We start from the raw sequence: 144,179 nt of genomic DNA, 5'->3' as shown, positions 1-144,179 counted from the left end.
ACAGATCCACCAAACAAAAGTTGAATAAAGAAACTATAGAACTCTGGGGCTGAGGATGTGGCTCAAGCGGTAGGGCGCTCGCCTGGCATGCGTGCTGCCCGGGTTCGATCCTCGGCACTACATACAAAGAAAGATGTTGTGTCCACCAAAAACTAAAAAATAAATATTAAAAATTCTCTCTTTAAAAAAAAAGAAAGAAAAGAAACTATAGAACTCAATATCACAATCAATAACCTAGATTTAACTGACATATATAGAATATATCAACCATCATCAAATGGATATACTTTTTTCTCAGCAGCACATGGATACTTCTCAAAAATAGACCATATATTATGCCATAGGGCAACCCTCAGTAAATATAAAGGGGTGGAGATAATACCTTGCATTTTATCTGATCATAATAGAATGAAACTGGAAATCAATGATAAAAGAAGGAAGGAAAAATCCTACATCACATGGAAAATGAACAATATGTTACTGAATGATCAATGGGTTACAGAAGACATAAAGGAGGAAATCAAAAAATTCTTAGAGATAAATGAAAATACAGACACAACATATCGGAATCTATGGGACACAATGAAAGCAGTTTTAAGAGGAAAATTCATCGCCTGGTGGTCATTCCTCAAAAAAAGAAAAAACCAACAAATAAATGAGCTCACACTTCATCTCAAAGCCCTAGAAAAGGAAGAGCAAAACAACAGCAAATGTAGCAGAAGGCAAGAAATAATTAAAATCAGAGCGGAAATCAATGAAATTGAAACAAAAGAAACTATTGAAAAAATTAACAAAACTAAAAGTTGGTTCTTTGAAAAAATAAATAAGATCGACAGACCTTTAGCCATGCTAATGAAGAGAAGAAGAGAGAGAACTCAAATTACTAACATACGGGATGAAAAAGGCAATATCACAACAGATGCTACAGAAATACAGAAGACAATTAGAAATTATTTTGAAAACCTATATTCCAATAAAATAGAAGATAGTGAAGACATCAATAAATTTCTTAAGTCATATGATTTGCCCAGACTGAGTCAGGAGGATACACACAATTTGAACAGACCAATATCAATGGATGAAATTGAAGAAGCCATCAAAAGACTACCAACCAAGAAAAGCCCAGGACCGGATGGGTATACAGCAGAGTTTTACAAAACCTTTAAAGAAGAATTAATACCAATACTTTTCAAGTTATTTCAGGAAATAGAAAAAGAGGGAGCTCTTCCAAATTCATTCTATGAGGCCAACATCACCCTGATTCCGAAACCAGACAAAGACACCTCAAAGAAAGAAAACTACAGACCAATATCTCTAATGAACCTAGATGCAAAAATCCTCAATAAAATTCTGGCGAATCGAATACAAAAACACATCAAAAAAATAGTGCACCATGATCAAGTAGGATTCATCCCTGGGATGCAAGGATGGTTCAACATATGGAAATCAATAAATGTTATTCACCACATCAATAGACTTAAAGATAAGAACCATATGATCATCTCGATAGATGCAGGGAAAGCATTCGACAAAGTACAGCATCCCTTTATGTTCAAAACATTAGAAAAACTAGGGATAACAGGAACTTACCTTGACATTGTAAAAGCTATCTATGCTAAGCCTCAGGCTAGCATCATTCTGAATGGACAAAAGTTGAAGGCATTCCCTCTAAAATCCAGAACAAGACAGGGATGCCCTCTATCTCCACTTCTATTCAATATAGTTCTCGAAACACTGGCCAGAGCAATTAGACAGACGAAAGAAATTAAAGGCATAAAAATAGGAAAAGAAGAACTTAAATTATCACTATTTGCAGATGACATGATTCTATACCTAGAAGACCCAAAAGGGTCTACAAAGAAACTACTAGAACTAATAAATGAATTCAGCAAAGTGGCAGGATATAAAATCAACACGCATAAATCAAAGGCATTTCTGTATATCAGCAACAAAACTTCTGAAACGGAAATGAGGAAAAACACTCCATTCACAATATCCTCAAAAAAAATAAAATACTTGGGAATCAACCTAACAAAAGAGGTGAAAGATTTATACAATGAAAACTACAGAACCCTAAAGAGAGAAGTAGAAGAAGATCTTAGAAGATGGAAAAATATACCCTGTTCATGGATAGGCAGAACTAACATCATCAAAATGGTGATATTACCAAAAGTTCTCTATAGGTTTAATGCAATGCCAATCAAAATCCCAATGGCATTTCTTGTAGAAATAGATAAAGCAATCATGAAATTCATATGGAAAAATAAAAGACCCAGAATAGCAAAAGCAATTCTAAACAGGAAGTGTGAATCAGGCGGTATAGTGATACCAGATTTCAAACTATATTACAGAGCAATAGTGACAAAAACAGCATGGTACTGGTACCAAAACAGGCGGGTGGACCAATGGTATAGAATAGAAGACACAGAGACTAATCCACAAAGTTACAACTATCTTATATTTGATAAAGGGGCTAAAAGCATGCAATGGAGGAAGGATAGCATCTTCAACAAATGGTGTTGGGAAAACTGGAAATCCATATGCAACAAAATGAAACTGAATCCCTTTCTCTCGCCATGCACAAAAGTTAACTCAAAATGGATCAAGGATCTTGATATCAAATCAGAAACTCTGCATCTGATAGAAGAAAAAGTTGGCTACGATCTACAGATTGTGGGGTCAGGCTCCAAATTCCTTAATAGGACACCCATAGCACAAGAGTTAACAACTAGAATCAACAAATGGGACTTAATTAAACTTAGAAGTTTTTTCTCAGCAAAAGAAACAATAAGAGAGGTAAATAGGGAGCCTACATCCTGGGAACAAATTTTTACTCCTCACACTTCAGATAGAGCCCTAATATCCAGAGTATACAAAGAACTCAAAAAATTAGACAATAAGATAACAAATAACCCAATCAACAAATGGGCAAAGGACCTGAACAGACACTTCTCAGAGGAGGATATACAATCAACCAACAAGTACATGAAAAAATGCTCACCATCTCTAGCAGTCAGAGAAATGCAAATCAAAACCACCCTAAGATACCATCTCACTCCAGTAAGATTGGCAGCCATTAGGAAGTCAAACAACAACAAGTGCTGGCGAGGATGTGGAGAAAAGGGTACACTTGTACATTGCTGGTGGGACTGCAAATTGGTGCGGCCAATTTGGAAAGCAGTTTGGAGATTCCTGGGAAAGCTGGGAATGGAACCACCATTTGACCCTGCTATTGCCCTTCTCGGACTATTCCCTGAAGACCTTAAAAGAGCATGCTACAGGGATACTGCCACATCGATGTTCATAGCAGCACAATTCACAATAGCTAGACTGTGGAACCAACCCAGATGCCCTTCAATAGATGAATGGATAAAAAAAATGTGGCATCTATACACAATGGAGTACTATGCAGCAATAAAAAATGACAAAATCATAGAATTTGCAGGGAAATGGATGGCACTAGAGCAGATTATGCTTAGTGAAGCTAGCCGATCCCTAAAAAACAAATACCAAATGTCTTCTTTGATATAATGAGAGCAACTATGAACAGAGCAGGGAGGAAGAGTAGGAAGAAGAGATTAACATTAAACAGAGACATGAGATGGGAGGGAAAGGGAGAGAAAAGGGAAATTGCATGGAAATGAAGGGAGACCCTCATTGCTAAACAAAATTACATATAAGAGGTTGTGAGGGGAATGGGCAAATAAACAAAGAGAGAAATAAATTACAGTAGATGGGGTAGAGAGAGAAGTTGGGAGGGGAGGAGAGGGGGGATAGTAGGGGATAGGAAAGGTAGCAGAATACAACAATTACTAATAGGGCATTATGTAAAATTGTGGATGTGTAACCGACGTGATTCTGCAATCTGCATTTGGGGTAAAATTGGGGGTTCATAACCCACTTCAATCTAATGTATGAAATATGATATGTCAAGAGCTTTGTAATGTTGTGAACAACCAATAAAAAAATTTAAAAAAAATAAAAATTAAAAAAGAAAAAAAAAGTTAACTCAAAATGGATCAAGGAGCTTGATATCAAATCAGAGACTCTGTGTCTGATAGAAGTAAAAGTTGGCTACGATCTACATATTGTGGGGTCGGGCTCCAAATTCCTTAATAGGACACCCATAGCACAAGAGTTAATAACAAGAATCAACAAATGGGACTTACTTAAACTAAAAAGTTTTTTCTCAGCAAGAGAAACAATAAGAGAGGTAAATAAGGAGCCTACATCCTGGGAACAAATTTTTCCGCCTCACACTTCAGATAGAGCCCTAATATCCAGAGTATACAAAGAACTCAAAAAATTAGATAATAAGATAACAAATAACCCAATCAACAAATGGGCCAAGGACCTGAACAGACACTTCTCAGAGGAGGATATACAATCAATCAACAAGTACATGAAAAAATGCTCACCATCTCTAGCAGTCAGAGAAATGCAAATCAAAACCACCCTAAGATACCATCTCACTCCAGTAAGATTGGCAGCCATTAGGAAGTCAAACAACAACAAGTGCTGGCGAGGATGTGGAGAAAAGGGTACACTTGTACATTGCTGGTGGGACTGCAAATTGGTGCGGCCAATTTGGAAAGCAGTTTGGAGATTCCTGGGAAAGCTGGGAATGGAACCACCATTTGACCCTGCTATTGCCCTTCTCGGACTATTCCCTGAAGACCTTAAAAGAGCATGCTACAGGGATACTGCCACATCGATGTTCATAGCAGCACAATTCACAATAGCTAGACTGTGGAACCAACCCAGATGCCCTTCAATAGATGAATGGATAAAAAAAATGTGGCATCTATACACAATGGAGTACTATGCAGCAATAAAAAATGACAAAATCATAGAATTTGCAGGGAAATGGATGGCACTAGAGCAGATTATGCTTAGTGAAGCTAGCCAATCCCTAAAAAACAAATACCAAATGTCTTCTTTGTTATAATGAGAGCAACTATGAACAGAGCAGGGAGGAAGAGCAGGAAGAAAAGATTAACATTAAACAGAGACATGAGATGGGAGGGAAAGGGAGAGAAAAGGGAAGTTGCATGGAAATGAAGGGAGACCTTCATTGCTATACAAAATTACATATAAGAGGTTGTGAGGGGAATGGGAAAATAAACAAGGAGAGAAATGAATTACAGTAGATGGGGTAGAGAGAGAAGATGGGAGGGGAGGGGAGGGGGGATAGTAGGGGATAGGAAAGGTAGCAGAATACAACAATTACTAATAGGGCATTATGTAAAATTGTGGATGTGTAACCGACGTGATTCTGCAATCTGCATTTGGGGTAAAATTGGGGGTTCATAATCCACTTCAATCTAATGTATGAAATATGATATGTTAAGAGCTTTGTAATGTTGTGAACAACCAATTAAAAAAAATAAAATAAAATAAAATTTAAAAAATAAATAAATAAATAAACAAATAAAATAAAGGCATGCTGTTCATCTACAACTACAAAATAAATTTTTAAAAGTGGTGGGGGGGCTGGGGATGTGATTCAGTGGCTCAGTTGTTAAGCATCACTGGGTTCAATCACTGATCCCTCCCCCAAAAAACAGAGAGAAAGAAAGAAAGAGAAGAACTAAGCCTTACTTTCAAATGAATAAGCTCCCTCCCAACAACAAGGGGATACCAGAATAATGCAAATGGTGGATCAAATAATTTAAGAAATTTCTAGAAAACAAAAAGCAAAAGCCATATAACCTAGGACCAGAGCTGAAGTTTCATGTTAGAGAATTCGGTTTTACCACCACACTCTCTTGATGCCTCTTGCAGAGGGGTTCCATCACCCAAATGTGGTTACCCTTACAAAAATCCTTCCAACATTTTAATGAGGAAAACAGTAACTAACCAGATGAAATTTTCTATTCATCTTATAAATCATCCTGTATGTGCAAAGATTTTTAAAAATAGAAGCAAATAGGGGCTGAGGTTGTGGCTCAGTGGTAGAGTGCCTGCCTCACACGTGTGAGGCATTGGGTTCGATCCTCAGCACTACATAAAAATTAAATAAACAAAATAAAATAAAGGCATTGTGTCCATCTACATCTAAAAATATTTGCATGGGCAAGAATGAGACCTCTAACTGGTGTTTATTGGACCTTACTCAGACACAAACTCAGAAATTTCTGAAATACTAAAACTTTATTAGAGCAAACCTATGTCTAACACACACACAGACACACACACTCTACTGTATAAGATGATACACAAACCAAGGCACACTGGCCTGTGCTTGCCATGTTTTGCTCATGACTGTGTCCCAACGAGGGAAATAAACAATTGGGGGTTTGCCACTGCACAGACACCCCACAACAGAAAGTCAGGAAGGATACTGGTTTCAGGCAAAGCTCAAATTACCTCCTTCTCCTCCCCCTGCACAAATACCTTTCAAACAGTTCTTAGGTTTTTGTAAGCTCTCCTCCAAAGACCTCCCCCAGCAAAGACTGCATTTACTGAAATGTAATTATTCTCCTGATGACTTTGCTGAGTTCTGCCTAGTCCTGCTGGTGCTCCAGCCTCAGAGTGTGTCCTTTGAGTTGGTTCCAGAAGTTGTGATGGATTTTCACTTATCACTTTCTCAGCCCCTCTCAGGCAGCCTGCAGAAACACAGTCTGCCCCATAGCGCAGAGCGGAACACTCTGGCCTTTGCTGCACAGTGGGAAACGTGCTCTGGATATTCTTGAGAAATGGGAAAACTATGTGGAGGCCAGAGCCTCTGTCTCATTCCCCAGCAGTCTAGAAGCATCCCCTCGGGGCAGTGGCTAAAGAGTAAACCCAGTTGATTGCCATCGGAGGAAATAACCAGTACTAAACAAATCCATGGACATTTTCACCCTTTGTTATTAAAATTAAATCAGTTTTGAGGTCTCATTTACATTCATGAAATTAACCAAGTTCTAGCAAGGGTACAATGAAAGCGGCCCGAGTATATACACCGAGCTACTGAGCACAGCCCTTTCCCCAGGAGGTGTAAGAATCCTTAAGTCCCCAAATTCCCTCGGCTACCTCAAGTCCTCTCCATTACTTGCCACCAAAGAATCCTGTAAAATATGAATATTTTATTTTTTAAAAATATTTTATTTTTTATACTGTATGTTTGTTCACACCCACTTTGCAAAATTAGAGAAAACGGCAGATCACCACACAAGATTTCTTTAAAAATGAAAGACAGAAACATTAGCACAATAGAACAAGATGTAGCCTTAAAATGATATAAAAACTAAGTAGCAATATGGGGGGAAAGGCCACAAATAATACCCAGTTAAGGGATGGGGGGACCTTACAATGAGGCCTACATCGTCCTCTCAGCTATAGTCATCCCTCAGTGGCTGCAGGACCCCATCCATGGGTACCAAAACCCACAGATGCTCAAATCCCTTATATAAAATGGTGTTATGTTTGCATAGAACTTATGCATATTCTCCCTTTTACTTACAGACTTATGAATTCCTGATAATACATAATATAATGTAAGTCCTATGTAAATAGTTGTTATATTGTTTAGGAAATGTCAAGGAAGAAAGTCTATGCATGTTCATTACAGACATAATATTTTTCTGAATATTTTTCATCTGGGATTGCTTGAATCTGTGATGCAGAACTTACAGGTTTGGAGGGCCCACTATATAAAAAGAAAAGAACTTACAGGTTTTTTGCTAGCTCACTATATAAAAAGTAGCAGCATGCATGGGCAAGAATGAGACCTCTAACTGGTGTTTATTGGACCCTACTCTACACCAGGCCAATTGCTAAATGTCATCACATTTAGTATTCACTCTAACCCTGAGGCAGGCCCATTTTCCATATGAGGATCCTGAAGCATCAAGAAGTTAAATAGCTTGACCACAGTCACAGCAGCAGGGCCCAGACCCCCAATGAGAGCTCTCAAAGGCAATAGGAAAATCAGTCATTGAAATGTGGTAAGGACTGTTTGGAAGCTCTTGTTTCCAAATTTCCTTCTGAATTTTTCCATCATTGTGCCAAATAAAATAATAAGAAATCTGCAAAAGGATTAGCTCCACCTCCTCTCTAGGAAACCTGTCTCAATCCCTCCTGCCACCCAAGAGCTCACCACCCCATTCCTCATCTGCTCAGGATGGAGTCTGCCACAAGGCCTTGCCAATGGCTGTGATGGGGTCCATCTCTGGGTCTGCATCTCTGGTACCTGGCACAGGGCTGGACCACAGCAGACTCTCAGGCCATATTGGTTGGATTCATTAATAGGTAATTAGCAGTAATAGCTGCATAGAGGCAGTTCCCATTTTAGGACCTCCCTTATTCCTAAGGATCCTCCAGAGGGCCAGCCTTGACTTGCCCCCTGCATCCCACCTTCACTGATTAAGCCTTATAGGTCACTCTCCAATCCACTTCCTCTTTCCCCAAGCCTGTCACCCATTGTTCCCATTGTAGCCTTGTATTTTAGTCAGCTTTATGTTACTACAACGAAATATCTAAAAGAATTAATTTATATAGAGAAAAGGGTGGTTTAGCCTAGGGTTCTAGAGATTCTAGTCCAAGACCAAGTGGTCCCATTGCTTTGAGTCTCTGGTGAGGGCACTGGATAGCAAGGGCAAGGAGTGTGTATTGAAGCCATTTGTTACATCATAAGGCAAGAGGCAGAGGGGGACCAGGGGCTGGTGTCCCACAATTCCCCTTGAGGGCAAGACCCATTGACCTAAGGACCTCCCACTAGCCCATACCTCCTAAAAGTGCACAGCACCTCCCAACACCTGCACCCTGAGGGCCAAGCCTTTACATATGGACCTCTGGAGGATGCTCAACATCCAAACACAGCAAGCCTTGAGTTCAGCCCTGGCTTCAGCTACAGGCTCTAGTTCCGGAGTGGTCTTTCTGATGGGCAGATCTTTGCCAGCCACTGTACAGCTAGCTCACTGTAGCCTTCAAAGGAAACCCAGGCACCTCAGCTCCTGTGACCCCATCCAAGCCCACTGCTGCCATCCTTTGCCACTTCTGCCCCTCCATGCTGACTCTTGTCACACGGAGAGTTCCAGGTTCCCAAACACACTGCACTTCTTCACACCCCTGACCACACTGTTCCCCTGCCCAGCATGCCCTCCGACACTGCCTAGTGACTCCCTATTTTATTTGTTATTCTGTCTTGTTGCCTACTTATTTATGGAGTACAATATGATAATGTGACACATATATACATACACTTTGTAATGAACAAATCACTTAATACTTCTTTTTATTTTTTGAAATAGGGTCTCACTATGTTGCCCAGACTGGCCATGACACCCTGGGCTCAAGCAATCCTCCTGCCTCAACCTCCTGAGCAGGTGGAACTGCAGGTGTGTGCCATCGTACCTGGCAAACCTTTATAATGTCTTTATGGGAAGAACATTAAAAAACCTCTCCTGTTAGGAATGAAATCAGAATAACTGTTAAAAAATTATATAAAATAAATATAATTTTTCAAAATAAAACCTCTTCTAGCTATTTTGGAATATTTTATTAACGAGTCACACTACCATGTAATAGAATGATGCATCTTACTCTTCCCATCAATTTGACATTTTGTACCCATAGAACAACCTCTTGTCATTCTCTCTTCTCCCTTCCCCTTCCCAGTCTCTGGTAACTACTTTTCTATCCTCTACTTCTCTATAGTCAACGTTTTTAGATTCTCCATATGAGTGAGATCATATGGTTATTGTCTTCTATGCCTGGCTTATTTTACTTCACATAATGTTATTATAAGTGACAAGATTTCATTCTTTTTATGGCTGAATAGTATTCCAGTGTGAATACATACTACATCCTCTTTTTTTCCTACATTTTCTTTATGCACTTATCAATCACTACATACATTTAGATTGATTCCATATCATGGTTATAGGGAATAATGATACAATAAACATGTACATGTAGATATCTCTTTGATATGCTGATTTCATTTCCTTTGGATAATAGGCCAACTCACATGGACATATTGCTGGGTCCACAGTAATTCTAATTTTAGCTTTCTGAGTAACTTCTATACTGTTTTCCATAATATTTATACTAACCTACCTTCCCATCAACAGTGTTTCAGAGTTCTCCTTTCTCTAAAGCTTTGTCAGCGCTTGTTGTTTCTTGTCCATGTTTAATCTTTAAGGAACTCCTAGACTGCTTTCCAAATGCCTGTACCATTTTACATTTCCAGCAGCAGTGCATGAGGGTTTCAATTTCTCCAGTCTTGCTAACACTTCTATCCAACTTTCTGATTTTAGCCATGCTCCTAGGCATGAAGTAGTTTCTCATTGTGGTTTTGATTTCTATTTTCATGGTGACTAATGAGGTCGAGCATCTTTTTATGTGCTTCTTGGGCCACTTACAGATCTTTGAAGAAATTTCTATTCTGATCGTTTGCCCATTTTTTAACTGGGTTATATCTTTTCTCATTGAGTTGTAGGGGTTATTTATATATTCTAGATACAAGCATCTTATCAGACATGAAATTATTTTTACTTTTTTGAGAGTGTTCTTTGCAAAACAGAATTTTTTTATTTTTACAAAGTCCTCATTGTTTGTTGTCTTTTTTTCTGTCATCTTTAACGCTGTATGTATGTATGCATGCATGCACTTGCAGGCTCATGTGCACAGAATGGTATTTTTTTCCCAGCTTTTTGGAAGTAGGTTGCTATGCTTTTGGTATTTACATTCTGTGCATCTATCCATATTTTTCTATTTCTTCTTCAGTCAGTTTTAATAGTTTGTCTCCTTCTAGGAATTTTGCATTTAATCTAAGTTATCTAATTTGTGGGGCATAGAGTTGCCCAAAGTATTCCTTCATAATCTTTTTTTTTATTTCTGTAGGGTCAATAGTAATGTCCCCTTCTTTTGCCTAGAAAATATTTACTCATCTTCTACAATCCAGCTAATACTTACCCAATTCACTGCCTTCCCACACACCTTCCTGCTGGGCTCTGCCTCCACTGCCTACCTCGTCATGCTGTACCAGAGGGTCATGCTGTACACTCTGAGCCACAGGCTGTTTGCTTTCACGTCAGGACGTACTGAGCTTGTCAAAGGCTCACCACTCAGCTCAGGAAAACCGGTTAGAGGGCACCTTTCCAAATGCAAGTAGCCCACCTATTCTTTATGGGGCAAAAAAAAAAAAAAAAGAAAAATTCTTCCTAGATCTTATAAATTAACTACAAAGGAGGTAAGGTACATGAAAGGCTGCGGGAGAAACAATGCACAATTAGCTACTCAGAAAGCGTTTTATGTAGCCCTCTTTCTCTCCCCAGAAATACTTGGCATGAGTGACTTAACAGATAAGGTTTGAAAGTTAAAACCAGTTCCCACTCATGCAGTCCCCAAGGCCCTCGGGACGCTATCGCCAGCCATCTAAATCGTGTAACAAACACCCAAGGCCGAACAAAGCATGTCAGGGCTGTTCCATCAGAACCAAGGAGGTTTTTATGGGATCCCTTTGCTAATTAAAATTCACTCTTCTAGACAGCTGTGATCTTTGGTGTCTTATGCACCTGAAAAATATATCTTGACATTTAAGCCACGCTCGCTGGGATGGTACCAGTAGCAGTAATAAGCCACAAATTCCAATCAGAACGAAAATGCTAAATTCTATGTTTGGGGCTTGATTAGAAGGGCAAGGACACTCAAATTCCTAAAGTTTGTCATTAATCCACCAACCCTCAGAGGGATGGATGATCCCTCTCTCTATCCTTGGAATGTCACCACCATCCACTCAAGGCTACCGCCCACTCCTAAAATGTAAGGTTGCAATAACAAACAAACCACATTTTTGCTCTGGACCATGTGGAACGCTGTTGATGACTAGTTAGCATCTACACAGCACATAGTTCAGGAATGTACTGAGTCACAGTGGGTCAGGATGTGGGTGAGCAGAGCCTCCATCCCTGTTCCAGCTCAGCTCCAAGCCTACAGTGGCATTTAGGCACCACCTCCGCCCAGGGGTCCAAGGTCCCCAAATAGGATCCGAGGGCTTAGTGAAAATAGGAAAACTCCTGGCTTATTGCTGGACCCCTGTCTATAGGCCTCCTCATTGCAGGATCTTAGCCTTCAAGTTACGCACACAGAAGGAAGTTTTCAAGGCTCCCCGTTCCCCGCCAGGTTCCCAAAAGACCACCCATGGAAGAATAGGAATTCTCTGTAAGCCCAGCAGCACTCTTCAGTTTGTAGAGAACAAAACCATGCATTTCTGACCAGGGTGGCTTTGAAAAGTGTCTAAAGTGTGGGCCCCAAACTTTCTCCCCCTCCATGGCTTTGCAAGAGCAGTGCTATTATGCCAGATTGCCACTTCCCAACTGCTACTGTTTAAACATGGTTTGTCCCCAACAAAACTCACATTGAGGCTTAATTCTTCAACATGGTAGGGCTGGGAGGTGGGCCTCATGGGAACTGTTTGGGTCATGGAAGTGGAACAACACCTTTCTCCCAGGAATGAGCTAGGTACTGCAGGAGTTTGACCCTCTTCTCTCTCTTCCACATATACTCATTTGCCCAGAAGCCAAACAAATGCTGGTGTCTTCCCAGTCTCTAGAACCATGACCTAAATTAAACATTTTTTTCTGTATAAATTACCCTGCTTGGATATTTTGTTACAGCAACAGAAAAATGGACTAAGATACCCATCCTCTGCCCTTGGTGCAAGACCAAACTTATGGTATCTCCTGCTACCCACATCTCATCAGCTAAGTAAAATCAACCACATCCTCTCTGGGGCCTCCCCCACTTATGCCCCTGATGCACACAGCCCTGCCAGACCACACTGTGCTGCCATGAATTGCCATTGCCTGTAGAGCAGGGATTCATAGAGCAGGGACAGGAACATAAGAAGAGAACTGGTGGTTAAAAAGATCCACCACACACCAGGCCCAGAGAAAAGGGTGGGCTAGAGAATGGGAACACAGGAGTGAGATGGTCTTCTCAGGGTAGAGAGGCTATCCAAGGAAATGCTATCTTTGTTCTTTTTGCTTCCTCCAGGAAGATCACCAGAGAACAGAGAATTTCAGGAGAAAGGGTCAGAGGGTGAAGAGCAGAGTAAGGGTAGACTCACCAATGGGGCTCTGCCCTCATCCCCTAGTCACCTCCCAAAAGGCTCCCACATTCCTATCACTGGTCATGTGGTGATTAGGGTTCAACATGTGAATTTGGGGGATCACAACATTCAGACCAGAGTATTACAGATTCACAAAAGAAAATTGGTTGTAAAAGTGTGCAGAGTGTGAGGTGGGAGCATCTCAAGCCAGCTGCTAATGCCCATTGTCACTCTCCCGCCCAGCAGGTACAGCTGATGTTCTCGCCTATTGGGTGAGCGGAACCAGGTGTGGTTGGCAACACTGCAGACGCCCTGGGCTGGGGCAGTTCTGCCAGCTGCTCCTCAGAAAAAGTGAAAGGCAGGCTGTCAGGTCACTGCTGCGGAGACTCCTACACCATCGTCTATTGTAGCTACCCCTTATCCTTGGTTTTGCTTGCTGCAGTTGGATTTATCTGTAGTCAGCTAGGGTCAGAAAATATTGATATTTGTCTTTACTCTTTCAATGGAGACCACACTCATATAACTTTTATTACAGAATGTTGTTATAATTGTTCTATTTTATTACTGTTCTTGTTGATCTTTTACTGTGCCTAATTTATAAATTATACCTAGCATAGGTCTTCATGTGTAGGCAAAAACAAGTACTATTCATGACTTCCAAGACCGGAGGGTCTTGGAACATATCCCTCAGATAAAGGGCAACTATTTAGTTTGAAACATTCTGACCATCCTGAAGGCTGATAGAGGGGAACACATGATAGAAACCATGAGGTAGGTCTGAGATGCCCACGTCAGGTTCTGTCTTTTCTCTCCTCCCATTACCATGTTTGAGTTGGATCCAAGGTCGTTGAAACTATGACCTTCAGAAGTCTGTTGCAGAATATTCTCTAGCTTGTTAGGCACCCCACATTTTTTTGTTTTGGTGAATTGATTTTTTTCATTGTTTTTTGGAGCAAAGAAACAATTGGTTTTTGTTTATTGATCATGTATCAAGCAACTTTCTGAGCCACCTTATTAATTCTAGTTATCTCTATAAATTTGGGGGGATGCTCTATTTATACAATCACATCATTAAGCAACAATTACAGTTTGGTATCCTTTTTTCTAGCCTTTGTACACAGAATTTCTTTTCCTCCTTTGCCAGGACTATCTGGAACCGCCAGGAAAATATTGGATGGAAAAATCACACTGAGCATCTGATTTTATTACTAATTGGCTAAGGACAACATCTAGCATCTAACTGTCAAGTATAATATCTGCAATAGATCATTAGTATACATCTTCTTTTTGTCTTCATTTGCTGGAGGTTTGGTTGCTTTTTTTAAATCATGAGATTCTTTTGAATTTTATCAAATTATTTTTCTACATCTTGTGAGAATATCAACTGCCATTTTCTCTTTCTGCCTATTAATGTGGTGCCTTAGTCCATTTTCTCTTGCTATAATAGAATACTTGAGACTAGGTGATTTATAAAGAAAAAGAGTTGGCTCACAGTTCTATAAATCCAAGGACACAGCTCCAGCTTCAGCTCTGCTTCTGGTGAGGGCCTCATGGCAGAAAATCAGAAGGGCAAGCAATCATTTGAGGAAGAGGCCAAATGGAGAGAGAGAAGCAAGAGAAAGTCAAGATCAGAAATCACTTTAAAAACCCATTCTCATGATAATTAATCCAGCCCCATAAAAGTGAAAACTCATTCACTCCCTGGAAGATGGCATCACTGTATTCACGAGTTGGAGCTCTGCTCTATGACCTAAGCCCTCTGAAAGGACCCACCACTTCTAAATAATGTTCCATTGGGAATCAAAGTTCAACAGGGGTTTTGGTGAAAACAAACCATATTAAAACCACGGCATGCACTGAATTCACTAGTAGACTTTTCTAATGTCAAATCTACCTTGAGTTTTTGGTATTTAACAACCTTGACATGAACTGTATTTACATGTATTGCCTGGATTTGGTTTGTCAATATTTTACTTTGATGATGTTTGCAGCCATGTTCATTTTTATTTTTATCCTGATTTTCTTGTCTAGTTTTAGGGTCTAGGTTGTTTTTGGTATTATAAAATGAGTCGGAGAAGGTTTTTTCTTTTTCTCCAGAAGAATTTTTATATAAGACTGAAACAATTTTCAAGACGTTTCTTTTTTGTTTTATTTTTGTTTTTTGTGGTATTGGGGATGGAAGCCAGGGCCTAGGGCATGCCAAGCACATGCTTAGTGGTAGTACTGAGCTATATTTCCAGCCCTAAAGTTTTCTTAAATTTACCTCAGCCTATTGTTTTCTTTGTGAAAGGTTTTTTTCAAAACTCCTGATTTAATTTCTTTAATATCTAGACCATTCGTTCAGGTTTTCTATTTCTCCTTGAGCCGATTTCTTTGGATTGAGTTTTCTAGATGTTTTTAGAATGTGTTTAATTTATGGGCGTCAAGTCATTCATGTTTTTTATTTTATTATCATTTTAGACTGTTGCCTAGGAAGTATATCTCCTTTTATCATTCCTAAAAGTTTTGGGGCACTTTTGCCCTAGATCTTCTTTATAGTAGCTTTATTGAGATAGATTTCACATATCATAAAATACACCCATTTGAAGTATACAGTTCAGAGGTTTCTAGTATATTCAGAGTTTTCATCCATCACCACCATCTGATTTTAGAACATTTTCGGTATTCTTTTTCTTTCTTTGAGTTGTCAATGGACTTTTATTTTATTTATTTATTTACATGTGGTGCTGAGGACCAAACCCAGAGCTTCACACATGCCAGGCAAGCTTTCTACCACTGTGCTACAACCCCAGCCCCAGCATTCTTAACATTAACTGGCATTCCCCATTTTCAATTCCCCCTTATCATCTGAAAAACTGGTTTTTAATATTTGTATGTTTACATGGTTCAAAGGTCAAATGACATTCAGAGGTATAAAATAGGTATAAAAATATACCCAGAGAATTCTAACTTTCACCTTCTCTCCCCATCTTTACTCCTGCTGCCACCATAGGTAACCATTTTTATTAGTTTTCTATTTTTCTGAATTTCCTTATGCAAATACAAGGGAATGCAAGTACACTTATTTCTGTTTTCTTTCCTTACAGAAAGATAACATAATATATACAGTATTCTGCACCTTCCTTTTTGACTTAATAGATCCTGCAGAGCATCCTCATTCTTTCTTACAGTTGTGGTTCATGTTTATTTAATCAGCTCCGTATTGACAGACCCTTGGCTTGTTTCCAAGATTGTGCCATTACAAACAATGCTGTAGTGTGTAACCTCATTCACAGGTCATTTAATACTTGTGAAGATCTAGCCATTGAATAGATTCCCAGAGGTAGGATTGCTGAGTCAAAGGATAAATACATTTGGGCTTTATATATACATGTATGTATACATAGTACATATATACATGTGTGTATGTGCATGTATGTGTATGTATGTGTGTGTGTGTATATATATATATATATATATATATATATATATATATATATATATCCCACATGTGTGTGTGGTATGTGTGTGTATCTCCAACTGGTCTCTCTCAGAATTGTACGATTTTGTATTCTCTACAACCAAATCTATTTTTTCACCTCCCCACCCACTATTCACTTTCAAACTTTGGATTTTTGCCAATCCAATTTATTATAAATGGTGTCTAAGGGCAGTTTCATTTGAATTTCTTTTATTAAGACTGATGTTGAGTATTTCTTGACGTTTAAGAACCATTTGCCTTTCTTTCTCTGTGACCTATCTATTTCTTTTCTTGGCCTGTTTTTCTGTTGAGTTCTTCTGGCACTCTTTCTCACTGTGACAAAATATCCTGAGGTAAACAACTTAAAAGGAGGAAATGTTTATTTTGGCTCACAATTTCAGAAGCTTCAGTCTGTGATCACTGAGCCTCATTTGCATTTGAGCCTGTGGTGAGGCAGTTCATCATGGCAGGAGCACATAGAAGAGGAAAACTGCTTGCCTCATTGCTGCCAGAAAGCAAAAGGAAAAAAAAAAGAGGGAACGGGGTTGGAATACCAATATGCCCTCAAGGGCATGCCCCCTGTGACTTAGTTCTTCTAACTAGGCTTCATCCTGAAGTTGCTACTACTTCTCATTAACTCCATTATCTACAGACTAAGGCTTCAACCCATGAGATTTGGGGGTTATTTAGGATCCCAATAATAATACTTATAAATGTAAATGTGTAGGTTTAATTACCTGTTGCTTTATGACAAGCTACTTCAAAACTTAGTGGCTTAAAGCATCAATAATGTATAATTCCTTAGGATTCTGTGGGTTGAATGGGCTCATCAAGAAGCTTCTTTCATTCCACTTGCCCCCAGCTGGGGTGACCCTCTTGGCTACATTCATTTGGCAGCTGGGCAGAGCTGGAAAATCCAAGAAGAAGACTTTGTTCACACGCCAATACCTTAATGCTTCTCAGTGGGACCTCTTAACGTGGCAAAGTTGGGCTTCTTCACAGCATTGTGGTCTCAGGGAAGATGGACTTCTTACCTGGTAGCTGACTTTGAAAAAGGAGGAAAAAGAAGCTGCCAGTTCTCTTAATGTGTGGATTATTAAGTCACAGAATATCACTTCTGAATTTTCTTGGTCACAGTAAGTCACAAGGCTGGCTAAATTCAAGGAATCGGAAATAGACTCCACCTGGATGGGAGAAGTGGTATGTGACAGGGAAGGAAAGAATAGGTGGCAGGCATCTTCAAAACCATCTACCACCTCCTCTACATTTTTAGGTATATTATTCCTCTATGTAACTAGTCAGAAATATTTCTTGCCAATTTGTCATTTGCATTTTGACTTTGCCTATGTTTCTGGCTCTGTGTGTCTATGTGCATGCATATGCTTATCATGTAGGATTTTTAAAACAATTTAATTTGAAGCAGATATAGACTCACAGAGGTTTCAAGGATATTATAGAAAAGTTTCCATGTGCCCTTCAGTTTCTCCCAATGATAGCATCTTATATAACTACCATACATCATCTAAACCTGCAAAATCAACATTGGAACAATGTGTATCCTTTCATCACATATGTGAATCCACGCAACCACCACGATAATCACAATTTAGAACTGTTCCATCAGTATGGAGATCTCCCTCTGGAACTATCCCATTATAGTCACACCCTCCTACCACTCCTAATCCCTGGAAACCACAAATCTGTTTTCCGTCTCTTTAGAGGGTTGAATAGTGGCTTCCAAGAAGATATGTCAAATGTCTAACCTCCAGAATCTGCAAATATGATCTTATTTATCACCTTAGTAGTTTTTCTATGGCTATTGAGACAGATACAGAGACAGAGACAGAGACAGAGAGAGAGAGAGAGAGGAGAGAGAGAAAAAAACAGAGACTAGGCAACTTTTAAAGAACAGAAGTTTATGTTGACTCATGGTTCTGGAGACTAAGTCCAAGATTGGGCCTGGATTCTATTCCATACCATCTGCCGAGGGCCTTGTGTTACTTCAACTCATACTGGAAAGCAGAAAGGTAAGTGACTGTGTGCAGTGGAGACCAAACAAATGGGTTGTCTCATTTTATAACAAACTATTCTCACAGTAACTAATCCAGTCCCTTGAGAGCAAGAACTTGCTCCCACAAGAAAGGCATCAATCCCCCTCAAGACCTAATGACTTGTTACAGGTCCCACCCCTCAACACCACCAGAATGGCAATTCAATTTCAACGTGAGTTTTGGAGGGGACAAACTGTATTTGAGCCATAGCATTTGGAAAAAAAAAGTCTTTGCAACTCTAAGATAAGGATCTTGAGATGAAACCAACCTGGGCTTATTAAGGTAAGCCCTGAATCCAATGACATGTATACTTATAAGAGAAAGACAGAGAGACATTTAAGACTTAAAGAGACAGAAAGAATAAATATAAAGATGGAGGCTGAAACTGGAGTGACGCATCTAGAAGCCAGATGCAAAGAACTGATGGCAGCCCCCAGAATCTTGGAGAGAAGCGTGGAACAGATAACTGTCTCAGAGCCTTCGGAAGGAGACAACTCTGATGACACCTTGATTTCAGACTCTGGCCTCCAGAACTGTGAGAGAATAATTTCTGTTGTTTTAAGCCATCAAGTTTGTGATAATTTATTATGGCAGCCCTAGGAAACTAATACAATCTATAATTTTGACATTTTGAGAATGTTATATAATTGGAATCATTCAGCACATGACCTTTTGAGATAGGCTTTTTTTACTTGGCATAATCCCCTGTTGATCCATCCAAGTTGTTATGTGTAAAATAGTCCATTTCACTATAGAATACTGCAGTTTACCTAACCATTCAGCTACTGAAGAACATTCAGTTGTTTCCAATATTTGACTATTACAAATAAAGCTGATAAGAACAATGATGTAGAGGTTTGGGGGAGGACATAAGTCTTTATCTCTCTAAGATAGATGCCTAAGAATGTACTTGTTAGGTCACCGTAAGTGTGTGTTTAGTTTTTTAAATTTTTTTATTAGAGCATTATAGTTGTACATAACACTGGGGTTCATTTTGGCATAATCATACATGCATGGAAAACATTTGCTCCATTTCAGTCCCCAGTACTTCATCTTTCCTTCCCCCTCCCCATTTCCCTTCCTTATTCTACTGGTTTTCCTTCCATTTATTTGTTGTTTTTAATTGGGGCTTTATAGATATACATATAGGTGGAATTCATTCTGTTATATTCACATATGTACATATTAAAAATAAAATAAATTGACCAACTATTTTCCATAATAGCTATCCCATTTCACCTTCCCACCAACAAAATGTAAGTGGTCAACTTTCTCTGCATCCTCAATAACATTTGATACTGCAATTATTTTCTTTTTTATTTTAGCTGTTCTAATAGGTGTGTGGTGATATCTTCAGTGGCATTTCCCTATTGTCTAGTTGGTCAGTTTTCTGTTTCTGTGACAAAATACCTGAGATAATCAACTCAAATGAAAAGAAGTTTTATTTTGACCCATGTTTTCAGAGGTTTCAGTCCAAGGTTGATTGGCCCTGTTGCTTTGGGCCTGTAGCAGCACAGCACATCACAGTGGGAGCATGAGGCAGTAAAGGCCTTTTTACCTCATGGTGTCCAGGAAGCAAACAGAGAAAGGAAGGGGCTGAGATCCCAAGATCCCCTCCAAAGACACACCTCACACTGAGCTTTCTTCCACTCGGCCCCACCTCTTAGAGATCCTACCACTTTCCAATAATACCCAGGGGCTGAGCACCAAGTCTTCAACCCATGGGCCTTGAGGGAATATTGCATATCCAAACTAAAGTGATGCTAATCATATTTTCATGTATTTACTTGCCACCATCTCTTCTTTGGTAAAATGTCTCTGTCTTTTGCCCATTTTCTTGTTGAATTTTTCACTGCTGAGTTTTGACAATCCTTTATGTATTCTAGATATAAATACCTTGTCAAGTATGGTTTACAAATATGTTCTCCCAACCTGCACCTGTCCTTTCATCTTCTTAACAAGGTCTTTCAAAGAGGAAAGTCCCATTTATCAATTATCAATTGTCAATTATTTTTATGGATTATGCTTTCAGTGTTATATCTAAGAATGCTTCACAAAATACTAGGTCCTTCGGAGTTTCTCATGTCATCTCCTACCAGTTATAGTTTTACATTTTACACTTGTATTAGTCAGTTTTGTGTCACCATGACCAAAATACCTGACAAGAACAGCTTAGAGGAGGGAAAGTTTATTTGGCTCATGGTCTGAGAGGTTTAGTCCATGGCCAGCCAAGTCCATGGCTCCGGGCCAAAGGTGAGGCAGAACATCATGGAAGAAAGGCAGCAGTAGATGAAAATTGCTCTATTCCTGGCAGCCAGGAAGCAGAGAAAGGGTAAGGTGCTACAGGGAAGATGAACCCCTCCAGAGCACACCCTCAGTGATCCACCTCCTCCAACCATGCCCCACCTGCCCATAATTACCACCCCATTAGTCCATTCAATCTTGGGTGGACCAATTAGATTACAGCTCTCATAATCCAATCATTTCACCTCAGAACATTCCTGCATTCATACAGGAGGTTTGGGGAACATGTCATATACAAACTGTAACAATGTTTAGATTTATAATCCACTTTCAGTTGATTTTTGCATAAGGTACAAAGTTTAAGTCAAACTTAGTACGTGACTATCCAAATATTCCAGTACCATTTTTTTTTAAGATTATCCTACCTGAGCAGAATACAACAATTACTAATAGGGCATTATGTAAAATTGTGGATGTGTAACCGACGTGATTCTGCAATCTGCATTTGGGGTAAAATTGGGAGTTCATAACCCACTTCAATCTAATGTATGAAATATGATATGTCAAGAGCTTTGTAATGTTGTGAACAACCAATAAAAAAAAGGAAAAAAAAGATTATCCCACCTGGGCTGGGTTGTAGCTCAGTGGTAGAGTGCTTGCCTAGCATGTGTGAGGCACTAGATTTGATTCTCAGGACCATGTATAAATAAATAAAATAAAGGTCCATTGATAACTAAAAAAAAAATTTAAGATTATTCATTCTTCCTCTGTCAAATTGCTTTTGCACCTTTGTCAAAATCAGTTGGTCATACCTATTTCAGGATATTCCTGGATTCTCTCTTCTGTTCTATTGATCCCACCAATACCATACTTTTTGTTTATTGCAACTATACAGTAAATCATGGAGGTAGAAGGATTTCTCCTACTTCATTTTGTCCAAAATTGTCTTGGCTATCCTTTCTCTTTCCATTTAAATCTAAGAATAATCTTATCTATATCTTCAAAAAAAAGTCTTCCTGAGTTTTTTCTACCAGTGTATTAAATTTACATATCAATTTGACATCTTTATTATGTTGAATCTTCTAATCAATGAATATGGTATATCTCTCCATCAATTTAAATCCTCCTTGATGTCTTTCATCAACATTTTTTACTTTTCAGGTTGCAAATCCTGTATGTGTCTTTTGTTATGTTTACATCTAAACATTTCTTTTTTTAAAATAACTGTAATGATATCATTTTTAATTTTAGTTCATGTGTTCATTGCTAGTATATAGAACTACAATTGATTTTGTATCTTGCAACTTCACTGAACTCACTTATTATAACATGTTTTTGTAGAGTACTGGAGATTTTCTATGTAAACCCTGCATGTCATTTGAAAATAGGAACCATTTTATTTCTTCTTTTCCAGTAGTATGCCTTTCTTTCCCTTTTCTTGATTTATCTCGCTGGCTAGAACTTCCAGTACTATGTGGAATAGCAGTGGTAAAAATGGACATCTCCATCCTGTTCCTGATCTTAGAGGGAAAGCATCCAATCTTTCACCACTAAGTATAACGTCAGTTACATATGTTTTCTGTAGATGTTCTTTATCAAGTTAAAGAAGTCCCCCTCTGTTGCTAGTTATTAGAGTTTTTATCATAAATAGACATTAAACACTCAAATGTTTTTTCTACATCAAATGATGTGATCATGTGATTTTTCTTCTTTTCATTGTTAATACTGATTGATTTTTGAATGTGGAAACATCCCCACATCCCTGGGGGAAAAAACCCATATGGTTATAACATATAATTGTTTTTTACATATTGCTGAATTCTACTGGCTAATATTTTGTTAAGAATTTTTACATCTCATATCTGCATACATAAGGAATATATATATTTATATAAACAAGGAATATATAAATTGGCCTTTAGGGTTTTTGTTGTTTGTTGTTCATTGTCTAGTTTGGCCAGAAGTGTAATATTGACTTCATTAAATGAGTTGTGAAGTGTTCCTCTCCTATTTTCTGGTAGTAACTTTGGAAAAGTGTTGTTAATTCTTCATATTTGGTGAATCTTCAGGATCTGGAGATTCCATTTGGGGGGATTTTTTTAAGTTATGAATTCAATTATCTTAATAATGATATGGCTACTTAAATTATATTTGTGAATTGTAGTATTTGTGATTTTATGAATTGGCCCACTTCAACTAAATTACCAAATGTACACATTAGAATTTATCATAGTATTTCTTTCTTATTCTTTTGATGTCTTTGGGGTCTGTACTGATGTCCCATTTTATGCATAATGCTAATTTGAATATTTACTTTTTTTGTCAGCCTTGCCAATTGTCCTCTTCCTCTAGAAATCTTCTAATATAAATGTTAGACCTTTTGATACTTTCCTACATGTCCCCAAAGCTCTGTTGTTGCTTCTTTTTTAATCTATTTTCTTTCTGTTGTTTAAATTGTGTGGTATATATCATTCTATTTTTAACTTTACTGATTGTTCTATCCTCTCCATTCTTATTTTAGGTCCATCCAATCAGTTTATTTTATTTTGTTACTGTATATTTTACCCTAAAAATTCCTTTTAGTTCTTCTCTATATCTTTTTTTCTTTGCTGAAACTTTCTCCTTTTTTTCCATTTTTTTAAAGCACATTCATAATTTGCACATTGCAGTATTTTTGTGATAGTGGCCTTAAAATACTTATCAGATAATAACATATGGTATTGTTCTCTTTGCTTATTTTTAAAAATTATTTTATTTCAATTTTGATTTTGAAACAAATTTATATACAACAGATCCTGATGATTTCACCAAATATGAAAAATTAACAACACTTTTCCAAAGTTACTACCAGAAAATAGGAGAGGAACAACAACTCAATTAATGAAGTCAATATTACACTGATAGCCAAACAAGACAATGAACAACAAACAACAAAAACCCTATAGGCCAATTTATATATTCCTTGTATATATAAATCGTTTCAAAATTTGTATATATAAATTATTTCAAATTTTGAACACATTGATTGGGTTCAGTGTAATATCTCCACACATGCATCTAGCATGTACTGATCAAGTACAGTGTCCCTTTATCTCTCTCTTCTCAACCTCTAATAACCTCCATTCTACCTTCAGATTGACTTTTTTTTTATATTGCACATATGAAAGAGAACATGTGGTACTTGTCTTTCTGTGTCTGATATATTTCACTTAACATAATGACAGAATTTCACTCTTCATCATGGCTAATAATACTCCATTGTATATATATGCATTTCTTCATTCATGCACTTATATTGCTTCTTATTTTATTATTGTGCTGAATTCAGAATGGTTTATATTTTTACTTAATTCATTACCAAAATGACATGTTAGATTACATGTTAAATTTTATGTGACAACTCTTGCTCTTTCTTCTTTAAAAATAGTATGTATTATTTCCCTACTATGAACATCAAAATTTAAAAATGCTTAAAGTCTAGTCTCTTCTTTCCCATTCTCCTCCTTCTCCCCTATACCCAATTTTAAATATTAATGTTGTCTTTCCTTACCTATGCTTACCTTTATTTCTTAGCTTCATTTATCTTTGTCATCTTGAATATGCTCAAAATTCTGTTGCTTGTTTTGTTGATAGTGGGGTAGGGAGGGGGAGCATGGGAGGAATAGATGAACTCTAGATAGGGCAGAGGGGATTAGCAAGGATGGTGGAATGTGATGGACATCATTACCCGAAGTACATGTTTGAAGACATGAATGGGTGTGAACATACTTTATATAAAAAGGTATGAAAATTTGTGCTGTATATGTGTAATAAGAATTGTAATGCATTCACTGTCATGTATTTAAAAAATAAAATCAATTAAGAAAAAAATAAATTAACAACTGAAGAAGCTGAAAAAAAATTATCCATTCACTCTATTGCAGATGAGGCAATCAGCAAACTTGCTCTGCTTTCTTTTCTTCTTTTCCTCCCTTTGTTTTGTAAGTTGATTAGATCTACATTGTCAGGACATACAATGTTTACATTCTACTCTGTGGTCCCTTGTGTCTACCTGACAGTTTTAGGTCTACAATTACTTATTTTTAATGCTCACCATCGTCTTCCACTGAAGTTTCCTGACTATTGCTTTTTTAGTTGAGTCTCATCCCCTAGAAGATTCCTCAGCAAGTGCTCATGGGAACAGTGTTGTTGATGTTCTTGAATATTTAAAACTTGTCTGCAGCCTTCCTACTTGCAGTACAGCTTAGCTGGATAAACCTTGGCTCACATTTTATTTTATTGAATTTCTTGTGGATGTTATTCCACTGTCTTCTGACTTTGAATGTTAATGTGAAGAAGTGTGATGCCAACCTGATTTTATTTCCCTCAAGGAATATTTTTGCCTGACTGAGTAAAAGATTCTTCCTTTATATTGCAAGTCCAATCATCTTCTAGGATATACATCAGTGTTGACATTCTGTGGCAATTTTATCTGGAATACTGTGTGCTCTCCCATATGTAGATTAAAATCTTTGTTTCAGGAAAGCTTTCTTAAAGCATGTTCTTATGTAGTTATTCTTTTTTAAAAAATTTTTTTTTAGTATTTATTTTTTTAGTTTTCAGCAGACACAACATCTTTGTTTGTATGTGGTGCTGAGGATCGAACCCGGGCCGCACGCATGCCAGGCGAGCGCGCTACCGCTTGAGCCACATCCCCAGCCCTTATGTAGTTATTCTTATTTGCTCTTTCAGTTTTCTTTGTAGATTCCAATTATGCATATATTGGGTCTCCCTTACCTGTTTTCTGCACCTATCACTTTCTCTCTGTAAAAGGATAATTGCTTTTTAATTTTAGCGTCTTATTATAGTAGAATGCACATAATATTTACCATTTTTAATCATTTTAAATGTGCAATCCAGTGGTATTAAGTACATTTACAGTGTTATGCAACCATCATCACTAAGCATCTCCAGAATTTTTCCACCATCCCAAACTTTTGGTGAAATTTTGCACCCATTAAACAAAAACTTCCCACTTTCCTGCCTCTTCTAAGCACCATTTGCTTTCTTTTTTTAATTTTATATTTATTTTTTAGTTTTTTGGTGGACACAACATCTTTATTTTACTTTTATGCGGTGCTGAGGATCGAACCCAGAGCCCCGCGCATAGCAGGTGAGCATGCTACTGCTTGAGCCACATCCCCAGCCCATAAGCACCTACTTTCTATCTCTATAAATTTGACTACTTTAGGTATCTCATATAATATTTGTCTTTTATGACTGGCTTATTTCACCTAACAAAATATATTCAAGGTTTGTTCATGTTGTACCATATATCTGCATTCCCTTCTTTTTTAAGGCTGTTATCTGAATATACTACATTTTGTTTATTCATTTATTCATTGATGGACACTTGCATTGCTTCTACCTTTTGAATACAGTGAATAATACAACTATGAACATTGGTGTTTAAATAACTGATTTCAATTATTTCGAGTGTATATATGTTTAAATACCTGATATGTTTAAATAACCTGATTTCAATTATTTCAAGTGTATAACCAGAAGCAGAATTGCTGGATCAAATGCTTAATTTTTTGAGAAACCTCCATACTATTTTCCACAGTGGCTGCACCATTTTACATTCCCAACAAAAATTCACAAGGGTTGCGATTTCTCTGCATCCATGCTACTTTTGTTTCCTGATGTTTTTGGCAATAACCGTCCTAACGGGTGTTAAATGGGGCCTTGCTGTGGTTCTGTTTAGCGCTTCCCTAGTTATTTGTGACTTTAAACATCTTCTTGTGTGTTTCTTGGCATTTATAAATCCTCTTTGGAGAAATGTGAGTGTGTGTGTGTGTGTGTACTGAGTTTTAGAAGTTCTGTATCTATACCAGATATTAATTCCTCATCAGATATGTGATTTGCAAGTATTTTCTCCCATTCTCTATGTTGTGTTTTTGCTTTTTGAGGTGATATAGTCTCCTTTGATATACAAAAGCTTTTAATTTTGGTGAAATCTAACTTACCCATTGTTTTTCTTTTGATGTCTTTGCCTTTGTTGTCATATTTCAAGAAATATTACCAAATTCGACATCATCAAGTTTTCCCCTATATTTTTATCATTTTAGCTCTTACATTTGGGGTTTTTAATCCATTTTGCCTTAATTTTACATATGATATTAAGTCCAACTTCATTTTTTTACATTCATATAGATATCCAGTTTTCTCCCAGTTTGTTGAAAAGACTATCTTCTCCCCCATTGAATGATCTTAGCTTCCTTGTTGAAAATAATTACTCTTTAAAAGAATAAAATCACGATTTCATAAAAAGATAAACACATTTAAACTATTGTATTTCACTCATTAATATACGTTAAAATCGATATCATATTACAACCAGTTTAAATTCAAAGAACAGAGACATATACATACCATAAAATGAATTCACAAATATATATATAATTGGCTCATAGTTTCCTATTGCTGCTGTGAAATACTACTACCAATTTAGTGGCTTAAAACAGCAAATTTATTATCTTGCTATTCTGGAGGTCAGATGTCTAAAATGAGTTGGCAGTACTGCATTCCTTCTGGAGGCTGCAGGGAAGAATCTGTTTTCTTGTCTTTTCCAATTTCTAGAGGCTGTCTTTACCCCCTAGCTCATGACCATGCATCACACCAACCTCTGCTTCCATTTATATATCTTCTCCAATACTCCCCTTGTACCTCCCTCCTATGAGGATCTTTGTGATTACACTGGGCCCTCCTAGGTTAATCAGTGTGAGCTCCCCTTTGTCATGGTTTTTAGCCCCCATTTCCTCCTGACCTGCGGGAGAGATGGGGAAAGCACATCCCGACCAGGACGAGCCAAGAAAGGCAAAGGTCGACTGGCCGCCTACACTCTAGTCGCTGGAGGACAATCAGACGTGCCAGGGAAACCAGTCAAAGCAGGATCTCATTTATTGAGGAAGTACACATAGCTTATATACTGCGCAGGAGCCAATCAGGATAAAAGTCAGAGGGGTGGAGTTCAGTGTACACCCATCCTATGATCTGTAAGGGAAGGCACGAGCTGTCCTGGAGGTGGTCTGTTTTTTCCGTCACCACCCACAGCACCGCCTCCTGGCTGATCGCCACGCGCCATCCCAGCCACATATGTGGCCCCAAGACGGGGAAGCAGGCAGCAAGTCAGCAAGCTAGGTTTCCTCCTTTCTGACGCAACATGCCCCACATGCTACATCATGCCCTACATCCCCTCTCAAGATTCTTAATTTCATCACATCACAAATCTCTTACTATGTAAAATAACATGTTTGAAGGTTACAGGGATTAGACATCTTAGGACATCTTTGGGGGGCCATTATTCTGCCTATCACAATAGGGAATCAACTTTCCTTTCCACCAGAAAAAAATTAATCCTCACATTTCCAGAAAAAAAAAATCATTTGGAAAACTGGAGCAGAAGTTCACTCCCTTCACTCTCTCCCAGAGTTCATCCATCGCCCTCAGTCAGTGAGCCTTCTGGGTCTTGTAGTGTGGTAGAGCCTGCTGAAACCGGAGCCTGGATCTGTGAGTTTCTGGAAACCTTCAGGGACACTTCAAATCGACAGAATAGAAACTATCCTGCCTCAGAACCACACGGCTAGATGGGAAGACGCACAAACAAAATGAAAAAACAAGGGAATAAAGTGCTCCAAACAAACCAAGCTACTCCCATAAGAGAATCCATCGAAGAAATGGCACAAACACAGAGAGGGCAATCCAGAAAAGAATGTTTTGTTTCCCATTGAACTCCAAAGTACAGTTTTCCATTGAAGACACATAATAATCCCTCAATCCAAGTCTTTCACAATTTTTCCTAATTTCTCTTACCTGTTTGTGTTAGTCAGTTTTATGTCACTGTGACCAAAATACCTGACAAGAACAACTTAGAGTAGGAAAAGTTTGGTTTAGGTTCATGGTTTCAGAGTTTCAGTCCATGGTCAGCCAATTCCATCACTCTGGGCCCAGATGAGACATAACATCATGGTGGAAAAGTGTGGCACAGGAAGACTGCTCATCTCATGGCATCCAGAAGCAAGAGAGAGAGAGAGAGAGAGAGAGAAACCAGGGACAAAATATAATCTTCAAGAACATGCCCCCAGTGACCTACTTCCTCCAGCTATACCCCACCTGCCTACAGTTGCCACCAGTAATTCATTCAAATTACTAATGCATAAAACATATTGATCCACTGATGAGGTTACAGCTCTCATAATCTAATCATTTCATTGCTGAACATTGCTACATATTATGTTTCCAACACATGAGCTTTTCCAAGAAACTCAAAACCATAATACTGGGTTTTTTCCCTTAGTTTATGCCACATTCTTTGCTCATTTCTAATCTTTAGATGCTTTACTGTTCTTTCAACTCCACCTAGTCTCCCTTGAAGTCCTTTTAATTTAGTGTTCATCTCTGAAATGCATTTGTCTTTTCTCCTATTTCTTTTCTAACTTTCCTAGTCCATGATGTCCACCTGCTATCTGGTTATCCCCTCCTTTTATCTGGCTATTTTCATTCTGAGTTCCTAAATTTCTGCTTTGTAGTCTTTATAGTTGCAACTACTTGTTGAGGTTTTCCCACCACTCTTAACATATGTTGAAAGGTTGGAATACAAATATCCTCCACTTTGAGAAACATTTTCCTGATGTATTTCCTTCATCTGTAGAGAAATTCTGTTTCTCTCCCTCAGGATTTTTTCTTAGAATATTCTGTATGAATCTGAAGTTATACTATTATGTCACTGATAACAGTTCCTGAGCCCAACACAGTGCACAGACCTCAACATATTTGCCCCCAGAAAATATTTTTTGTCATGTTTTGTTGACTATTCCTCCAGGTTTTGGAGTAATAGAGAGGGTGGGAGTCTTAGTCTATGTTTTGCTACACCTAACACAATACCATAGAGTGGGTAACTTATAAATAGGTTTATTTTGATTCACAGTTCTGGTCCAAAGTCAAATGGCCACATCTGGTGATGGCCTTCTCACTGACACAGTCCTGAGTTGATGTAGGGCATCACTGGCAAGAGACATGGAGCACTCATGTATATCTTCTGATATCTCTCTATCTCTCTCTCTATCTATCTCTATCTTTATCTCTATCTCCCCCTCCCTCCCTTCCTCTCCTAAAAAATCCACCAGGAGCCAGGCACAGTGACACAAGCCTATAATCCCAGCCACTAAGGAGGCTGAGGCAGGGGGATCACAAGTTCAAGGCCAGCCTCAGCAACTTACGAGGCCCTACACAACTTACTGAGACTCTGTCCCAAAGCAAAAAATAAAAAGGGCTGGGGATGTAGCTCAGTGGTAAAGTGAACATAGGCTCAATTCCCAGAACCACCATCATCATCATCATCATCATCATCATCATCATCATCGGGGCTCTGCCCTGATTGCTTAATCTAACCCTAATCGCCTACCAAAAGCATCACCTCTAAACACCATAGTCAGATTGTTTATACTCTCTTAATATCTCACAATGGTAATTAAACCCCAACATGAGTTCAGAGAGGATAAATCTATATTCAAACCATAGCAGTTGGGTTGGATCCACCATTGTACACAATAAGCTACAGTATAAATTTGAATAATAAGGAATGTCTGTCAAAGTCCCTAGACACAAGGCCCCCTCAGAGATCTCCAACCATCCTTCCTCTTCAGGCCTTCTCTTGCTACAGGTTGTATGTCCTCTCTTCTCCCACAGTGCTAGCTATTCATACTCAAATCTTGTACACAATCCCAAATGAGGCTCCAGGTCAAACTTTGCTTGACCAGAAATTTACTATGGTGGACTCTAAGCTCAGTTCCCACCACCCTTTCCCTCTGTTCTTGGCAATACAATATAGATGCTTTGACTACTTCTTCTTCAACATACCCTGGGCCTATTTTTAGCAAGCCTTTAACCTCCCATATGGAATGGTATGAGGTGTGTGAAATTTGCCAAAATAAAAATGGAGTAGCTTATATCAACTCCAGGAAGAAAAAAATAACTAAAGGAGTTAGAAAGGCTTCTGAACATGTAATTGCCTGATAATAACTATCACAAAAGACTCTGCCTAGGTCATAACCTTACAGAGAGACCACGACAACCTTATGCAAAATGTACTTCAGCAAGGACATCTGCCCAGCATCTGTCTACACAACCTCAGATTGACATCACCCTTATAATTAATCACTGTGACCAAAGATTATTGTCTTTTTGCCTTTAAAAGCTTCCCTTTGCTTCAGCCTCTTTGAATACACCCACAGTTTACTATGGCATATGTATTCCCATTGCAGTGCTTTGCCATTCTTGTTGCAATTCTATTCTCAAATAAAAACTAGCTTTACTTTGATTTTGACCTTTCTGTGTTTCTGTTGGTAGACAGGTGTTTCTTCCTGCCATAACAAAATGTGAAGAATACCATCTTCCTGGCATCTGGACTGTCTCTCCCTCTGCTGCACATCCAGCCTGGCCTCTTAGGTACTTGCTCTGGACTCACTCTGCATTAACTCATTGGAAACTATGAACTGAAGCTTCCATGGTGCCCTGTCTCCTGGTTCCTGTTCTCTTCACGATGTCCCCAGAGTTTGGCCCTTCTCTCCCCTCTCTCTCATAATTGTCATTCTCTTCTTGGGTAGTCTCACTCAGTCCCAAGGCCTTGAATCTTACCCAAATTCTAAAGACCTCCAGGCCCTATTTCCTATCCAAATCCCTTTCTCGTCCATGATTGAGCCGCTGAAATTTTACTGTATTTCTCCCAGGGGGAAGTACTAGGAGTTTGAAACAAAATTAAAACTTTTTTTTTCATCACCCTCTAATATTTCCATTTATGCATGGTTTACCCAGATATGGTGTTTTAGTCAGCTTTCTGTCATCTGAGACATCTGAGACAATCATCTTATAAAGAGAAAAAAGTTGTTTGGGCTCACGGTTTTGGAACCTTCTGTCCAAAATCCACTGGTCCCATTGCTTTGGGGCCTGTAGTGAGGCAATGCATCATGGTACATGATGGAGGAAGGCCAAGTAGCTTTCCTTGTGACCGGGAAGCAAAAGAGAGAGAAAGAGAAGGGACTGGAGTCCCACTGTCCCTTTCTTTCTTTTTTTTTTCCCACAACTCATGAAAAGATTTACTCTTTAACTTCTCAGAAATTACATTGACTAAGAAGAAAGTCAGTGCTCTTGAGTAAGAGTTAAAATATTCAAAGACACTTTGGAGCAATATTAATAACAACTAATACCCACTAAAAGTTTCCTATCTACAAGGCATTATTCAAAGCGTTTAATGTGCTTTAATGCACCTCACAACAATCATGCGAGGTATATATTACCATTAATCCTCATTTTGCAGAGGAGGAAACAAAGGCACAGACAACATAAGTGATGTGCTTAAGGAATCACAGTTGGTAAAAAGCATCCATATATATAATTCAGGCAAATTGTTTTTTGAGTTCATCCTTTTTTTCTGATTTGTCTTTTTTTATTGTTGGTTGTTCAAAACATTATATAGTTCTTGACATATCATATTTCACACTTTGATTCAAGTGGGTTATGAACTCCCATTTTTACCCCATATACAGATTGCAGAGTCACATCAGTTACACTTCCATTGATTTACATATTGCCATACTAGTGTCTGTTGTATTCTGCTGCCTTTCCTATCCTCTACTATCCCCCCTCCCCTCCCCTCCCCTCCCCTCTCCTCTTCTCTCTCTACCCCCTGTACTGTAATTAATTTCTCCCCCTTGTATCATTTTTCCCTTTCCCCTCATTTCCTCTTGTATGTAATTTTGTATAACCCTGAGGGTCTCCTTCCATTTCCATGCAATTTCCCTTCTCTCTCACCTTCCCTCCCACCTCTCATCCCTGTTTAAATTTAATCTTCTTCTCATGCCCTTCGTCCCTACTCTGTTCTTAGTTACTCTCCTTATATCAAAGAAGACATTTGGCATTTGTTTTTCAGGGATTGGCTGGCTTCACTTAGCATAATCTGCTCTAATGCCATCCATTTCCCTGCAAATTCTATGATTTTGTCATTTTTTAATGCAGAGTAATAATCCATTGTGTAAATATGCCACATTTTTTTATCCATTCATCTATTGAAGGGCATCTAGGTTGGTTCCACAGTCTTGCTATTGTGAATTGTGCTGCTATGAACATCGATGTAGCAGTGTCCCTGTAGCATGCTCTTTTTAGGTCTTTAGGGAATAGACCAAGAAGGGCAATAGCTGGGTCAAATGGTGGTTCCATTCCCAGCTTTCCAAGAAATCTCCATACTGCTTTCCAAATTGGCTTCACCAATTTGCAGTCCCACCAACAATGAACAAGTGTACCCTTTTCCCCACATCCTCGCCAGCACTTGTTGTTGTTTGACTTCCTAATGGCTGCCAATCTTACTGGAGTGAGATGGTATCTTAGGGTGGTTTTGATTTGCATTTCTCTGACTGCTAGAGATGGTGAGCATTTTTTCATGTACTTGTTGATTGATTGTATGTCCTCCTCTGTGAAGTGTCTGTTCAGGTCCTTGGCCCATTTGTTGATTGGGTTATTTGTTATCTTATTGTCTAATTTTTTGAGTTCTTTGTATACTCTGGATATTAGGGCTCTATCTGAAGTGTGAGGCGTAAAAATTTGTTCCCAGGATGTAGGCTCCCTATTTACCTCTCTTATTGTTTCTTTTGCTGAGAAAAAACTTCTAAGTTTGAGTAAGTCCCATTTGTTGATTCTTGTTATTAACTCTTGTGCTATGGGTGTCCTATTGAGGAATTTGGAGCCCGACCCCACAGTATGTAGATCGTAGCCAACTTTTTCTTCTATCAGACGCAGTGTCTCTGATTTGATATCAAGCTCCTTGATCCATTTTGAGTTAACTTTTGTGCATGGCGAGAGAAAGGGATTCAGTTTCATTTTGTTGCATATGGATTTCCAGTTTTCCAAGCACCATTTGTTGAAGATGCTATCCTTCCTCCATTGCATGCTTTTAGCCCCTTTATCAAATATAAGATAGTTGTAGTTTTGTGGATTGGTTTCTGTGTCCTCTATTCTGTACCATTGGTCCACCCGCCTGTTTTGGTACCAGTACCATGCTGTTTTTGTTACTATTGCTCTGTAGTATAGTTTGAAGTCTGGTATCACTATACCGCCTGATTCACACTTCCTGCTTAGCATTGTTTTTGCTATTCTAGGTATTTTATTTTTCCATATGAATTTCATGATTGCTTTATCTATGTCTACAAGAAATGCCGTTGTGATTTTGATTGGCATTGCATTAAACCTATAGAGAACTTTGGGTAATATCGCCATTTTGATGATGTTAGTTCTGCCTATCCATGAACAGGGTATATTTTTCCATCTTCTAAGATCTTCTTCTATTTCTCTCTTTAGGGTTCTGTAGTTTTCATTGTATAAGTCTTTCACCTCTTTTGTTAGGTTGATTCCCAAGTATTTTATTTTTTTTGAGGATATTGTGAATGGAGTGTTTTTCCTCATTTCCATTTCAGAGGATTTGTTGCTGATATACAGGAATGCCTTTGATTTATGCGTGTTGATTTTATATCCTGCCACTTTGCTAAATTCATTTATTAGCTCTAATAGTTTCTTTGTAGACCCTTTTGGGTCTGCTAGGTATAGAATCATGTCATCTGCAAATAGTGATAATTTAAGTTCTTCTTTTCCTATTTTTATGCCTTTAATTTCTTTCGTCTGTCTAATTGCTCTGGCCAGTGTTTTGAGAACTATGTTGAACAGAAGTGGTGAGAGAGGGCATCCCTGTCTTGTTCCAGATTTTAGAGGGAATGCCTTCAATTTTCCTCCATTCAGAATGATGCTAGCCTGAGGCTTAGCATAGATTGCTTTTACAATGTTGAGGTATGTTCCTGTTATCCCTAGTTTTTCTAATGTTTTAAACATAAAGGGATGCTGTACTTTGTCAAATGCTTTTTCTGCATCTATCGAGATGATCATATGGTTCTTATTTTTAAGTCTATTGATGTGGTGAATAACATTTATTGATTTCCGTATATTGAACCATCCTTGCATCCCAGGGATGAATCCTACTTGATCATGATGCACAATTTTTTTGATGTGTTTTTGTATTCGATTCGCCAGAATTTTATTGAGGATTTTTGCATCTAGGTTCATTAGAGATATTGGTCTGTAGTTTTCTTTCTTTGAGGTGTCTTTGTCTGGTTTCGGAATCAGGGTGATGTTGGCCTCATAGAATGAATTTGGAAGAGCTCCCTCTTTTTCTATTTCCTGAAATAACTTGAAAAGTATTGGTATTAATTCTTCTTTAAAGGTTTTGTAAAACTCCACTGTATACCCATCCGGTCCTGGGCTTTTCTTGGTTGGTAGTCTTTTGATGGTTTCTTCAATTTCATCCATTGATATTGGTCTGTTCAAATTGTGTGTATCCTCCTGACTCAGTCTGGGCAAATCATATGACTTAAGAAATTTATCGATGTCTTCACTATCTTCTATTTTATTGGAATATAGGTTTTCAAAATAATTTCTAATTGTCTTCTGTATTTCTGTAGCATCTGTTGTGATATTGCCTTTTTCATCCCGTATGTTAGTAATTTGAGTTCTCTCTCTTCTTCTCTTCATTAGCATGGCTAAAGGTCTATCGATCTTATTTATTTTTTCGAAGAACCAACTTTTAGTTTTGTTAATTTTTTCAATAGTTTCTTTTGTTTCAATTTCATTGATTTCCGCTCTGATTTTAATTATTTCTTGCCTTCTGCTACATTTGCTGTTGTTTTGCTCTTCCTTTTCTAGGGCTTTGAGATGAAGTGTGAGCTCATTTATTTGTTGGTTTTTTCTTTTTTTGAGGAATGACCACCAGGCGATGAATTTTCCTCTTAAAACTGCTTTCATTGTGTCCCATAGATTCCGATATGTTGTGTCTGTATTTTCATTTATCTCTAAGAATTTTTTGATTTCCTCCTTTATGTCTTCTGTAACCCATTGATCATTCAGTAACATATTGTTCATTTTCCATGTGATGTAGGATTTTTCCTTCCTTCTTTTATCATTGATTTCCAGTTTCATTCTATTATGATCAGATAAAATGCAAGGTATTATCTCCACCCCTTTATATTTACTGAGGGTTGCCCTATGGCATAATATATGGTCTATTTTTGAGAAGGATCCATGTGCTGTTGAGAAAAAAGTGTAACTACTTGATGTTGGGTGGTATATTCTATATATGTCAATTAAGTCTAGGTTATTAATTGTGTTATTGAGTTCTATAGTTTCCTTATTCAACTTTTGTTTGGAAGATCTGTCCAGTGGTGAGAGAGGTGTGTTGAAGTCTCCCATGATTATTGTATGGTGGTCTATTAGACTCTTGAACTTGAGAAGAGTTTGCTTGATGAACATAGCTGCACCGTTGTTTGGGGCATATATATTTATGATTGTTATGTCTTGTTGGTGTATGGTTCCCTTGAGCAGTATGTAGTGTCCCTCTTTATCCCTTTTGATTAACTTTGGCTTGAAATCTATTTTATTTGATATGAGTATGGACACTCCTGCTTGTTTCCGAAGTCCATATGATATGATTTTTCCCAACCTTTCACCTTCAGTCTATGTATATCTTTTCCTATCAAATGCATCTCCTGTAGGCAGCATATTGTTGGGTCTTGTTTTGTGATCCATTCTACTAGCCTGTGTCTCTTAATTGGTGAGTTTAAGCCATTAACATTTAGGGTTATTATTGAGATATGGTTTGTTCTTCCAGCCATATTTGTTTATTTATGTTACTAAACATGGTTTGTTTTCCTCTTTGATTATTTTCCCCCCTTTACTGTCCTACCTCCCACTGTTGGTTTTCATTGTTATTTCATTGTTATTTCCTCTTCCTGAAATGTTTTGCCAAGGATGTTTTGAAGAGATGGTTTTCTAGCTGCCAATTCTTTTAACTTTTGTTTATCGTTGAAGGTTTTAATTTCATCTTCCATCCTGAAGCTTAATTTCGCTGGATACACGATTCTTGGTTGGAACCCATTTTCTTTCAGTGTTTGAAATATGTTATTCCAGGATCTTCTAGCTTTCAGAGTCTGTGTTGAAAGATCAGCTGTTATCCTGATTGGTTTACCCCTAAATGTAATCTGCTTCCTTTCTCTTGTAGCTTTTAAAATTCTCTCCTCATTCTGTATGTTGGGCATCTTCATTATAATGTGTCTAGGTGTGGATCTCTTATGATTTTGCACATTTGGCATCCTGTAGGCTTCTAGGATTTGGGATTCTGTCTCATTCTTCAAGTCTGGGAAGTTTTCTCGTATTATTTCATTGGATAGATTGCTCATTCCTTTGGTTTGGACCTCTATACCTTCCTGTATCCCAATGACTCTTAAGTTTGGTCTCTTTATGTTATCCCATATTTCTTGGATGTTCTGCTCATGGTTCCTTAACAGTCTTGCTGAGCTGTCTATGTTCTTTTCAAGTTGAAATACTTTGTCTTCATTGTCTGATGTTCTATCTTCTAAGTGTTCTACTCTGCTGGTAGTATTCTCAATTGAGTTTTTAAGTTGGTTTATTGCTTCCTGCATTTCTAGGATTTCTGTTTGTTTTTTATTACCTCTATCTCCCTGTATAGTTGATCTTTTGCTTCTTGGATTTGTTTATGTAATTCATTGTCGAAGTGATCTTTCATTGTCTGATTTTGCTGTCTAATGTCTTCCTAGAGACTCCAGATCATCTGAAGCATGTATATCCTGAATTCTTTATCTGACATTCCATCTGCTACAGCTATTACCTCTTCTAAAGTTGAGTTGACCTGCATTGCTTGTGGTCCTTTCTTTCCTTGTCATTTCATACTGCTCGCGTTTCTTTCTGCTTGGTGAAACTGTTGTGTTTTTGAAATTTTCCCCCTATATATTTATATTGCTCTTGTATAGTTGAAAAGTCTCCCTTGCAGGGCGGGCAGCGGCTGTGCTCCTCCTCCAATTGGGGTGATCTGTCTACCACGCTGGCGGGCCGCTGGGTCTGTTCTGCCGGTCGGTCACAGGTCTGCCTACCTTGCGGGCACAGGTGGCCGCTCTGCTCTGCCCCTACTCCAATTGGGGTGATGTGACTACCACGCCCGCCTGCGGGCCGCTGGGCCTATTACGGGAGCGGGCGGCGGCTCTGCCCCTACTCCAATTGGGGTGACATGACTACCACACCAGCGGGCCTCTGGGCCTGTCCCGGGCACGGGCTGCAGCTCTGCTCTGCCCCTACTCCAATTGGGGTGACGTGTCTACCATGCTGGCAGGCTGCTGGGCCTGTTCCTCCAGTCGGTCGCAGGTCTGCCTACCTTGTGGGCGTGGGTGGCAGCTCTGCTCTGCCCCTACTCTAATTGGGGTGACGTGACTACCACGCCGTCAGGCCGCTGGGCCTGTTCCGGGCGTGGGCGAAGGCTCTGCTGTGCCCCTACTCCAATTGGGGTGACGTGTCTACCATGCTGGCAGGCTGCTGGGCCTGATCCGCCAGTCAGTCGCAGGTCTGCCTACCTTGCGGGCACGGGTGGCAGCTCTGCTCTGCCCCTCCTCCAATTGGTGTGACATGTCTACCACACCCGCAGACCACTGGGCCTGTCCCGCCGGTCGGTCGCAGGTCTGCCTACCTTGGGCTCGGGCGGCGGCTCTGCTCGGCCCCTACTGCAGTTGGGGTGAAGTGATACCACGCCAGCAGGTCCCTAGGCCTGTTCCGGGAACGGGCGGCGGCTCTGCTCTGCCCCTACTCCAATTAGTGTGACGTGTCTACCACACCGGCAGGCCGCTGGGCCTGTTCTGCCGATCGGTTGCTGGTCTGCCTACCTTGCGGGCTCGGGCAGCGGCTCTGCTCGGCCCCTACTGCAGTCAGGGTGAAGTGATACCACGCCAGCAGGTCGCTGGGGCTGTTCCGGGCATGGGCGGCAGCTCTGCTCTGCCCCTCTGGCGTCCACAGTATTCAGCAGGATCCGGATCGAGAAGCAGTTTCCGCGGGTTCTTTAGCCCTGGGCCAGAGCAGTTCCGGGAGCCAGAATTCAGCCACTCCGGGCTCTGTGTATGTTCTGATAGGAGCAGGCTCCAAGAAGCAGTTTCCGCGGGTTCTTTAGCACTGAGCCTGAGTAATTTGTCTGCGAGACGCAGGCGAATGGCAGCCTGAAATTACCTGTTCTATAGTTGAATGAGCTGCGATCAGTCAAAAACAGGGATGATGATGTCAGCTCTCCAAGATGGTAGCCGCTGGCCTCCTCTGTCCCCACTGTCCCTTTAAAGGGCACATCTACTATAACCTTAAGATCTCCCACCGAAGCCCCACCCTATTCCATCACTTCTCAATATATTGTACCACACTGGGAACCAAACTTTAATAACTTAGGCCTTTGGGAGACATTCCAAATCCAAACTATAGCAGATGATTAGTCTTATGTCAACTTGACTGAACTATAGTATCCAGTTTTTCAACCTATTAAAAAAGTAAACTGAGGCACAAATTTAAAGAGCTTATTTGCACAAATATCAATTCATGTATAGGAAGCTCCAAACTATAAGAAGTTTGAAGAAATATAAAAACAGGCTTTTATAGAGTAAATGCCAAAGTAATGCAATGTAATGTTTCATTACAGTTATAAAGTTGCCTTAGTTGGTCCACATCTGAAAAGTCCCTAATTATATGTTCATTGCCTGCCTTTGATTGAACTTAAGTTCTGCTTTTCTTTCATATAGGTATTTATAAGAAATAGCTCAAGTTAAGTTTCACTGGTATTTGCAAATCAAGCAAGGTTAAAGTCACTTATAGGGTCTGACTGGCTTTACACAGGGTTTCTTCAAGCCTGGTCTCCATTTTCACTTACTTGCACAATCTAACACAAACTTAGGTGTTTCTGTGTCAGTGTTTCATTGATCTAATTCTCATCTACAATCAATTGACTTTAAGTAGAAGAGATTATTCTCAATGATCTGAGTTGTCCTCATCTAATGGGATGAAAAACCTTAAGAGCAAATTTCCCAAAGGAAGAAGAAATTCCACCTTCAGTGTTGACTTCTGCCTGAGAGTTCCAGCTGTCCTTCTAGACAGCCTGCCCCAGGGCTTTTTAGACTTGCCCAGCCACTCAAAATCATGTAAACCAATTCCTTGTATGTACTTGTTCTGTTTCTCTGGTAGAACCCCTACTAACACACTATCTGATAAAATTAAGTATTCAAACTCATCACTCTCCCTGTCTCTGCCCCCCACTAACCACAATGCCCATCCAGGTTCCCTTCCTCTGCCCTGTCCCAGGGATCCATGTGACTTGCCTTACCATTGCCCAAGCAGAAGCCCAGCAGTCTGATCTGCCTCCTTTCACTCCTCCTATCCCAAGCCACTGGGCCTGGTCCAGAGTCTTATGACTCTGTCCCTGCTCATGCCTCCACTTATTCTCTCTCTGGTTTTCCACTGCTGACATTTCACTGGATTCCTTTTCTACCCTCTTCCATCCACCAACTAGAATGGGCTTAGAGAAACTCATCCCTCCTGTTTAAAGGCCTATCCTGCAGCAGGGAGTCCATGCCTCCAAGCTAATGAGCCCTCTTAGTCCAGCCATTGGCCCCAAGCCCATGACACCAGGCCTCCATCTATCACCTGTCTGGTTGCTTGCCTCCCTGAGTCTCCAGCGAACAGCCTCTGGGAATAAAGGCTAAATCACTTAGTTCCTGCTTTGAAGCCCAAAACAGAATAAGTACTTTTAAAAATATTCACCAGAGGAGTGATTGCATGATCAGATTTACCTCTATTTCTCCTCTCTCCTCCTTTAACTGGTCATAATACAGAACCAAAGAAAGGTATTTAATTAGTTTGGGGGGCTTGCCAATGGGAGTTTCATTGTCTTGGTTTATGATTTAATGGCAAATAGTATTTTGCCCAGAAAAAAAAATCCGCTTTTGACTCACAGGTAGTGTTAAATTGAGTTTGACTGTTATTGCTGTTTCCCAGGGGAGCTTGACACTATAAAATATGTTCCATTCTGTTTGTTGATTCTTCAATATGTCCAAGAAGAACATGTGGCCTTAGGGCCACTTCTTCAGGGTCTTAAGCAGTTGGGGGAGCCTTGTTCTGCCCCTCTGCCCCAGCGATCCCTATCGTTCCTGCCTTCATAACTATATTGGGTGAAATTCACTTAGAACATCTTTATTTCCTAAGCCGGAGACCAAGCCCCTGACCCCCAGCCTCTCCTTTCTCCCTGCCATGGAATTCTTCCAAGGTTAGCTCCTTAGATAAAACCGTGTGATCTGCTAGAACCCGCCCTTAGGGCCAAGCCCCAAGCCTGATGTCTCCAACGCCACTGGGCTGCAAACAGCAGCTGCGTCTGCTGACCTGGAAACAGAAAGCACCTGCTGAAAAAGCACACTATGAACTTGGACCTGACTTTGATGTCCTGCTCTGAGTTCCTAGGTCCCGCCCCCCGCTCCCAGGACTCTGAATTCCTAATGTCCTCACTGGGAAATTACGGGACAGTGATTAAACAGACATTTCTGGGCTGCAGCAAGTAACCAACACGTGATGGTGAGCTCGTTAAATGAAGAGACCAGATCAAGCGAAGATGACCAGTTCTGGATTCCGATGGCTGAGGTCAAGGACACTGAGAAAAGGATTTCTGTGGCCCTTTTGAGGGTGGAGCGAAAACCTTCTTTTTGCAGGAAGCTCAGTCTTTGGCACGAGCCTCCCCTCTCAGTTCTAGCCGCTCTTCCCAGAGGCGTGCATGCTCCTGGTACTTTTCCACCCTCGCCTTTTGAATGGCTGCCATTCAATCCTCTCCGAGATAAAGTCGCACTTTTTATGAGATCAGAACTTTAAAGTTCTCTCACACTGGGATCATACTCATAAAGGGAGTAACCAAAGACAATCTAAAAGCTCCAGGAACTGAGAGGCAGAAAGGGGCCTCCTGCCTCCTCATTACGGAGGCTGCCAACAGCAAGCAGGTGAGCCAGCGCGAGCCACCTGGCTGCGCGTCCCCGCGGGCTCCTTGGCCACTGCCATGGAAACCGCACACAGCATCGCCTGCTCCTCGCACCCACGAGGAGCCAGACGACCTCGTTTGGCGAGGCCACTCACTGGTTAAAAAAAACAACTGAGCAAAACTTCGGGAAGCTGGCCTTCTTTTTTCAGGTCTGACACCCTCTCTTTGCAGTGTCTTGGACAAGGTATTGTCCCACTAATGAGTGCTTCTGCGTTGAAAGTGGGAAATAATATCTCCAAGATGGGAGGTTCTGAGGCACCGGCGGCTCTGTGAGCTGGAAGTGCCTCACACAATGTCTTGATGAGTGTGCATTTGAATGACAATGACAAGGACAGCTCTTGAGGAACCAAGTGGGCCCCTCAAGCCTTCCAGCTAGAAAGCAAAATAGTGAAATTATCCCTCCTGGCTAAGGATTTCTTCCCCAGCCTCCGCCTCCGTGTAATGCAACAGAAAACTGCTGGGGATGTGGCTCAAGCGGTAACGCGCTCGCCTGGCATGCGTGCGGCCCGGGTTCGATCCTTAGCACCACATACAAACAAAGATGTTGTGTCCGCCAAAAACTAAAGAAATAAATAAATATTTTAAAAAAATTCTCTCTCTCTCTCTCCTCTCTCACTCTCTCTTTAAAAAAAGAAATCTTCCACGTTTACTTCTGTAACAAGCCACAACAGGGAAGTTTAAGAATTAAAAGTCACAGTCTCTTGTCTTTTCCTTCACATCCTGCACAGGCTACTAGAATTAAAATCTGCCTTGACTGAGTTTTAACCAACCCCTTCCTCCTCAGTGAAACCTTCACTGGCTGCTTACTGTGTGCAAGAAAAATCCAAAGCTCTTAGTACCTAACAGCACAAGTCCTCTCCACAGTCTAGCCCTGATCCTCCTTCCCACTACCCAATGGCTTGAACTGCACCCCTCCCCACCCTAGCCTGCCCTCTATATCATTCCTTAAACATTCAAGAATTTCTCATCTGAAACACCACAAAGCAAGTATAACACATTATCTACTTAGGATGGCTTTACTTGTGCTAATAGAAACTTTGATAATACTCAAAAACAAATACAGTACTACAAGGAAAAGATGCATACATATTATTGGTACTAAAAGACAAGGAGGGATTAGAAATATTTTTACCCAGGAGAAAGAGACTTTCTCAGACACTGCTGGGAGAAGGCAAGATGGTACAAACCCTACCTAGGGACAGCTGGCAAAATCTGCCAAAATTATAATTGCAAGTGCCCTTTGATTCAGCAATCCCACTTCTGTAAATCAATTCTACAAATACCCCTGCATGCATACAAATGGCATACGTACAAGATTATTCACTGGGGCACTCATTGTAATGGCAAAAGACTGGAAATATCCCAAGTGGCTATCAATAGGAACTGGTTAATGTACTATGATTCATCCACATACTTAGCGCTATCAAAGACAATGAGGAAGGTCTCTACGGACCAATATGAACTCTAGGATACACAGTAAGTATATAGCACACCACCCGTTTTAGGAAAGGAAAATTAAAACACAGGTTTATATATAATTGCATAAGGAAACACGAGAAGTATAAACAAGAATCTAATAAAATGATTAGCCAGAAGGGAGGTGGGAAAAAGGGAACGAGCAAATGGGGATACCTTTTCATATCATTTGATTGTTGAACCATGTAATATATCTCCCACTAGAAAGTTGCTTTGTTTTTGTTTTTGCTTTTGCTTTCTGGTCCTAGGAATTGAACCCAGGGATGCTCTAGCACTGAGCTATAGCCACATCCCTTTTAGTCTGAGACAGGGTCTCTCTAAGTTGCCCAGGGTAGCTACAAATTTGTGATCCTCCTGCCTCAGCCTCCCAAATATCTGGGATTACAATCCCATTGAAAAGTTAAATATAATCTTTAAAAATAATTGTACTTATACAAACACGAAACAATTGTTAAGTCAGTAACTTCACACAGACATGTAAAGTTGGGCTCTACTTGCTGGATGGTCCATGGAATCTGAATATTTTGCCTCTTCTTTCCTGTAGAAAGCTTCCTGGGAATCAGCCTCTTGTCCTGTTCGTCTGTGTGTTGTTAACACTGAGCACGTAGTAGATTTTCGGCAAATATTTATTGAATAGATGGCTGTTGTTTTGTGGAAACTGACAGCCACAGATAAAAATGCCAAAATAAGGTACTAGGACACATGATCAGGAATGTTCACTTTATTTAACAAGAATCACCATAGTGATAAGAGACAAGTGAGAGAAATGGTACTGCGGTTGCTAACAGCAGCAACCTGGGGCCGATGGGTCCCCGGAGGCAAAGCCGGTACCACATCCAAATGAAGGGCCCATTGCTGGCTGGAACTTTATGCTTTGGGGGGATTTTTTTTTTTTTTTGGTAAAGTTTTCATTTTAACAGCACATGTTGAAAATGTTTAAATATGCATTATCCCTTAAAATGTGTAGCTATAATATAGGAGACTTGGTTTTCTTGCCATTTTTTTTTCCTTTGCTGATTAAAAGAAAAAAAAAGAGAGAAAAAAACAGGAAATGAAATCTGGTTTATATATAATTTGTCACACATGTAATATATCCAACTTTGTAAGCACTCCAAGTTTTCATTAACTCTGCTGAAATATATTTACATTAAGAAATCTCTCAGCCCTAATGTCGTTACTTTCAAACTTCCAAACTTAGTTGTTTTGCTAAAAATGCAGATTAGAGCCAGATGGAGGACCTAGCACCCCCATTTGACCTTCCTCCCAACCAAAGTCCCACAAATGACACAAAAGTCTTCTCTAAGTAGAAGAAGCATAAAAGGGAAAGAAGAGGAAAGGAAAGAAAATCTGTAATGTTATAGGGAAATAAGAAAGGCCACCATCATTGAACCACAGCCTTTGTCCCAATCTGAATCTTCAAGTGTGTATATTTACTCCAGTGAGGCAAGAAGAGTGTCCCCAGTGATTGTCAACTCCCCGTCCCCAGGAAGGAGAAGGAACTCCTATACCACTCTGAGGAATAAAGCCTTCCCCAACCCAAAATCATCAGAGGTAGATATGATGAATAGAATAAGGTTAATAGGCATTCTTACATTTAGAGATGGGCCAAGAGTCTCCAAATATTTTAGAAAAACCAACACCATGATAAAAAAAAAAGATAATATACATAACAATGAAGAATTATAAACAAAGGAAATTAATAGATAAAATGAAGAGAACATTATAATAGATATAATTTAGATATAATTATATATAATTATATTTCTTTTCAGTGCTGGAGATTAAACCCTAGGCAAGTGTTCTACTGCGGAGCTAGAGTCTCAGACCAATAAATATGATTTCTATATTCCAAGAGATAATAGAGGATATTTCATCCATAAAAATTTTAATTATAAATAATAGAAACTGAAGAGAACTTCAAAATTCAATAGATGGGTTGGGCACAGTACTGCACACCTGTAATCCCAGCAGCTTGGAAGGCTGAAGCAGGAGGATCACAAGTTCAAAGCCAGGCTTAGCAACTTAATGAGGCCCTAAGCAATTTAGCAAGACCCTGTCTCAAAACAATAAATAGATAGATAGATAGATAGATAGATACAACTGGGGATGTGGCTCAGTGGTTAAATGAAATCTGGTTTATATATAATTATATATAATTATATATAAATTATATATAAATTATATATAATTATATATAAATCTGGTTTATATATAATTTGCCTGGGTTCAATCCCTAATGCCAAAATAAACAAACAAACAAATAACTCAATAGATGAGATAGATACTGAAATAAATAAAGTTAAGGGGAATTAGTGACATAGAAGATCAAAACAAGGGATTCTCCCAAAGCTTAATGTGCTTAACCTTCAAAGACAAAGAAATAAACTATATGAACTGAACGTGTTGTTGCACACCTGTAATCCCAGGTACTTGGGAAACTGAGGCAAGAGAACTGCAAGTTGAAGGCCAGCCTGGACAACTTAGCAAGACTCTGTTAGAGAAAGAGAGGAAGGAAGGAAGGAAGGAAGGAAGGAAGGAAGGAAGGAAGGAAGGAAGGAAGGAAGGAAGGAAGGAAGGAAGGGAGGGAGGGAGGGAGGGAGGGAGGGAGGGAGGGAGGGAGGGGGAGAGGAAGGAGAGAGGAGAGGAGAAGAAAAAAGAAAGGAAGAATCAATATGGGTCAAATGTCACCAGACGTGGAGGACAGACCTAGAAATCCTAATATCAGTATACAAGAAATTCCAAAGGGAAAGAGCAGTTAAAATTGAAGTGAAGAAATAAAAAAATAATGGAGTGCAGTGAGGGGAGTTCCAGAACTGAAGAAAGCCTTTAGTCTTCAGATTGACAAGGTCCATATCAAGCAGATGGAATGAAACATGAAAAAGAATTTTCAAGGGCTGGGGATATAGCTCAGTTGATAGAGTGCTTGCCTCACATACACAAGACCCTGTGTTCAATCCCCAGCACCGCAAAAAAAAAGAATTTTCAAAATCTAGGTGCAACGCTCTAAAATGTTAGAATACCAAGGAAAATCCTTATAGCTTCCAGAGGAGAAAAAATAGGTTGTCACAATAGAATTAAAATCAACTTGATATCAAATGTATCATCAATTCCATATGCTAGAAAGTAGTAGAGCAATTTCTCTAATATTCTGAAGGAAAAACTTTTTAATCTAGAATCTAATACCCAGCCAAACTAGCATTAAAGTTGGGATGCAAGGTAAAAACATTTTCAAGCATGTATAGGTTCTTACCATCTCTAAATTGCCCCCCAGAAAGAATCCAAGAAAATAAAAATTTTATAATACTTCCAACATCAGAGGGAGAGGGGCTGGGAGCTTAGCTCAAGCAGTTGAGCACATCCTTAGCATATGTGAGTCCCTGGGCTCAATCCCCAGAACCAAAATATAATAATAATAACAATGAAGAGAGAAATAACCTAAAAACTTATGCTGGATATGCATTAAACTAAAAAGTTTTAAATGTCAATATGAAAATAAAATCTCAAATGAGCTCAACCTGGAAGGGAATTTGTTGCAAGGAGGGAGAAATTGAAGTAAAATCACACTCTAAGTGCAAGCCTTACTATTCAAATGAAAGAAGAGGCTTTTTTGCAAATTATCCAGTTGGAACTACCACACTTTTGAAAATATTGTAATTGGGGATTTGCAGGGGGGGAGGATTACTAGGGTTTGAACCCAGGGGCACTTAACCACTGAGCCACATCCCCAGCCCTATTTTGTATTTTATTTAGAGACAGGGTCTCACTGAGTTGCTTAGTGCCTTAGAGTTGAAGCTGGCTTTGAACTCATGATCCTCCTGCCTCAGCCTCTCGAGCTGCTGGGATTAGAGATGTGCACCACCTCACCAGGCTTGTAATTTGGGATTTTTAATAAACTGCAGTGATTACTAAATAATTGGACTAGCAAACCAGTTTTGTTGTTTTAAGTAATGAAAGTGTTTGTAAATTTTGTGTCTTCAAATTCACTCAAGGGCAGGAATAAGAGAGGGAAACATATCAAAGAAATTCATTTAAATTATCATATATCCTTTTCAGTTCCCCTTAAACTATATCAGATCAAATGATATTGCCAAATTATATTATTGTGTATTTGTATGAATATATAAAAAGTCCTACTGTTGTATACAACTATAATGCACCAATAAAAATTACAGAGCATAAATAAATAAGTAAATAAACTACATCAGCTGTGCTGCCTAGAGAGCTTCCTGAATGCAAATAGATCAGATATGATCAGGAACAGTACAGAAAAAGCTAAATCCAAAAAGGTTCTTTTTTTATTTTTATTTTTATTTTTTTTCTCCATGCTTGGGATGGAACCCAGGGCCCTGCAAATGCCAGGTACACACTCTACCACAGTTCTCTTAAAGAGAGTACTGAGTTGCTAAAATATAAAAACCATGAGTTCCTAATACATTTGCTCTTAGATTTACAATGAAAGCTAAGTCCTAGGTAAACCCACCATAAATTTAAAATATTTTAAGTCTAAGATACATCAACTACACCTAATCTACTGAACATCATAGCTTAGCAACATGGTATACCAGAGTCATGGTTTTCTCCTTGAGATTATAAGTCTGACTGGGAGTTGGGAATCACTGCCTTGCCCAGTATCACAAGAGAATAACATACTGCATATTGCTAGCCCAAGAAAAAATACAAATTCAAAATTCAAAGTATGATTTTTACTGAATATATACTTCACACCATCATAAGTTGAAATGTGTTAAGTCATTGTAAGTCAGTCAATATGTATCCACATATTAAGTTGAACAAATCTCTCTTTCATCCTTTCAAGTCCAATAAAGAACTTTCTTTTAACTTAGAGCAAGAGGAAATAGGATGTGGTAGATTGAATCCTTGGCTCCAGTTCTTCACCTGCACCCACTCTTGCCATAGCAAGATGAACTTTACCACCCCTTGATTTTGGATTTGGCCAAGGGGGTGTTACAGATGTGACACAAGCAGAAACTTAGTGTATTTACAGGATTGGATATGCCCTCTCTCTGTCCCCTGCTATCATCCACAGATGAGCATGCCTCCACTAGAAGGAATATGAGAAATATGTAAACTCATGAGTAAAACAGAATGTTTATTACTGGATGACATTGAGATTTGGGGATGGTTTGTTATGCAGCATAACTATGGCACAATAGATAGCTGATACTTGGGAAGCAGGTGGCAGATAACACTGCAGCAAATACAAAGAGTAATTTCTGAGCCTTTATATTAAAATGACTGCTCCCACTATAGATAGAACTTTCCATGCAGGTAAAAAGCTGCTGCCTTCCAGGAATGGCACAGTGACGTGGGCAACTCTGATATGCTGCTGGCAGGAGGATTAAGGGGAACCTTTTAGAAACCAATGGGGATAGCTATCAAGATTCTTAAAAAGGCTGGCACCCACTGACCCAGTCATTTCACTTCTGGATATTGATCCTAAAGGAGTAACCCTAAATAGAGTATACGGCTTTATTGCACAGTGGTAATGTGGCTTATAATAGACAGGAGCATTTACTGAACACTTATCCTCTAAGATTTTAACCTGCACTTTCTCATTCAATGTTCACAACTCTGAGGTTTTACAGGGATCCAGAGAATGGGTCACTTTCCAAAAGTCAGACGATGACAGATAGTGGGCTTCAAACCAAGACCTCTGGCTTCAGAGTCCACAGCCTAAACTCCATGCTATCTGGCCTAAAATAGCCAACAAAAAGCTGCATGATTCACTCAGATTCTGGAATGGTAAGCAGTCACTTAAAAGAAAGTACAGCAATGTCTTTTAAATTCTTCAAAAATAGATTATAAGACTACATAGGAAAAAAGAAAAATACAAAATTAGCTCTCTAAAATTATTCCTAGAATAAGACAGTATAAATGTTAATAAACAAAAGTAAATACTTATAAAATCAAATACAAATGCAAATTAAAAGGATGAGGTACACTACCCACGCATAAAAATGCTCACATTAAAAAGACTGACAGTACATTACCCAGAGTTTGCTAGGATGGGAAACCAAACTCTCATACATTATAGGTGGGAGTATATAAATCAATACAAGCTTTGGGGTATTTTTTTAGCAGTTTCCTATAATATTAAGTATTCTTCAACCTTGTGACTCAGAAATTCTATCTCTTAGATACTGACCCAAAAGAAATGAAAACATATGTCCATACATAATTGTACAGAATTAGCATAATTGACTGCAATTGTATTTGTAATAGAAAAAAAAGTGAAAACAAGTCAAATTGCCATCAAAGTAAATGAATAAACAAACTGATGTCAATTGCCACAAGGTTCTCACCACTGCCAAGCTGATACCTGTGCTAGGCTCTTAGAACTCTATGACTAAGAATTAGGGAATCTCTTTTCTTTATAAAGTGCTAAGACTCATGTATTTCATTATGGTAACAGAAAAGAAACTAACACAACTCCCCCAAGGGTTTCATGTAATTGCATTTCCACCAATCTATTTCCTCCAAGAGAGTTGAATATGGACAAAGCAGATGTTTCTTGGCTCTCTTATAGGAGAGAAATGCATGGGGAGATCCTTGGTCAGAGAGCTCACCTGGCCACTGGTGCTAAGGAAGTGGACACTATGGGAGCAGCAGATAGTGGCCCAGACGGAGCTTGAAAATAGTGGCAAGGCAGAGCAGGGACCCTGACCCAAGAAGGCAAAGCAAGCAGAGATCAGGAGAGTTGGAACAACAAAAATAGCCACCTATGCAGGACACTGCAGGCCAGAGGCAGCTTTGCCAGGAACATGAGGCCTCTCCAGATCCCAAGGAAGCCAGGAAAGATCAAGGCAAAAGAGCCAACCAAGGGGCACCACATCGCCAGAAAAGGCACTTGTGACACATTAGCCAGACCCTGACAGGTGACACTCTAAAAGCTAGTGGGGTTACTCCAGTAAGACCCCTAGAAGGCCCTAAAAATACTGAAGGGAACAGAGATGCTTCCTGAGCTACAAGTGAGAGCAGGTGAAGTTTCCAACTCTTCCAGCTGTGAGGTTTGTGTGTCAATTCAACAAGATGGCATTTGGACTCATAGGCTGGCACAACCTAAAACATGGAGCTTATAGACAGAACACACTAACCAAAGAAAAATAACAAAAAGCTCCACGGTGATTGTCTCTTGTCCCTGGGCAGCAAAATTGCAAGTAGTTTCCCCACTTCATTGTATTCATCTATTCTTTATAAATTTATAATACAAGAAAAACCTTAAAGTGTACGATATGAACGTGTGATTACATAGAGAATAGTACTTGTCAAACATTTTCACCTCAGGATAGCTTTTTTAAAAAAATTTTTTTTAGTTTCTGATGGACCTTTATTTTATTCATTTATTTCTCTGTGGTGCTGAGAATTGAACCCAATGACCCACACTGTGAGGTAAGCACTCTACCCCTGAGCCATGACCCCAGCCCTTCAGGATAGCTTAATATGCTTAAAAACTTATTTTGCTTCTGTGTGTTATATCAATTTTATTGTAGCAGAGTCAAGCACAGTGGGATATGCCTATAATCTCAATGACTAGGGAGGCTGAGGCAGGAGCATTACAAGTTCGAGGTCAACCTCAGCATCTTAGGCTCTCAGCAACTTAGAATCTATCTCAAGATAAAAAAAAGTGTTGGGGATGTAGCTCCATGGTAAAACGCCCTAGGTTCAATTCCTAGTAACCTCCTCTCCAAAAATATTTTACTGTGGTAGATGTAGAAAATTAGATTTTGAAATATTTCTTTATTAAAAAGAAACTAACAATTTATACTTGCAAAATGCTGAGAGGGATTTTAAGTATTCTTATCACACACAAAATAAATGTGAGGTAATTATATATGTTAATGAGCCATTCCGCATGTCCTTAAACATTCCACATGTCTGTGAAATGTATTTATAATTCAAAACAACATGTTATATGTCACAGATGTATGTAATTTTGAGAATTCAAGTTGCTCAAAATACTTAAATTTAAAAAAATATTTTAAATAAAATAGTAAACATCTTTCATGTTAACATAAATACTATTTTATGAAAAAATAACTACATACTCTAAAAATTAGAGCAAATAATAACATTTTTAGATTTGAAAATCTCTTTTTAAAAATGTCTGGTTTAGTGGAAGACAGCTGGATTCTCACATCTGCTTCAGTCTTCTGTCTATTGCAATGTAACACATCTTGCAATCTCTGGAAAAATTCCACTGTATACTGAGGATAATGAGAGTGAAAAAAGGCAAATGACATCTTAGTATTATTATGAAAATAGTTTAGGCTACACTTTGGAAACGACTGATGTGCAGTAGGATCACAACTATATAAAAATAGGCAAATAAAAATTTCTGAACAAATGCCATAATGCCACCTAGCGGTATGTCTGATTATTGCCATTCCTGATCAATAAACTTGCATATGGGCATGCAGTATGTGATACGCGTTCATAATTGTGTTGTGTGGGCGTATGGAGTATGTACAAGTGTACGTGATATTTGTGTATAGGTTGTGTGTATACAAGTATGTAGGGATGTGAACATGTGTGTGCACAAGTGTTGTGGTATAAATATGTGCGCATGTAGCATGTGCATATGGTTTTGTTTGTGTGTTGTGTGTGTGGTGTATATGTACATGCATGTAGTATGTGGAACATATGTATGTTTACCTGGATTGTGTGTTCATATGGTATGTTTTCATGCGCCTAGATATGTTGCATTGTGTAATGTTCTGTGTGGTGCATATGTGTGCATTATATCATGTGTGGTATGTGTGCCTACAATGTATTGCTGCAGTGCATGTATGTATATGTACATGTATTATGTGTACATTATGTATGGTGTGTATTGCATGTGTCATATGTCTGGATAAGGGGGGTGTGGTACATGTTTTGAACTTGTACATAGAAGAATGGAATTAATTTTTCACCACCTTCTGCACATGTGCCTGCTCTGTGCTAAGTTCTTTAGTATTCAGAAAGCGTACATTAAACTGCTCAGAGAGTACCAGAGAGGCACAAGTCCTCAAAAGATGTTCTTTCCTCTCCGACAGCTTTGCTCCACCAGCTTCGTGACTTAGACATTGGATGCATTTTACAATGAGGACTCTTGGAGATGAAGTGTCTTCCTCCAATGAATAATTGTGAATCTAGGATTCTAATTTAAGTCTTCTGATCTGCAAAGAATTTAATAATCTTGTACCAACATATTAATGTCGGTTCTAACATTAACACTAACTGTAACATAAAATAGAAATGTCACATCATAACACCAATGTTTATCATAAACATGAAAATGTTTTTGTAAAAATCCTCCAAGTTATAAAAATTCAAGAAAATCACTTATATGCTACAATCAAATATGTGTAGGGTTGGAGGTGTAGCTCAGTGGTAGAGTGCTTGCCTAGCATGCCTGAGGGCCTAGGTTCAATTCCCAATAAAATAGTAATATGTAAAAAACAAACAAATTTCTAAATGAAAATAAAACAACAACATCACCAGGAGCATTCTCTCTTCTCAATAACCCTTTTCACTGGTGTGTGTGTGTGCACATCATTAGGCCATGTATAATACTGGAAAAGCATTAGCTAGCAATTACTGGGCGTTGGATTATAAGCCAGGCATTGTGCAAGATACTTTCATGTTCACATGTAAACATAACAAATACAAATTTTCAGCCTCGAAAGTCATATAAATAAAATGTAACTCTAATTTTCATCATTTTAATTTGTTCCCAGGTTCTTAAAAGGTAATACATACTCTCCCAGGAAATCTCAGCCCAGTTTATGGTAACTGACACCTCAGACGGATTCATCTCACCCTGCTCCCATTCCATAGTGTGTTGCCCTGATATCGGGGAGAACAATGCCTGGTCCCTGGTTCCCCAGTATCTGCCCAGTCAGCATATGATGGGCTGGAGTCCATGAAGCCCCAAGCCTAGCCACAGCCACTGGCTGACAGGGAATCACTCTAATACATTTGTGACAGCTGGCAGTGTCCCTAAAATGCACCAGTCTTTGATCAAGAGACCCAGAGACATACAGCTGCTCTCCCTGTCCCCCTCACTGGTTCCTGGGTACTGGGACACTGCAGCCAGCAGACTTTCCTTCTGAAATTGGTGTTCTCACACTCAATCTAGCCTAGGAGGGTCCCCTCTAGTCCATGGGACAAACCTCCTAGCTCCTACCTCCATCCCCTCCCCAGTCAGTTCTTTTTTTTAATATTTATTTTTTAGTTGTAGTTGGACACAATACCTTTATTTTATTTATTTATTTTTATGTGGTGCTGAGGATCAAACCCAGGGCCTCACACATGTGAGGTGAGCGCTCTACCGCTGAGCCACAACCCCAGCCCCAGAAAAATGCTTAGTCAGTCTTTCAGTATTTGTATCTTGACAGCCAAAGCAAATCAGACATGTGTTGATTTTCAAACTTTCATGTCTTCTGCCATGACTTCTGCAAATTCATTTAGAAATACTTCTGTTTCCTCTGGGCTAAGAGTCATTGTCTTCCTTTTGCTGGGCCAGGGAAGAACATTGAAAAAGCCACAGGGACCACCATGAAACTAGGAAAAGTAACTAACACACGTAGAGTTGGTGGGTGCTCAGTTCAACAAAATGTGCCCATGAAGAATCCTGTGAAGTAGGGGACACCCCTCAGATGGCTCCTTTGCCCGTTCACCCACCACTGCCTTCCACCTTCCTCTAGAGAGGGACTTGCTTCTATACTTCCCAGTATAGTCTCTGAGAGCCCCACATCCCAATCACCACAGATCTGCAGGTGTCCATGCTCCTGACAAAGACAGGAAAGGTGAGGCTACAGGTAATAAAACAGTGCTTCTCAACAGAATACCCTGGGGAGTTAGTGAATATGCACGTTCCTAGGCCCCACCCCAGAGGTGTGTTTGGGGTGGCTGGGATGCAGCCTGAGGATCTGCATTTGCAAAAGCCTCCCAGGTGATGCTAACATTAATCATTGTTAGAATCACAGTGAGCAGCTCTGATGGAAAATCCAGTGGCTCAAGGAAGGGGAGCCAAGGCCAACCAGAGCAGGTAGCCCAGAGAGGGAGGCTTCAGAGTTGGAAATAAGAGAGAGCATTGAAAAAAAAATAACTAGAACTAGAACCCTTAAGGAGATAGATATTTGGAATATATTTTTTTTAAAAATATGTGTGTGTGTGTGTGTGTGTGTATTCCAGATCTCTATGTGTGTGTGGTGTGTGTGTGTCTGTGTTTGTGAGCATAGATAGATAGGTAGACAGATAGAAGGATATACAGATCTCCCCAAATTATGATGAGGTTAACATTTCAAAAAAACTCATTTTAAGTTGAAAATATCACAAGCCAAGATGTATGTATCTAATACACCTAACTTATTAAATATCATAGTTTCGCCTAGCCTACCTTAAACAAGCTCAGAACATTTATATTAGCCTACAGTTAGACAAAATCATCTAATACAAAGCTTATTTCATAATAAGTGTTGAATATCTGATGGAATTTATTGAATACTGTACTAAAAATGAAAATCTGAATGGTTGTGTGGGTATTCTTTTGCACCATGGTAAAGTCAAAAAATTTTAAGTTGAACTATCCTGTCAAAGACTGTGGCGGGGGTGGGGGGTACATTCCAGGAGAAACTCTCCCTAGTTTCTCACTAGTTATGTGGCACAGGCCTATAATCCCAGCAGCTAAGGCTAAGGCGGGAGGATCACAGATTCAAAGCCAGGCTCATCAACTTAGTGAGGCCCTAAGCAATTTAGAGACCTTGTCTCAAAATAAAAATACAGAAAAAGGAATGGGGATGTGGCTCAATGGCTAAGCACCCCTGAGTTCAATCCTGGGTACCAAAAATAAGTAAATAAGTAATTATATATATTTATTTAGGAAGTGAAAAATAAAATGGATGCTGCTGGCCACATAATTTATGATCCAAAATATTGAATAGAAGAACTAACATGAGAGGCCAGGGTTGAGGCTCAGTGATAGAGCACTTGCCTAACATGCATGAGGCACTAGGTTCGATCCCTGGCACCAGATAAAAATAAACAAATAAAATAAAGGTATTGTGCTCATCTACAACCAAAAATAATATTTTAAAAAAAGAACTAATATGATCATAATTACCATCGGCTTCTCACACCCTCACACACACACTCCCTGCCCTCTCACTTCCTTGACCTCTCAGCTTGGTTAAATCCAACTGTCTAGCGGAATGAAACTCAGTAAGTCATGCTAGAAATAGTCCAGAGGCCCATTTTCAGAATACAGTATTTAGCCTTAAATGTAAAATTACTGGGGATATAAGACAAACAATCAGAGAGGAAATAGAGTGGAGTGGAAAATTACCAGTTAACTCACACAATAGCCCCATAGCCTGTGGATGTGGTAGATTCAAAGTTCCTGCACCTAAACAGTCCCTTCACAACCAGGAGGTGGGGGGAGGGGTCTGTCTGACCAACAGAAATAGAAATATCTCTGTTAAGAAATCATAATTTTAAATGAAGAAGTGAGAACTGCATATGCACTGTTAGGTAGTAACTAGCAATGAGCAGAGAAATACATGACAAGGTCACAAGTGTTCTTTAAATTACTTTAGGGCCTTCTTTAAACTACTTTCAAAGTAGATGAGAAAGCAAAGGGTGGTAGTTAATTTGTAGAAAATAAACAGAAGCAAAGGAGCTAATGGGAAAATACATGAAAAGAAAAGGATTAATGGGACTAACTCTCGACAGAGTTCACTGAGGTTATGTAAAGTTAGGGTTTATAGCTGTAAGTGACTCCATTTGTCTGGGAAGCAAGATTCCTTTAGTAAGATTCCTTTAGATTCCTTAGTGCAGGAAGGTAACTTCTGACCAGCTCTTGACTCCAGCACCCGCCCACATTAGCATAGGATTGACTTGTAGATGTAGCCACCCCCTAAACAGGATGGCCACCCTGACAGTTCTGGAGAGGACCAAGTAAGGTCAAAAACTGCACCACGGGAAGTGAAGGAGGAGTTGGACACCTGATTGGCACAGAGTACAGAAGATGGTCCCCCAGATCTCCTGGTAAACATCAAACAGTAACAAACCTGTAGACAGCATTGTCTCCTTTGTCTTTCTCGGCTTGGAGATGTCCCACTCTCTCTTTAAGAGTATTCTCTGCTTAAGCCTCTCTTTGCTTTTACTTTACTTTTACCTCACTTTCTCTTTACTTTCACTTATAATAAAGTTCTCCTGCATAGCTTTTGGTGTCTGACTTTAAATTTTCTTTGGAACAAAAGAACCAAGGTTTAGAACCAAGGTCTGGAGTTTCAGCACCCTACTTTCCTGGAACAATGCATTCACCCCAGGAAGGCTTTCCCACCACAAGAGCACAAAGGGAGTGGAGACGGTTAAAGGTGCATTTCTTTAAATAACCCAGTAAAACCTAGGAGACCTTCAGGCAAGATTGTGCACCCCATAGTACTCAGCCAATGAGGAACCAGGGGAGGAACCTTGAATATTAGGAGACAAAATACAGATTGTAACTGCTCTGGTTGTGTCTGTTCACCAGATACCTGATCTTCCAAGACTGACATTAAAGTCTCACTCCCGATGTACCTGTGTCTCTGAGCCCATTCTCTGGGTTTGGGCAGGTGAGCGTGTTTTTCATAGTTACAAGCCACATCAACCTGGGTCTCACTTCAACTCATGACTTTCAACAGCCTCTTCTTCCTGCCCTGGTCACACTGTGCTTCCCCAATATTTCTACATTCACCCCACCCCACCTCACCCCCCTCAACGGAAGGCAATTTCACACTTTCTCCCCTCTCCTCCCAGCCCCCAGGACTCTGCCTTCTCTAGCCCTCCTCCCCTAGAATCTACATCACTTTCTCCACCTTCCACCTGCCACCCACAGCTGGGCATCCTGTCTACACCCAGCCCTCTGCAGGCCACCCCTCTTGCCTACCCAAGGGCACTCTCCAACCTCTCTCCAACATCATCAGTTTTATCTCTACCACCTTCTTCAACAGCATAGAAAGATGCTGTTACCTCTTCCAGCTGAAAAGAACAAACAAAACCACCCTTGTCTTAAACCTACTTCCTCTGCCAGCTACTTGGCAATACTTGTCTCTAATTCCCTCTAATTCCTCTTCATCCTCCACCATCTCTCTTAAACCTACTCCACATAAGAATTTCATTTTATGTATGTATAGCTTTGAGAAATTGTTCTTCTCAAGATCACAGGTCACTTCCTCCTGGCTAGATCCAATAGCCAGTCCTCAGTCATCACCTTGCTATCTCATTTTGATCACTTTCTCCTTGGATTCATTATACTATCTCCTGGCTCTCCTTCCCCACTCCCTCAACACTCCTTCTCTATCTCCTTTACACGCTCCTTCTCTTCTCTATGACCTTCTTTACTCCTGTCTACCCTCCCTTGTTTGGTCTCTTGATTCATCTTTCTCTCCTCCCATCTCTTTCCAGCAAGTGGACAACCATATGCAACTGATTCTAGACAGTGGTTTGCAAGCAGAAGAATCAGGTCACTTCCCAGCACAGCCTGGCACACCACTCTCCAGCTGTCTTTGCTCCTGCTGCAGCTATTTGGAAAGGTCCTCACATTGAGACGTGAGATCAAAAAACCAAAGCAGTTGGATCGCTGAGTCACTCCATGAAAGACAGATGTCCTGGAAAGGAGCCCAGACCTGTAACAGGCTTCATATGATCAAGAAACAAAATTTCTCCTGTATCTGGCCACGGAAAATGGGAGCTGTTTGTTACCAAGGCCAATGCCCAAGTCTATCATGACCAGTATAGTTATCTTGTCCAGGCTTGCAGTTTTAAATATTGTACACATGCCAATAATTTCCAAATTTATAGATTCTCCCAGTCTCTAGACTCAGCTATCCAGTTGTCCACTTGACACTCCACTTGGATGTCAGACATCTCAAAGTCAACATGTCCCAAACTGAATTTTTTATTTTACCTCCATCACACTTCCCATTTCAGCTGACAGCAACCCCAATTCCAAATGGTCAATTCCAGTTTTTCTGAATGCTCCCACCCTGCTTCAAATCATCATCAATTATTACCTGCATTGCCAGAATGCCTCCTATCTGGTCTTCTGCTTCAATCTTTGCTCAAGTGCAGTCTAATCTCCATAGGTCAACCAAAGAGATCCTTTCGTAATCTATGTCAGATGAAGTCATTCTTATGTCTCAAACCTTACAATGTCCAGGCCTGGTGGCATGTGCCTGTAATCCCAGTGGCCTGGGAGGCTGAAGCAGGAGGATCGTGAGTTCAAAGCCAGCCTCAGCAACTTAGCGAAGCACTAAGCAACTCAGTGAGATCCCGTCTCTAAATAAAATACAAAATAGGGCTGGGGACATGGCTCAGTGGTCAAGTACCCCTGAGTTCTATCCCCAGTACCACCCCCCTCCTGCAAAAAAAAAAAAAAAAAAAACCTTTCAATGGCTTCTGTCTTAATCCACTCAGTCTTCTCTAACAAAATGCCATCAACTCAGTAGCTTATAGATAACATATGTTTATTTCTCCCACATCCAGTGCATGGTAAGTCCAAGATCAAGGTACCAGCAGATTCAGTGTCTAGTGAGGTTCTACTTCTTCATTCATACGTGGGAACTTGTAGCTATGTCCTCACATGGTGGAAGTGGTAAGGTAGTTCCCTGGGATCTCTTTTAAAAGGGCTAATCCTATTTATGAACTTTCTAACCTGATCACCTCCCAGTGGTCCCACATCCCAACATCATCACTTTGGTGATTAGGAGTCAATGTACAAATTTCAGAAGGTAAGGACACACACGTTCATAGTAGAATGAAACTAGTCTTTACTGTAGCCTGGGGCCCAAAAAGTACCTGTGGCCTGATACCCATTCAAAGCCCCTTGTTTCAATCACATCCAACACTCCAGGCACACTCCCATCTTGGAGTCTTTGCACTAACTGCTTTCTAGAATATCCAGCCCCACTTTCTGTATGGTTCACTCCCTACCTGTGTTTCTCTAATCTCATCTCAATGAGACTTGAACATACCATTTAAAATTTGTAAATTATCCCCTGCCTGACACTCCTGATCCTCTTACCCTGTTTTTACTTGCTGCTTTTTTTTCAGTAATAGTTTTCACCTTCTAATATATTTATTATCTCTTTCCACTAACAAATAATTTCCATGAGGGCAGTATTATTTGTACTTCTACTAAGTCTAACTTCAGTACCTAAATTTAAACATAAAAGGGTGCTGGATAATGTTTGTTGAAAAAATACATAAAGCAACTCCCCAAACACACATACACACAAAAGGACAATTCATTAAAAGAAAATGAATGAAATCATAGGAACTCCAGAGTGATAGAAAGGAATCGGTAGGGGAAAGCAATAATACAAGATGCAATACAGGAAAACTTCCTTTAGCTGAAAAAAGACTTGTATTTTCTGACTGAAAATGCCAAACAAAGCACCAGGGAAAATTAGTTTTCAAAGTCATAAATGTTGACATATCTTACAAAATTAATTTTAACAACCATGATCAAAGGAAAAATCTTATGAGTTTCCAACACAAGAAAAGCAGATTTCCAACATATTTCTCAGGAAGTCCACCATAAGTATACTTTCTAAGGAAATTATCATAAAAAGTTAAATCAGAATAACCTCAAGATGGGAAAAGATAAAGTATACAAGAAATACTGGTGCCGGGTGCAGTGGTGCACACCTTTAATCCTAGTAGTTCCAGAGCCTGAAGCAAGAGGATCTCAAGTTCAAAGTCATCCTCAGCAATTTGGTGAGGCACATAGCAACTCAGTGAAACCCTGTCTCTAAATAAAATACAAAATAGGGCTGAGTATATGACTCAGTGGTTGGGCGCCCCTGAGTTCAATCCCTGGTACTCTCCCAAAAAAAGAAAAAAAGAAATACTGGTGATGCTGGGCATGAAACTCCACAGTGAAACTCCACATCATGCACAACCACAAGAACAGGATCCTAATTAGGATAAGTGATACTCCATATATGCATAATATGTCAAAACCTACTATTCGTTAGTGGTAGAACACATGCCTAGCATGTGTAAGGAACTGGGTTTGATTCTTAGTACGGCATAAGAAAACAATAAAATAAAATAAAGTTATTATGTCCACCACAACTAAAAAAAAAAAACACTTTACTGTCATGTATATCTAAAAAGAACAAATGAAATGAAAATAAATTTAAAAAGAAAAGAAAGGTGTCCTGTGATATAGATCTACAGTAGTTTTCCACCATGCGACCAGTGCACTGGTTTCATTAAAGAGGTTCTTGGCATAAAAGTTAGCTAGCGAGATCAAATAAACACACGGACTCAGTTACCTTTTTCTATGATCAGGTCCGAGACAGTTCCCCCTCTGGCTCCCACCTTGAACCACCCGGTAGGGCAGCACGGATTACTCAGGACTAGCAGGAGAGAGAGAGAGAGCACACCAGGGAGTGGCCTTTTATTGGGGAACAAGAAATTCAGAGGAGAATTCCATCCAATGAAGGTTGAGGGGGGCAGCACTCCAAGGTCAGGGTCAGTGATTCGCCCCAGGGTCAGTGGTCAAGTCACACCCCCACACGGACAGGCTCTCGAACCAGGAGAGGGTCAGGAAAGCTCCGACACAGTTTAACCAGAACGCCTCACACCCAAACCGGGAGTTGTCCAGTCACATGTGAGAATGGCTCCCCACAGTAGTTCATGGGCAGTGGTTTACCATTGGAACAGTTGGTCAAGAGTTTGGAAAGTAGCAGAATACTCATCAGATGGCCTCCATCTCTAGAGAGAAAAAGCTCTCATCAACCAGGGTACCAAATGAACTATCCCATGTTGTTGTCCAAGCCTCTTCTCCAGCTGCTTAGGTCTAGGCTCAAAGTGGCTATGGAAGCAAGGATGGAGGCTCTTATACAGCCTTTCTCCATCAAGCCTGCTCTGGCTACAGCCACTGTTGAGTGCCCAGTCTGCCAGACAGATGCAATGATGACAACACTTCCTGGAAAGACCACTCAGACTACTCAAGGTAGACTGATTACACTGAGTCAGTTCTATCATGGAGAGGGCAGGAACTTATTCTTACAGTGATAGATGTATAGCTGGGATATTAATTTGTCTTCCCTGAGTATGATACTCTTGGAGGCTATCCTAATCCTGCTATCAAACTAGACAAACAAGAACAAGTTTTTAAAAGGGAAAAATGAGCCAAGCATGGTGGCACATGCCTGTAATCCCAGCAACTCAGGAGGCTGAGTCAGGAGGATCACAAGTTCAAGGCCAACCTCAGCAACTTAGCAAGGCCCTGTCCCTAAATAAAAAAGAAAAATGGCTGGGGATGTAGCTCAGGGGTTAAGCACCCTTTAGTTCAATCCCCAGTGCCGAGAGAGAGAGAGAGAGAGAGAGAGAGAGAGAGAGAGAGAGAGAGAGAGAGGAGGATGGATGAAGGAAAGAAGGAAGAAATAAAGGGAGGTAGGGAGGGAGGAAGAAAGAACAAAAGAAGGGAAGGGATAGGAAAAGAGGGATATAACAATGTGCTTACAAACACAAATGAAAAAATTTAATACAATATTAGTAAGTAGAATCCAACATCCTATTAAAAAATAATAATCATAACCAAGTAAAGTTTATTTCTAGAGTAAAAGGATGGCTCAACAGTAGAAAGTCTCTTTATTTTTTATTTTTTTAGAAAGTCTCTTAATGGAATACACTGCATTAACAAATCAGTGAGAAAATTTTTCTTAATACCTTGATAAATATTTTAAGGCATTGTATAACATTTATCTTAAAGTTGAACAATAGAAGGAAGCTTGCTTAACTTGATAAAATTAAAAAGTGTTTTCTTATAAACCTGTAGCAAGAAAGAAGTACCCCATAGGACCAGTGAAACTATTTTTGAAATTATAAAGGTAACATAGAAAAAGATATTTGATGGCTGTGTCCTCCAACTGACTTAAAATATTTAAAACTGCATATGATGTGTAACTCCACATCATATACAAAAGAATGGGAAATATATTTTCAAAATATATTCTATTGTCATATATAACTAAAAATAACAAATAAAATTTTTTAATAAAAGAAAGAAGTGCCACAGTTGAAGCTTCTAAGCAGGAATAAGATGAGAAAAAGACAAAGATATAAATGTTGATAAAATAAGAAAAAAACTGACAATATTTTGCAAAAGATATGATTGTATATAAAATTCAAGAGAATCAATTGATAAATGAATAGAAACAACAGAACAATAAAGTAGATAGAAACAAAAATCAATCCTTCACATTTCAAGTCAATGGAGAAAAGATGGACTATTGAATAAGGTATTTACATAAATGGCTAATATTTTGAGGAGAAATTCAGTTAAATTCTTGCATCACATCATACATAAAAATGTATATTCCATTTTCTCTTCTCTGTTCCTCAGAACCCATTAACAGTGCTTGCTGGTTTGGCAACTGGGCAGGAAGCAGTGTCATTGTGGCCTCCAGATTTTGCATTATAACTTGAAAGACCTTCCTTGCACTTGATGATCACTTTCAGTCTAGAACCTCATGATTCTAATTTTATGGAATTGGTTTCAAAGTCTTTCTTTCTTTTCTTTCTTAACATTTTTAAAGTTATTGATGGACCCAATACCTTTATTTGTTCATTTTTATGTGGTGCTAAGGATGGAACCCAGTGCCTCACAGGTGAAGCAAGCACTCCACCACTGAGCCACAACTCCAGATCTCGAAGTAGTTCTTTGATAATCTGTCCTACCTCCATGTGCCACCAGTCTGCTTGATTTTCTTTGATTTGACTTTCTGGAACTTATATTGTTCTTTAATTTTATGACTTCTGCATTTTCATAAAATGTCCCCTCCTCCCCAGCCTGTGGAGCTATTAAGAGGTAGGGCCTATTGAAAAGAAGTTAGATCATTGGAGATGCGCTCTTGAAGGGGTATTTGTACCCTAGCCTTTTCCTACTTCTCCCTTTGCTTCCTGGCCACCATAAAGTGAACCTCTTACTCCATCAAATGCTCCTGCCATGATGTGCTTATTTGCCACAAGTCCAAAGGTAACAGAGCTAACCAACCATGGTCTGAAATCTTTGAAACAAAGAGCCAAAATAAACCTTTTTTCCTTTTAAGTTGATTCTCTCCAGAATTTGTCACAGTGGTAGAAAATTGGTGTTTATGTTTGGGAGGATGAAAAAGTTCTAGTTATAGATAGTTGTGGCGAGTACACATCATTATGAATGCATTTATTGCCATCAAATTCTACACTTACAAGTGGCTAAAATGATAAATATTATGCTATGAATATTTTATCACAAGATTAAACGTACTTTAAGGAAAATAAGTTGATGAAGTGAGGTATCCAGCCACCAAAAGCCACAGAGCATCATTTGTCCACCATCGCAACCTCTAATCCCCAAAGCTGGTGGATTACAACATCTACCTCCTCTTGGAGCTATCTTAAACATATAAACGGTTGGAAGCTTATTTTAAACTGACTTCTTTCTTCTTCTTCTTCTTCTCCCTCTCATCCTGCAACTGCAGGGCAGCAGGCAGGGGTGGGGGAGGCAAGATTAACATTCTTCCTATCCTAGGTGGAGTTATCTGTCCTGTTTACTGCCCACCTGAATAAAGAAACTCCAAACCTTGAAATGGGAAAGCAGCTCTCTTAAGCATAAAGTTGAACACTTGCATCTACTTACTGATAATAACTGGAAAACAGCTCTTGTAGTCCCTTTTTAAAGCTCTCCATTCCTTCTCCCAAGCCTCTGTGACATGAGTCCATTTCCTTTCTCCTTTGTTAACAAAGCAAAAAAAAAAAAAAAAAAAAAAAAAAAACCTTCTTTATTTCTTTTTCTCAAAGCCTTGTCCTCATTACTAGATGGGATTGAGGAAAAGGACCATCTATTGGTATCAGACATAATGTTCCTCCCTCCTGAAGAATTCAGCAATAACACACCATCTTGGAAGCAGAGAACAACGGCATCAAACAATCCAATTTGCTGGCTCCTTGATTTTCAATTTCCCCAGTCTTTAGAACTGTGAGAAATAAATTTCTGTTTTTTATAAATTACCCAGTCTCATTTTTGATATAGCAAAACAAATAAAGTAAGTAAAGCAGCAACACAAATAAAGAATACACATTAAAACTACATTGACATATACTCTCTCAGTCATTATAGTAACAGAATTTCTCAAACTTTCCATACACCTTACTGGTAAGGTTATGGAGAAACCATCACTCTCATATATCTACCAGCAATGCAGTAAGATAAAACCTGTGGAACAGAAATGGGCAATATCTAGCAAAATTACAAATACATTTACCCTAATAGAAAAAACATATATGCCCAAACAAAGAGTCTCAAGTTATGGAAAGTCACAGTGGAAAGAATTTCTTGGAGAAATAAGTCAATAATGTTGGTATGCCATCAACAGTTTTAACATACTTCTCTTAGAAACCAATAAACCAAGCAGATTTAAAAAAAAAAAAAAGCAAAGATCTGAAGATTTTCATTACCAATAAAGAACTGTATGATTTTTAAGCACTCTGAACATTTACAAGAATTAAACATATGTGTTGCATCTTAATTTTTTTGGCAGGGGGCAGGGGTACAGGAGCTTGAACCCAGGGGTGCTTAACCATGGAGCCACATCCCTGGCCATTTTATATATATATATATTTTGTTTAGAGACAGGGTTTCACTGAGTTCTTAGTTCACTAAGTTACTAAGGCTGGCTTTGAACCTGAGATCCTCTTGCTTTAGCCTCCAAAGCTGCTAGGATTACAGGCATGTGCCACCATGCCTGGCATGTGTTGTATCTTAAAGGAAGTTTTAATAATTCCAAAAAATCAATATTGTACTGTTATCCATCCATAGCAGGAAGGAAGGGGGAAAATAAAGGAAGGGAGAAGAGCAGGAAAAGGAAGAAGAGAGAAAGGGAAAGGATAAAAACAAAAAAGAATTATTAGAAAGGAAATAATGCATTTCTAAACAATTCATAGTAAAAAGCAAATTATGAAATATTTAAAACTGAACCATATAAATGTCAAAATTTGTGGGTCTCAACTAGCACAATACTTCAAGAAAAACATGACTTGGCTGCAATGGCACATACCTGCAATCCCAGCAACTTGTAAGGCTAAAGCTGGAGGATCACAAGTTTGAGGCCAGCCTCAGCAACTTAGTGAATCTGAAGCAACTCAGTGATACCCTGTCTCAAAATAAAAAATAAAAATGACTGGGGAAGTAAGTCAGTGGTAAAGCATCCCTGGGTTCAATCCCCAGTACCCAAAAGGAAGGAAGGAAGGAAAACAGATTTATCAGAAAAAAAAAGTGTTAAAGATAAATGAGCCAGGCATGATGGTGCACACCTGTAATCCCAGAGGCTTGGGAGTCTGAGGCAAGAGGATCACAAGTTCAAAGTCAGCCTCAGCAACTGCGAGGTACTAAGCAACTCAATGAGACCCTCTAAATAAAATACAAAATAGAGCTGGGGATGTGGCTCAGTGTTCAAGTGCCGCTGAGTTCAATCCCCAATACCAAAATAAATAAATAGATAGATAGATAGATAGATAGATAAGATAAGCACTTAAAATAAGGGATGTTGAAGATGGCCGCGAATAGAGTGCATCACACCCCTTGTACCGCGCCACTGCGCGGGTGAATAATGAGTTAGAACAACAAAAAACTATCTTGTTAGGAACTTACAGCAAAATGGGGGTGCACCGAAACCTAGAGGAAGGATTTCCAGCACCAAGGTCCGGTAATTGAGTTTCATACGTGAGCCAACTGTGCAACCGGAGACTGATCCGCGCGGCCCGCCCCTCGGCTACAGACAGTGGGGAGCCACGGAGAAGCGACCAGCAAGCAGGGAGATTGCTGCAGATTCTGTGGAATCCTGCCGCCTGAGCACTCACGGAGCCCCAGGCTGAGTTCAGGATTTCAGACGGTGAAGAAAGCAGGACAGTTCTATCCCCCACAACAGAAACTCCACCAAGGAAACCAGCGGCCACCATCTTGGAGAGCTGAAGTAACCACCGCCACTCTCCGACAGAGTGCAACAATAAAACAGGTGCGTGTTACTCAGCTCATCTCCCATACAGCGGGGAATTCGCATAAAATCTCTCCTAGGCTCTCCGGGGGAGGGATTATCAGAGCAAGCCTGCATAAAGACATGAGAAAAACTAGAGACAACCGACCTTCAACTCCCCCTCCCATCAGCGGGGAAAACGAAACCTGTATTGCCAGCGCGGGGGGAGGGGCAAGCAGAAAAAATCAAAACAATAGAGCGCGGTGGGGGGGCGGGGTTCTCTATAGCCACCCTCCACGCCCAACAAACGGCAGGCCCAGAGTACAGTTTGAACTGCCAAGAGGCATCACTCAGGGGAAATCTGGTCTAGCAAGAGAAACCAGGACTAGCAGGAGAAACCAGGGGACTAGAGGCCAGCCCGCGCAACTGGGCAGCTAGAGATCGCCCGCCCACCAGCGACAGCTGGCCCATTGCCCCTGCGACTGAGCAGCTGGAAACCGCACGCCCGCCAGCGACCAATCACCCGCCGGCTGCCCACGCGACTGGGCAGCTGGGGAATGCCCGCCCGCCTGCGACAGCCAGCCCATTGCCCCGGCGACTGGGCGGCTAGAGATCACCCGCCCGCCAGCGACAGCCAGCCCGCTGCCCGTGCGACTAGGCGGCTGAAGACCGCACGCCCACCAGCGACCGATCATCCGCCCACTGCCTGCGCGACTGGGCGGCAGGAAACTGCCCGCCCGCTGGCGACCGACCCTGCAACTGGGCGGCTAGAGATCACCCACCTGCCAGCGACAGCCCACCCGCTGTCCGCACAACTGGGTGGCTGGAGACCGCCCAGCCACCAGCGTCCGGGAGCTGAAACCAACCAGAGACAGTCCAGTCCCACCCCTCCATTCGGACACCCCAGTAAGGAGCCTGGGGCTCGCCATAGCAGAGAGGTGACGTCACTGGAGCTCGGCCGTTGGAATTCCTTCCCAGCAGAATCCACTTTAGCAAGCATAGTCTACCAACACAAAGGAGAGACAACAGAGATATAAAAAACCAAAACAAATTTATAGAAGAGAACAGAAACACAGGAATCAAATAGAGCTGGAAAGTAGCGTGAACATCATGAAAAAACAAGGGAAAAAAGGAGTACAAACAATGCAGGACAACTTAAATCTACAGGAGGACCTAGAAGCATCAGAAACAGGGATAGGGAAAGAACTCAAGGCATACCTAACTCAGATGGAAAGGAATATTAGAGAAGACATGAGACAGCAAGTCCAAGCAATAAAAGTATATTTTGAAAATGAATTAAACAAACAAATTCAAATAGCAAAGAACAAGCTTTACCAGGAGATAGAGATCTAAAAAAAAAAATCAAACAGTAATCCTAGAAATGCAGGAAACTATAAACCAAATTAAAAACTCAAACGAGAATATTACAAATAGACTAGATCAAGTAGAAGTCAGAACATCAGATAATGAAGACAAAGTTTATCAACTTGAAAAGAATATAGTCAACACAGAAAAGATGCTTAAATCCCACGAGCAATCTATTCAAGAGATATGGGATGTCATAAAAAAAACCAAATTTGAGAGTCATCGGGAAAGAAGAAGGCATAGAGAATCAAACCAAAGGAATGGACAACCTATTAAATGAAATAATTCTAGAAAACTTCCCAGAGATGAAAGATGGAATGGATTGCCAAATCCTGGAAGCCTACAGGACCCCAAACATTCAAAACCATAATAGACCAACTCCAAGACATATAATTATGAAGATATCCAACATACAGAACAAGGAGAGAATATTAAAAGCTACGAGAGAAAGGAGGCAGATTACATTCAGGGGTAAACCAATTAAGTTAACGACCGATTTCTCATCACAAACTTTGAAAGCGAGAAGATCCTAGAATAATGTATTTCAAACGCTGAAAAATAATGGATTCCAACCAAGAATACTGTATCCAGCAAAATTAAGCCACAGATTTGACAATGAAATTAAAATCTTTCACGATAAACAAAAGCTAAAAGAATTCGCAGCCAGAAAACCAGCACTGCAAAGCATTTTGAGCAAAATACTACAAGAAGAGGAATTGAAAAATAGTGCCCAAAACTAACAGCAGGAGGTATCTCAGTAAAGGGGGAGGAAAATAACCAAAAAGTAAAAACTAGCCAAACTAAAATAAATAAATAAATAAACATGACTGGAAGTACAAATCATATTTCAATTGTAACCTTAAATGTTAATGGCCTAAACTAGCCAATCAAGAGACATAGGCTAGTAACCTGGATCAAAAAAAACAAATCCAACAATATGCTGCCTTCGGGAGACTCATATGATAGGAAAAGACATACACAGGCTGAAGGTAAAAGGTTGGGAAAAATCATATCACTCACATGGCCCTCAGAAGCAAGCAGGAGTGGCCATACTCATATCGAATAAAATCAACTTCAAATCTAAGTTAATCAAAAGGGATGAAGAAGGACACTATATACTGTTAAAAGGAACCATCCACCAACAAGACATAACAATTATCAATTTGTATGCACCAAACAATGGTGCTGCAACGTTCATAAAACAAACTCTCCTCAAGTTCAAGAGTCAAATAGACCACAACACAATAATTATGGGTGAATTCAACACACTGCTCTCTCCATTAGACAGATCCTCCAGACAAAAGCTGAATAAAGAAACTCTAGAACTCAATAACACAATCAATAACCTAGACTTAACCGACATATATAGAATATATCAACCATCATCAAGTGGATACACATTCTTCTCAGCAGCACATGGATCCTACTCAAAGATAGACCATATATTATGCCATAGGGAACTCTTAGTAAATATAAAGGCGTGGAGGTAATACCATGCACCATATCTGATCATAATGGAATGAAACTGGAAATCAATGATAAAAGAAGGAAGGAACAATCCTACATCACATGGAAAATGAACAATATGTTACTGAATGATCAATGGGTTACAGAAGACATAAAGGAGGAGATTAAAAAATTCATAGAGACAAATGACAATACAGACACAACATACCGGAATCTATGGGACACAATGAAAGCAGTTTTAAGAGGGAAATTCATTTCTTGGAGTTCTTTCCTCAAAAAAAGAAAAAACCAACAAATAAATGAACTCACACTACACCTCAAAAACCTAGAAAAGGAAGAGCAAAACAACAGCAAATGTAGTAGAAGACAAGAAATAATTAAAATTAGAGCAGAAATCAATGAAATTGAAACAAAAAAAAACATTGAAAAAATTGAAAAAACTAAAAGTTGGTTCTTTGAAAAAATAAGTAAGATCGACAGGCCCTTAGCCATGCTAACGAAGAGAAGGAGAGAGAGAAATTCAAATTACTAACATACAGGATGAAAAAGACAATATCACCACAGACACTACAGAAATACAGAAGATAATTAGAAAGTATTTTGAAACCCTATATTCCAATAAAATAGAAGATAGTGAAGATATCGATAAATTTCTTAAGTCATACGATCTGCCCAGATTGAGTCAGGAAGACACACACAATTTAAACAGACCAATAACAAAGGAAGAAATTGAAGAAGCCATCAAAAGACTACCAACCAAAAAAAGCCCTGGACCGGATGGGTATACAGCGGAGTTTTACAAAACCTTCAAAGAAGAATTAATACCAATACTTTTCAAGCTATTTCAAGAAATAGAAAAAGAAGGAGCTCTTCCAAATTCATTCTATGAGGCCAACATCACCCTGATCCCGAAACCAGACAAAGACACTTCAAAGAAAGAAAACTACAGACCAATATCTCTAATGAACCTAGATGCAAAAATTCTCAATAAAATCCTGGCGAATTGAATACAAAAGCATATCAAAAAAGTTGTGCACCATGATCAAGTAGGATTCACCCCTGGGATGCAAGGCTGGTTCAATATACGGAAATCAATAAATACTATTCACCACATCAATAGACTTAAAGACAAGAACCATATGATCATCTTGATAGATGCAGAAAAAGCATTTGACAAAGTACAGCATCCCTTTATGTTCAAAACACTAGAAAAACTAGGGATAACAGGAACTTACCTCAACATTGTAAAAGCTATATATGCTAAGCCTCAGGCTAGCATCATCCTAAATGGAGAAAAATTGAAGGCATTCCCTCTAAAATCTGGAACAAGACAGGGATGCCCTCTATCACCACTTCTATTCAATTTAGTTCTTGAAATACTAGCCAGAGCAATTAGACAGACAAAAGAAATTAAAGGCATAAAAATAGGAAAAGAAGAACTTAAATTATCGCTATTTGCGGATGACATGATAATATACTTAACAGACCCAAAAGGGTCTACAAAGAAACTGCTAGAGTTAATAAATGAATTCAGCAAAGTGGCAGGATATAAAATCAACATGCATAAATCAAAGGCATTCCTGTATATCAGCAACAAAACTTCTGAAATGGAAATGAGGAAAAACACTCCATTCACAATATCCTCAAAGAAAATAAAATACTTAGGAATCAACCTAACAAAAGAGGTGAAACATTTATACAATGAAAACTACAGAACCCTAAAGAGAGAGATAGAAGAAGATCTTAGAAGATGGAAAAATATACCCTGTTCATGGATAGGCAGAACTAACATCATCAAAATGGCGATATTACCCAAAGTTCTCTATAGGTTTAATGCAATGCCAATTAAAATCCCAACAGCATTTCTTGTAGAAATAGATAAAGCAATCATGAAATTCATATGGAAAAACAAAAGACCCAGAATAGCAAAAGCAATTCTAAGTAGGAAGTGTGAATCTGGAGGTATAGTGATACCAGAGTTCAAACTGTACTACAAAGCAATAGTAACAAAAACAGCATGGTACTGGTACCAAAACAGGCAGGTGGACCAATGGTACAGAATAGAGGACACAGAGACTAATCCACAAAATTACAACTTTCTTATATTTGATAAAGGGGCTAAAAGCATGCAATGGAGGAAGGATAGCATCTTCAACAAATGTTGCTGGGAAAATTGGAAATCCATATGCAACAAAATGAAACTGAATCCCTTTCTCTCGCCATGCACAAAAGTTAACTCAAAATGGATCAAGGAGCTAGATATCAAATCAGAGACACTACGTCTGATAGAAGAAAAAGTTGGCTACGATCTACATACTGTGGGGTCGGGCTCCAAATTCCTTAATAGGACGCCCATAGCACAAGAGTTAATAACAAGAATAAATAAATGGGACTTACTTAAACTAAAACGTTTTTTCTCAGCAAGAGAAACAATAAGAGAGGTAAATAGAGAGCCTACATCCTGGGAACAAATTTTTACCTCTCACACTTCAGATAGAGCCCTAATATCCAGAATATACAAAGAACTCAAAAAATTAAACAATAAGATAACAAATAACCCAATCAACAAATGGGCCAAGGACCTGAACAGACTCTTCACAGAGGAGGACATACAATCAATCAACAAGTACATGAAAAAATGCTCAACATCGCTAGCAGTCAGAGAAATGCAAATCAAAACCACCCTAAGATACCATCTCACTCTAGTAAGATTGGCAGCCATTATGAAGTCAAACAACAATAAGTGTTGGCAAGGATGTGGGGAAAAGGGTACACTTGTACACTGCTGGTGGGACTGCAAATTGGTAAGGCCAATTTGGAAAGCAGTATGGAGATACCTGGGAAAGCTGGGAATGGATCCACCATTTGACCCAGCTATCGCCCTCCTCGGACTATTCCCTGAGGATCTTTTTTTTTTTTTTTTAAGAGAGAGTGAGAGAGGGGAGAGAGAGAGAGAGAGAGAGAGAGAGAGAGAGAGAGAGAGAGAGAGAGAGAGAGAATGAGAATGAGAATTTTTAATATTTATTTTTTTTTAGTTCTTGGCGGACACAACATCTTTGTTGGTATGTGGTGCTGAGGATCGAACCCGGGCTGCACGCATGCCAGGCTAGTGCGCTACCGCTTGAGCCACATCCCCAGCCCCCCTGAGGATCTTAAAAGAGCGTACTATAGGGATACTGCCACATCAATGATCATAGCGGCACAATTCACAATAGCTAGACTGTGGAACCAACCTAGATGCCCTTCAATAAATGAATGGATAAAAAAAATGTGGCATCTATACACAATGGAGTACTACGCAGCAATAAAAAATGACAAAATCATAGAATTTGCAGGGAAATGGATGGCATTAGAGCAGATTATGCTAAGCGAAGCTAGCCAATCCTTAAAAAACAAATGCCAAATGTCTTCTTTGATATAAAGAGAGCCACTAAGAACAGAACAGGGAGGAAGAGCATGAGGAAAAGATTAACATTAAATAAAGACGAGTGGGGGGAGAGAAAGGGAGAGAGAAGGGAAAGCATATGGAAATGGTAGGAGACCCTCAATGTTACACAAAATTACATAGAAGAGGATGTGAGGGGAAAGGGGGGGGGAACAAGGAAGAGAATTGAACAACAGCAGATGAGGTAGAGAGGGATGATGGGTGGGGAGGGGAGGGGGGATAGTAGGGGATAGGAAAGGTAGCAGAATACAACAGTCACTGATATGCCATTATGTAAAAATGTGAGTGTGTAACCGATGTGATTCTGCAATTTGTATTTGGGGTAAAAATGGGAGTTCATAACCCAATTGAGTCAAATGTATGAAAGATGATATATCATGAGCTTTGTAATGTTTTGAACAACCAATAAAAAAATATAAAAAATAAATAAATAAAATAAACCTTTTCCCTTACTAAATTGATTATCGTAGGTATTTTTTCACAGTAATGCAAAGCTGACTAAAATGGAGCTTTAAAAATAAATAAGTAAATAAAAAGACTTCCCTTTCTTGCCTAAGAAGCAAGAAGGGAACCCTAGAAGGACAGAGAGAAAGAGGGATAGTCGCTGTCTGTTTTTCATTTTCCTCTCAAGTTCTGGTCCAAGGCGAGACAGTTCTAAAGCTACAACTCTTTGTTTTTTATTCTTTTTTTTTTCCCACCACTTGACCACAAAGGTACACCTGGTCACAGAAAAGGCACAGAAGAAACAGAAGACAAACACCTTGACTTTTGAGCCAGAGGAGAAGAAGGGGGTACCTGAGAGTTAAGCATGGCCATATGTTCACTCTGGTGGTTGAATGTGAGCTGAAGGGTGTAAGTCACTTCCAGGAGGTCCTTCTGTACCCTTTCCACTTCAGTGGTGAGAAAGGAAGTTCCAAAGGGTGGAAGTTAGAAGGAACTACTCTGCTCACCCAACATGGCTGTGTAGTGTGAGCACAAAATAAACGCTGCTGTTTAAAGTCACTAATATTGGAGTAGTTTATTCTAAGTACAGAGGATTAAGCAGTGAATAAGGTAGATAAGTTTCCCTCTGAGCTACATTCTGGTAGGGGGAAAGCAGACAAGATCAAATAAGACTTCAACAGGAAAATATTAGGAAGGGATACATACTATGCATGAAGTGAAGCTGAGTGATGTGACCAAGAGGGACTGGAGGTTGGGAGGGGTGCATATTTTAGAATGATTTAGAGAAAATCTCTTTGAAAAATTAAGTTGAACTAGAATATGAATGATGAACTAGAATATGAATGATAATAAAAATCCAGATGTGCAAAGACTGGGAGAAAATTATTCCATGCAGGGGGGAAAGTATATACAAAGAATAAGCTTGGTGTGTTTAAAGAACAGAAAAAAGTCATGTGGGACTCTGCAGATGCACATACTACATTGTGATATGAACTGGGGTCAGAAAGATTGGCAGGGGCCAGATCACATAGAGCCTTGTTATCCGGGATGGCCAGATGGATGAGTATGGATGGATTGGAGGATGGATAAGCATCCTTATGCATGGGAGAACCAAAGGATGGATGTATGCGTGCATGAGATAGTAACTATCGCATCTTGAAACTCAAATCCATTTTAGGACACAAGATGGCAGCAAATATTTACATTTGCTACATAGCTGTTTTTGTATATTAGCACAAATTTAAAAATATTCAGGATATTCTTCACCAGGAAGTAGACAATACCTCACTCTCCGCAGAGCAGAGCAGAGTTTTCTGACTAGTATGGCTATTGGGAAAATTGGCTGTACAGAGGTATTAATGTCTTTGGTCCAAGGAACCACAGAAAAGTCTGGAGAAGCCAGATTCTGAGTATTACCTCTGCAGCAAGCAGCCTCCACCCATATACAATGCACAAAAATATCTTTGCATCCTAGGAGAGTCATGATAGGAAAAATATGAGATGCTGTCCTGCTAAAAGAGTAAAAAAAACTCAAATAGTTTGGGCAGAGGTGTAACTCAGTTAACTCAGCTGTAGAGAACCTGCCTAAGATGCATGAGGCCCTGCATTCAATCCCCAGTACCCACCAAAAAAAAAAAAAAAAATCTAAAGTTTAAGGACATTGGCTCAGGAAATGACTGGGGGAACTACTTACTCTAGAAAAATAAATATTCATCCTGTACTCTCTATCAGAAAAGTAATTTGCATATGGAATTAAATTACATTATTCATTCCTTCAAAACATAATGTCCACTTTGTATCACTCTGCAACAAAAATTAGAACATAACATGATGCACATGCCTATGAGCCCAGCATTCAGGAAGCTGAGGTGAGAAGATCACTGAAGCGCAGGAGTTTGAGACCAGCTTGAGCAAACTAAGTCTGAGACCCTTTCTCAAAAGAAAAAGAAAATTTGGAAACTATCCACATATCCTATGATAGGAAATTGGCAAAAATCCATGAAAATACTTCCATACAATGCAATGAAATATGGTCATTTTTAAAACTAGGAATTGGATACAAATGCAAGATTAGAATAAGAGTACAAAATGATCTGGGCATGGTGGCACTGCCTGTAATTCCAGCTGTTTGGGAGGCTGAGGTAGGAGGATCACGAGTTCAAAGCCAGGCACTCTAAAATACAAAATAGGGCTGGGGATGTGGCTCAGTAGCCAAGTACCCTGAGTTCAATTCCTAGTACCAAAAAAAAAAAAAAGTGTACATAATGATATTAAATTACTGATGTTCAGAATTTTACCATGGTTATACAGAGAATATTCCAGTTCTCAAGAATATTTCTTGCTGTTGGTGGAAAAATAAATTCATATAGCCATTATGGAAAACAGTATGAGTTCCTCCAAAAAATAAAAATAGAACTATCATATGACCCACCAATCTCACTTCTGCATACTTATTCAAAAGAATTAAAATCAGAATCTCAAATAAATATTTGCACTTTCCTATTCCTCACAACTTCATTCACAACAGCCAAGATATAGAATCAACCTATCTCACAATAAATAAATGGATCAAAAAATGTGGTATTCATACACAATGAAACTCTTCAGCCTTTAAAAAGAAAGGAAATTCTGTCATTTTCAACATTAATTAAATTGGAGGACATTTTGCTAAGTAAATAAGGCAAGCACAGAAAGACAAATACTGCATGATCCCATTTACATATAGGATGCAAAAAGGTCAAATTCATAAAAATCAGAGAAAAGGATGGTTACTAGGGACTAAGAATGGAATTTTGAAGATGTGGGTGAGAAATGAGGCAATGCTGGTTAAAATGTATAAAGTTTCAGTTAAAAATAAGCCCTGGAGACGTAATATCATAACTATATTAACTATAGTTAATAATGTACACTTAAAAATTGCTAAAAGAGCCAGGCATGGTGGCACACGACTGTAATCCCAGCAGCTGGAAAGGCTGAGTCAAGAGTATTGCAACTTCAAAGCCAGCCTCAGCAACTTAGCAAGGCCCTAAACAACTTATCAAAACCCTGTCTCAAAAAATAAAAATTTTTAAAAAGGTCTGGAGCTCTGGCTCAGTAGTTAGGTGCCCCTAGGTTCAATCCCCAATATTAAAAAAAAAAAAAAAAAAAAAGTTGCTAAGTGGATTGTAAACATTCTCACTACAAAAAAAAAGTAAGATGATGAATATGTTAATTAGGTTGATTTAATCATTTTACAGTGTATACATACATCAAAACATTATATTGTATATCATAAATATAATTTTTGTTTGCCTATTAGCCCTTAATAAAGCTGAAAAATAATCAAAAGCAAAAGAGAATAATTTTTATAAATCAAAGTTCTTCAAGTCCTAATTGATGGGTTATATATTTCACACATCTTTTTTTGTTGTTGTTCTTTTTTTAATACTTTTTAATATTTTTTAGTTGCCAATGGATTTTTCACTTTATTTATTTATTTATATGTGGTGCGGAGGATCAAACCCAGGGCCTCACACATGCTAGGCAAGCTCTCTACCACTGAGCCACAACCCCAGTCCTAAATATTCTATTTTTTTAGTTGTAGTTGAACACAATACCTTCATTTTATTTATTTATTTTTATGTGGTGCTGAGGATCGAACCCAACACCTTGCTAGATTAGAGTGCTCTCCTGCTGAGCCACAACCTCAAGCATCGTTTTAATACAATAAAACCTGAATATAATTTTTTGAACAAATGTATCCTGAAGGATTAAAAGATAAGGGGTCATATTTATATAATTTGCTCTAACAAAAATCCAAGGAGGTCCGAGGGTACAGCTCAGTAGTGGAGTACTTGCCTATCATGTATGAAGCCCTGGGTTCCATGCCTAGCACTGCAAGAAAAATAAAGTCCAAGAAAAAAATATATATATATACATTTATATAGTTACAGAGAAAGCATGTATACATAAAGATGATAAAACTAGCATAGTGAAATATTAACTATAGTGAAATGATAACTAATGTAAAGGGTATACACATGTACTTTGTACTATCTTTATTCTTGTAACTTTCCCGTAAGAGTGAAATAATTTCTTTTTTAAAAAATTTTTTTAGTTGTAAATGAACACAATACCTTTGTTTTTATTTATTTATTTTTATGTGGTACTGAGGATCAACCCCAGTGCTTCACATGTGCCAGGCAAGTGCTCTATCACTGAGCCACAACCCCAGCCCAGATTGAAATAAATTCTATATAAAAAGTTTGTTTTATGTATTAGAATTTGGAATTCCCTTTGAAATACATCAAAAAGCAAAATGGATTAATGAAGGAATTTTAAAAATAATAAATGAATAGAGATGGTAAAATGTTATACTCCTTGCTTGAATTTTTTTGTGTGGGTAGTGCTGGGGATTAAACCCAGGGCCTTGTACATACGAGGCAGACACCCTAACAACTGAGCTATATCCCCAGCTCTGCTTCAAAAATGTTATAGGGCAGAGGGAGAACTAGGTAAATTTATATGGCCTGTCATAGGAAAATGTTATCAAATCAGAAAGGTCATCATTTAGAAGCTGCCGGCAGGGACTTTAAGGCTACCTTCATGGTCTTGTTGGCTCCTAGCATTTCATCTGAAAGCATGACTGGCTGAACTTAAAGATTCCTTCCAGGTTGGGGATGTAGCTTGGTGGTAGAGCACTTACCCAACATGCACAAGGTCCTGGGTTTGATCCCTAGCACAACAATAAAAATAAATAAATAAAAAATAATTCTGGTATTCTGTGGCCAGTGTGAGACGCCAAGCAGGAAAATGTCACAAGTCATTCAGTTGACATGACAGCTCTCTCTACTGGGGATCCATTATGCAAATTCTCAGGTTAACTTTCTTGCTTTAAGCTATCTATTTGGGGATGAATACAAGATTATTTTCATAAATTGAGTGCTATATTTTGATGCCATCTCAGCAACAGTGCCTATATCCCATTTACTTGTATCCAACTAAGCTCTAAAGTTTCTGAACTCAAAATAGAAAGGGTTCATGTTATCTGAAGCTATTTTACACAAGTCCCTGAAGCTACAAGGCCATTTACAGAAGCAGAAGTTTGCTGGGTGTGGTGATGCACACCTATGATCCCAGCGGCTTGGGAGGCTGAGACAGGAGGATCACAAGTTCAAAGCCAGCCTCAGCAAAAATGAAGCACTAAGCAACTCAGTGAGACCCTGTCTCTAAATAAAATACAAAGTAGGGATGGGGATGTGGCTCAGTGGCTAAGTGCCCCTGAGTTCAATCCCCAGTACCCAACCCCCCGACACACACACACACAAGAGAAGCAAAAGTTTTTATAATGTTAAAATATTTATGGGACCGGGGTTGTGGTTCAGTGGCATAGCACTTGCCTAGCATGTGTGAGGCACTGGGTTTGATCCTCAGCACCACATATAAATAAATAAAAAATAAAAGTACATCAACAACTAAAAAATTTACTAAGGAAAAAAATCACTTTTGGGGGGGGCGGGTGGTACCAGGGATTGAATTCAGGGGCACTCCAATCACTGAGCCACATTCCCACCCCTATTTTGTATTTTATTTAGAGTCAGGGTCTCACTGAGTTGCTTAGTGCCTTGCTTTTTGCTGTGGCTTGTTTTGAACTCGCAATCCTCCTATCTCAACCTCCAGAGCCGCTGGGATCATAGGCATGTGCCACCATGCCTGGCAGGAATAAATCACTTTTAAAATAAGCTCCTACTACCTGGGCAAGATGGTGCTCCCTATAATCCCAACTACTTGGGAGTCTGAGGCAGGAGGATCACCAGCCTGGGCAACTTAGCAAGACCCTGTCTCAATACCAAAAACTATTTTAAAAAGCTGAGGGGTGGGCTGGGATGTGGCTCAAGTGGTAGCGCGCTCCCCTGGCAAGCGTGCGGCCCGGGTTCGATCCTCAGCACCACATACAAAGATGTTGTGTCCGCTGAAAACTAAAAATTAAAATTCTCTCTCTCTCATATCTCTCTCTCTCTCTCTCTCTCTCTCTCTCTCTCTCTCTCTCTCTCTCTCTCTCTCTCTCTCTCTCTCTCTCTTTAAAAAATAAAAATAAAAAAAAAGCTGAGGGGTGAGGATGTAGTTCAGTGGTAGAATGCCCTTGGATCCAATCCCAAATATGAGGGCCAAAAAAAGAAAAAGAAAGTTCCCTACTCAAAGTTCACTCCCTACTGAACCACAAAGCATCATTCCCAATGTACTATACCAATGGCAAGCTTGTCTATTCCCTATTGTCCCAGATGCCTACAATTCAAATCATCTGGATTTCACAGTGAAATTGTGAATCTTGCACACAATGCAAGATTTTACAAATAAACAAAAGTCATGATCAAGCTCACACAAAGCTACTCATCTCCCCACACAAAGCCACTGGCACATGAGTTTGGCAGAATTATGGACCAGTCAACAATTGAAGACAAGAAAAATTGATGCTGAAACTCAATAAGAGCTTCTAAATAGAATAGTTAGAAAAAAATAAAAAATTTAAAACAAGCGTAAAGCGGAGAGTGAGCTTGGATATTTTTCAGCACAAAATACTGAATTGAGTAACAATATCATAAAATAGCTTATTTTATAGTATGAGATCCCACAAAAATAGAATGATAAATAGCAAGAAGAATAGAATAATTACCACTTTGGGCCAAATAGCTTGAGTACTAGCTACATCTAAATAAAATGAAATAGTAGACACATCAAAAGAGAAAGAGAGAGAGAAAGGGAGGAAGAGAAATATTTTGGATCCTTTTCCTGACTCCACTGGATTCATTCTATAAAATGAATGATGCTGTGGGCTGGGATTGTAGCTCAGTGGTAGAGAGAGCATTTGCCTCACACGCGTTGAGGTCCTGGGTTCAATCCTCAGCACCACATAAAAAACTAAATAAGTAAAAATAAAGATATTGTGTCCATCTACATCTAAAAAAATATATTTAAAAAGAAATGAATGATACTGTATCTTGGTATAATATAATTTTTCAGAAAAAAAATATGCAAAAAATCTATACTTGATGATTCCAAACTTTTAAATACATTCTACATTTTGTTAAATATAGGAGAAAATACATTTATTTCCACAATTTTTGTCTTTACTCTTCAAAATAAAATATCAATCAAGTCTTTTGAAAAATTTTTTTCACTATGTATGAAAACCTGGTTCCTGTTTCATATAGATTCACATTGGTATACATAATTTCACTCTTCAGTATGAAAATCCACACATTCAGAGAAGTAGAGAAATGTATACACTAAACAGAGATACTTTTCTTAAACTCTTTTTCCCCCTGAAGATCTGAGGGTTGCATGCAGGCACTCTACCACTGAGCCAAACCCCAGCCTAGATATAAAATTTTTCAATCTTTTGCCATACCTGCATTTTATTTGGGGGAGGACAGGTGGCAGTGCTAGAAATCAAACCCAGAGCCTCACACATGATAAGCAACTGATGTGCCACTGAGCCACAGTTCCAACTCTGTTTTATTTTCTGTAAATATCATGATATTTTGCCACAACTCTAATGTAGCTCAAAAAGGGAGGGGGGATATTATCTGACTTAATTTCAATCCATTATTACATCTAATACAAATAACTATAATTCTATAATTTCATCTAATATCCAGTCCATGTTTAAAAAAAAAAAAAAAAAAAAAAAAAGCCTTTCTTCCCTGGCTGTTTTTATCTACCAGGTTTGTCTCTAAGGTCCAACAAGGCCCTGAAGCGTGCTGCCTCCTCTGGCTATGTCTTATTGCTGCTACAGGCATTGTTTTTCTTTTCTGTGTATTTTCTGCAAATTGAAAGATCTAAAGCTGTGCTGATATAATAGCCACTAGTCACATCTAAATTCAAATTAATTTATTTGAAGTAAAAATTCAGTTCTTCAGTCACATGGACCACATTTCAAGGGCTCAGTCACCACCTGGGGTTAGTGGCTATCATATTGGTGAATGGAAAAGTAGAAAATTTCCATCTGCTCATAAGATTCTATTGAATAGCATTGCTTGAAGGGCTTAATTTGTTTTTTAGGCAAATATTTGTGGCAAGAAACTATAACTAATGATGTGTACTTAGAACACTGATTTTATTTTATTTTATTTTTGTAGTTACTGGGGATTTAACCCAGGGATGCTCTGCCCTTAAGCTGCATTCTCAATGCTTTTTATTTATTTATTTTTATTTTGAAATGGTATCTCGTAAGTTGCTGAGGCTGGTCTTGAACTTGTGATCCTCCTGCCTTAGACTTTCAAGTTATTGGAATTATAGATATGTGCCACCACACCCAGTAATTTATTTTAATTGCCTATTCCTGATATCAATTATGTCCATACAGTGAGAATCTCCTACATTATAAAATACCAAACCAAGTATAAAACTTTTACATATGTGGGCCACTGATACAGCTAAGTGTTAGAGCCCTTTCCTACCATGTGCAGGGCCATGAGTTCAATAACTACCACCTAAAAAATTTTTTTCATGTGGAATAAAATTAGTAAAGCTCCAGCCAACTTACAATATCAATAAAACCATGTGGACCCATCTTTTTGGATACCACTTTGGGCTGAGGCAAGGCACCCAAACTACCCGTGGTTCTACATAACTATTTTTCATCTATACCAAGTAGAAAATGAGCAGTCTGCAGCTGCACCACCTGGGCAAGACCCTTCTGTAACAGAGAAGGCCACAGGAGATTTGTAAACAGGAAGGTAAAGAGGTCAAACCTGAGTTTTAGAAAGACCTTGAGCTGAGTCTGGAGAATAGAACACAGAACACAGAACCAAGAAAGTCAAGCCTCCTGGGATGCACTAGGGCACACCTGTAATCCCAGATATTTGGAAGATTAAGAAAGGAGGATGGAAAGTTTGAGGCCAGCCAGGGCAACCTAGTGAGAACCTGCCTCAAAACAAAAAGTTCTGGGGTTGTAATTCAGAGGTAGAAAGCTCCTGGATTCATTCAATCCCTGGTGTTAGAAGGGATCTGGCATCATGTTAATGTTACCAGGGGTCACAGTGTGTTTCTTGGTTCTTATGATCTCATAAGAGAATTTCCAGCAAGACACAAGGTATAGTAGAAGAACAATAAAGTTCATTAAGAAAGGAGGCAGGGCTGGGGCTGTAGCTCAGTGGCAGAGCACTTGCCTAGCACGCGTGAGGCACTGGGTTTGATCCTCAGCACCACATAAAATAAACAAATAAAATAAAGGCATTCTGTCCATCTACACCTACAAAAAAAAATTAAAAAAAAAAAAGAAAGAAAGAAGGTATCCCCAAGGGAGAAGGTGGATCATTTCAAAGAGGAGACCCACAACTCACTTCTGGTGAGTTCAGTGTTTTCGGAGTAGGGGAAGTTGTTAGAAGGTCCTACTCAACTATTCTCTCTTGGCTCTGGATGACAGACTACATTAGATTACTAAGCCTCTGCTGATGTTTATATACCCATAGATATCTAAGAGAAACCCATGAGCAGGAAGAAAAGCTATATTTACAATGATATTATAAGGCTATGCTAATAACTTAAGGGCGACTCTTGGTCATCCTGGCCCTGCTCACAGGTATTAATTGGAACTGGTTTTACACAATTTATGATCAGTAGGCTCTGGTCTTAATTATCTGCTTTCTCAGGGACTCAGCATCTTGTGACCATCGTGAGCTTTATGGTTGTGTCATGTTTATCTTAGGCCACAGTCTGGTCAGCGTTGTTTGTGCAGGAACTTGCTGAAGATATTTTAGCAATTAGGTCCTTTTGAGCAATCATACTCTTGCCCTTTGGCTCTTACTCTGAGTTTAATTTGTCTTCCTCTTGTTGCAAAAGAAATATTTTATAGGGCTGAGATCAGGAAAAGGTCCTTAAGCTTGTCAGACTTTGTGGCACCGCTGAGGCAGGACTGTTGATTAACTGATTTGTTCTGTACTAAGTTCTTCCTTTTGTTGTGGGGTGGGGGGAGTTCTGGAATTTGTCCCAGGGATGCTTTACTACTGAGCTAAATCCCCAGTCCTTTCTATTTTTATTTTGAAATAAGCTCTCATTGAGGTACCTAGGACTTCACTAAATTGCTAATGCTGGCCTTGAACTTTCGATTCTCCTGTGTGAGCCTCCTGAGTCGCTGGGTTTACAGGTGCGCACCACAGTGCCCAGATATACTAAGTATTTTCTTACATCCCTGACCCATTGCTCATGTCTATCCAGTACCTAACACCATTACCAGAAAACATATGTATATGAAACAAAGATATATATTTCAATACATAAATGTGACACAATTACCTCTAAAAGAAATAATGTAGCCAGACATTTGCACCTTTATGTTAAATAGCCATTACTGTTAATAGCACAAGTGTTGATTTCAGGTATTGCTTTGAAGTTTCAACTTCCCAAAGCAGTGCTTTTGAGAGCAACATGATTTTCTGAAATGCTTAAATTCTGACAAACCAGTTTAACTGCATTCTGGAACAATTCAGGGTACACTTAAGGTAGTCATTGTACCTTATCCAAGACACTAGCAGGACTGAACTTCCCAACTCTCTTCAAGTTGGACATGGCCACATGACTTGCTTTTGCCAATGAAATGTGCATAAGCAAAGTTTGGCATATTTAACATTAACTCAACATTCCAACATAAGAGCCTATGATCATTAGAGCAAGTACTCCTTCCATCCACATGGTCATGTAGAATGATGAGAAACTTACTTTTATGTTAAGCCACTGAGATTTAGGGATTATTTGTTACTGAAGCATAACTTCCTGATATAATAATAAAACTGTTCACCAAAAAAAAATTTATACAAAAACAGTTTCACCTACATAATGTCTAGTAACATTGGAAAGTCACAAAGGAGTTTGGACAATTCTTTGTGATTCCAGACAATCTTTATTTCTGTCCACCTCCAATAAAGAAGTAGTGGCATGCCCTCTATTATTGAAACAACCCAAACAACATCCTCACAAATTCCTATGAAGTAGGACCACCCCACTGAGGGCACAGAAGTAGGACCACCCCACAAATGTCTTGCAAAGATGAGAGATCAGATTGTCAAAACTGATGAAGTGGGCTGGACCAAGACTGAAACCCAGGGAGTGCCTGGGATTTTTTTTTCCTTTTTCTTTTTTTTTTCTTTTTCTTTCTTTCTTTTTTTTTTCTTTTTTTTTTTTTTTTTTTTTTGGTACAGGAATTGAATTCAGGGGCACTTGAACACTGAGCCACATTCCCAGCCCTAGTTTGTTGTTGTTGTTTTTTTTTTTAATATTTATGTTTTAGTTGTAATTGATACAATATCTTTAATTAATTTATTTATTTTTATGTGTTGCTAAGGATCAAACCCAAGTCCTTGCCTGTTCCAGGGGAGTGCTCTACTGCTGAGCCACAACCTCAGCTCCTAGTTTGGTATTTTATTTAGACACAGGGTCTCATTGAGTTGCTTAGCACCTCGCTGTTGCTGAGGCTGGCTTTGAACTCACTATCCTCCTGCCTCAGCCTCCCAAGGCACTGGTATTACAGGCATGTGCCACCATGCCTGGTGTGCCAGGGGGTTTTAAGGGGAAATGACAACAATATTTTTCTTCACTGACCTTCAGTGAGGCATCTAAATCTCTTTATCCTTCTGTGTACAACCTTGTAAAATCTAGTTTTAACTGCTTTACCTCAGTTTTTTGTTTTGTTTTGGTATTAGGGATTAAACCCAGGGGTTCTTAACCACTAAATTACATCACTAGCCCTTTATATTTTTATTTGAAACAGAGTCTCATTAAATTGCTTATGGCTTTACTAAATTGCTGGGGCCAACCTTGAACTTGTGATCTTCCTGCCTCAGCGAGGAGGCCTTGTTTTAAGTCAGTTTAACAAGAACCCCATCCTCCATATCTGATCAGGATCTTCATCCTTCCCTATCCCCCCAGTGATCCTGATCACCCTGGCTTGTCTTCAGCAAGAATTGTTAGGTTAATGAGGCCAAAAATCTCCCTTATGATGTTTCTGCTTGGTAATTTTCTATCCTTGGCTATAAATTCACACTGGCTCCTGCCATACTGGGAGTTGAGCCCAATCTCTCCCAATGCTATACCTGGTACAATGGTCCCTTTACCTGATTATTATTTTTCTTTTTTTTTATTATTATTATTTTTCATTACAAGAGTCATTGAATACTTTTTGACAGCAGCCACCGCCCACCCCAATAGTTTATTACCAAAAGGGAATATACACCAAACTTTCAAATCTTAGTGATTGAAGAGAAAGCTAAAATCCAGCCTTTTAGGTGAAATATCTTATTTCTAAACATTGACAACTTTTATCAAATATTCAGCTTTTTTTTCTTTTTTTTTTTTCTTTCTTGTTTGTTTCATGGTCCACAGCCCTCTTTTAAAAATTTGAGACGGAATCTCACTAAATTGCTCAGGCTGACTAGAATTTGTGATCTTTCTGTCTCAGCATTCCTAGTAGCTAGGATTAGAGGTGTGTGCCACCGTTATGGCTCTTCTGCTAGCCCACATGCCTCACTTTACAGTGTTAAACGCTAGTAAAATTTGAGTTGCTATTTAGCCAAATTTCCTCCTTTTCCGGATAAAAATCCAGACTGAATAACTCTAGGTGAATTGCTCAAACCGTATGGTTGGTAACTAGAGCCAGTGGTTTCTCACAATGGCTAACATCTGCTATGTAGTCCTTACTGCAAAATCTTATTTAGCAATGAGGCCAGTCCTATTATTATCCTACTTAACTAATTAATAGCAAAACCTAGATCTTCTAATTCCCAGTCCACCACAGTATTAAACACTTTCCTGCCAAGCTGTCGTATGTAGTCATTTGATTTAAAAGGAAAAAAATCATTGTTTTTTACTTATCTGTCCAAGTTTGCTTAGCCGCCAGTCTGGGGCTCACTCTTTTGGGGGGAGGGGCGTGGCGACGGGTACCATGGATTGAGCTCAGGAGCACTGGACCACTGAGCCACATCTCCAACTCTATTATTTGTATTTTAAATAGAGACAGGGTCTCACTGAGTTGCTTAAGCGCCTCGCTAAATTGCTGCGGCTGGCTTTGAACAACTCCGGTCTCAGCCTCCCGATCTGCCGGGATTACAGGCTTGCACCACCGCGCCCAGTTTAGGGCTCATTCTTAAGAATGTTGCAGAAAAAATGATACAGTGGAAAATATTAGACAGGAAATGAAATTAAAAAGAGGAAATCGTGTCACTAAGAAAATGAAGGCCTAGGGAGCCCATTATATTGCAGCCTGGGTGCAGAGTCCTGAAAGAGAGAGAGTTCAAGAGCAACTTCCGAGCAAGTAAGTCTTCCGAGCTGATGGGATTATGGGGGTTTCTTATATGGTGATCTGTACTTTCCTGAACTTTTGAATGCGAAAGAAAAGCAAGGCGGGCGGTGAGAAGGGAGATAAACCTGGGGAACAGAAATAAAAGGGCTAGGAGGGAACTGGAGCGCCCGCCCGCACGGCGCCCACACGCCGGCCGCCGCCAGCCCGCCGGGCACGTGACGCGGCCAAGATGGCCGACGGGGAAGACGGCTGCCCAGCGGAGCGGGAGCCGGAGCCAGGGCCAGGGTCCGCGTCGGAGCCGGGAGAGGAGTTTGAGATAGTGGACCGGAGCCAGCTGCCAAGCCCGGGGGAGCTGCGGAGCGCCGCGAGGTCCCGGGCGACGGCCGAGGGCTGGTCTGTGCCCATCATGACCCTGGCGCGAAAGGCCACCGGGAACTTGTCGGCGAGCTGCGGGAGCGCGCTGCGTGCGGCTGCGGGGCTGAGCGGCGGGAACGGCGGCGGGGACGGCGCGGTGCGCGCAGGTAGGCTCTGCCGGGGGGCGCCCCTGTGGTGCTGCTGCCGCGCTGCGCGTGGGTAGCTGGTCCCTGAGGCTCCGGGTCGCGGTGGGGTCCGGGCTGGCGAGGGTGTACGTCCAGTTCAGCTGGTCAGACGAGTTGTCAAAACAAACAACCTGTTACACGCCTCGCTGCTCGCTGCTCGCCGGCGGTCTTTACGCTGCACTGCTGAAATGGGATACGGCCATGGGATTGGACCGCCTGAAGTTGGGCCACGGCCGTTCGTCATTTTGCATTAGTAATTGTACGCCCCGGAACAGCAGCACTGTTCTCACGGATTTGACTGTAGATAAGAAAAGGTACGGATTTAGATTTAAGTAATCCGTATTAACTTTAGAATACTTAAGTATCGTAGGGCGCGGTGGCGCACGCCTGTAATCCCAGCGATTTGGGAGGCGGAGGCAGGAGGATCGCAAATTTGAGGGCAGTCTCAGCAATTTAAGGAGGCTCTGAGCAATTTTGCGAGACCCTGTCTCAAAATAAAAAAAGGGTTGGGAGTGCTGCTCAATGGTAAAGCGTCTCTGGGTTCAATCCCTAATACAAAAAAATAAAAACAAGAATCGTACACAATACCATTCTCTTGCTGTTAAAACTCAAAATCCAGTGGGTCTCCCACCTTCCTCCCGCGGGTGTTGAAAGAGCATCTGTGACTCACAGTAGAGTAAGAACAATAAAATCGGGAGTCAGTAGGTTTTGGTTCTCCTCAAGCACTGCCACTAACGGGAGAAGCCATCACCCCTCACACTTACAGTTTCCAGCCTGTAAAAATGGGGATTTTTTTTTTAATCACCCAATGAGCTCTTGAAATCCATTTAAACAGCCGGGCATGGTGGCGCATGCCTGTAATCCCAGCCGGGATCCAAAGTTCAAGACCAACCTCAGCAATTTAGTGAGGATCTAAACAATTTAGGGAGACCCTGTCTCAAAATAAAAAGGACTGGGGATGTGGCTCAGTGGTAAAGCGCTCCTGGGTTCAATCTCCAGTACAGAAAGAAAGAAATCCATTTAAACCCTTGTAATCTAATGTTTCAGCATGTCTATGAGAGGAAAGGAAACATTAAATGATTATGATATTAAGATTTGACCTAGGGGCTGAGGCTGTGGCTCAGTGGTAGAGCGCTTGCCTAGCATGTGTGAGGCACTGGGTTTGATCCTCAGCACCACATATAAATAAATGAATAAAATAAAGGTCCATACATATAAAAATAAAAAAAAAAAAAGATTTGACCTAGTCCTATAAGCTAAATATTTAGAGCTGTGCTATCCAATAATCATTAGACCTGCCTGATATTTAAATGTAAAAATTAATTAAGATTCTATTAAAATTTAATTTCTTGCTTGGCATGATGATGCTTGCCTATAATCCCAGCAACTGGGGAGACTGAGGCAGGAAGACACAAGTCGCAGGCCAGCCTTAGAAACTTGGTGAGACCCTGTGTCAAAAAATAAAAGACTGGAATATAACTCAGTGGTACAGCACCCCTGGGTTAAAAGAATATATATTGAATTCCTTCTTCTTTTTTTTTTTTTTTTGTTGTTGTTTTGTTTTCATTTGTTATTTTATTTTCACATTTCTATATGTTACACACGCTGGCCTGAAATTCACCATCCTTCTGCCTTGGCTTCCTGAGTAGTAGGAACAACAAGCATAAGCCACCATGCCTGGATGACATTTTTTTAATTGAATTTAAAAATTGAGATTGAATACATTTGGCAGTCTTATACACGGGTTCTGCATTCATGAATTCAACCAACTGCAGATGAAAAGTGAAATATTCAGGGGAAAATTGTGTCTGTGTTGAACATGTACTGATTTTCTTGTCATTTCCTAAACTATCATATGGAAGCTATATACAGAGTATTTACATTGTTTTAGGTGTTATAAGTAATCTAAAGATAATTTAAAGTATGCATAATTTTAGAGAAGGGACTTGAACATCTGTGGATTTTGGTATCTTGGGAATCCTGGAACCAATCCCCTGTGGATAATGAGGGACACTATTTTATTAAATTTAACATTGAGTTCCTTAGTCACAGCAGCCACACTTTGAAGTGCCTAGTATCTTGCATATGGCTATTGGATAGTGTATTGGATAGTGCAGTGTAGAACATCCACAATGTCTGTGGGACAGAGCTGACTAAAGACTATAGTGCTTTCTAAGAAATACTGTAATGTGGGTTGTGGATATATCTCAGTAGGTAAAGTGCTTGTCTCGCATGCACAAGGCCCTAGGTTCAATCCCCAGCACCAAAAACAGAAAAAAAAAATACTGTAAGGTGCCTTTGTGGTTTTTTGATTCCCTTCTACCCATTGGTACATCTGTCGATGTCAGATTCAGGCAGTGCAAAGTAGGACTACAAAGTAAGGAAAGAGCCTGCTCAATCCAGGACTCCACTGCCCTCTAAGATGACCCCTTTCTGGAGACTTTTCCACATGTCAGGGAAAGTTTGATTGTATAACAGTCTTTATTTTTTTATTGTTATTTTTATTTTTTTTAAGAGAGAGAGAGAGAGAGAGAGAATTTTAATATTTCTTTTTTAGTTTTCGGCGGACACAACATCTTTGTTTGTATGTGGTGCTGAGGATCGAACCCAGGACGCACGCATGCCAGACGAGCGCGCTACCGCTTGAGCCACATCCCCAGCCCCATGTACAACAGTCTTTAGAGTCAAGACACAGGATCTCCTGGTAACCTCTTAGCTCAGATGACAAAGTAAGCAAATATAGTCATACAGCCCTTAACAATGAGGGTACATTTTAAGAAATGCATTGTTAGGCACTTGCATCATTGTGTGAACATAATGTGTACTTACATAAACCAGGGTGGTCTAGCATACTATGCACCTAGGCTATGTGGTATAGCCAATTGTTCCTAAGCTGCAAACCTGTATGGCATGATATTGTACTGAATACAGTAGGAGCTGTAACACAGTGGTTTTTGTGTATCTAAACACATCTACAGTACTGTAAAATAAAATATAAAAGGTAAAAATTGTATACCTGTATAGGACACTTCACTATGAATGGAGCTTACAAGCTTGGAAATTGCTCTGAGTTAGGCGTGAGTGAGTAATGAGTGATGAAGACCGAGGACATTACTATATGTCCCTGTAAACTTTATAAACACTGTATACTTGTACTGAAATAAGTTTACAAAATTTTTTGTCTTTCCTCAGTAATAAATGAACCTTAGCTTACTATAACTTTTTTGGCTTAATAAACTTTAATTTTTTTTACCATGTGATTCTCATAACAACACATTACATAGCTGTGCAGAAATATTTTCTTATATCCTTTATCTGTTTTTGAAAATTTTAATATTTATTTATTCATTGATTGATTGATTTTGCAGTGCTAGAGATCAAACCCCAGGGCCTTGCATGTGCTAGGCAAGTGCTCTACCACTGAGTTACATCCCCAGCTCTATTTTTGTTTTTATTGATTTTTTGCTGGATATATGTATTGATGGATTTATTTTGCTATGCTAGTGATGAAATCCAGTACTTTGTATATGCTAGGGAAGTGCACTACCACTAAGCTACATCCCCAGCCCTATCTTTATTTTATTTATTTATTTATTTTTTTACTTTTTAAGCTTTTTTGTTAAAACCTAAGGTTCATAGAAAATAGAGTGGTAATTACCAGAGCCAGGGATGAGAGAGGGTGATAGAAAGAGAATGGTTAATGGATATGGGGTGCATTTTGATAGGAGGAAAAACTACTAATGTTCTGTAGTACACTAGGATAACTATGATTGGTAATTACTGACTTCTTTCTTTCTTTTTTTGTCTTTCTTTCTGTCTTTCTTTCTTTCTTGGTGGTGATGCTAAGGATTGAACCCAGGGCCTTATACATGTCAAACAAACACTCCACCACTGAGCTACATCCCCTGCCTGATTGGCAACAATTGATTGAATGTTCCATAATGGCTAACAGAAATTTGGAATTTTCTCAACACAGGGAACTAATACTATCTGAGGTGCTAGATATGCCAATTACCTTGGACTGGTCATTACTTTGTATATATGTATTGAAAAGTCACACTATATCCCCATAAATATGTGTAATTACTATATGTCAATTAAAAATGAAGGTATGCTGGGTGCACGGTGGCCTGTAATCCCAGCAGCTTGGGAAGCTGAGGCAGGAGGATCACAAGTTCAAAGCCAGCCTCAGCAAAAAGCAAGGCGCTAAGCAACTCAGTGAGACCCTGTCTCTAAATAAAATACAAAAAAAGGGCTGGGGATGTGGCTCAGTGATCAAGTGCCCCTGAGTTCAGTCTCCGGTAACAAAAAAAAAAAAAAGATATAAAATACAAAATACAATAGGGTACAGTGGCATATGCCTGTAATCCCAACAACTTGGGAGACTGAGGCAGGGGGATCACAAGTTCGAAGCCAGACTGAGAAATAAAAATAAAAAGGGCTGGGGGTGTAATTCAGTAGTAGAGCACCCCTGAGTTCAATTCTCAATACCATAAAATAAAATCCACACATAATTTAGGCCTGTGCAAGGTCAAGATCATCATACCACTTCTTCCACCTCCCAGTCTTATCCCACTGGCACGTTTTTCAGGGGTGGGAACACACTTGGAACTGTCATCTCCTATGATAGCAATATGCCTTCTTCTAGAACACCCCCAAAGGACCTGTCTGAGGTTAATGTTTTACAGTTAACTTTTTTAAACAGAGTAAACACTAAAATAATAAAAAGCTAGTATAATAAATACATAAACCATTAATGTCATTTATTATCACTATCAAATATTATAGTAGTACAGTATCAAATATTATAGTATTACAGTTATAGTACATAACTGTATGTGCTGTACTTTTATATAACTGGAAGCACAGGAGGTCTGTTTACACCAGTATCACCACAAATATGAGGTGTGCATTGGTCTGTCGTTGACTAAAAAAAACATCATTTCACCATGCCTGACTATAATAAACATGAGCTATTTATTGATAAATAAAATAAGCCAGTGCCTAGCAAGAATAATAAGTAATCAATATTTGATGAATAAATACATATTTGAAAATTTTCTGGTTTTTCCACTTAGGATAATGTCATAAAAATAGCCAACATTTGCCAGGCAGCTGGGACCCAGAAGGCTAGATTGGGAGGATCACAGTTCAAGGCCAGCCTAGGCAATTTAGCAAGAATCTCTCTCAAAACAAAGGGCCAGGACTCATTAATAGCTCATTGTAGCTCATTGATAGAGCACTTGCCTAGCATGCATGAGGCCCTGGGTTTGATCTCCAGTACTGCCAAAAAACAATAGCTGGGCATATAACCCCAGCAACTTGGAAGTTTGAGGCAAGAGGATTTCAAGTTTGAAATCAGCCTCAGCAAGGTCCTAAGCAACTTAGTGAGACTCTACATGTACTATCTTTTTTTTCTGGAATTGAGGCAGGAGGATTGCAGATTCTAAGTCAACTTCAGCAATTTAGCGAGGCCCTAAGCAATTTAGTAATTTAGTACATGTACTATCTGTACATGGACCATCTATTTAATCTTCACAGTAATCCTTGAAGGTAGCAGGACTGGCTTCATGGGTGTGCAATCAATTCAGTCTAATCAGTGTGGTTCAAAGAGCCAGTCAAAACTGCCCCATGCTTGAAATTCTTAATTTTTTTTTCTTTAACTTTGTCTCATAAGTGAAGTCTGTTGGGACCAGGGAGCACATGAAGGGGCCTTGGAGCCAGGCTCCAGTGGGGTCTCACCTTCTACTTCCTCCCTGGTGCTATGGCTCTTTCTGGAAGCCTTGGGGTTTCTCTCTACCCTCCTTAACCCCACGCAACCACAGGTGGCCAGGGAGGTTAAGGTCAGAACCCTCTGAATCTCAGGGCAAGGCAGCATATTAGGCAGGCATGTAGGCAGGGGCCTCCTACCCACACCATCTTTGCAGCAAAGTTGCAGTCCATTAGGATTGGGGAAAAGGAGATTGACTTCTGTACTTTGGTCCAGGCCCTGCTCCAAAATTTTGCACTGATCTTGACAAATTGTGTGGGTAACATCATTATTCCATTTTACAAAGAAGGAAACTTGAATCAGGACAGTGTATCTTTTGAGCCTATTCTCAGCTTCTCTTTTTAAATAACTTTATATATAAAATGTCATAATAGGTACTATATAGATTATTTTTTAATTAGTCAGTTTAAAGAAAGTAGTAAGTGCTAGGCTTGGTGGCACATTCCTGTAATCTGAGCAACTCAAGAGGCTGAGGCAAGAGGATTGCAAATTCCAAGCCAACTACAGCAATTTAACGAGGCCCTAAGCAATTTAGCAAGAGGATAGTTTCCTCAAGAGACAGAAATGCATGTAGTTAAAACTGTCCTATCTTGGGCTGGGGATGTGGCTCAAGCGGTAGCGCACTCACCTGGCATGCGTGCGGACCAGGTTGGATCCTCAGCACCACATACAAACAAAGATGTTGTGTCTGCCAAAAACTAAAAAATAAATATTAAAAATTCTCTCTCTCTCTCTCTCTGGGAAAAAAAAAACTGTCCTATCTTAAAATATAAAAAGAAATCAGAATGTGGCTTAGTGGTTAAGCATCGCTGAGTTCAACCCCAATACAAAAAAATAAATAAATAAATAATGAACTGCTCTGCTCAATCTGGCCAAAATTATGAACATGACTTCCAAAGGACTAAAATTCAGATAACTATAGGGATGAGCAGTGTGGCTGGTCCCAAAAGGTCACCAGAAACTGAAGCCATCAGGTGGGACAAGAAGGAAATGGGCCCTGCACAGCACATTCTGCAGAGGCCTCCAAGAAGTAAATTGGAAGAAAGAGTATCCCACTTGATCCAGGACCAGGGCCACAGCTGGCTAATCCAAGTAATGAGGACAGTAGGAGTTTTCAGAGAGCAGTTTAGGAGTGGAGATGGTTGAATGTGAGTAGCACCCCTGCCAGATAACATTTTTTCAGAAGCAATTTCAAAGGACTCTTGGGTAATGCTTTGAATGCTTGTTTTTAAATGTTATCCAAAAGGCTGGGTATGGTGCTTGCCTGTAATCCCTGTGACTCAGGAGGTTGAGGCAGGAAGATTGCAAGTTTGAAGCCAGCCTCATCTACTTAGTGAGGCCCTGTCTCAAAATTTAAAATAAAAATAAAAAGGGCTGTAGGTGTAACCCAATGATAAAGCATCCTTGAGTTAAATCCCCAGTTCCAAAAAAAAAAAAAAAAAAAAAAGTTAAAGTTATCCAATGTGGGATCTGGCCCCACAGGGATTGTGTTGTCCACAGTTATTCTGTATTTTTTTTTGGGGGGGGGCTGGGGCGGAGGGGGTTGTTGTTAAAGAAATGCACATAGTTTAAAAAAAATCCAAACACATAAAAGAATATTCAGCATATTATATTCCTTCCCCAAAACTGCCTTCAGCACTATTGTATCTTTCCAAGTGTCTGTGCATATAGCCTGAGTACTTTCTTCTCCCAACACACTGATTTTATACAAACAGGATGAGACTTCCTAAAGGATGAGTAATGTTTTATGCGTACATACTCATATGAATGTGCTCATGTGAGAAGTCATTAACAAAACAAAAACTAAAAACAAAACATAACATTAGTTAGATGTATATTTCTCATTAGGTTGGTAGTACATATCATGCTTTTTTCTGTTACCTTCCATGACAAATTTTATTTTCCCTGTGTCAAAAGGCCCCTGCATAATTGTTACAGCTCCTTCCAAAGTGAAGCACACTTTTTCCCTTTCCTATTGGCAAACTCCTTAAGTTAGCCACAGAGATAAGTGAAATCTAGGCAAGTACAGAAATGTTTTATTATCAATTCCATAAACAATAACACCACTTATTAAAAGATTACACAAGACACCAAAGGGTTACTCACAACTCAAAAAAGTTTATAAAGAATTTGTTACCAAAAGCTCAGTCCTTGTCTCTGATGCCAATCCAATAATAAGGAGATCATTTTGAGAAAAAAAGAAAAAGGTTTATTGCTTTGCTAGCAAAGAAGAAGCACAGCCCTTTCCCAGAGGCTGTGATTCTGCATATCAAGGAGCAGGAGACTTTTAAGAGGTGAATCAAAGGCTACATTCCACCTGTTCTCTGTTGGAGTTGTAACTTACTTAGGAGATAGTAATTTCTGAGATCCGGTGCCATCCCCAAAGTCTGGATTACTTCATTCCTATGGTGGATGTATGCTCAAGGACAAATAAATCTCCCTAGGATGGGGAAGAAAGGTAATCCTGTTTCCCCTGAGATTAGGGACAGAGAGATTAGAGAGGAGCAGGGAAAGAGGGAGAGAAAGAAACATGTCCATTTTAAAAATAAATTGCAGGGCTGGGGATATGGCTCAAGCGGTAGCGTGCTCGCCTGGCATGCGTGCGGCCCGGGTTCGATCCTCAGCACCACATACCAACAAAGATGTTGTGTCCGCCGAGAACTAAAAAATAAATATTAAAAATTCTCTCTCTCTCTCTCTCTCTCTCTCTCTCTCTCCTCTCTCACTCTCAAAAATAAATAAATAAATAAAATAAAATAAAATAAATTGCAGTGACAGAGCAGCAAGGTATATTCAAAGCATAACATGGACCACTGTAAGAAATTCCATCACTTTTCTGTAATTCAGAAACCAACAAAAAGAATCCCTAAAATTCCTTGAGATTGGACATGTTTTTTTCTAATTCAGTCTTTCTTCAGCTTTACTCCTTTAGATGACAGGCCTGGACCCTGTAAAATAGTCAAGATTGATATCCCCGATCAGATCATTTATTTGGTAATTCAAAAAGTGTAGACTTTGTGATGTTCTGTAAATTGCATTGTGTGTGTGTTTGTGTGTTTGTTTTGTTTTGTTTTAACTGGGACATGAACCCAGAGGTGCCCTACCACTATGGTAGGTCTCTAGCACTATTTATTTATTTAAATTTTGAGACAGGGTCTTGCTAAATTGCCTAGGCTGACCTTGAATTTTCAATCCTACTGCCTCAGCCTCCCAAATCCCTGGGATTACAGGTGTGAGCCACTACACACCCACCATTAAACTACTTTTTTTTTGGGGGGGGGGCACCAGGGATTGAACTCAGGGGCCCACTTGAATACTGAGCCACATCCCCATCCCTATTTTGTATTTTATTTAAAGATAGGGTCTCCCTGAGTTGCTTAGTGCCTTGCTTTTGCTGAGCCTGGCTTTGAACTCCTGATCCTCCTGTCTTGGTCTCCCAAGCTTCTGAGATTACAGGCGTGTGTCATCTCGCCCTAACCATTAAACTACTTTTAAAGGAGTTTAGTTTGGCCAAGATCACAAATCTGAAAAAATTGAATGGCCAAAAGATTGTTCAAGTTCATATTTTTTTTCTTTTTGGGGGGCACTGAAGATTGAACCTGAGATACTGTACCACTGAACTACATTCCCAGCCCTTTTTATTTTCTATTTTGAGACAGGGTTTTGCTAAGTTGCTAAGGATCTCACTAAATTGCTGAGGCTGACCTCAAATTTGCAATTTTCCTGCCTCAGTGACTCAGATTGATGGGATTATACCTATGCTCTTAATTTCCATGATCCTCTATACTGAATACAAATGGAAATAGGTACTGAAAAAACAAGGGATGTGTGAGGTGATTGCAAATACTGCTGTGCCCCCAGAAACAGTGGAAAAAGCTACTGCCACCCAGCTCCAACTGCCTGAGACACTGGTCTTATGTTTTTGTTCATGTGACTTCTTAAAAGACTCCATCTTTGAGAGCTGGGGGTATGGTTCTGTGGTAAAGTGCTTGCCTATCATGCACAAAGCCCTGGGTTTAATCCCTAGAACCAGGGCAGTGGGGGGAGAACACTGCAGCTTTTACAGTTGACACATAAAATTCATCATAATTTTGAAGTTATTCAGAAAACATTTTCTGCTTTATTGTAAATATTAACCTTTAAAAATAAAGCTGATACAGGTTTCCTTGAGTGAATCAATTGGTATATAAATACCTTAATGATTTGATAAGCACCATTGTCCTTCTTTTTTTTTTTTTTTTTTTTTTTTTTTTTGGTGTAGGGGATTCAACCCAAGAGTGCTTATACACTGAGCCACATCCCTAGCCATTTATTTATTTATTTATTTATTTATTTATTTATTTATTTATTTATTTATTTATTGAGACTGGGTCTCATTAAGTTGCTTAAGTCCTTGCTAAATTTCTAAAGCTGGCTTTGAACTTGCCATCCTGCTGCCCTAGCCTCCCAAGTCACTGGGATTGCAGACCTGTACCACCATGCCTGGCTCCATCATCCATTTTCCCACTTATTCCTTGAACTTGAATTTCCATACTACTGCTGCAATAGAATTTTATCTTAATATACCAAGATTTATGATAGGTTGTTACAAATATTGCTGGACAATCTATCATAAATCTTGGCAAAAAGATATAAATAAGTCAAAATTTTATATATTTTTCTCATAACTAAAGCTTAAGTATATAAAGATTTTTTTTCTCCTGGAATGAATTACCATTAAAACTATTAGTGATGTTTCATTGATAAAAGGAATGTAATTTTTCTAAATTATTATTAAACATGAATAAATTTGTCTTTACATCTCCTAACAAGCTGAATAGTGCTGAATGATGTTGAATGGTGTTGATTTTGTCCTTAGTATGTATGATTGACTTACTGCTAAAATAGGATAGAATTCACCATCAAATTTAGACCTATTTTTTTGTTTTGTTTTTTATAGATGTGATCACTGAGATATCTGCTATACATAAATAAGAAATAGAAATGGAGTTTTGTTATAACAATATTGCTCATCTTTGAACTCCTTCCAAGCTATATACTACATAGCATTGCTCTAATATCAAAAGTTATTTTTGCTCCTTTCAACAAAGAAAGCAAATAATTGAAAATTACCTGCCTTGCAAAAGTATGCAATTTGGATATATTCAAGAAATATCGCACCAGGCATGTTGATGCACACCCATAATCCCAGCAACTTGGGAGGTTGAAGCAGAGGATCATAAGTTCAAGACCAACCTTGGCATAATTTAGCAAGACCCTGTCTCAGAAATGAAAAGAGGTATAGTTCAGTGGTAGAGCTGGATTCAAAACCCCGAACCACCAAAAAAAAAAAAAATTCAACTTCTAGCAATATACCAAAAAAAAAAAAAAAAAAGCTCTACTAAAACTTGTCAAATGATAATTAGGCACCCTGTTTAACCCAGAATACTCTGAATGGTTGTGGACATGTAAATATTGCTTATTTCATTACACTTTTGCCAATGCAATATATTTTGATGAACAGTTTTTTAGCTTATTGTACCTTAAATCCATTTTCATCGAAAACTTGAAGCTATAGTTTTGGCTCAATTTATGGAAAACGTCAATCAAGTTAATGGCACATCATAGAGATACATATAGAACTGACTAAAACTTAAATAATAGTCTCCCCTTATGCACAGTTTCACTTTGTGACTTCAGTTACCTGCAGTCAACTGTGGTCTGAAAATATTAAATGGAAAATTACAAAACTAGATACTTTATAAATTTTAAGTAACTTATTACAGTTTATTATTATAATTATTCTATTTCTTACTGTGCCTGCTTTATACATTAAACTATCATAGGTATGTATGTATAAGAAAAAACATAGTATGTATAGGGTTTGGTACTATTGAGGTTTCAGACATCCTTGGAACATCTTGGATCATATGTCTCACAGATAAGGAGGGACATTGTATTTGTGGGAAGTACATTAAGCAATAAGAGATTGGAAATTCTTCACATTTTTTTGGTGACTTGATTAATCATCAAAGGAGGTTTCACCTCCTTTTAGTATGGGAGATATTCTGCACCTTAGGTCACTGCATAAAGGCAAGATATGGGATGGGAAATGAATTGCTTTTCTATAAAATGAAAGGGAAAAAAAACTGCCTGTGAAACCTGAGGATATGGAAATTGAGTTCCTTAAAATATCAGGGCATAACCAGTCGTTGGCAAGACTTACCCTATATGTATCTGATATGAAAACCACTAGCTTATAGAACTGGGATTGGTGTCTTTAATTTAAAAGATAAATCTTTACAAACTGTTTCTGTGATAATTGATGGTTTCTCCCTTCTCTTGAAGAGATTTTACAATTTTTATTTCCTTTTCCATTTCTAATCATCATTTTTATTAAAATTTTTTTAAATTTATAAATTTAATAAACAGGGTTCTCTAAAAATTTAAACATAATTATACCACCCATATCCAAATTCTGTACTTTACTTAACCTATGTTTTCCTCTTCACAACCAAGATAAAACGATTATACTGTCTTTCCCAGCAGCTCTCTCCCTATCTTCTTGGGTTTTGCAGATATAATAGAGTCCCAGATTATCACCCTATTTTCTTAAGACCTTCATTAAAGTTCAGTCATAACAGCATCATTTTTTTAGATTTAAATAGTTTTACTTATAGCTATACAAAAGAGTTTGTGTACATGTGTATACATGTTCTTTTAACTATATGTCCATATTAATGCAGTATCTGGAATATACAGGGCAAACAATTCTGTACAAAAATTAGAAGATTGAACAAGCAATTCACAAAGAAATGCTAGGAGGCAATGAACTTATGAAAAGGGGCTTAACCTCAATAGTAATCAGCTGCAAACTGAAACAATACCGTATCCTCTTCCTCACCACCACCCTGCGCGCCTCAGCCAAACTGGGAAAGTGAAAACATTGAATGATGGCTTAGGTGCAGTGAAAGGGGCGCTTCGGCCCCCAGGGAGAGCCCCCTTCGAACATGAGTTTAGTTTTCCTGATGGGGCTCTGAATTTCGGATCTAAATTTTTAATTTCTGGCATGGCAGTTTTCTAGGTTGCGAGAGCATTTGGTAGGCACTTGTCATAGATGTCGGTATGTAGCTGATTTGATTTTGACATTTTAAAAAAATATATTTTTAGCTGTAGATTGACACTATGTATGTTATGTATGCGGTGCTGAGGATCCAACCCAGTGACTCACACATGCTAGGCAAGCGCTCTACCACTGAGCTACAGCCCCAGCCCTGATTCTGACATTTTTTATCTCCCTCTCCACAAAAATTGTGTTTAAAACTGAGAACTGCCCACCAGTTGTGGAAGAAAGTTCGTTGACAGGAATTTGAGTCAGGAACTGGGGGGAAGAATGCTTCCCTACTGCGACCCAGCCCACACCACCGAACAAAAGAACCCCGGGAGCAGCCTGTGTGGCTTGGTGTCTGCCGGGTCCCAGCCACCTTACACAGCGCCTGCCTGCGTCGCCCACTCCCCTTGAGCTGAATTTTTCCAATAGCAGTACTCACAGAACAATCGCTTTCCCAGCAAGCCCTCTAGCTTGGGGCAGGGCTTCCTGGAGTTTGCACCCTTTCATTGGTTGGAAATGGAATAAGGAGAGACCAATTGCCGTGAGTCTTGGTAGAGCTGTCGCCCTAGCAACGCGCGGAGCCCCCTGGGAGAGGCTTCAGCAGTAGGAAGCCCTACATTTCTTCTGACCTAAGGCCCTGGCGGTGCAGGTGGGACTCTGGCCTCCAGAAATCAGTGACCCGATGACTGCGAACCCCAGTTACCTGCACGTTCGCACCCTGAGCATACCGTCTGACTCCCTGCTTTGTTTGTCTTCCCTCCATTATCCAGCCTCAAATCCCCCATTCCTGGACCACACACAGTCCACTAACGAAGCTCTCCCTGCTTGTGCCCCACAGCTTCCAAGGGCCAGATGATGGAGGAGCGTGCCAACTTGATGCACATGATGAAACTCAGCATCAAGGTCTTGCTCCAGTCTGCTCTGAGCCTGGGTCGCAGCCTGGATGCGGACCATGTTCCCTTGCAGCAATTTTTTGTAGTGATGGAACACTGCCTCAAACATGGGCTGAAAGGTGAGCCTGAGGGGGCATTCGGGAGTGTGGAAATGTGGGTTAGGTGTTTCCTCATCATTTTTCACCAGTGCCCAACAATGTTCTTAGTGAAGGGATAACAGCAGAATACAGAAGAACTTCCTGCCCTCGAGAAGCAGCATTCTTTCTAGAGCAGTGCTGTCGGAAAAAAAAATGTTCTGTAAGCCACATAGGCATTTTAAAATTTTATGCTAGGCATGTTTAAAAGTAAAAAGAAACAGCTAAAACTAATATCAGTAGTGCATTTTGTTGAACCCTGTAATATCCACAGTGTTGTCATTTCGACACATAATCATTATTTTGAAGCCTTATTAATGTTATATTTTGCATTCTTTATCCTAAGGCTTAAAAGTCCATTGTGTATTACACTTATAGCACATCTCAATTCAGTTCCTCAATTTTACTTAGCCATGCTGCAAGTGCTCACTCTGTAGGTAGCATATGTGGCTAGTGATTGCTTTGGACAGCAAAATTCTAGAGGATAAGAAGATAGTAAATGTTTAAACAATTACAGAATGCTACAAATTCAAGAAAGTAGAATCAAGGAAGGAAACTTTCAGCTACTGTGGAGAAGTTAAACAGTCCTACAAAGATTTGAGGCATGAACATTCCTAGCACAGGAGAAAAAAACAACAATACCACCAACAGCATGTAGAGCTCCTGAATGTGACCAACCTTGGTTTGAGGAAAACTCCTGATAATTGAAGCATGCTGAGAGGGAAATTGAACCGAGATGAGGTCAGGGAAGTGAGAAGGGGTTGAATAATGTATGCCTTTAGAGGTCATGATAAGGAGTTTGATTTAATTCTATGTGTATTTGGGGGATTTTAAACAAGGAAGAAACATGATCTAACTTGTATTTTTAAAAGAACTTCTAGCTATGTATATCCAAAACAGACTGGAAGAGTGGGAAGGTGATGATATGAAGAGTAAGGAGACCAACAATTATTACAGCAGTTTGGGTTTAAAAAAAAAAAAGCAATGATGATTTGAAAAAAATTATTGATACTGACATCAAGAAGGTACAGGGAGAAGGTGGGCATAGAAAGCAGCTTTTTTATTTGAGAAGCAGTAATAATACTTGGAGAAAGAGCAGAATAGGTTTGTCAGAGAAACTCAGTTACCAGGGGAAAGGAGTGCTACTTAGTTCTTTGGTCTTTCCCAGTCCCCAAAATTGAATCAGGAAAAAAAAAAAAGAAGAAGAAGAAGAAGAAAAAGATTGAATCAGAACGATTAAGCAGTGACGCTCTGCAACTTTCTATTACCTTTTAGGAGAAGAAATTTTGCAACCTGTTCTTATGAATAACACTTTTGTTTTCCCTTTTAGTTAAGAAGAGTTTTATTGGCCAAAATAAATCTTTCTTTGGTCCTTTGGAGCTGGTGGAGAAACTTTGTCCAGAAGCATCAGATATAGCTACTAGTGTCAGAAATCTGCCAGAATTAAAGTGAGTGAGAAATAGTTTTACTAATTTGATATTTAAAAAAAAAAATCTTCCTTCTGTTTACCCATTTCTCAGTTCCTTGCTAATGAAACTTTTTCTAATTTGAAACAAATTATAGCATTAACCACATTCAATTTAGACTTTTAAGCTCTGCTGCTCATTATGTATATGATCTTCAGCAAGATTTGCACCTTTTTGAGCTTCAGTTTCCTTTAATTTAACATGAGGACAGTGATTCCTATTTGCCATGCAAGTCAAATAGGTTATGAAGACATTGTCAACCAAAGAACAGGAGGAAAAGGAATTATTACTCTCCTAGAATCTATTTTAAATACATTTGAGCAGTTTGAATAATACAATTCAGGCCATATTTTAGATTCCAGGACAAGGGGCATTTGTGAACAGGCTGGGACCAACAGATTATTATGTAAAGACTAGCTATGCCCTTGGGACTACTATACATAGGCTTAAGATCAAAAACTAGGCAAAACACACACAAGGCATCGTCATGAATCTGGCATTTAGAAGGGACCTTAGGGATCTTTACACTGATGTAAAACTTGACTTTTAAGCCTTTTTTTGACACTTCTGTGGAGCCAGCCTATGCCATTTTCAGATAATAACAACAGCTGCCACCCTAAGGATCTGCTACATGCTACATTGTACTGAGGACACTTCATTGTCTAATTCTGCATACCCATCTTCTAGGATAGCTATTGACATCCCTATTTGCTAGTGTGGAAACTGAGACTTAGAGTGTTTAAGTGACTTGTCCATTGTTCCTTGGCAAGAGAGTGGTGCAGCCAGAAAGATCAGTTGAATTCTAAAGTCATTTAAGTTCCACTAAACTTCATTGCTGCTGAGCCCTGTGCATTCTTCTTAAGATTGGACTTAAGCCTTCTGTCCCTATCCCTAGTTCAACCTTCTGGCCTATACCACATAAGTTTTAAAGTTTTTTTTTTGTTTTTTTTTTTTTTCAAGAGAAAGTTGGGGGGGGAGAGAGAGAGAATTTTTTAATATGTATTTTTTAGTTCTCGGCGGACACAACATCTTTGTTGGTATGTGGTGCTGAGGATCGAACCCGGGCCGCACGCATGCCAGTCGAGCGCGCTACCGCTTGAGCCACATCCCCAGCCCAAGTTTTAAAGTTTTTGCAGACCCTGCTTTTCAAGTGTTTGTTTAATGACTCTCCCACCATATGTTGGAAATAGAATCCAGGGCCTCACACCCCCCAACCCTAAGGCATTTCTGAAGTCTTATTTTACTTAGAGCATACTCTCACCCAAATTTACCACATCTGTTTCCTTGTTAATTCTGTGGTTGTTAAACAAGCCACAAGCTTATGTATGTCCAAAAAAGATATATAACAGTTCCCCACCTTTTAGAAGGAGGAGCCGTGTTGAAGGCTGTTTTATTTCATAAAGAGCTCCAATGTTTTTACTATTTTATTAAATATTAACAAAAGTTCTAAAATTACTACAGTATTTACAAAGTATTATGGCTTATGTTTTTTGTTTTTGTTTTTTAGGGGTGTGGAGGATTGTTTAAGATAGTTTGAAACTTATAGGATGAATTTTGCATCCTAGGAGGAATCTCTACTTTAATACCCCTATCCAATTGACATAAAATATCCCCCCCCCCTTTTTTTTTGTACCAGAGATTAAACCTGGTGGCACTTAACCAATGAGCCACATCCCCAGCCCTTTTTTGTATTTTATTTAGAGACAGGGTGTCACTGAGTTGCTTAGAACCTTGCTAAATTGCTGAGGCTGGCTTTGAACTCACTATCCTCCTGCCTCAGCCTCCCGAGCTGGTGGGAGTACAGGCATGCACCACCACACCTGGCATAAACTATCCTTTATAGCATGACATAATATTCAAAATTCTTATTTGTTTTCACCATGGTTTAATTATATATGATAAAAACCACTTGCTCATATTGGCACTTAAACCTAGACAAGCCTTTTCTCTTTTATGAAAATTAAAAATAACTTTTTTTCCCTAAGTGCTAATTTTTCATTGAGACATAAAAACAAGGCAAAAAAAATTAAAATTTCAAACTTCCACCTTCCTACTAGCTAGGTAAAAACTTTGGGACTGGGGAGTGTAGCTCAGTGATAGAGCAGGTGTTTAAATGCACAGAGCCCTGGGTTCCATCCCCAACACAACAATAACAAAGATAATAAAAAACAGAAAATGCTATTAATGTCTTGGTCAGTATCCTTCCAGGTCCTTTTAGTGTATAATTAGCCAAATAGATTTTATATTTTTTTGATTGTCCCAACCCTCACATAGCATCATATTGCACTCATTCTTGTGGAGGATAGCTTGGTACTATCCACCAAAATTACAAATACATCAGCCCATTGACCCAGCAATTTCATTTCTAGGCATATTATCCTACAGATGTAATGTGAAAATGACACAGAGTCAGACCTGATGGCACACGTTACCTGAGAGGCTGAGGCAGGAAGATAACTTGAGCCAGACCATCTTAGCAACAGAGGAAAAAAAAAAAAGAGAGAGAGAGGGAGAGATGTATATAGTATATAGAATTATATTTGACAGTAGATTAGAACCAGCTTATTTAAAAAAAAAAAAAAAAAAAAAAGCTAGCTGGGCACAGTGGCAAATGCCTGTAATCTCAGCAGTTATAGAGGCTGAGGCAGGAGGATGATTGAGAGTTCAAAGCCAGTCTCAGCAAATTAACAAGGCCCTAAGCAACTCAGTAAGAACCTGTATTTAAATAAAATGTAAAAAAGTGCTGGGGATGTAGCTCAGTAGTTGAGTGTCCCTGGGTTCAATGCCTGTATTAAAAAAAAAAAAAAAAAAAAAAAAAAAACGCTAAATAAACAATGGTGCAGTCTAATAATAAAACACTAAAGGTATAGAAAATTGAGTTAAATCATCCGTGTACTAATATGGGAAGATTTTCAAGATGACAGATAGTCAATGAAATAAGCAAGTTGCAGAACAGCTAGTTAGTTTTTTTTTTTTTTAAGGAAGACAATAAGAGTTTGTGTACTTATTTTCATATGCATAAAATGCTAATATAGGTACCCTATAAATATATGTTATTATTATGTCATTTAATGATATTAATTAAAAAGATGTGAATGAATATTTGATATGGAAAGAAGTTAAAAATCAAATGAAAAAAACTACAAAACTGTATGTACAGTTCAATACTGACCATTTTTTTTTAATATATTTTAGTTGTAGGGGGCTGGGGTTGTGGCTCAGTGGTAGAGTACTTGCCTAGCATTTGTGAAACACTGGTTTCAATCCCCAGCACCACATAAAATATAAACACAAATAAATAAAGGTATTGTGTCCATCTACAACTAAAAAAATGTTTTAAAAAATTATATATATTAGTTACAAATTTATAAATGGACACAATACCTTTATTATATTTATTTATTTTTATGTGGTGCTCAGAATCGACCCAGGGCCACGTGAGAGGCAAGTGTTCTACCACTGAAGTCAGACCTGGTAGCACACACTACTCAGCCCACAATACTGACTTTTTTTTTTGAGACAGGTCTCCCTAAATTGCCAAAACTTGTAATCCCTCTGCTTCAGCCTACAAGTAGTTGTGATTGTAGACATGTGCCACCAAGCCTGGCTCAAAGCCTTTTTTATTGATGAAATTAGATTAACTTTTCTGAGCCTGGCTTCTGAAACATAGACTGCATTTGACCTTTGTAGCAAGGTCTTTGGCCCGAAGACCTTCCTTTTATGCAGATTATTGATTACCTTCACTACTTTCTTTGATGTTACAAATGCAGTTGCTGTGCTTAGAAACAATCTTTTTTTCTTTAAGTGGTTTTAGATCTACAATAGGAAGGCTTTTTTTCTTTTAATGTTTAATGCAGGCCTTTTCCAAATTGCATCTTTGTGCAGTTAGTGACCAGCTGGGAAACAGTGTAAATTACTTAATACTACTGAAAGTATATGTTTAAAATTGGGTTAAGCCATCCTGTAATCTCAGCAACTCAGGAGCCTGAGGCAGGAGGATCCAAGGTGGAGGCCAGCTTGCACAATTTAGTGAGGCTGTAAGCAACTTAACAAGACCCTGTCTCAAAATAAAAAATAAGAGCTGGGGATGTAGCTAAGTGACAAAGTATCCCTGGGTTCAATCCCCAGTGCCAAGGGCTGGTGATATAGCTCAGTTGTAGAGTGCCTACCTTGTATGCACAAGGCCCTGGGTTCAATCCCCAGCACCCCACACAAAAACAAACAATCCCCAATGCCAAAAAAATAAGCAAAATAAATAAAAATGGTTAAGAAGATAAATTTTATATTGCGTGTATTTTACTACAATTAAAAATAAAACAAAATTGCCCCTTTGAGCCAGTGCCTTAGAAAACTCATGAGACATCAGCACTTTAACATGCATGATGATCAGTCTTTTGAAAAAAATTTTTCCTATGCAAATCTATCCTAATATTTTCTGGCTCTCCATGAAATTTTATCTTGTTTTATTCTAGAAATTGTATTTTTTGGTTTTAAGATATTTTCCTTTTATTGAAATATATCATGCCCATGTTATAAAACTTAAATACTTCACAAAGGTATTATGCAGTAGGCCTTTTTCTCTGCGTGCCCAAATGATGCACATCCCTCCTTTCACCCTAAAGCACCTGTTCACACTGTTCTGTGCATTCAAGAGCACAATCATGTATATCACTCTGGCTTAACTGAAGATTGGTTTTGGGGGGTTTGGTTTGGTTTGGTTTTTCTATATGTTATGGTTATGACACAACAGTTTGGTTCTGTTTGAATTCTAGGACAGCTGTGGGAAGAGGCAGAGCTTGGCTTTATCTTGCTCTCATGCAAAAGAAACTGGCAGATTATCTGAAAGTACTTATAGACAATAAACATCTCTTAAGGTATTTCATCATCTATCTTTGCTTATCTTTTGCTTTGTAAATAATTAGAGCATAGTTCTGTAGGTCATTTTGAATTAAAATATGAGTACATAAAGTTTTATTGAAATTATCATCTTAAATATTTATTCTGTGGCATAGTTTTAAAATAGCAATGTTTCTCTTTTGAGCACTGATATCTGAAAGTCATTATGAGTGAATATTCACATGACTTCATTTTGAAAAATTTTGAATATAATTCTTTAAAAGTACCAATATCTAAGATTTGATAACTGACAAACTATTCCAGTTTCTATGAAATGGTATTTATTACATTGAATGATAACAAGAAAGAAATGAGTTTAAAACTACATACAGTGGGCAGGTTTTTTTTTTTAGTTGTAGATAGACACAATATCTTTATTTTATTTACTTATTTTTTATGTGGTGCTAAGGATCAAACCCAGTGCCTTACACATGCGAGACAAGCACTCTAACACTGAGCTACAACCCCAGCCCACAGTGGGCAATTTTAAAAGTATAAAATCCTGCTTTTTGTAACAGAACACATCTATATTACCTAGTTCAGGATTCCATATCCAGTTTATAAAATTTTATATCTTTTATCATTAGTAAAAACTTAATTTGCCTATCACTGAAATTTATAACTGGCTCATTTTTTATATTTGTATCTATATAAGTAAGTAGTCATCATAAAAGGAATTTTCTCTAGACTATAAGAATTTACAACTCAGGAATCACTTTGGAGTTAATTCTTTTAGGGAGTGAGATAAAAATATTTTTTACAGTGTGGTCTAAACCCCAAAATTTTCAGTGTTTTTAAGTCATAGCCTATTATTGAACATCTTTTTATGTGATAAATACTTATTTCAAATATTTCATATACATTGTACTCTGAATATAATTATACTGAGTAAATTGAGCTACAGATTTTGTTCTAGTATGCCAATTCTTAAGACATTAAGTTCTAAATGCACATATGTATGTGTACACACACACACACACAGAATTGCCTGGGTGCCAGTGAATTTGATACACTAGTAAATCATTAGTGATAAGAATCAATAGCAAAGGGGGTGGAGCCCCACTGTAAATGACTGAGGTGACTAGGTGGTAAGGAAGTTTTTACAGCACAGATCACTCAGTGGGACACAGGAAGAGGAAAGGGTTTTATTCTTGGATGTGGGGAGGCTATGGATTCCTATTTCCTGTTTATCAAGAGCATAAATGTAGAAGTAGTTCATATCATTGCAAATGGGGAACTAATGTAGAGTAGGAGAGGCAGAGTGATGCTCAGGAACGCAGTGTTCAAGAGATAATGAGAAGGACTGGGGTTCAAGATCTGAATGGAGGAATTAGCCTTAAACAGAAAGAGGGAAGAGCCCATCCTAAACCACAGAAAGAGGAAAGAATGGAGAATATATCAGTCAGCTTTCCATCACTGTAACAAATACCTAAAATTTGGCACAATGGGGCACACCTGTAATCCCAGCAATTTATGAGCCTGAGGAAGGAGGATCACAAATTCAGGGCCAGTCTCAGCATTTTTTTTTTAATATTTATTTTTTAGTTATAAGTGGACACAATATATTTTGTTTTTATATGGTGCTGAGGATCGAACCTAGGGCCTCATACATGCTAGGCGAGCACTCTCTCTGAGCCACAACCCCAGCCCCAGTCTCAGCATTTTATCAAGACCCTCAGCAACTTAGCAAAACCCTGTCTTCAAAATAAAAAAATAAAAATAAATTTTTTAAAAAAAGGACTAAGGATGTAGCTTAGTAGTGAAGCACTTCTGAGTTCAGTTCCCAATCAGAAGGGGGGGGGGAGGGAAACCCTGAGAGAATCATCTTAGAAGAAGTTAATTTTGGCTTATAATTTTTTAGAGATTTCAACTCTAAAAAAAAATCAGTTGACCCTGTTGCTTTGGGTCTCTGGCAAGGCAACAGGAGCATGTTGCAGAATAAAAACCATTCACCTCCTGGACAGGAAATAAAAGAGAGAAGAAACCAAGATCCCAATATTCCCTTCTGGGGCATACCTGTCATGACCTAAAGATCTCTCAATCAGCCCTACCTCTTAAAGGTTCCACCACCTCCCAATAGCATCAATCCTTTACCACACAGATCTTTAAGAGATACTTAATATCCAAATAGTAGCAATAAGGAAGAGTAGTACTTGACATAGTGGAAATAAATGAAAAGAACTTGCCACCATGTAGCTACTGGCTCCTGAATGAGGTCAGTAGCTAACAGTTGAAAAAGCAGAGCAGGTTGTAGTGAAGGAGTCTAAAAGTTTTAATTTCTGAGCATCTCCTTTGTCATGTCAATCTCTTTTAGTGAGTTCTATGAACCTGAGGCATTGATGATGGAGGAAGAAGGGATGGTGATTGTTGGTCTGCTGGTGGGACTCAATGTTCTTGATGCCAACCTCTGCTTAAAAGGAGAAGACTTGGATTCTCAGGTAAAATGGGATTTTTGGCTCTAGATGAATGAATTAGCCCTGGAATTTTACATGGAATCTGCAAATATGTACTGAATCTAAAAAGGGACAGAGGTCAAAAGCCTTTTGGTGGAAAACTGAGCAAAGTGCTGTGCTATAACAGAGAGGAAAGTAGTGGGGAAAGCAACTCACGGAAGGTGATGGACAGAGGCACACCAGAAAGCCTAGTATGTTCTTCATACCGGAATAGAGTTTGTCCAGTGAGGTAAAGGTTTTGGAAACTGGCAGGTTATTAGGCCATTAGTGTCACATTAAAGGGTTTAGTTCTTACCCTTTAAACCTAGGAAAGCTGCTGGAGGTTTTTAAGCACTGTACTAAAATGACCAGGCCTGGATTTGAGAAAGATTGATCTAGTAGCCATTCAGGCCATGAGTTAGAAGTGGCCTAGAGTACACATAGCAAAAACATTGAGAGGACTAGTCCAAAAGTTCCAGAAGGTTGGATGAGAAGTGGGAAAATAGAGTCAGGAGGGAGGTCAGGTTGATAAAATGGGACACAAATTAGAGTAAGCAGTAAAGTATAAGCCAGATGGAGTGGTATGTGCCTATACTTTCAGCTGCTGGGGAGGCTTGTGCAGGAAGATCACAAGTTCAAGGCCAGCCTCAGCAATTTTTTTCTTTTTCCTGATTTTTCGGTTTTTTTTTGTTGTTGTTGTTGTTGTTTTTAGAACTTTATAGTTACTTTACTTTATAGTAGTTGGCTTCATCCCAGCAAACATTATGTGCATGGAAATCTATTTTAGTTCATGATTCCCTACCTTTTCCCTCCATTCTTCCTCCCCTCTTCCATCAGCCTCAGCAATTTAGCAGTATCTTCAGCAACTTAGTAAGACCCTGTCTTAAAACAAAATATTTTAAAAGGGCTAGAGATGGGGACTGGGGTTGTGGCTCAGTGGTAGAGCACTTGCCTTGCACATGTGAGGCACTAGGTTCGATTCTTAGCACCACATAAAAATAAATAAACAAAGATATTTTAAAAGGAGGGGGGGCTAGAGATATAGCATTGTGATAACATACCCCTGTGTTCAATCCCCAGTACCACGGGGAAAAAAAAACTAAACTAAAGCTTCCCAAATCCCTCTATGTCCACATCAACTTTTGTTGATGTCAGTGTATGCATGGTACTGGGGATCAAACTCAGGGCCTCACATTTTTTTTATAACATCTCCCTGCCCATACACACAACTTTTTTTTTTCCTTATTGGTTCTGGGGATCGAACCCTGGGCCTGCGCATGTGAGGCACGCACTTTACCAACTGAGCTATATCCCCAGCCCTACAAACCTTTTTTTGAAAAATACTTTTTATTGTTTTTCCTGTTGAAGTTTTTTCAGTAATAGAAGTATTTTTTAACATTTACTTTTTAGTTGTAGGTAGACACAATACCTTTATTTTATTTTTATGTGGTGCTAAGGATCGAACCCAGTGCCTCACGCATTTGAGGTGAGCACTCTTTCCTCTGAGCCATAACCCCAGCCCCTAGAAGTATTTTAAAATGAAACTAAACCACGCATAATGTCATTACTCCAAGGTACATATCTGGTACATGAATAAAAGTGAATACATGAATAAAATATCCTAGGCACAACATTTTGGTGTTTTTTTTATTTTTTTTTTTTTTATTTTTTTAGTTGTAGATGGACACAATACCTGTTTTTTATTTTTTAATTTTTATGTAGTGCCAGGGATTGAACCCAGTACCTCACACATGCTAGGCAAGCACTCTACCACTGAGCCACAACCCCAGCACCTATTTTGTTTATTTGTATGTAGCACCAGGATTAAATCCAGTGCCTCATTCATGCTCTGTAAGTGCTCTACCACTAGGCCACAACCCCAGCACTTGGTGTTTTTTTGTTGTTGTTTTTGTTTTTGTTTTTAAATATTTATTTTTTAGGTGTAGATGGACACAACACAACGCCTTTATTTTTTTATGTGGTGCTGAGGATCGAACCTAGGTCCCGCCCGTGCTAGGCAAGCACTCTTCCGCTGAGCCACAATCCCAGCCCACTTGGTGTTTTTTTAATTTGACAATATACGTTCCATACCACACTCAATGACAGTAGAGATGTAAAGCATTTTAAGGTGGTTGCATGGTATTCCATTTTTTAAACATAGCATAATTCATACCATAATTTCACCAATATCTTACTAATTTAGATCATTTCCATGTTATAGCAACAATATTATAAATGTCCTAATATCTCTTTGTACTCTTGTTCATTTACTTAGTTAGGATAAATTTTGGAGTTGTTTTGTTACAGTATCTACTATATTCCACATACTGTAAAATTGACCTCCAGGACCTATCCTCTGGCCTTATGTAAGAGAACCCTCTTCCTCTTGCTAACACTGCACATGTTCTCAGTCCTTTTCAGATAGACAGTACAACTCATCTCAAATCTGTATTTTTAAGAAGGAAAGAAGTATCAAGTTTTATTTGAACTGTTATGACTACCTATTCATGTCCTTTTCCCAATTTTCTGTTTTCCATTTTTTGTTGTTTCGTATCTTTTTTAATAGGGTTAGAACATTGACCCTTTTTTGAAATTTTTGTTTTTAATTAATTGTGGTTTTTTGTTTGTTTCTCAAAGCTGTTTGCCATATAGAAAGTTGTCATTATTGTTGTTGTTGTTATTGTTTGTAGTACTGGGAATTGAACCACTGAGCTCATTCTCAGCCCTTTTTGTTTGTGTTTTGATTGTTTGTGTGGTTATGTTACCCAGGATGGCCTGGAAATTGTAATCATACCTTAGCCTCGTAGGTTGCTAGGACTACAAAGGTGCATCGCTCTGCCCAGCTGGAAATCATGTCATTCAGATCTTTTTTTTTTTTTTTTTTTTTTTTTAGTTGTAGTTGGACACAATATCTTTATTTTATTTATTTTTATGTGGTTCTGAGGATCAAACCCAGGGCCTCACACATGCTAGGTGAGCAATCTATCGCTGAGCCACAACCCCAGCCCTCATTCAGATCTTTTAGACTAGAGTTGTATGACAACTTTCTGTTGCAGCTTTTTAAAATCTCACTGTCCTCATCTATAATACTGTGCACTTGTTAAATATTGATCACACTTGGTACAGATTGAACTTTGAGAATAGGGCTTTGTTTTCTAATCCATTCATTTCTATTTTCACTATTAATTAGTTCTTTCTCATTCTATCATTGTATTTTCCAGCTGATTTATATATGTTTTTATGATTTTATTTTTTATTACAAAAGAAATCCATGCTTGCTGAAAAAAACTTGGGCAGTATATAAGAATATAGAGTAAAAAGTGAAGTTTGAATCCCCTTCTCTTCCCTCTCAGTCCTCTCTTCTCCACAAGTTGTGGTAAAGATTTGGGGAGAAATCTTTTACAGCCTTTTCTCTTCATTTATGTATCCAAAGGTTTTGTTTTAAATTAAATCTTCTAGTGTTCTGTTATTGTGTAAGAAATCAACAGACATGAAAACTATCACAGTTACTGTATCTCTCACAGTTAGGAGTTGAATGGGGTCAGGTAGGTGGTTCTTGTTCAAGAGCACATGTGGTACAGTTAGATGGTAGCTGGGGCCAGAATTACCTGGGGCTTGCTCTCTGCAGTGTCTGTCCTCTAACTGAGCAAACTGAAAAGAGCTGGGGATGGAACAGCAAGGGCTTCTTAGGCATTGCTATCTGTGTGTAGTCTTTCCAGGTGGTATCCAGCCTTTTCACTTTTTACATGAAAGCTCAGAGTTTCAGTGGCATATATTCTAAGAGAAATAGACAGATAGAAACTGTATTGTCTATTTTAACTGAGCTAAAGAAGTCATACAGGGGCTGGGGATGTGGCTCAAGCGGTAGCGCGCTCGCCTGGCATGCATGCAGCCCGGGTTCGATCCTCAGCACCACATACCAACAAAGATGTTGTGTCCGCCGAGAACTAAAAAATAAATATTAAAAATTCTCTCTCTCGGGGCTGGGGATGTGGCTCAAGCGGTAGCGCGCTCGCCTGGCATGCGTGCGGCCCGGGTTCGATTCTCAGCACCACATACAAACAAAGATGTTGTGTCCGCCGATAACTAAAAAAAATAAATAAATATTAAAATTAAAAAAAAAAATTCTCTCTCTCTCTCTCTCTCTCTCTCTCTCTCTATCTCTCTCTCTCTCTCCTCTCTCACTCTCTCTTTAAGAAAAAAAAGAAGAAGTCATACAGCATCATTTCTACTGCATTTTATCAAGACGGGTACTAAGAGCCGGGTGCAGTAGCTCACACTTAGAATCCCAGCAGCTCTGGAGACTGAGGCACTAAGCAACTGTACCCCTGGTTTCAGTCCCCAGTACCAAAAAAAAAAAAAAAAAAAAAGATTGGCACTAAAGCCATGTAGGTTTAAGGGATGAAGATAGAAAAGGTATAGTTGTGTCTTAAATCCATCATACAACTTTGGTTTTAATATAGTGGGGTTACTATTCTGGGGTTAATGATATACATATTATTATTTGGCTTAAAATTGTATCTTGGGACTTTTTCAAATTATCATACATTGATCCACCGATTCTTTGTGATATGGTATAACATGGTTGAATTAAGTGTTTCCTCTAGGTGGAGATTTCAGTTGTACCCAATTTTCCTGTAATTTAAATAGGAATGGCTTCACTTACAAGTGCTTTATTTCTTAACAGAAATATCAAAAGCCTTTGATGTTTAGATGTTTAAGGGGTCTTAGTCTTCTCTAGCTCCGAGCACTGGCAGATAATTTTCCCTGAAATAGAGACTAGATAGATCATTTCACCAAAATTTGGGTAAAGAAGGACTCAGAAAGGCTGGGGTTGTAGCTCAGTGGTAGAGTACTTGCCTAGGAAGTGTGAGGCTCTGGATTCAATACTTTGCACCACATAAAAAGTAAATTTTAATAAGAGGCTGGGGTTGTGGCTCAAATGGTAGAGCGCTCTACTGGCACGTGTGAGGCTCTGGGTTCGATCCTTAACACCACATAAAAATGGAACAGAGATATTGTATCCACCTAAAATTAAAAAATAAATATTTTTTAAAAAGAAATTAATAAAATAAAGGTATTGTGTACATCTACAACTGAAAATGTTAAAAAAAAAAAAAGGACTCAGAAGTGTCAGTTAAAATATCTACTTCTGTCTAGATAGCATTCTCTTTCTCTTTTATAATTACTTTATACCCAAAGAACTTTGTTAAACTTTTTTGGTACTGGGACGCTTAACCACTGAGCCACATCCCCAGACCTTTTTTAGATTTTATTAAGAAACAGAGTCTCACTGAATTGCTTAGGGCCTCAATAAGTTGCTGCAGCTGGCTTTGAACTCAAGATCTTCCTGCCTGAGCCTCCCGGACTGCTGGGATTACAGGCATGCACCACTATGCCTGGCAGAACTTTGTTAATCTTGATAAATAATGTGATTCTTTAGATATCTAGCTGTGGTGGAATTGAATATCCTGAATTCCAAGAATTATAAGGCTTTATTGAAAATGAGAAATGTTATCATTTATTTAAACTTGTACATTTTATTTAAATCAGGTTGGAGTGATTGATTTTTCCCTCTACCTTAAGGATGTGCAGGATCTTGATGGTGGCAAAGAGTAAGTACTACATAGTATACTATTTTCTTCACAGTTTTAATGAAATTTTGGCAGTAGTAGAATACTACTCTTTTGTTTTCTTTTGGTACGGGGTTTGAATCCAGGGGTGCTTAACCACTGAGCAATATCCCCAGCCCTTTTTATTTTTTATTTTGAGACAGTGTCTTGCTAAGTTGCTTAGGGCCTCACTAAGTTGCTGAGACTGGCCTTGAACATGAAATCATTTTGCCTCAGCATCCCAAGTCTCTTGGATTACAGGCATGTGCCACCATGCCCAGCCAGAGAACTCTACTCTTGTTTTTGCTTTGAGATTTTAGGGAGTTTTTGGTTATTGGTTTTTTTGTTTTGTTTTGTTTTGTTTGTGCAGGGGGAGGGCGGGGGGGCGTTGCAGTGGCACATGCCTATAATCCCAGTGACTCAGGAGACTGAGGCAGGAGAATCACAGTTCAGGGACGACAACTTAGCAAGACCCTGTCTCAAAATAAAAACATAAGGGGCTGGGGTATGGCTCAGTGGTAGAGCACTCGTCTAGCACATGTGAGGCACTGAGTTCGATCCCCAACACCACATAAAAATAAATAAATAAAATAAAAGTATTGTTTCCATGTACAACTAAAACATTTTTTTTTAAAGAGCTGTATCACTTTTTTTAATATTTATTTTTCAGTGGACACAAATCTTTATTTTGCTTTTATGTGGTGCTGAGGATCGAACCCAGCGCCCCGCGCATGCCAGGCGAGCGCACTACCGCTTGAGCCACATCCCCAGCCCACAACTAAAACATTTTTAAAAAATAAGATAAAATAAATAAAAAATAAGATGGGCTGAGAGTCTAACTCAGTGGTAAACTGTTCCTGGGTTTAATCCTCAGTTCCACCAAGAAAAAATTAGATTTTAGTTTTTGTTTAGTTTCATTAATAACAGATAATATGTTTTCATTTTCAGTAAGGAATTAAGCTCTGCAGAAGAACAGAGCATGCTTGTGGATTTTCTCCATTTTTACTGCCCCTTTTGCCAAAGACCTGGCCAGTCTGCAGAAGAGGGAGGACATCTTCTGGGTACCTTCTCTAAGGGCACTTGTTCCCCACACCCCAGATGCTATGTCCCTGGCTAGTGTTGCTCTCTATTTACTCAAGGTACATGCAGACATTACTCAGCTCTGACTGTTGGTTTGCGAAGGCATTTGCATTTCTACAAGATGATCAGAAGGTTGGAGGACAGTTACAAACTATTAACCACCAATAAATTTTTTCCCCTTTGTATGCTTTCTTTATAAGGCATGAAAGAATTACCGATGTCCTTGATCAAAAAAATTATGTGGAAGAACTTAACCGGCGCCTGAGGTAGGACTCGCTCCTTTATTCCAGTGGTATTCAGTATCTTGTCACTGTTTCTTGGGACTTTTTGAGTTTCTACATGTTTGTACTGATTTTTTTTTCCAAACCATGAAAAGGGGTTATAATCATTCATAAAGTGTTCATGTGTACAGACTAGAGTAAAAGGATTTCTTCTTGATAAACAACTTTTGGGGAAAATTTGGTTCTTTGTTTTGTGCAGTTTTACAGTATGGACAGGTAAATACATTAAACCTTAAATTTCCACTGTTCACCTATAGCCATGTGGTTGGCAGGCCCTGCCATGGCAAGACCTGTTACTCATGGGAATCAGCACATAGCCTCCTCCATTCCCCACCCCTAGTGTATTGGACTAGAAGAAGGTTGAAAACCACTGGGCTAGAGTTTCAAGATCAATGTGATCACAATCTCAAGAAAATTTCTTGATTTTTAAAAAAATTTTAGCTGAAAGGCTACTGATGTGTTCCAAGAAATACTAGGCCTTAGATATATTATTGGGAGAGGTTCAATGTCAGGGGACGCTTGGCCTAAAGTCTTTGGAAGACATATTGTTCTCTCTCTGAACCCCCTTCTAGAAAGTACATCGCATATTAGCAGTACTTCCCAGGGGCAGGCCCCCTGATCCCAAACCAATGGAACAGACAAAGACGTGCTTCAGGAAACACTGCCTGGAGGCACCCCTTAACTGTTGGCTGGTTTTTGAGAGAGATCCTTGGTTGATTCCTAATTTGAAAGTTTTTGTAAGAGATAGATGTTGAATTTCATCAAATGCGTTTTAGCATCCATTAAGGCAATCACGGTTTATATCCCTTGATCTGTTGATGTTATATATTTTATTACTGGATATCGTCATACTGAACCATTCCTGTATCACATGTAATACTTTTACTGTTCTTTTAACCTACAGTCTGACTTAATTGTTCCTCAGTTTTCTATCTCTGGCATGGCCTCATGGTTATACAGCTTCACAAAATGAATTAATAAATTTTGCCTTACTTCTGTGCCTGGGAACAATTTCTTAGTCATTTGCCCAAAGCTTATATTTGGTACTGGCTTACCAGCTTTGTTCATCTCGGTTTTTTCTCTTACGGACATGTCTTTTTATGGTATTTTCTCTTTGTTGCTATTTTCTGTTACAGTTGGTATAGAATTGGAAATTGAATACTCTTTTAAGACTTTTCCTGAGCCGATAGAATTACAGGTGTGTGCCACCATGCCCAGCTCTAAATACAGGCTCTTGAGCAAGATTCCCTGGTTTCAGATGTCTGCAGCTCTTCATAGATATATGAATTTTAAAAGAATTAGAGGGCTGGGGTTGTGGCTCAGTGGTAGAGCGCTTGCCTGGCATGTATGAGGCACTGGGTTCGATCCTCTGCACCACATAAAAATAAAGGCATTGGGCTGGGGATGTGGCTCAAGTGGTAGAGCGCTCGCCTGGCATGCGTGCGGCCCGGGTTTGATCCTCAGCACCACATACAAACAAAGATGTTGTGTCCGCCAATAACTAAAAAATAAAATATTAAAATTCTCTCTCTCTCTCTCTCTCTCTCTCTCTCTCTCTCTCTCTATCTCTCTCGCTCTCTCTTTAAAAAAAAATAAAGGCATTGTGTCCATATGTAACTAAAAAAAATTTTAAAAAAATTAATTGGAAAAAGAAGAAAAAATTAAAAATAAATTAACTGAATTAAGTTAAATTTAAAAAACAAAAAAGGGGCTTGAGTTGTAGCTCAGTGGTAGAGTGTGCTTAATGTGCCCTAAGCTAAGGCTTCAATCCTTAGTACCAAAAAAAAAGGAAGAAGAGCTGGACATTACAAGCTGGGCTGTAATCCCAGTAGCTCGGGAGGCTGAGGCAGGAGAATTTCATGTTCAAAGCCAGCCTCAGCAACTTAACAAGGCCCTAAGCAATTCAGTGAGACTCCATCTCTAAATAAAAATACAAAAAATGGCTGGGGATGCAGCCTAGTGGTTAAGGACCCCTGGGTTCAATCCCCAGTACCAAAAAAAAAGGGGGGGAATATGAACTCCGGTGAGTTCTTTAATGTAAAGTTATAATTTATTTACATGTATACTAGACTAACAGTAGAATCTACCTCACCAAATTGGTGGGGGAGAGGTGTCATTGAGTTGATGCATATAAAGTAATTAGATCAGATAGGGCCTGGCACATAGTCCAAAAAATAAGTTACTGCTATTATTGTGGGGATTATCATTATTGTTTATCAAGTCCATTGTTTTTCTATTTGATGACTCATTATATTAACTTTTTACATATTTTTTTAATATAAAAGCACATACTATGTAATATTTCAAAAATGGAGGATGTGCCAGGTACAGTGGCGCACTCCTAAAATCCCAGCAACTTGGGAGGCTGAGATAGGAGGATTGTAAATTCAAGTCTAGTCTTGGCAACTGAGCAAGACCCTCAGCAACTTGGCAAGACCCTTTCTCAAAATAAAACGGGCTGGGTATGTAGCTCAGTGCCAAAGTGCCCTGGGTTCAATCCCTGGTCAAGAAAAAAAAAGGGGGAAAGTAGCCAGGTACAATGGCAGCTGTTTATTATCCCAGCTACTCAGGAGGCCAAGTTGCTATGAGGCTAGCCTCCTGGCAACTTAGGAAAACCCTGTCTCAAAAATAAATAAATAAATAAGGGCTGGAGATGTAGCTCAGCGATAGAGAACTTGCCTGGCATGTAAGAGGCCCTGGGTTCAACCACCAGTACTGCAAAAAAAAAAAAAAAAAAATGCAGGATAGGGGTTTAAGGGAAAGGGAGTGGGGATTTGGCTCAACAGTAGAACACTTGCCTAGCATGTGCAAAGCCCTGGGTTTGATCCCCAGCACTGCAAAAAAAAAAAAAAAAAAAATAGGGTGGGTAGGAAAGAATATTAAAAAATAAAAAAATAAAAAATTTAAAAATCACTTGATCTTCCTGCACCAAAGTACCAATACTTTGTTACTATTACCTTAGCTATGTGAATGCGGACACATTTTGGTTCCATCATCTGTTGTATTGGAATAAAAATATTTTCAGCTAACTAAAAAGGGAATAAGTCACATATTTTAGGGGTGAAACTTATTAGAAAGTATTTTTAAATTTTTTAAAATAAAAACAATATTTTTATTATTCTCATCTCCTCTGAGTTAGAGTCCTTTTGCTTTTTCATTTCATCCAGGAAATCTAAGAATTTCCCTTCTCATCATTTACAATTTGGGTAAACAGAGAGTTCATACTTAGGAGCTGGGGTTATAGCTCAACAGTAGAGCACTTGCCTCACACTTGTGAGGTACTGGGTTTGATCCTCAGCACCACATAAAAAATAAATAAATAAATAAAGATATTGTGTTCATCTTTAAAAAAAAACTTTAAAGAAAAAAAGAGTTCACACTTACCTAATATTTTTATTTTTCTACAGCTGCACAGTTGGAGATCTTCAGACCAAGATAGATGGTTTGGAAAAGACTAATGCAAAGCTTCAGGAAGAGGTTTGTAACGTATTGAAACCCTTGAACAAACAGAATGACCCAAAGTTAAGAAAAATGGTACAGTTGGTATATCTGACCAGAGTTTCTCACTGTTAGGAAGGGGGATTATTAACCTTGGGTTGAGCTGCACATGGGACAAGAGAATATCTGTGTTCTGCCCTATTCAGTGAGACACCTCAGCTGATCATGAGCCAGTTCTTAGTGTCTTAGGTTTTATCATCCCAAAGTAACAGTACTTTGCAACAGTCCAGCTTCTGCCTGTCAAAGTGCAATTTCTTCCTCTTTTCCACCTTTCCTGTGATGTCATATGCCTCCCTGCTGCCCTAGAAGGCACAAACTCCATTATGAGAGGCACCGTAGCCCACCCCTTCTGTTTTGGCCTCTCAGGAGCATGGAAACGGTCTCCCCACAGCATGGTCTTTCTCTGCTTTCTCACTAGGAAGAGAGAATGAAAGGACAGGAAGAAGGAGGGCTGAGGCCGAGGAAGACAGCTTGCTGCCAGCTGCCCGGCAGGCTCTTTGGTGGACACATCTTGTCTCCTGTTAGCAGGAGGGGGGTTGCTCAGCCTCTCTGAGGCTTTCCACAGGTAGCGGTCCCTGCTGCTCAGGCCTCCCCACTAGTCTTATTGGGAAGGAAGAGGACTTTGAGATGGAAAAGAAACACCTCCAAGACATGGAGACAGGGGACAGTGAAAGGAGACTCAGTGAGCACACCTTTGTAACAAGGACCCTGGTTTAGGCACTCTTTAATTGACTGCTTTCTCCTGAGGGGCCAATCCTGAATTATAAGAGAGGAAGGAAATTCAAAGACAGTGTTCATTGGTAGGGGCATCATGGGAGAAACTTCACTGAACTTAGCATAGGAAGACACGGTCACCTTGGTAGGTCTTTGAGCCTCACTTTTGTCTTAAAGTTGGGTGATAATACATACTTTACAGTATTTTCATAAAGATTGCCAACTGAATATCATGACTATGCCTGATAGAACAGTTGTGAGGGTTGGGGAGTACTTGAATGTGAATTGATTTTAGAATGAGCAGATCACTTTATGTTTTCTCAGACCAGGTAGCATGCTTTGACTGAAGGTCTGATTTCACTATCAAAACTGAACAGCTGGGTTGTTTTTGTTAAAAGCAAATGATTATAAGAGAAGATTTTAGAGAAAAGTATTCCTCCCTCAAAGTATGCTCTCTGTATCTTCAGAGTAGAGAGAAGTAGCTTATTGATCTTGATCTGCTTCTTCCCTTTTGAGAGTAGTACCCCTTTTAAAACCTTAAGGTGTCTTACTTGGGCACAGCAATGGCTTAGAAACCCAACTGGCTTCCAAGCCTGAATGGAAAGTAATTCTGAGGAGTTTTACTACTTTTGACAAAAGAGAAAGAGAGGCATTCAATGGCTCTAGGTCCTTTCACTGAGAGATGATGCTGAGGACAGAGACAGATATCAAGCTTCTTGCTCCTTCTCCAGCCTCCCCATCTTTCTGCAAGCTGTGTTCTGAGTCTAGAATAAGGAGGGACCTAGCTGCTATATTTTATCATCTCCCTTACTTCTTGTAATATCCTCTCCTCAGGCAGATCCATCAAACTTCTATATACTTTTCCCTAAACTTTTCCCTAAACATATTCAAGGAAAGGAAGGATTTCTCTAGGGCATGGCTTTGAACTCACAATCCTCCTGCCTCGGCCTCCCAAGTCACTGGGATTACAGGCGTGTGTCACTGCACCTGACTTACTTCCACTATAATTTATGTAACCATTTCTCTAATAGTAGAATTCAGGCTGTTGCTGATTTTTTTGGTCAATAAATCATTGCCCACATGAAGTAGTAGTATATTACCATTTTTGCAAAGGGAGAAAATCTGGGGAGAGCTGAGATCACTAAGGGCACAGGTAGATAGATGGGAGAGGGAGTTTTACTATATACATTTTTGTGTCTTTGGGATTTTGAACCGTATATTCCCTATTCAGTACAAGGCATCTGAAAATAAGTTGCTAACTGTGAAGATGCCAAGTAAATGTTTTAATTTTAACAGTAAGATTAACTTTGATGTTAAGAAATGTAAAAATCTCTCTTAATCAGCTGTCAGCTGCAACAGATCGGATTTGTTCACTTCAAGAAGAACAGCAGCAATTAAGAGAACAAAATGAATTAATTCGTGAAAGAAGTGAAAAGAGCGTAGAGGTAAGCAATTGACCTTATAGTTATGTGTCATGTTACTCAGATGTACCTATTGTCAGTCTTTTCTTGGTGTTTGTGGGAGATTGGTTCTAGGATCATCTCCCTAGGATATCAAAATCCAAGTTCCATTATATAAAACAATATAGTATTTGCATATAGCCTATGTACATTCTCCCAGATATTATAACTAAATCTCTAGATTACTCATAATACCTCATATAGTATAAACGCTATGTGAGTAGTTTTTATCCTGTATAATTTAGGGAATAATGACAAGGAATAAGAGTCTGTACATATTTAATACAGAATAATTTTTTTTTTCAAATATTTCCAATTTGTGATTGGTCGAATCTACTGATTCAGAGACTGCAGGTATGAGAGCTGACTATAGTTTTTTGTTTTTGATACCAGGAATTGAACTTGGGGGCACCCCACCACTGAGCCATTTCCCCAGCCCTATTTTGTATTTTATTTAGAGACAGGGTCTTACTGAGGTGCTTAGCACCTCGCTTTTACTGAGACTGCCTTTGAACTCGCGATCCTCCTGTCTCAACCTCCCGAGCCTCCAGGATTACAGATGTGCATCACACACCCAACTTGACTATAGTTTAATAATGATTCAGTTCTCAGAATGTGCCTTTGATGTCAGAAAGTACCTCCTGTTTCTGTTTCTGTCCCTGCCAGTGTCACTCTCAGGCCCCATGGACCACTTGGACTTCCTAGCCTTATGGGCCTTTATGCCAAGATTTCTGTTCATTCTTCAACTTCTGCTCATATGCTGAGTCTTCTGTAATGCCATCCGTGATACCCACAGATGGGCTTATACCCTTCTCCTGTATTCCCATAGTTCTTTATACATCCTCCATCATAGAATCCACGTATTATTTTGTAAAATTGCCAGCTTGCAGCTGTCTCACCTGACAATTTTAAGGGTAGAAACCCTATCAGATTCACCACTAAATCCACCCAGTGCAAAAAAAAAAAAAAAGGTCAATAAATACTGAATGATAGATTGGATAAAAGCCTTTCCTGCTAGGGTCTCTTGTACTGTTTTAAAGAAAATTAAATATATTGGGCTGGGGATGTGGCTCAAGCGGTAGCGCGCTCGCCTGGCATGCGTGCGGCCCGGGTTCGATCCTCAGCACCACATACAAACAAAGATGTTGTGTCCGCCGAGAACTAAAAAATAAATATTAAAAAAAATTCTCTCTCACTCTCTCTCTCTCCTCTCTCACTCTCTCTTTAAAAAAAAAAAAGAAAATTAAATATAAATTTGCTATTTGAGCCCAACTTTTTAAAAAATCTATTGGCTTGCTCTCATTCTTTATCTTCAAATTCTAATACCTTTATAGATTTCACCTTTATCATGCTAAGAAAGCAGAAATTGTCCTACATATTTTCAAAGTTTAAATACTCTGTAGCTACTTTGTTTTCCATAAGCAAAACATTCCTCTTGGTGTTCTTGATTGCTATAGATAACAAAACAGGATACCAAAGTTGAGCTGGAGACTTACAAGCAGACCCGGCAAGGTCTAGATGAAATGTACAGTGATGTATGGAAGCAGCTAAAGGAGGAGAAGAAAGTTCGACTGGTAAGTATGCAAGATTGGGCATCCTTAGGAAGAATTTCTCTGTAGCTCTCCAAGTTAAATCTCTCTATTCCTTTTTTTTTTTTTAAGTTGTAGATGGACACAATACCTTCATTTTATTTATTTATATGTGGTGCTGAGAATCAAACCCAGTGCTTCACACATGCTAGGCAAGCTGAGCCATGACTCCAACCAACCCTTCTGTCTACACACTTTTTTTTTTTTTTTTTTTGCCAGGGCAGGTACCAGGGATTGAACTCAAGGGCACCTGATCTCTGAGCCACATCCCCACCCCTATTTTGTATTTTATTTAGAGACAGGGTTTCACGAGCTTTTGCTCGTGATCCTCCTGCCTCAACCTCCTGAGCCGCTGGAATTACAGGCATGCACCAACACAACCAGCCCTTTTCACGTGTGTGCTAAAACCTGATGCCACTCACAGGAAGTGGTTAGTTTGAGGGTTGGGGGTGTGACTCAGTGATCAGATGTCCCTGAGTTCAATCCCTGGTATAAAAAAAAAAAAAAAAAAGAAGTTGTTAGTTTTTTAAAAAATCCTAATGAAATTCTGCATTGTCATTTATATTTTGTTCCCATTTTATAAACATTTTTTAGAGGTTGCTAGGAGATTAGACTCACGATTTCTTTGACAATACCATTCTCTTATGCCATGACCAGTGCAGCCAGTCTGGCAGGTTCCAGTGAGGGGCAAAGGGGGATAAGAAAAATAAAGACTCACAGACTCAGATTTTGAAGATAACAAGCTGGGGTCATGTGGAGCGCTGCTCTCTAATGGAGAAACAGGTCTAAAGAATTACACCAGCAATCTTTATTTATATATGTCTCATTATCAGATGAAGACTATGCAAGCATTATTCTTTGTATTCATGAAAGTTACAGAGTTGGCAACATTATGCAACTTATTGTGCAGTTACATTCTACAGTTGCAATGTGCAATATGCAGCTTTGTGTAGCTCTCAAGAAAGTCCATTGTTTAAGTTACTATTATGAGGGTAGGTTCAGGAGCAGGGGAGCTTGGTGAAACATTGTGGTTGTCTAGCAAGAGAGTTCCTCTATTCCAGGAATTGTGTGCCTGAGATCAAGGTTGATGCTGATAAGACTCTAGCGCAGAGCCTCCTCATGGAGGGCATTACCACAACAGGTAGGCATCCTGCACCTTTGCACAGAAACTTTACCAGGCACCAAGCATCAAGCAACCCCAGTCTCAGACTCGGCACTTCCATTCTCAGTCCGTGCTCTCCACACTCTTAGGCTATTATTTCCATTTATCTATCTGTCAGTGGCGCAAGTTCTTTATTAAACACATTTTTCTTCTTCTTTTTGGTACTGGGAATCAAACCCAGCAGCACTTCACCAATGATCTACATTCCTGACTCCCCCCCCCACCCCTTTTCTTTTTTTGGAGACAGGATCTTGCTAAGTTGCAGGGGTTGGCCTTAAACTTGAGATCCTCCTACTTCAGCCTCCCAGAGTTGCTGGAATTTTTGCCACTACATTCCCTATCAAGCCCAGTTTTTCCCTCCTTCCTCATTTAGCTTTATTGGAATAGTTTAAAATTACATTTTTCTATTTTTTAGGACTTCAGTTGCTTTTTTTAAACCCAATTTGTAGCTAGCTTTACTTATTTGCTTCCTTGAATGAATGTGGGGCAAAGTAGCCTAAGTTATTCAGGATGAAAAGAACCATTTCAAAATGGTTAGCATGCAATAGGTTCAATCCCAGCCTCAGCAAAAAAAAAAAAAAAAAAAAAAAAAAAAAGAAGAAGAAGAAAGAAAGAAATTTTCAAAATGGATGTATATTTTTTGCCATAAAGTAGGAAATCATTCCAGAGATTGTAACATTGCAACATCACATCCCTTCTAGCATGCAAGCACAAGACACATTTTAGATTATGGATTCTAATTCTCTGGGTTTGGAGAACTTGGTTGCTAGAACCGTAGGCTCTTATTGCCAAGTCAGCTTTCTATTGATTTAATGTAAAGCCAAATTTAATTATATGATGAGGAAAAGGGGAGAAACTTAACCTCCAGACAGACTTTTCTCAAACCTGATTTGTAATTTGTCTTTTAGTCATTTCCCAAATACTACCCCAGTTAAATATATTTTTGTTATCTACTTTAATTGCATTTTTCTTGTAAATATCCTTTAAAGGAACTAGAAAAAGAGCTGGAGTTACAAATTGGAATGAAAATGGAAATGGAAATCGCCATGAAGCTACTGGAAAAGGATACCCACGAGAAGCAGGACACACTTGTTGCCCTACGCCAACAGCTGGAAGAAGTCAAAGCAATTAACTTACAGATGTTTCACAAAGTTCAGGTGGGAATTGGCTTTGGGTCTATATCATAATCTGGTTTCCTGCTGCTTTCCATGTGCTGCCTTTCAGTCTTACATCATTCTTCCTGCAGAATGGGCATATACATATCTGTGAGTGCCCAGTATGTTTCAGACCTGGTCCTTGGCCCTTTTGTGTTACTACATTTATTTTATTTGAGTCTGACAGCAGTCCTTGTGAAATGAGGAGAATGGAAATGACAGGGAAGAACTAAGCAGCTAAATCACATAACCCTGCTGGCACAACTAAAGCATGATATCTTTTTAATGCAAGCCAAACTTTATCAGTATCTCCTAGCTGTTTACTTCTATTTCAGTGATTCATTGTATGCACTAAGAGATGGAGAAAGGAATTAAAAGATAGCATTTAGTATTATCTTCTCCAAACTTTGCCATGAAGTTATTCTTGCTGAGCCTCTGGGTCACACAGCTAGTTGCTTACTTCTCTTATGTCACTTCAGAGTGATCAAAGGGAACTGTCCCAGAAAGAATCAATCAGAGTTTCAAAAATAGCATCTAAAAATTATATAGGTTTTTCCCAGAAGCCATCCACAAGGGTACCATTCTGTGTCCTAAAGCTTTTTTTTAAAAGTTCTGGTTCCTATTTTATTGCCAAAATAGACATACTTCACTTTCCATGGACATAGTTTGACCCTCACTTCCAGTAATGTCTATGTCACAGATAATGTGAGAGCAGACAGTACTAAAAAACTAATTTCTTCTGCCTTTGGGGGTGGGGGGAACTGTTAAGGGCTGGGGATAGCTCACTTGATAGAGTGCTTGCCTCATATGCACAAGGCCCTAGGTTCAATCCCCAGCACCACAAAAAATAAATAAATAAATAAAAACTGTTATGTAAGATGAAATAATAAAGGTGTAAAATAATTTTACCCTTTTTACAAATGATCTATTTTAATTTTTTTCATGTTTTCTTCTGTTTTGAGGCCATAGAGAAACATAAATTTAGTTAGTGTTGTGTGTTAGGGGAAAACCACTATAATAATTTAGTAAACTCTAAAATAGAAGAGCTTATAAATATGGAAGTTTGTATTTATGTGACAGAAGAGTTCCAATGTGACCATTTTAGACTAGCATATATACTCTCCACAGTCATTCAGGGGCCTAGGCTAATGCACCTTAAGCTTTCCAGGCTACTCTAGTTGTTACCGTTCCTGCAATAAGAAGGGTGGAGAAGAACAAAAGTCCAGGGCCAAGGATTTCCTGTCTAGCAGTGAGATACAAGTTGCACACATCACTTCCAGTCAGTTCTATGGGAAAGAGTTAGTCACCAAGGCCACACTTGGCTTCAAGGGGATTCTGAGAGAGTCATCTTTCCTGGGCCACAGGCCTGATAAAGGGGAGAATATTTGTGGGTAAACACAATTGTCTGTATGATAGTCATCCCTACAGGAACTGCTATTGAAGCCCCATCTGGTTCCTCCTCCAAAACTGTAGGCCCTGGCTAATGGTTAGCACTTTCCAACAGCCCATGTACCCTGGAGCTGAAAGACAGTTGTTTCTCACAATAGCCTATCATATTAGTACAGGATGGTACAAAGCTGCATCCAACAGAAGCACCCATTTGGAAAAGGGAAACATGTTAGGCAGTTGCTGGCCCATAAGTAGTTGCTTATGCCCTCTGGGCAGGAACTGTAAAGGCTGTGGCACCTAACGGTAGGCTGTTTCTTAGCACTTCTTGCTTCTATGGTACTGCCTTCTGAAAGAGATTCTATATTAGCTAAAGTCCACCATCTTCCTCAGTAATATTCAAGGAGTCGTCAAGAGACCATGTCCACAGACAAAAAGCTGGTTTGATGGCCAGCTTTTTGCTGGTGTCACTTTTCCAGCATGGCAATTGTAATAGGAACCAAACAGCCACAAGAAATTTTCAGACCAGACTCATGGCTCCTTTGACAGTACAGTGGCCTCATTCATCACCTCTGGTCTGTCAGTGAGCAGAGTTCATTGAATACAGTTCTCATACCTATGTCATTGCTCTATGAATGTCTGTTTTGTGTGTGTGTGTCTCTCTCTCCGTCCTATTAACAGCAGATAATCCAAAACAATAGTTTTCTAGGTGTGAGAAAAACGAAATTTGATCTGATTTTTGCTGCTTGAGAATTTTGTTTTAGTGCTGGGAATTAAAACCAGGGCCTAACTGCATACTAGGCAAGTAATTTGCCACTGAACTGTATCCCTGTACCGTGTGGGAAGTTTTTTTGGGGGGTCAATGGAGGTAGATACTGGGGATTGAACTCAGGGGCACTCCACCACTGAGCCACATCCCCAGCCTTATTTTATATTTTATTTAGAGACAGGGTCTCACTGAGTTGCTTAGCACCTCGCTTTTGCTGAGGTTAGCTTTGAACTCGGGATCCTACTGCCTCAGCCTCCCGAGTGGCTGGGATTACAGGCATGTGCCACCGTGCCTGGCTCCATGTGAGAAGTTTTACAGAGCCTTTATTACTCAGTTTTTAGTCTTATATATTGTAAGGTCCAGAACAGCTGGCTTTACAAACCCTGTGAGGGTTTACCTTTGGACTCTGCATTCCTGTGCATCTCTCTTTACAAACCTCAACTCTTTGGGCTCTTCCCTATTCCCAACACCTTGCCCAGATAGCAAGGATAGTCGACACATATTAAGATTCTGGGGGCTGGGGATGTGGCTCAAGCGGTAGCGCGCTCGCCTGGCATGCGTGCGACCCGCGTTCGATCCTCAGCACCACATACCAACAAAGATGTTGTGTCCGCCGAGAACTAAAAAATAAATATTAAAAAATTCTCTCTCTCTCTCCTCTCTCACTCTCTCTTTAAAAAAAAAAAAAAAAAAAAAAGTCTTTGCTTTACTCCCTAATCCTCACATGCCCTGTAGAGGTTTGTGAATGCAGTCTGTGTAAACATTAGAATAAAGAGCTACAATTAAAAAAAAAAAAAAAAAAAGATTCTGGCTCTTCTCAGCCACTTCTCCTGGAGCACCAGCAGAGTTGACATGTGCTCTGTTTTCCAAGTTTAGGTGAGTGATAGTTTTACTAACTGCTTTGCCATAACTAACAAGGATCCCCAGCTTTCTGGTTTGTTGCTTCTGCTTTGGCAACGATAACCCATCTGCTGAGTCACTGCACATATGTTAGACTTTTATTATGGCAGCACTGTGATCCAAGTTACTCTCTGTTCCTCTTAAAATTGTATCCACTTATTTTCACTTCAGACCCTTTCCACTTTAGGCTTCAAATGTACACAGTTGAATTCATCATATTCCTAATTTTGAGGCACGTGATAATATTAAATACCTCTTGGAGAGTTTTTCCCCCTTCAGTACTAGGGATTAAGCCCAGAGGCAGTTTACCACTGAGCTATATCCCCAAATACTTTTTTATTTTTTATTTTGAGACAGGGTCTCAGTAAGTTGCTCAGGCTGGCCTTGAACTTGAGATCCTCTTGCCTTAACCTCCTGAGTCCCTGGGATGATTGGCATGGGCCACTCACTACACCCAGCTATCTCTGACATTTCTGTTCTGTTTGATTATTGTTTGAATAACCATAGCTTTACAGTATGTTTTGATAATAGATTGTGTTAGTTTGCCAGGGGTATTGTAACAAAGAACCAAAAATTGATGGCTTAAGAGAAATTTCCTGTTTCAGGATTCTGAAGACTAGAGGTCTAAGATCAGGGTGTCAGCAGAGTTGGTATTTTGGAAGCTGTAAAGAAGTATCTTTCCCATTTCCCTTTCTTAGCTTTTGCTGGTTCCTGGCAACCCTGGCATTCCTTTCTTGATAAGCATCACCCCCATCTCTGCTGTCTTCTTCACACAGCATTCTCCTGCATGCTTGTCTGTGTGCCCATAGCACCTTCTCATACTCATCAACAGTATCAATAGAATTAAATGTGGATATCAGCAATGGGACCCACTAGTGTTGGAAGTAAGGGCAGTCTTTTGGGACTGACTTTTCCACCTGTGGGCACTAACTCTGCATAATTAGTATCAGAATTGAATTGAACTGTAGGATACCATTTGTTGTCAGCATGGGTTGTTGGTATGGGAATACCCATACATTTCATGTCAGTCTGTTGTGAGAGCCAGGCATGGTGGCGCAAGCCTGTAATAACCAGCAGCTCAGGAGGCTGAGGCAGGCAGATTATGAGATCAAAGCCAGCCATTTTCACATTTTGGCATCCCTGAAATCAAGATGCCTCTTACAGTCAGTGGCATAACATGTTTCAGTTTTTTTGTTTTTTGTTTTTTTCCCCACAGCACTTAAAATGATGATGTGTCTTCAGTGTAGTGAAATACCACATAGTGGGCTGGGGTTGTGGCTCACTTGCCTAGCATGAGTGAGACACTGGGTTCAGTCAACTTAGTGAGGCTCTGAGCAACATAGTGAGACCCTGTCTCTAAATAAAATATAAAGCAGGCTGGGGAGATGGCTCAGTGGTTTAATGCCCCTGGGTTCAACCATCTGGTACCAAGGGAAAAAAAAACGTGCTGTGAGAAAAAACAGACTACCCTCTCCTTCATTATATTCTGCTTTCTCATTTTGCAGGTTTGCACTATAACTCATTTTCAACTTTTGAAATGATGCTCGTTTGTTTTGTCTTTATTTCATTAAAAACACTTACTAAAGTTTGAAATTAGCCACAGGAACTACTCTAGGGGGCTAGGAGAAGAGCTTAGTGGTAGAGCACTTGCCTAGAATCTAAGAGGCCCTGGGGGTCTATCCCCAGCACCATACACACACTAAAATAAAATTAACTGTGCCTCTCATATTTGACAGAAGTACTTCATCATCCAAGAGGCACATTTTTCACATTTTGGTATCCCTGAAATCAAGATGCTTCTTACAGTCAGTGGCATGTCGTGTTTCAGTTTGTTTGGTTTTTTTTTTCTTTCTTTTCACAGCTCTTAAAAATGATGATGTGTCTTCAGTGTAGTGAAATACCACATAATGGGCTGGGGTTGTGGCTCAGTGGTAGAGCACTTGCCTAGCATGCGTGAGGCACTGATTTCAATTCTCAGCACCACATATAAACAAATAAAGGTCTATCAATAATTAATAAAAAATTTAAAAAAAAAATACCACATAGTGTTTATTTTATTTTAATTTTGTTTTGTTTTATTGTAGTATTGGGGATTGAATCCTGGAGCATTTTGCCTCTGAGCTACATGTCCCCAGCCCTTTTAAATTTTAATATGAGACTGGGTCTTGCTAAGTTGCTGAGGCTGGCCTCAAACTTGGGATTCTCCTGCCTCAGCCTTCTGAGTAGGTGGTCAGAGAGTATAGGCTGGATGTTATTCAGGAATTTATTAGGACTAATGTCTCTTCAGCCTGTCTGTGTCCTTTTATTTTCAAGGTGTCACTTGTAAACATAAAAGAGTGCCCCCTCCTGGTTACTTGTAATGTGTTGTGATTAAAAGCCTGAACTGAGAAAGTCATACAGATGTGGGAGTAAACCCAGCCTCACTCCTCACGTGCCCTCTAACCTTCAGCTACTTGCTTTCTCTTTCTAAGCATCCCTCTTTTAATGGGAGAAATGGGACTATCATTGCCTCCCTTGAGACAGCTGAGAGGAGGTGTCAGATGAATTGGCAGATTTTCCTGGCACAGGGGACAGCTCAGGAACACTTGAGTCTGCTCTAGCTATGGAGGGGCAGATCTCAGTACCTCCCTCTTTGCTCTTCTTCCTGTTAGCAGAGCTAAGAACCTTGACCTACTTTGTCTTCCAAGGATCTAGGGAAGAGCAGCAATTAATGCAGTATTCTTGAAAGTGTTAAAACATGCAAGGTTAACATTTAGACCCTATTTATAATGTGGAACAGACATAGGGGGAAAGGTGGGCAGCAATGTGAACCCTTTTCCTTGCTTTTTTAGAATGCAGAGAGCAGTTTACAGCAGAAGAATGAAGCCATCACATCTTATGAAGGAAAAACAAATCAAGTTATGTCTAGCATGAAACAAATGGAAGAAAGGTAATCACTTCCCCTAGCAGACAGTCCATCCCTAGAACATGCTAGGCATTTTGGGGGCATAGAGACCTACTCATAGTCCCTCTTAAGAGTACAGACAAGTTGAGGTGACTTCCCTTTTCTAGACTCATAATCTTGCCCAACAAGAGGACTGGTTGCAGCAGTGTGACCTAAGCACATAATCAGTTAATCTGCCTTTTGGTCACTCTGAAATCAAATTGTCCTCTCAGGGGTTAGAACCATATAATGAGTGCCTTCTCGCTGATATTTGATATTTCACATTTATATATCAAGTCATCAATGGATCACAGTAAATTCCAAAAATAGACCACACAAATATGCTTAACTTGTTTTTACAAAGGGAGAGTCTTTTCAGTAAATGATATTGGAACAATTGGATACCCATACACAAAGCAAGGAACCTCAGTCTACACCTCATGTGTCTATAACAGTTTACTGAAAATGGATCATAAATTTCAGTGTAAAACTAAAAACTATAAAACTTTTAGGCCTGGCATGTGTGCGGCCCGGGTTCAATCCTCAGCACCACATACAAACAAAGATGTTGTGTCCGCCAAGAACTAAAAAATAAATATTAAAAATTCTCTCTCTCTCTCTCTCTCTCTCTCTCTCTCTCTCTCCCCTCTCTCACTCTCTCTTTAAAAAAAAAAAAAAACTTTTAGAATAAAACTTAAAAAATCTTCATAATGTTAGGGTAGGTAAAGAGATCTTTTTTGCAGGTATAGCAAAAGCATAATTCATAGGAGAAAAACTTGATAAATTAGACTATCAAAATTTTAAACTTTCATTCTGTGAAAGACATAGGAGAATAAAAAGGTGAGATGTAAATTTGGAGAAAATTTACAGATCACATATGACAAAGAACTTGTATCCAGAATTTATAAAGAACTCTTAAAAACTCAAGCAAACAATCTGATTTAAAAATGGGCAGAAGTGGGGCTGGGGTTGTGGCTCAGTGGTGGAATGTTCACTTAGCACATGCAAGGCCCTGGGTTCGATTCTCAGCACCACATAAAAATAAATAAATAAAATAAAGGTATTGTGTCCAATACAACTAAAAAAAAAAAAAAATGGGCAAAAGTTTTAAACAGATATTCACCAGAGGACATACGAACAGAACATAAGTACATGAAAAGATATTCAGTATCAATAGCCATTAGAGAAATGAACAGTAAAATGATGAGATCCCACATATCTATCAGAACAGCTAGTTTTTTGTTGTTTTTTTGTGGGTTTTTTTCTCTTTTCTTTTTTGAAACCAGGTCTCACTATGTTGTCCAGAATGTCCTTAAGTGATCCTCCCACCTCAGCCTCCTGAGTACCTAGGACTATAAGAAAGTAGTACCATACCCAGCTAATTTTTTTTTTTTTTTTAATGACAGTACCAAGTGCTGATGAGGACACAGAGCAGTTGGAATTCTCATACATAATTAATGGGAACACAAAGTGGCACAACCACTTTGGAAAACAGACTAAACATCTGTGCCACACGGTGGCTCACAGCTGTAATCCCAGTGGCTCTGGAAGCTAAGGCAGGAGGATCTCAAGTTCAAAGCCAGCCTCACCAAGAGCAAGGCACTAAGCAACTCAGTGAGACCCTGTCTCTAAATAAAATACAAAAAAAAAGGCTGGGGATGTGGCTCAGTGGTTGAGTACCCCTGAGTTCAATCCCTAGTACCTGCCCCCCACAAAAAAAAACTAAATATCTTTATCACATGACCCAACAATTGTGCTCCTAGACATATTCGAAAGAGAAATGAAACTTATATCCATACAAAAACCACTACACAAATATTTACAGCAGCTCTATTCATAATTGTCAAAAACTAGAACCAATCCCAGTGTCCTTCATTGGATGAGTAGATAAACAAACTGTGGTACAATTATACAATGAAATATAACTCAGCAATTAAAAGGAATAAATCACTGACACAAAAATTTTGTCGATCTCAAAGATATTGTTCCAAGAGAAAGAAACCAGTCTTAAAAAGTTCCATAAAGTATAATTCTATTTATATCATTCTCAAAAAGGTAATGCCATAGTGTCCCAGAACAGATGAGTGGTTGCCACAAGTTTGGGATGGGGAGAGGGTGTGATTACAGTGGGACAAAACTAAGGTTTTGGAGTGATATAAGTGTTGTGTATCTTGGTTGTGGAGTATCTATGTCTTGCTATACAGGTGCTAAGACTCTACATATACACACACAAGTCAGTTAGACTGTAAGTTTTAAAAGAAAAAATTCACTGGGCTGGGGGTGTAGCTTAGTGATAAGGCACTTGCCTGGCATACTCGAAGCCCTGAACTCAATTCCCTGTAACACTAACATGCACAGAGAGAGAGAAAAAAAAAAAAAACTATTCAGAAGGCAGAAGGACTGCATTAACCCAAGAGTTCAGTACCAGCCTGAGTAACATAGCAAGACTGACTCGTTTAAAAAAAAAAAAAAAAAAAAAAGGAAATATTCAAGCCAGTGATAACTGTACCTTAAACTGAGATGACCCTTTTCTTACAAAGATGGAGTCCATGCGTGTGCTTGCCTCTAGGTTACAGCATTCTGAAAGGGCAAGACAGGGGGCAGAGGAGCGGAGCCACAAGCTGCAGCAGGAGCTCGGCGGGAGGGTCAGTGCCTTGCAGCTGCAGCTGTCACAACTTCACGAGCAATGGTAGGAAAGAGCTGTGGTAGGCAGAAGCATGCTGGGGAGGACTGGGAAGGTGGCTTCCAATCTTTTTTCTCATCTCCAGGAAGAATTGGGAGCAAATAGTGTTCTACCCCAGAGTTTACCCCAGCAAACGTAGGATTAGGATGAGATCATATATGCTAAGTGAAAAAACAATAATGAGAGAAAAGACATAGCTCTTCCCCATGTGACAAACGATATTAGAAGCAGATTCCAGGGACCCCACCCAGGACTACTCAACTGGTGAGAGAGAAGAGTCAGGATTTAAGTGGAATGTCATCTCTGACCTTGATCACCTTCTTCTGCTTCCTTCCTCCCATATTCTTGGCTGTCTATAGGCTATCATGAGCAGAATAAATACTGAATTTTCTTGACCCTCAGGTCTCTATCTCAGGAAGAGTATCCACTCGTGTGGTGTGAATACTAGCATTCCTAGTCCTTATGAAAGTGCAGGTGACCCTTAGGGAAAAGGAAACCTGAATTCACTACCTTGTTGAAGGGCTTAGATGCTCCTGTGGAAATTCAGGTGGTTCTCCCTTCCCTGTGGAGTGAATTGTGAATCTTCTATGAAAAACCTCCATTGAGACTAACTGGTTTTGTTTTGGGAAAACAGTTCAAGTCTAGAGAAAGAGTTGAAATCAGAAAAAGAGCAAAGACAAGCTCTTCAGCGAGAATTACAGCATGAAAAAGACACCTCCTCTCTGCTCCGAACAGAACTACAGCAAGTAGAAGGATTAAAGAAGGTAAGGTGAAATTTCCTTGAGAGAAAAAGAGCATCCAGCAGTCCCCATGCTCCTCTGCTAAAGAGATGATCCTGCCTACTCCTCCATATGCCCTTTGTGTGGGAGCCAGGCCCTGTTCCAGGGTTTGTTGCTGTTCCTAACCCAGCAAAGCATCTGAGGAAAAGGTACAAACAAATCATAAGTCAGTAAGCCACCAACCAAATAAACTTAGACTGTGTCCCCCATTGAGCTTCCCTCCCTCACACAGCTTTTCATACAGTCTTAAGTGGACTCAAACTTGGTATTCTCCTACCTCAGCCTCAAGCTGCTGGCATTACAGGTATATAACCACTGCACCCAGCACCTTCATATAGTTTTGTATAAGACTCATCTATATACTTTTTGAAATAGCTGCTTTTAAAAATATCTGTCTTGGGTTGGGGATATACCTCAGTTGGTAGAGTGCTTGCCTCGCATGCACAAGGCCCTGGGTTCAATACCCAGCACCATCAAATAAACAAATAAAAATATCTGTCTTTAATAGAAGCCCAGGCAAAGCCTTACTTGCCTTGTAAGGATAATTGTTTTTAATGTGGTTATTCTCTGTCCCATGTCCCTGTCCCCAGCTGAGAGCCCCTACAATAGCACTCACTTTTCAGCTTCCCATTCTTAATAAGCGGGTGAAAAATAATCCACTAATGTCTTAAATGACAATAATGCAACAAACCACATTTTGCTTTTGCAAGATTTTCTGATATAGCCACATGTGGTGGCACACATCTGTAATTTCAGCTACTGCAGAGGCTGAGGCAGCGGGAATGCAAGTTCAAAGCCAGCCTGGGCAACTTAGCAAGACCCTGTCTCAAAATAAAGTGAAAAGGGCTGTTGGTGTAGCTCAGTGGGGGAGTACTTACTTAGCACAAAAGCCTGGGTACAATCTCCAGGCACCCAAAAAAAAAAAAAATCTGATCATCTTGTTGATCTGGCTACTAAATCTTAAGTGGTGTGCAGTGACAATGTGATTCTATATCAGACCTGGCTTATCCATTTTAGGAGCTTCGAGAACTCCAAGAGGAGAAGGTAGAGTTACAGAAGGTCTGTGATGAGCAAGAACAAGCCCTCCAGGAAATGGGACTGCACCTCAGCCAGTAAGAATCCTGATTCCCCCACCTTCCCCTGGTGTGCAGGGCTGGAGGCTGGGTCTAGCAGGCTTGCTATAGCCTCTCCATTAGAAGTATCACACAAGTCCAGTCTGCCCACCTCACCCAAACCTATTTCCTGTTGTTAGAAGGAGGCAGGGCTATCCAGGAGGCCTGCGTGCTTTCAAGGGTGACCTCCTAGGAAGTCGGGCCTCTAGGGGATCAAGCCCTGATATCAACTATGGGGATTTTAATCAGCTATTGATTAATTTATTGTGAATATTCCTTTCTATTGACCAGAACACTCATGTTCACAAACTTAACATCTAGGTCCTGAGGATGATGCTGGGTCAACTTACAGTCAGGTCAGAGTGAACGGGGTGGTTTAAGAAAGACTGCCATGCAGCCAGCACACTGGCCAGCCCTGCCCACCTGCCTTTTCTGGGAGTTGACACTTGGATCCACCAGAGGCTCTTTTCTGCCAGGTTCTGAAGCACAGACCCTGGTAGCCTTGACAGGGTTACACAGTGTCCCAGTGTCCCAGTCTAGATAGATTGCTCTGCACACGTGGCCCTGGAAATAGGTCACACTGCAGATTTTAGACCTTATCCATTTCTACAATAATTCAATTTTCAAAGAGTGGGTAGATAAGTTATTTCTTCTTATGGGTTAAGTCTCTCTTGGTTGCAAGTGATAGAAATCCAACTCAAACTGGCTTAAAAAAAAAAAATCAGGAGTCAGTCTACCTCCTACCTCTGCTGTCCTATTATATACCTCATGGGTGTGCCTGGCCCCCACAGGGGCAAGATAGTACCCAATGGGACCACTTATCAGAGGAAGTTCCTCTTTCTGCATAGCTCCCAGAGACCTGAGTAGTTTACTTTCTGCTCTCCAAAGTCTTGGACTATCACTTAACACAAGTGCCATGACCATAGAGATAGGGGCCTGGTAACCAGCATAGCTTGGGCTGAGGTGTTATGTGGCCATCACAGGTCCATGGATGGGAACGAAAATTAGAATAAGCTAGAAACACTCATGTTGCATGTGGGTGTGAACAAACTTGGAATTTTTTTCTTCTCAGTATGGAAAGGTCAAAAAGTCTTTTTTTTTTTTTTTTTTTTGGTACCAGGGATTGAACTCAGGAGCACTCAACAACTGAGCCACATTCCCAGCCCTATTTTGTATTTTATTTAGAGACAAAGAGTCTTACTGAGTTGCTTAGCACCTCGCCATTGCTGAGGCTGTCCTTGAACTCACAATCCTCCTATCTCAGCCTCCCAAGCCATTGGGATTACAGGCATGTGCCCAGCAAAAGTCTTCCATTTTTTAAGAAAAATAAGAGGCATGGTGGCACACACTTGTATTCCCAGCTGCTCAGGGGGCTGAAACAGGATTACAAGTTCAAGGCCAGCTTCAGCAACTTAGCAAGACCTCATCTCAAAATTTAAAAAATACAAGAGGATAGGAATGTAACTTAGTAGTAGAGTGCCCTTGGTTTTATTCACCAGTATAGTAAAAAATAAAAATAAAAGACAGGTCTGATGGGAACATATTCTGTATATTCCTACATGCAGATGAAGATGCTGCCTATTCTCCATCCTCACCCACCGACTGTGAGGGCTTAGACAAGCTTAGGGCTGCTGCTTAGCCCCCTCCCACCCTTATCCCTGCCATCTTCTGGGGCTGAAAGTCCTGCAGTGCTCTCACCTGGTTGGGTAATCATCTTGCTCTGGCCTCTGCCCCACTGGGGGCAGCTCCTTGAGAAATGGCAGAGCCAAATGTCTATCCCTGTTTTCCAATCACAGGCCAGTTCTTCAGGCACCTCAGGAACACTCACCAGAAGCAGACTTGGAACTTGGGGATGGCCAGAGCAGGCCACTTGGGTTTGCAGCCAGGAGCATGCACTATGCTTCCTCCTACCTGTCCTCTCACACTAGACAAACTCAAGGCACAGCTAGAATTTACCCTTCTAATGAGCCAGAGACCTCAAAAATGTCAGTGGTCTTTTATCTTGGAAATGTCCCAGTCACCATGCTGCTCACAGCTGAGTTCTATAGCTGTTGCAAGGTCAGTCACGTGCAACCCAGACAGGACCATCTAAGGAGTTGCTATCATGCTGTCTCCCCTTGTCCTTTCTCCCTCCTGCAAGCCAGTACCAGGTGCCAGAAGAGGAAAAACCTGTTCTCAGACCCCACTACCAGCTAAGAAAGTTCCTGTATCTTGGCGACATTTGGGTGCTTCCTGAGTTGTGTTTTCCAGAATTCAGACTGCCATCATGACCTAATTTGCCAAAGCCTGTCCATCCAGACGGTCTCGGTCTCTGGTCTCTGATCCTGTCAGCGTGCTGGCCTATTTCTGCAACTGAATAGGGGGAGGGAAGGAGCTGTCTGCAGGATCAGTAGTGAATGCCTGATGCTATTTTCTAATCCCTCATTTAGCAATCTGGCCTGTTTCCCCCAGAGACCTGCCATTTTGACAGTCTAATCTAATGTCAATTTAGATTGATCTCAGCTTTTAAGAAAGGCTCAGACTTCCCCCAAACTGCAAATGCAGTTTGATTTTATTTGATTTAGTTCTGCCAATTTAGACCATGTTCAGTCCTGTCTCTTATGTGAACAACTAAATAATTATTCCTAACAACAGAGTGGAGAATGAATGAAGCAAGAACAAATGACCAGCCAGGTGTGGTCATTTACAAGCCTGTAATTCCAGCAACTTGGGAGGCCAAAGTAGGAGGACTGCAAGTTCAAGGCTGGCCTGGACAACTTGGAGACCCTGTCTCAATTTTTTTTTTTTTTTTTTTTTTGGTGTGTGTCAGGGGTGGGGGGTGCTGGGGATTGAATCCAGGGCCTTGTTAATGTTAGACAAGCAATCTACCAACCAAGCTATATCCCCGGCCCTCCTGTCTCAAAATTAAAAAACAAAAAAACAAAAAAACAAAAAAAAAAGGAGGCCAAAGGTATAGCTCAATGGTTAAGTGCCCTTGAATTAAATCCTCAGTTCCAAGCCAGAAACCTGGGCTTCTATGAGGTCATTATCAATTTTTAAATGATTGGAACCACTTTAAAATCTCTTCAAATCCTTGCAGGCTACAGTCTGTTCTTGGCCCAGATTTGATTCCAAGCTCAGCCTCAGAGTGTTTCATTTTATTTACACATAAGCCAGTGTGATGAGGTGACTGCGATGACACTTCTTAGTCCTAGTGTTTTCACAGAGCCCACAGTCACTGCAGTTAGTTTTGTTAAAATTCTAGAACCTCTCATTGCTACAAAATTATCTCTTTTTTGCCCTCCAGGTCCAAGCTGAAGATGGAAGACATAAAAGAAGTAAATAAGGCACTTAAGGTATTAGATTATTAATGTTATTAGCATAAGAATCACTACTCATTGCCATGAGTATGTGCATTTATGTGTACCCCAATCGGATGAGAATGTGGTTGAGGCAGTGGAGGTGAGACAAGAGTTTCATGTCACTTGACAGTGGCAATGACTGACAAGTGGACAAGTGTGAGCTGGAACCTAGATCTTCTGATTGCAGTTCCTGTGCCATCAGCTGTACCTTTAAAATAGGCCTAGATGACAGGTACCCCAGAGGAAGGAAAATGTAGAAGGAAGAAAGCTGGAATTTTTTTTCCCCCAGATTAAGAACCAGAGATCATGATATAGGCCCCACTGCAGAGCACCATGTCACTTCCAGGAACTTTAAACCAAATCCTGAATTGTTTCTGGACAACTGAAAGATTCTAGATAATTCTGGGGAAGGCAGAATGCAACATACCACTTAAGAACAGGAACAAGCAGGGAATCCATGTGTGTGCTAGCTGTGGAGAACGGGAGCAGAGGCAAACTTTCTAGGCTTGCCATCACTCCCAGGGCAGACAGCTCTGCAGCGTGGCCTCCAACACAGGCTATTCAAAGCAGGGCAGCCTCCCTGTTTGCAGGAGCTTTTCTGACTCCATTCTGCTTTGGCAGCAGTGCCAAAGCAGTCCTCCTCCATCTGTCACCCTTTGTGTGTCCAGAACAGAGACTCTCAACATTGCTGTATCTGACTTCTCATGTACAATAGTAGGTCAGAAGCAAAAACTGTCACAGCAACTAACAGCAGTATGAACTTCTTTGTAACGTAAGTTTACTTTGTCCCGAGGGCTGGAGATGTGGCTTAGTGGTACAACACTCAATTGTGTATGAAGCCTTGAGTTCCATCCCCACCACAAGGGAACAAAACAAAATCAACCCTCCCTTACAGACTGAAAATTCCTTGGCTGTAATTTCTATAAGACACCTGCCTTTATATCCCCCACCATATGTAGCAGTGTACAGCAGTGACAGTTTAACTGTTTAGAGGGAGGATAAAATCATAGAACAGGACCCTGGAGCCACTTAGAGCTCTTTTGAGGTGGGATGTATCCTGGGCACACATTTGGTAGCCCCAAGGGCCTGCTTTTATGTCCAACAGATACTAAAGGGCCAGAAAAGTGCATCATTTCTGACCCCAGTCCCTAAGGCTGAATAAAAGACATGTCCTGTTTTCCCAGAGAAAGTCCTCCAAAATTCATCTTTCAAAGCCCCAGATGCCTCCTCTACAACTGAGCTAAGCTGCTTCCCAGGGCTGAGGGTGGGGGTTGGGCATTCATGAGGACATGCTGCACATCTCCCCAGGGACCCATGTCACCAGTTGTCCTGGTCCCACTCAGACATTACCCGTTTTCCTTCTGTTAGTTCAGGTAGTTACTCTGGATAGTGTCTCAGGAAGGGCTTAAGAGAAGCAAGCACCAGAAACTGACTCTGGTGATGTCAGCCAAAGGGATTTATTGAAAGGGCAAGGGAGAGGCTCAGAGTAACAGGATGCTAGAGAATCTTTTAAGGCCCAATGGGAGGCAGACCAGAAGGCTGAGAGGGCAGGCACCATCTGGAACACATGAATGACAACTGCAGTCATAGCAGTTCCCTACATTACAGCTTGTATGAGGCCACATCTGGCAGGAAAGCAGCAATGCCTCACAAGGAAACCAGGTGTGATTAGGGAGGGACAGTGGATGCAGCCAAACACAGGTGATTTCTCTCCCATCAGAGGCCAAGACATAAAATGGAATTCCAGGGTTTTCTTTCTCCTCAGGGTCATACTTGGCTGAAAGATGACGAAGCAACACACTGTAAGCAGTGTGAAAAAGAGTTCTCCATTTCCCGGAGGAAGGTATGTAGGGGTGAGTTGTCACCCACTGAGATTCCCCTTTCCTCTAGTTCCTTGTCAAACCGGGTGTTAGAATGTGGTCACACTCATTGATCTGCAAATGGGCAATCCTCCCCACAACGTTATCTATGCAACTGGCTGTCCAACCTGGCTTCCCCCCACTTTTAGGGACCCTGGCCAGTACAGGCCCCTCATCACCCATCCTTTTCATGACATAGCTGCTGTAGGGAAGTACACCATTGCAAATTTTCTGTGTGCAACAGGACCAAAGTCTGGCCAATTTAGGCAAAAACAGAATTCACAGGAAGTCACCAAAAACTCACTGGGGCATTTGCCCCAGGTAAATCTGCCTGTTTGCATAGCCACCTCCAAGATCTAGGCCCTCCACCTTTGGTCCAGAATACAAGGGGTCTTGAGCAGCCTCAGCAAAACCAGTTAGGCAGAGACAAGCTGAGTATGGAAAAGCAAACAAAGCAACACTGGGAATTTAAGGGCAAGTCCTGTCCCACTGCCACTACCAACCCTGTCCACACACCTTTGGGTTCCATGTCCACATCTGCTCCTATGAATATCCTTTGGGAAAGGAAAAGCCATAGTTCTTGCCAGTGCCGGAGAGTAGGTTCAGAGCTGGAGCTACCCTTCTTGGGGCTGCCTTTTCAATCATGTCTGTCTACAGTGCAGGCCTGACTGGCCCCAGGTGAGTGCTTTGATTCGAGGACTGGATCTAGCCTAACAAGTCTGTAGAGCCAGGAGGAGCAGAGGATGCCCACTCTGCCCACCTGGTGTTTGTCACATTCTCAAGGAGCCCAAGCACCTAAGAGGTGCATGGCAACAGTTTTTATAGTGACTCCCTCACACCCCAGGAAGGCTGACTGGGTCACCACTCTGGAATGCCCAAGATCTCCATAACACTGGGATTGCTAGACAGTGTCACTGTGGGGAGGGACCTCAATGTATTAGGGTGGGTATGCAGATCACATCTCCCTAGGAGTCTGTAACTACCTTTTTCCTGTCCTCTAGCACCACTGCCGGAACTGTGGGCACATATTCTGCAACACCTGCTCCAGCAACGAGTTGGCCCTGCCCTCCTACCCAAAGCCAGTTCGAGTGTGCGACAACTGCCACACATTGCTGCTGCAGCGCTGCTCATCCACTGCATCCTGAGGCCTGGCCAGCCACCTTCAAGAGCCTCAGCGTGGAGGGCAGCCTCAGGTACAGTGCCAAACTCTGGGTCTCCAGGGAACACCAGAGGCTTGGGAAGTTTGTTTCCCAAGAGAATCAGAGAATGAGATCTCCACTTGGTGGCTGTTGCTCCAGAAGACAGTGTGCCAAGTGGCAGTTGAGCACCTAGTATGAACTAACTGCTGGACTGAAACTCTTCCATCTGCTTTGTTCCATCACTGACTTTGGTCCATATGTAAACATGATTTCCCTGTCATTTTTCACTTCTCAAATTTATCCTTTTTTATAGCAGTTGTACTCTAGTGTGCAATCAGTTTTTCTCCTCCCCCAAAATTTTTATTTGTGCAATGCTTTATAACACAAAGCATCTGTCCTTATGCTTTGTCTGCTTTAGAGATTTGCTCTTCCATGCCCTTGTGAATACCTCTTGTTGGCCATGCAATAAAGTCATTTATTTTTCCCTGGTGTGTACAAAAAGCAAGTTTGTGTCAACTGCACAGAAGCCTGGGGCACCCTGCCCTCCAGCTTGCTCTTAGGGTTCTGAGCCATGAGGTCCATAGCCAGGAGAGCAAGGTTTTAGGTGAAGATGTTTTTGAGTGGGCATTGCACAAGTTAGGGCTATGGCCTTAAGCTTGTCATCAAAGCTCAAGTCATTTATTTATAGAGGTGCTGCTTAATTTACAATGGGGCTATGTCCAGATAAGTCAAAATACTATACCTAACCTGTCAAACATCATAGCCTGCCTGCAATATGTGCTTACAGTTGAGCACTCATCTAACACAAAGCCTGTTTTATATAAAGCATGTGATTTATTGGAAAACTCTAGTTTTGGGGTACTTCAACACCAGTGAAAGTTGAAAATGACCCAAGTTGAACCATCTTAAATCGGGACCATCTGTTTATGGGAGTGGATAAATGATAGATGGAAGAACCTGTGGAAAAAGTACCTGCCACACATTGTTTTTTAATTTCATAAACAGTGTGAAAGCCAGGCATGGTGGTACACACCTGTAATCCCAGCAGCTCGGGAGGCCAACACAGGAGGATTCAAAGTTCAAAGCCAGCCTCAGCAAAAAAAAAAAAAAAAAAAGCAAGGGGCTCAAACTCAGTGAGACCCTGTCTCTAAAATGTATCCCACACACACACCCCAAAAAAAGCAGTGAGTACACTGTGCCTAATGGCCCACTCCTATAATACAGCAACTCCAACGACTGGCAGGACAGCAAATTCAAGGCCAGCTTTAGAAAGT

The 144,179-nt window shown here is 39.7% G+C and overlaps 1 protein-coding gene across 5 annotated transcripts; it reads left to right on the top strand.

Moving 5' to 3' along the window:
- Window positions 1-86,369: 86,369 nt before the first annotated feature.
- RUFY1 (RUN and FYVE domain containing 1) lies at window positions 86,370-143,390 on the top strand. Of its 5 annotated transcripts, none has more exons than XM_081282251.1 (18): window positions 86,372-86,765; window positions 100,482-100,655; window positions 102,001-102,118; window positions 106,909-107,010; window positions 109,347-109,470; window positions 115,018-115,079; window positions 116,357-116,422; window positions 119,845-119,914; window positions 121,993-122,094; window positions 123,567-123,683; window positions 125,850-126,017; window positions 131,901-131,998; window positions 134,562-134,681; window positions 135,310-135,439; window positions 136,472-136,566; window positions 139,853-139,901; window positions 141,673-141,750; window positions 142,768-143,390. In XM_081282251.1, the coding sequence occupies exons 1-18, from the start codon at window positions 86,474-86,476 to the stop codon at window positions 142,909-142,911; spliced, it is 2,109 nt and encodes a 702-aa protein (XP_081138377.1). In that variant the 5' UTR covers window positions 86,372-86,473; the 3' UTR covers window positions 142,912-143,390. The 5 variants fall into 5 exon arrangements, with proteins under 5 accessions (XP_081138378.1, XP_081138377.1, XP_081138379.1 ...); XM_081282253.1 differs by lacking the exon at window positions 86,372-86,765 and adding an exon at window positions 86,810-86,817; XM_081282254.1 differs by lacking the exon at window positions 86,372-86,765 and adding an exon at window positions 89,376-89,512.
- Window positions 143,391-144,179: the final 789 nt, after the last annotated feature.

The sequence above is a fragment of the Spermophilus citellus genome (assembly GCF_964194105.1).
Source record: "Spermophilus citellus genome assembly, chromosome: 1".
In the NCBI taxonomy this organism is placed as follows: domain Eukaryota; kingdom Metazoa; phylum Chordata; class Mammalia; order Rodentia; family Sciuridae; genus Spermophilus; species Spermophilus citellus.
This window is presented reverse-complemented; position numbering and strand designations above follow the sequence as displayed.

Bases quoted from the DNA above. Each gene is read 5' to 3' on its own strand.
- RUFY1 (XM_081282251.1), top strand. From the start codon at position 86,474: ATGGCCGACGGGGAAGACGGCTGCCCAGCGGAGCGGGAGCCGGAGCCA. The intron at 86,766-100,481 runs GTAGGCTCTGCC...TGTGCCCCACAG, and splicing joins GGACGGCGCGGTGCGCGCAG to CTTCCAAGGGCCAGATGATG. The intron at 115,080-116,356 runs GTAAGTACTACA...TTTCTTTATAAG, and splicing joins GATCTTGATGGTGGCAAAGA to GCATGAAAGAATTACCGATG.